Here is a 124,066-nt window from a genome sequence, read left to right as displayed (position 1 = left end):
GAGGCCCTCAGAGAGCAGATGCAAGCAGCAGGCTGCCCAGTCTGCTGCAGGGGGGACTGCTGTCCTCTGGGCCCGGCAGCCTCTGACCGGGGAAAAGCCAGAGGGGTGGGGCCGCCGTACAGCTCTGCTGCTGCCATCCTTGCTTCTTGGCTTCTCTGTGGGCCCATGTGAAGGTGCTCCAAGGGACAAAAGAGAGGGGTGGCCTGTGGGGACAGCAGCGTGGGCTCCAGAGCCAGACACACGCAGTCAGAACCCCGGTTCCTGCCACCTCCTACCAGCGGGAACTTGACCGCTGGTCTCATTGAGTTTCAGTTTCGTCACCTGCAAAATGACAACTGCTTAGCATCTCGAAATGCAGAATGTATTTCAGCACGCATCTAGCGTCTCACGGCGGAAAAGGCAATGGCACCCCATTCCAGTACTCTTGCCTGGAAAATCCCATGGGCGGAGGAGCCTGGTGGGCTGCGGTCCATGGGGTCGCTAAGAGTCGGACACGACTGAGCGACTTCACTTTCACTTTTCACTTTCATGCATTGGAGAAGGACATGGCAACCCACTCCAGTGTTCTTGCCTGGAGAATCCCAGGGACGGGGGAGCCTGGTGAGCTGCCGTCTATGGGGTCGCACCGAGTCGGACACGACTGAAGCGACTTAGCAGCAGCAGTAACAGTAGCGTCTCACAGAAACCCTTTGAGGTGAACGCTGTCTCCAACCTTCAGATGAGAAAACAGGCTCAGAGGTCACATCGGCCGTCAGGATCTTGGGAACCCCATGAGCGGTAAAGCTGGGACATCACCCACGACAGTCTGATCAGGGCCTGCGCTCTGGGCCGCCCCACTATTCTGTGCTTGTCCCCGCAGGATGGCTGGGAGAGATGACGGGTCAAGTGAGTGAAAGGCCGCAGCACCCCCGCCCCAGGCCCTGATGAGGTGTCGCAGGGCGCAGAGCTGGGTGAGGGAAGACGAGAGAGGGGCTGCCGGGTCCAAAGCAGGATCCACTGAAATGGCGCTGGGTCCAGGGCCCGCAGCACTTCCGGTTAGTGGGAGGGAGGCGCCGGAAGTCCGCTGGAGGCACAGCCAACGCAATGGCTGCCCTGTGGTTAAAGCGGCCCCTCCGTGTTCCTGAGCCTGGGGCGGAGGAAAACCAGACTCGGGAACCACGTGTGCCAAGCTACCCCCAGGGCTTTCCTCCGGCAAGGGACATTTTTACTCTCTCTGCCCTCATACTGTTTGCACTTTTTACACCAACTGTGCATTATTTGAATTTTCTTTTAAAGAAAGAATAAAGGTGGGTGGATGGCATCTTCTGTTTTGGAGTTTTCTCCAATTTTCTACAACAAACACGTATTAATGATCTTCAGGAAATGCTATTTAAATGAGATTATACGTGTAGTGTCTAGAGCGGCACCCCTGCCATGATGGAAATGTGCCCCATCCGTGCTGCCCAGTACGGCAGGCACTGTCTGCATGTGGCTCTCGAGACTGGAAATGTGGCCAGTGCAGCTGAGGAAATGAATTTTTAATTTTATCAAATCTTTATTAATTTACATTTAACTTAAATAGGGCTGGGCTTTTGAGGGTTCAGTAAGACAGACAGTGGATGATGCTGCTGGACTTTGGAAGTAAGCTTTCTGCCCTGTCCCCATCCGAACCCCTCCTGACAAGGGCCTTCTTCCCACCTTCCCTCTCCTCCCTGTCTGCAGTGCTTCCTCTAGTCAGGGTGGAGTCTGGACCCCCTCTGCGTCCCTCAACCACCTAACCTTCCTTCTCCAACCCTGTACAGAGTACAGGGGCTCCTCAGTCAGACCCTTCCAAGTGTCTGTGTCATCTGCAGTGAGAGCGCAGACTCAGCTGCACCTCACTGTGGCCATGTCAAGCAAGTCACTGCCCCCTTCTGGGCCTCAGTTTCCACATCTGTATAATGGGAGCATTGGCTAGAAATTTCATGAAGGCCTCACGGCCCTTCACTTAGCTGCTGAAGTCACAGGCTAGAATAACTGGGCATGGCCAGGAGTACTGGGCACTGCTGAGCAAGAGGGACTTAGGGGACAGAAAGGACTGTCTGGCTGGAAGGCTTCCAAGGCATGGGTGAAACGTTTGTGATGAAGGGTGTGTCATCAAGGGATGAGAACTTTGCTAACCCAGCCCTCCTCTGGCAGCTAGATGCTCTTTATATCATAGCTTCATTGTAGCAGTTCCCGAGCTCTATTGTCATTTACCTTGTTTTTACCTCCATCTTTCTGGATAGATTTTGAGATGTTCAAAGGGAAAGAGTTTGTCTAGTTCACCTCAATATCTTCCATCTCTGACATAAAGACCTTCGGTGAACAGATGAATACATCGTCTCTTTGGATCTTCCCTCGCCTTTTCCCTCTGGGGTTGGCAATAAGCTCTGTGCCTCAAAGGACTCAAGCTGGGGAAAAATAGAAAGTCAATGAAATTTGCAGAAAAAATTTTTTCCCTTTCTTCCTCCTTGAAAATGTTTTTTCCTCAATCTCTCAAACTCTAACCTTTTTTTCTCTGGCAGAGTAAATAAAGTGCTCTGAGGGATAAACTAATTCATACTAACATGTGAAGGGCTCAAGATTTACTCCTCCTAGGGGCACCTGCATTTGTACATGTAACAAGCAACACTTAAGCTGACTGTGGGTATCAGGTTTCAATTACAGGCAGTGGCATTGTCAGCAAGCCTGGGTTTGTCCTGGGGCTGCCGTTCACCAGCTGTGTCCATGAGTAAGTTCCCCTCACCCTTCTGAGGCTCAGTTTGCTATCTGTAAGTGGAGTCTTATGACATCTCTCTAGTCACCCTCTAGGGTTATGATGGAGATAAAATTAATCCATGCACACAAAAAGCATTGTGAGCTGTGAGTTCCTGGCTAAGAAAAGGGATTGATATTGCCATGGCTTTGGGCCAGGGTAGGGCCTCCCCACGCCCTCAAAATCATACCTGAGCAGATGACGGCTGTGCATGGAAGCCACCTCCTTTTTGATCTTATAGCTACCAAGCAGAGAAGAAAACCCTGGCACCTCTCTCATCTTTATCCCCACCGCCAGGGGAAGGTAAGAGGGAGGCCAGGAGAGACTTCAGGCCCAACCCGGCTCTCCCACGCACCCTCGGATGCCTCCCACGCACCCTGGGCATCAGCACTTAGGACCCCAGGGCTGGAGCACTAGTTTCCTGACTCCTGTCTGCCTGCGTTCCTGCTCACAGACCTCGCCCAACTCAACCCTCCCCTCCACCACTCGAGTCTGCTTCACAGAGACACATTCTAAATCTCCCAGACTCACCAGCCTTGTCAGTCTCTCCATCCTAAATTCTCCATTTGTGTGAAGATAGGGACCCTAAGGCCCAGAAAGTTTGCATGATATTCCCAGTACCACACAGCAGAGTTGAATGTGAGCCCCCGAGTTCCTAGTTTTCCAGATTGTCCCAGCTCTCCCTGCCTTATCTCCCCAAACTCCCCACGCCTTCCCTCTCACTTCCAAGCACAGACAACCCCTCTGAGACCCCCAAGCCTCAGAAGTTCTGGAGTGGGGTTCCCTTCCCCTCTTTCTGCTCCTTCTCCCTGGAGTGGCCTTAGAAGCCCCTTTCCCAGGTGGTCTGCCCTCTGGGATGAGGGCCGGGAGTATGACGCCTGAAACACGGCATATTCCTGCAAGCCTTCCGTGATGCCTCTGCCTCACCTGCGAAACCGGGACCTGACCGAAACCATCTGCTACAGGACACTCCCCCTGCTTGCCTCTCGCCTGGCGGGCGTTCTTGCCTTTTGCTTGTCCTGTGTTTGGAGAATCCTCTCCAAAGGTCCCCATCAGAGTAGAGCTCTCACTCCCTGGGCCTCCCCCACCCCCAGCTCTGCTGCAGCAGTTATCTCTTCCTGCCTCTGTGTGTGTGTGTGTGTGTGTGTGTGTGTGTGTGTGTGTGTGTGTATGCGTGTCCCCACACTAGGCCGTGGGCTCCCTATGGATATGGACCCTATGTTGCTTTCCTTTTTGTCTCCAGTGCCTGGCACAGAGTAGGTGTTCAAAATTGCGCTTCTGAAATTTCACTGAACCCAAGGCTCAGGGAAACTGGGGGCCACCCACCTGGACTCCAGGCTGCCTGACTGTGATAGGAACTCCAAGACCAGTGAACGAAGAGGAAGGAACGGGAGCCCCACTCAGCCCCATCTTTCTCAGCATGTGTGCTGCCATTTTCCAGGTCTCTCCATCCCTGGCCTGGCCTGGCCTGGCCCTGCCTGGCTGAGAAGATGAGGAGGGAACCAGACTGAGATACACGACAGGTCTGTGCTGGTGACCTGTCTCTTGCATGAGTTTTTTTAAGGCCCAGTTTCGTGGGAAGTCCTCTCCTCCTCACCTCCATCTCAACTCTGAGTGCTAGGCCTGGGCTGGGCTCAACTCGAAAAAGAACAAAGGGACCCAAGAAAGCAGCACCAAGAGAATTCAGCCTTCCTTAGGAGCCCAGAGATCAGAGTGCCCAAACCAGCCGGAGAGCTAGATCTTTCTAAAGCCTTTACTCTAGTCTTACCAGCAGTACACTGAAATTGCTCTAAGAACAAGGCAATCAAAGAACTTTCTAGCTGGGAAGCTGGTGGGCCGCAAGGCAGCTCCCAGCTCCTCTGGGAGGTTGGCTCCAACGCTTCTGCCTGAGGGCCCCTGCTGTCCCTTCTCAAGCCCTGCCCAGGCCTGTCCCAGAGCAGGTCAGAGCCTTCCTTGGGGACCCCGGGTGGCCTGCTGCCCCAGGGAGACACCCAGAGCTTGTGGAATCTCCTGTGGAAGCAGAGCCAATCAGTGGGTGGCTCCCCAGAGGCAGGGTCATGGCCAGGGTGGCCCGTCCAGCACCCCTGGGCCCAGGACAGTTAGCCTTGGGAGGTGGGGCCCCAGGGATGGGCTGCGGGGGGGTGCACGCCTCGGGGAGGACCCACGTTGGGAAGCAGAGCTGGCGTCCACAGCCTGGACCGTCCTTGCAGGCGGCTGGATGACTCAGGTCCTGCCGGCAGGTCTGGATGTGCTGAGGCAAATCCAGCCTCCCCTCCCTCCCCTCTCCTGTCTCAGCACTCCAGGTAGAGGCCGGGCCTCCTCCTTCCCGCTCCACTGGGAGGGTGGCTGCAATGCGTCAGCCTGAAGGCCACCGCCGGTCACCTTCTCAAGCCCTGCCCCAGAGCAGGTCAGAGCCCTCCTCCGTGGGGGACCCCAGTTGGCCCAGCAGCACCCTGACATGCATCTGCCTCAGGGAGAGATTGGGAACCTGGAGGGTGGGCACCCACATTTCACATCTTCTCTGAGCCTCACAAGCACCCTGCCCCTTGGCCAGCCCCGGTGTCCTTATTTCAGACGAACGACAGAAGCCCACGACCTCATAGCTAGTGCTGAGTGGCTGAGCGTCCACTTAAACCTGGGCCTCCAGATGTGGATTCTCAAGTGCACACCAGGGCCCACGGTCTCGGGGAGGCAGGGCCTCCCTCACTCAGAGGACCTGGGCCAGGCAGGCCTCACCTAGTCCTGTCTCAGGCTGGGGCCTGATTCCTTGGGACTGGATTTGTCTGTAGGTCTTAGGGTAAAGGTGTCTGGAATAAGCAGGTTCTCAGCTACCAGGGAAGGGGAGCCGTGAGCTCCCCTACTGGGCCTTCAGGAATTGAAGTCCACGACCTCCTCAGTCACCCTCGGCCTCACTTGTATCTGTGGGGTCTGCTGTAGACGTCTCTTGAGCAGTTCTGCACTTGAATATCCCTTGACTTCAGAAAGGAGGAGGAGTCATAACTGCCTTGGGTTAGTCCTTTACCATGTTCTAGGCACCAGACTAAGGTCTTGACACACAGAATGTCTTCTCCCCTGCACCCCAAACCTGCGAGCCAGGTATCGTTTGCATTCCTATGGGCAGAGGAGGAGGCTAACGGAGACACCGGGGACCTGGTCTAACCTGAGTGGTGGTGCTGGATTTGAGTCCAGGTCTGCAGGCGCCAAAGCCCAGGCTCTTACACGGGGAAGCTGACCCTACCTGTGGGCCCTGCCACACGGATCCAGCAGGCGCCCTGGCTAAAGCTCCCCTCCTCCCCCACCTGGGGCTCCAGGTCTCTTCTCCCCACCCTGGAATCACCCTTGAGTAACCCTGCGTGGGGAGGGTTAGGTGGCGCCCTCTGCCTCCTACCGTCGGAGGCCTTTGGTCTTGGCCCAGGCTGCACCTGCTGCAGCTCCAGTCTCCACGCGGCTGGCACAGCAAACAGGCCAGCTCCAGGCCGGCCAGCTGCCCACCAAGTGCTGCTGGAGCCCTGGCCCCAGGCAGTTCTGCCCCCACCCTGGGTGGCCGAAGCCGCGGGAATATGCCAGCCAGGCCGAGCCCTCCAAACCCCAGTGTGGGGCTTGGGGCTGAGAGGACATGCGACCTGGGACAAAGGCTGCCTGCTGTTCTGCAGTCCAGAGAACAGCGGGCCCTGATTCAGCGTCTCATCCTGAGGCAGGTGGTTCAGACAACAGCAACTCATCCACTGTTTACAGAGCGCAGAGAGGCTCGGACATAAACACAGAAGGGCAGTGACTGTCAGAAGAAGGAAACTCAACTCCTGGTCAGGCTAGGCTTTACATGAAGGCCTTTGTCACAAAGAGGCCAACATAAGGCCCGCCAGTTCCTCTTTTCTGCAGAAGATGGCTCTGTAGGTGGGTGCCGTCCCCCTCCCCAGGCTGTTTGCTGTGTGGCCTCAGGATCTGCTGAGAATGTCCCCCTTTCCCCCTCCCACTCTGTGTGGACTGCGGCTGGCAGTGACATTGAAGAACCAGTGCAGAGAAGGCGCCTGACCTTGGGGAGGAATGTGTGAAATGTTGGCAGCCACCCCCCACCTGGGGCCCAGGAATGCGGGTTCCTGGCCCAGCAGCCCGTGGCCACCAAGGGAGGTGCATGTGTGGCCGGAAGAGAAGGTGGGTGCGGGGCCCAGGAATGGCATTGTTGGAAGGCCCTGCAAGGTCACGGGGTGAGACTCCCGCCTGGTTACAGAAGGTGAAGCTGAGCCGTCTGGCTGCCCTCCTGGAGGTGCCAGCCCAGCACGCACGCTGATCCAATTAAGGGCGCAGTCCCTCACCCCTAAAGGCCCCTGAAGCCCACGGCCATGGGTACAGCTGTGACTTGACTTCTCAGACCTTCAGAACCAGATGTCAGAGCCCTTCATCCACCCATGTTACAGATGCAGAAACTGAGGCCCAGAGAGACAGGAACTGGCCACAGGAGCACTGACTATGAGCCAGGTCTTGGGGCGGGGGTGCTTTTGCTACACCCCTCCCACTTGCATGAAGCCGGGGGCGTCTCCTGCTCACAACAAGGGGACTCAGGTGGGCCCACCAAGCTCCCACAGGTTTCCAGATGGGAATCCAGCGCCTTCCATGGGTGCCCTTCCCTGTCAAGGCAGACACTGAGGGCTTGGCCTCTATGCTCCAGCTCCTGGTGAGCAGGGGAACCTCAGCTCTGGCTACACAGCATTAATAAGGCCAAGCCAACTCCAGCTGATGCTCCTCTCTGCAACTGAAACCCAAGGAAGTGCTGAGTAAGGACACCGCTGCCCTCTTGTGGCCATGCCTGGGCATGACTGCTGTCCTCCGGGCCTCCAGAGGCTTCTCTCTGATTCCCCTCCTCCTAGAAAGCAATGGGGGCCAGACAGGGTGGGCATCATCTCACCCGCCTATCACCAAGGCCAGCGCTTCAGCTGCAGAAAGCAAACGGGAAGGCTGGATCTGTCCGACGTCAGATCTGAGAGGAAGGAAGAAGGTCTCGGGCCCACAGGTGAGGCCTAGTCTGTGTTACCCAGAATGCTGGAATGTTGGGAGCAACTCGGTGGTTTCCATGGAAACAGCCTAATCGATCAACACTAGACAGGGTGGTTTGAAAATCTGGAGGATTTATTTCTCGGGAAGGTCCACAGCAACTGGCAGGCACTCCCCTCCCCTGTTCCCAGGAGGTTCTCGCTCCTCTGGTGAGAGATCCCCTCTCTTCTCAGAAGTGCCCCTGGGGAGACTGGGATGTGGAGAGAAACCACACACAACACTCCAGAGCCTTAAAAAATACAGCCACAACGACCTCCCCCACGCGAGGACACACATAGAAAATAAACACGTATAAAAGAGGCCAGCCCCACCCCAGCCAGGACCACCCAGAGCTAAATCGACGGAAGTGCCGACGGCCAAGACGCGGCCCTGGCTTCAGAGAGGGCACCCAGGAGGCGGGCAGGGGACCTCTCCCTGGAGCTCAGGACAAGGTGCCAAGGAACAAATAAATAAATAAATAAAGCCCTAAGAGTGTGGGCTGAGGCTTGGGGCCCCCGGGGGCGTCTTCCCTGAAGAGCAGATCCAGTGACCAGCAGAAAGAGAGAAGAGGGAAAACACCATCACAAAGCCGCACCCACCCGGCCTACAGAGCCGGCATCCTCAGATCCCAGAAGGGCCCCACCCAGGACCCAGCTCTGGAGGACGGAGGGGTGAGCTGGGGAGCCTCCTGGGCCAGGGAGGCCACCCGTGCTCCTGCCTTCATCCCGACCATCTCCACGAGCCGGGGCTAGAGCTGTCTCCAGCGTGGGCTCCCCACCAGGAAAGCTCTCTTCAGCCTTCCTGACCCCAGGCGTCTGCTGGGAGAAGTTCTGCTGTGACTGTAAACAGTCCATCCGGGTCCTTAGCTCCGCGTGGCCACAGGCATCTCCCCAACCTCCTGCGGGAGCTACACTCAACGCTCCCTTCAGCCCAACAAGGAAAAGGCATCAGACAGAAGAAGCACACACAGAGAAGGGGGCAGAAGTCGCCAGGACAGACAGTTTGGGCAGGAGGTCAAACTGGACACGTGAAGACGCCCCACAGACTCAGGAGCCCCAGGGTCCCCCCTGGAGCAGCAGGGGCCAGTGGGGAGCTGGGGGGAGCACGGGGCCCTCAGCTGGGCAGCAGCACGTGCTCTAGGAGGTAGGTGAGGGAGTCCCAGTGCTTCCAGAGCAGAAGGAGGACGAGGGCCAGGAGGGCGGTACTGGAGACGCGCAGGCGGGTCTTCATGAGCGGTGTGATGAAGCTGGCGACGGTGGACACGAAGACCAGCAGCACGGCCATGAGCGCCAGGATCACGTTGATGAACTTGCCCAGCAGGGCCCGCGCGTTGGCGTTCTCCACGCCCTCCAGCTGCACCACCTGCTGCTGCTGCTGCTGGAGCTCCAGCTTGGTGACCCGGGTCAGGCAGGACTCCACGGCCTCCTGCAGGGGCACAGGGTGGGTGAGCTTAGGATGGGGAGACCTCCGGTCCGAACCCCACCTGCCCCTCGGGAGGTGACAATGCTCAGGGCGCACCCCTCCGGAGGGTGGTCAGCTGCAGCTAGGGGCCCTGGTCCTTTAATGCTTACTATTTGGAGAGGCTGAGGGGAAGTGGAAGTCTTGATTAAGGGGAAGGGGCGGAAGCAGCCCACTCCCAGCTTCCTCTCGGGGCCATAGTACCTGGATGTCCCGGGCCCTCTCGTAGGACTGGTAGGCCACTTTCTCCTCCATGCTGGCCAGCTCCTGCTTCAGGTTGGTCATCTCGTTCTGGTGAAGTTCGGTCAGGTCGTTGAGCTGTTCCTCCAGCCGCTCGTACCTGCAGGAGGGAAAACACATGACACCAGCCCTGGCTCCCCGTCTCCCAGCTCCTCCCCAGGGTCAAGGTCACTCATTCTCAACAATGACTCAGTCCACCCCGTGTGTCCAGCCCTGTCCGATTTTAACAGCAACAAGAAAGCGACTATGTACACAGCAGGCTTCCCAGGCGGCGCTAGTGGTAAAGAACCCGCCTGCCGGTGCGGGAGACATAAGAGACGTGGGTTCAACCCCTGGGTCGGGAAGATCCCCTGGAGAAGGAAATGGCAACCTACTCCTGTACTCTTGCCTGGAGAATCCCATGGACAGAGGAGCCTGGTACCCCGTAAGGTCGCAGAGTTGGGCACAACTGAAGTGACTTAGCACACACATGTATACACACAGCCCTTCTTAGAGGTGGGCTCTGTGGTAGGCACTTTATCCACATTGCCTCCTGGGGTCCTCCTCACAAATCTTCGGATAAGGACTAGCGCCATCTGCACGTTACAGACGAGAAGACTGAGGCCAGAGGCGCTGGGGACCGCCTGAGAGCACGGAGGTCACGGGAGGGGGTCGGGGCCTGACTGCCCACAGCCTGGGCCCTGGGCCTGGGCTAAGGTGCTCCCCTGGGGACAGGGACACAGACGCACAGTCCCTGTCCCAAAGGCACAGATATCAGAGGACGACTGTTACGTGGGGGCACTGAGTTTTCAGGCAGGTTTCTCCCCCCATTTTCCAAACCTTCTTCAAATATGTCAAGGAGGAAAAGTGCTATCTAAAGAGCAACTCTCCAAGGATCCCAAGGAACAAAAGCAGAGCCAGCAGAGGGAGGGGGTGGGGGCTCCAGCTGACCCCAGGCTGGCTCGGGAGCTCTGGCCTGATGTTCACACGGACCGGACCGCACCGGACACCTGCACAGGGCGCCGTCCTCACAAACCCTGTGAGCTGGGATTCGCGTTATTCCCACTTCACAGAGGAGGACCCCAGGTGCAGACAGCAAGTACTTTGTCCAAGGTAAAGAGTGGAAGAGTAGAGCTGGGATCCAAACCCAGGGAACCTGGCTCTGGGGTCAGTGCTCTTAGCCAGAGTCTCTCCAGATAAGAAGCTGGCCCCTGCCTCGGTTTCCCCTTTTGTACAACCACCATGTAATCAAGTAGGGATGCCACAACGCTTCTTCCAGAGGCCCCGTCATCCTATCTTCCAATCGCCCTGGAAGCGGGTGGAAGGCTCCTCGGGGGCCTCCTCCTGGCCCCTTCCAGCAGCCCAGGGCTCTGGGAGATGCTGCGTCTGCTTCCACCACCGAACCTGAAATTCGGCCCCTCTCACAGGCGGGGCGGGGCGGGGCGGGGCGGCGCACCCACCTGTAGCGCTCCTCCTGCAGGCACTGGGTCATGTAGGTGTAGTCCCTCTGCAGCTGCGCCTTCAGGTCCTCCATTGAGTCCTCTAGGTGTGACTGGCCCTCCTTGATCTCCCGCAGCTCTTCCAGCACAGCGTCCACGTTGCCAGGGGCCCCGTACAGCTGGCCGGATTTGGGGCTCCCCGGCGCGGCGGCGGCGGGCCCAGCCCCAGAGTTGCTGCCCGCACCCGCTGAGCTGGCGCTGGCGCTGGAGCACTCGTCGTCGCTGGCGTACTTGGGGCTGGACACGAGCGTGGCGCTGCCGCTCAGCGCCCGGGCCGCCTCCTCGGGCGGCCCGTCGTCCAGGGGGTCCTTCAGGTGCGCGATGTTGTCGGCGCTGCCGAACTTGTTCCGGATGAGGCTGGCGAACTCCCGGGGCTTGGATACCACGGCGGAGTGCGTAGCCTGCGAGAGGCCCGAGAGGCTGCCCTTGACGCCCTCCACCACGCCACCCCCGAAGCCGCTGATGCCCGCGCGCACGTTGGCGCCCACGTCCTTGAGGCCCTGCTGCATGTCCCGCAGCACGTCCTTGGGCTGCCGCGACGGCCCGTTCTGCTCGATCTCCCTCAGGCGCCGGCGGTAGTGCTCCAGCTTCTTGTGCAGCTGGGCGATGGTCTGCGCCGACTTCTGGTTCTTCTTCTCGAACACCTGCTTGATGCGAGACGCCTGCTGCTTGTCGGCGTTGTTGGCCAGCTTCAGGTACTCCGCCACGTTGTCGTCCCGCGCCTCCTGCTCAATCTTGATCTGCTCCGTGATCTTCAGGATCTTCTGGTGCAGGTGCTCGATGGCCGCCTTGGTCCGCTGGGGGTCCGGGGCCCCGTCTGGCACGTCCAAGCTGATGGGGCCATCGGTGTCACCATGGCCAGGGCCGCCGGCAAGGTTCAGGGCCAGGAAGTCCCCCTTGTCGACCTGGGGAGGAAGGCAAAGGAAGCTGCAGTCCATCAGGAAACCGAGGGAAGGGGGGCCCACAGGAGGCTCTCCTGGGTCCCCGGAGCCTCTGGACTTGGTTTCACTCTCTGGAAAATGGACGCAGGAGGAATAGGAAATTTTTAAGGAAGGAGTCCAAGAGAGTCCCAGCAGTGACAACAGAATCCCCTCCCGCTGTCATTTATGAAGGGCGTGCACACCTGCCCCCTGCCTGATCCCTACAATGTCCCTGCCATGCAGTTAGGCAGACCTGCGCCTCCTTTGGCGCAGAGAGTTCAAGCAAGTTGGCTGGGGATAAACAGCTACAGGAAGACAGAACCAGCAGCCCAGGATTCTTGCTGCCCCATCACATGGACCAAGCAGGCCTGAGGCTTCACCGTTATTCCAGGTTATTTCTCAAGGAGCAGACACACCGTTCCTCTGGACTCAAGTGTCCACAAGGCTCCTGCCTGGAGCAGGCCTCCCTCTCAGGCTGACCGGAGCCTCACTCGGGCCCCGAGCAGGCCTCCCTCTCAGGCTGACCGGAGCCTCACTTGGGAAGCACCCCCACTTTCCCATGTGGGCTTCCCGGGTGTGGCTCAGCAGGCCGCCCAGCTCTGCGGACACCTCTCCCCGTTCTGCCCTTACCTTGCTGCTCCCTGGAGTCGTCAGCAGCCTCTTGCGCTTCATGGTGGCGGGGGCGCCTGGGCCCGCCCTGTCCCGCAGGAGCAGACGAGGAGCACACCCCCCTGCCTGCCAGTGGGGTCTCAGGGGGCTCGGGTCCCAGAAGGCACCCACAGGGCGAGGGACGCGGGGCCCAGGCGAGGGGCCTGGGGACACCTGCCGCCCAGCGTGGAAGGAGCTGATTGGGCAGCAGGGAGCGGACAGTGCCTTTTCCTCTCCGGCAGGCGGGCTCCCTGGGTGCATCAGGGCAGCACAAAGAGAGGAGCCCAGAGACGGAGACAAGATGGGGAGGTGGAGCAAGGGGCAGGAAGGGGCACAGAGGATGGGCGAGGGGGAGACAGGCTGGAGGGAAACAGGCAGGCCTGGAGCCCCACTCTCCAGGGCCGGACCCCCCTCGGCCTGCTGCAGGACCTCGGTCCACAGCCGAGTCCCCAAGTGTCTTATCACCATGCAGCAACGGAAGCAGCAGGAAATGGCTCAACCCCATGTATTTTTACACACAGCACACCCCAGGACGGCGGCCGGGTCAGGTCGTTCGCTCTCTATGCGAATGTTGTGGTGGGGGCAGGATGAGGTATACGTGGGGGAAGGGGTTAAACACAGACAAAGCGGCCCCTTCAGCTCACGCAACGGAAGCAGCCCGTGCCAATTACAGGCAGAAGTCACTGGGCTCCATTTCTCGCAAGGTACAAAGTTATTGGAAAACACCATGCAAAACAACAGCCCTGCCAAACTCAGGAGCCAGGGGAGGGTGGCTCCCCTGTGGGCTTCCTCTCCAGCCTTTCCAGGTCATGGTACCACTGGGGATGCTGGGAACAATACCATCCCTTCCCATCCCTCCTAAAGTCGGGACTTTCCTCGTGTCCCCATGCCCTCTGCCAGGTGCTGGTATCTTCATGACTTTGTACACCAGACGAGCCCACACTGATCCCAAGGACCACTCACTGCATCACACGGACTTCAGACAGCATCCTGCAGTTAAACTCCTTCCACCTGTGCTGTTCCCTACAGTGATGGCAAACAGCCAGCCTCTGGACTTTCCTGATCCTCGGTCTTCCCCCCTGTAAAATGGGGACACTCGTATCTCTTCTCAGGCCTCTGGTGAGGGGCATGCCACGTGATGTCCAAGGGCACTTGGCATAGTGTGGGCACACAGAGGTACTCATCTGTGCTGGCTGGGTCTGGCAGCACAACTTTGTGTGGTAGAGGAAATGAAGTTAAATTATTTAAAAGATGATACCAAAAAACTCACTCATCATTGAAACTATGAGACAAAATTAAATTCTACATGCAACACAAGTTTTAATACTAACTCGTTATTGATTGGGGGATTTTTGCAGAAACTAATGCCTGTGCCTGGCAATTTGCTGCACAGTGATATTGAAACCTCTCTGGTCAATAACATTCAGGTAAAAAAGATGTTGAAAGTGTTAGTCACGCAGTTGTGTCCAACTCTTTGCAACCCCATGGACTGTAGCCTGCCAGGCTCCTCTGTCCATGGAATTCTTCAGGCAAGAATACTGGAGAGGGTAGCGATCCCCTTCTCCAGGGGATCTTCCTGACCCAGGGATCAAACCCAGGTCTCCTATATCGCAGGCAGATTCTTTACCACCTGAGCCACCAGGGAAGACAGCACAGGCAAAGCTATGGTTTTTCCAGTGGTCATGTATTGATGTGAGAGCTGGACCCTAAAGAAGGCTGAGTGCCAAAGAATTGATGCTTTTGAACTGTGGTGTTAGAGAAGATTCTTGAGAATCCCTTGGACTGCAAGGAGATCCAACCAGTTAATCCTAAAGGAAATCAGTTCTGAATATTCATTGGAAGGACTGATGCTGAAGCTGAAACTCCACTACTTTGGCCGCCTGACATGAAGAGCCGACTCATTAGAAAAGACCCTGATGCTGGGAAAGATTCAGGCCAGGAGGAGAAGGGGACAACAGAGGATGAGATGGTTGGATGGCATCACTGTCTCAATGGACATGAGTTTGAGAAAATTTCTGGGAGACAGTGAAGGACAGGGAAGCCTGGTGTGCTGCAGTCCATGGGATCGCAAAGAGTTGGACACGATGTAGCGACTGAACAACAGCCAAAGATGTATTCATACGTCTCTGGTCAAGAATGTGTTAAAGAACTTGACCCCTTTATAAGGCCACTTTCCAAAGGTGCTTTCCAAAGAGACTCAACACTTTTTCTCTCTTCCGCTCTCTTCACAGGAGAAAGAACAGCCAGAAACGATTGTGATCTGGCTGCCTCTCTGGCTGGTGCTCAGCTGGGCCCTGGGCTTGTCTTTATAAAGAGGAGCGCGTCAATCCACCCACTGGAGGAGTGTGGGAAGACCTAATGAGACAAGGACTCAAAAAGCCTGCGAAAAGCAGAAGTTCTTGGGATTACAAGGGAGTGTAAGACGGCAAATTCCCTGCCTGTCCTGGCTCCAGCCTGGCAGCTCTGAGCCTTTTACCCCTCGATCTGGCGGCTGTCTAGCTTACAAGTAGAAAAGCAGAGTTGAAATTGGCTGTGAAATCCCCGTGAATGAGAGGACAGACACTCCAGGAAACCAGCAGGGCTTGGTGGTGAGCTCCTCCTCACCAGCCGGCCCTCTTCTCTGCTGTGGGGCTCAGACTCAAGCCTGGGGGTCCTGCAGCAGGGCCCCAGCTCCCTCCTGCCCCTCCACTGAGGTCTACAATGCCTGCAGCCTCTGGTCACCTCAGGTTACAGAACACCCCACTTTCTTCCTCTGTCTCCCCCGAGGGAGGCAAGTAGGAAGTTCTCCACTCCCTCACGTCCCCCAAGCCGCAACACCCTTTTAGGACTAAAGAAAAACAGGGTCCCCAGGGAAAGAGAGCCAAGGAGGCTGCAGACAGACGGGCAGAGGCTCAGAGAAGGATTATGGTTTAACAAAGGAAGGAAAATTAGAGCGTTAGGAGGAAAAGATGAGAAAGCTGTTAAGAGGGCTGCAACAAGCAGCCCCGGAGGAGAATGAGATTTGCCCACAAAAAATGAAGAAGAATGGCAACGAGACAGGATGCAGGACCCACTCAGGCCACTAGAAAGGGCACAAAGAATGCAAGCGGACACCGGCTTAGAGCGCTGGCTCTGTCCCCCACCAGCGGTTTGCCTTCGGATATGTCATTAACTTTCCTGGGACTCAGCTTTCTCGTCTAGGAAAAGAAGGGGTAATTCTACCCACATCGACAGATTGTCAGGGGAATGAAACGAGACTGTGAGGACAATGGCTGGGGTACAGCCTTGGGGCACAGAGACAAGCCGCAGGCAACTGACAACACACAGCCGCCAGGACAGCTGCAGTTTAAAAAGGGAGATAACCAGGCTTGCCGAGGATATGGGGAAATCAGAACCTTCGTACCATGCTGGTAGGAATGCAAAGTGGTGCATCCACTGTGGAACACAGTTTGGAGGTTCCTCAAAAAGTTAAACACAGACTTATCATATGACCCAGCAACTCCACTCCTAGCTACACCCGCAAGGAATTGAAGGTGGGTATTTAAACACACACTGGTGCACATGGGTTCCCAGAAGCACTGTTTACCATAGCCAGAGGCTGGTGGACACAAGTCAAACGTCCACTGATCACTGGTAAGCAAAACTCGTACAGTCACACCATGGAATATCACTTGATTGTACAAAGAATGAAGAAGGACTGACATACGCCACACCACGGATGAACCTCAAGAACACCAAGTAAAAGGAAATAGGCACTAAGGGTCATATTCCTTTTATATGAAATGTCCAGAATAGTTAAACTCTTCATGACAGAAGGCGGATCAACGGCTGCCAGGGGCTGGGGAAGGGAGAAATGGGGAGCGGCCGCTTAACGGGTCCGGGATTCCTCTGGGGATGATGAAAGGGCTCTGGCGCTGGACAGAGGGGACGGGGCGGCACAGCCTGGGTGTGCGAGGCCTGGTCCTAGCCTGCCGGCCTGCGCTGCAGGTCCAGCCCATGTCCTGTTACAGAGCGGGTGGCAGGAGGGCGTCAGGCTCCTTCCTCTTACAGCCACATTCTGAACATGGCAGAAGCTCTAACTCCCTCAAAAGAGGAGCAATCCAGATCACCGAGCTCCAGGTCGCTAGCAGGAGAAAACTCCCAGGGCCCACCGGCCCCGGAGCACGGCGCTGGGTGGGCTACACGGGCCCCAGCCCTCTGTCCAGGTCCAGCCACCAGCACCAAGGCCTCCTCTCCCCACTGTCCCATCTAAGAGGCCGGACGCTCTGCAGGTACCTGGCCCCACGATGAATCCCTGAGCGCCGTCGGGTACGGGGAAAGTTCTAAGAAGAGGTGAACCATAGAGGGTGAGCCTGCTTCTTCCATGACCCCTATCCACACAAGGCGGCCAGGAGGCTACCAGCAGGCAGTGGTGCTCCCTGCTCAGGGTGACCAACAGCCAGGGCTGAGGCCACAGACACCAAGGTCCCAGAACTGCTGATGAACATTCTGGAAGAGCCAAAGTGGGGGCACTGCCTGCGTCTGGGATACAACTCTCCCCACTCGTCCCCTTGCTCTGGTGAGACCCCTCCACACACCCCCGACAGCACCCTCATACAAGGCTTCACAGCGCCTCAGACTCTCCTCCCTGCCCCCTTCCAGCAGCACCCAGTGAAGCCAGATCAGGCGCTCCGCCAGATTACAGGGCTCCCGGCCCAGGATCCCCGGGGCCTCCCAAGACCCCCAGCTCCTCCGGGGCCTGAGCTCACGTCCTCGGGTTAACCCCACTGGACACGGGTCTTCCTCCCACACGCTAGCCCAGCAGCCTGGGTCTCTGAGGCTCTCATGAAGCCCGTCCGTGCAGAGAGAAAGGGCACTAGCGTGTCAGGGGTCGGTTTCCCCAGCAACAGTACATCATGAACATTCTTCAGGATGGACCACATACGCAGTCACACCTGCAAGGCGTGCGTGCTCCACACCTGCGCTCCCAGGTTCCCAGGGCAGCACAGAGCTCCCCGCTGCGACGCCCCTTCTCTGGGGACAACAGCCCTGCCTACATTTACAGAGTGCTCCCGGCTTACAAAGGGGTCCCCAGAGCAGGCTGACACAGAAGTTGGGGCCTTCCTGTTCTAGCTCCCTGTTCAGGAATCGAAAAGCCAATGCTAAGGTCTCTTTTAGGGAAAAAAAGGGGGGAAAAGCATTGGGGCTCCTCTGCTTCCCTTTAGTAGGTCAGGGTGGCCCCGACATCCTGGGCCAGGTGGCCTGTGGTCCCCTTCCAGGGTGGAGAGCAATGGAGTCATGCGTCCATCGCATCTTGTCCGTGGGTCTGGCCAGGCGGACTGAGCCCACGCAGGGTACCACCTCTGGGCAAGGCCTGGGCAGCAGAGGCCAACAGCCCCGCAGGCAAGGGTAACGGGGCTGTGGGCCAGGGTGACTCAGCAGAGATGCCTCCATCTGCTGACTTCTGGCCCCGTGACTGTGATCTGAGCACCTTTCTCGGTAGAGCACGCGGATTCCTCTTCCACTGGCTCCCCGAGGGAAAGGGAGGGGAGTCAGGCTGGGGTGGAGAGGGGCAGTCATGGCTGGCTAACACCCCTCTGCCCAAACAGGCAGGTGCCCCTGTGATGAAGCTGGGAGGGAGGCAACCTGACGTCTCCCATCCCAACCTGACGCTCGGGCCAGAACGGGCTGGGAGGAGGACGCCAACCCTGGGCCCTGAGTCGGCGGCTGGCCCGTTCTCCAGGATCAGCAAGCGTGGCCTGCGGGCTTTCTCCTGCTGCTAGGGACAGGCAGGCGTGTGAGGCCACTCACCCCAGCTCTGGAGCATAATGACCGCCAGCCCAAGCCAGTGGGGGAGGGCCGGGAAGGCAAGAGCGAGGAGGGGAGGGAACCACCTTCCGCTGGTGCCTGGGAGCCGAAGCGGCTCCACTCCCACGGGCAGGGAGGCCAGTGTTTCGATAAACGGGCACACGAGGAGGAGCGCACACACGCACCTGGGTCTGGAGAAGAGGAGGATGAAAAGCTCCTGCAGTGAGGCCCCAGGGATTCGAGGGTGCACGCCGAGGGGGGCTGGCTCCCGATGCAGTGCCCCATCCTCCTGACACCCCGCCCTCAGCGGATTAACCAGGAGCTTTACCCTGCCGCCAGGGACTGCAGGGCCAAGTCCACACAGACGGGGAGACTCACTGCCTCCCCGTTCCATGCAGTGCCCATGGCCTCCAGGCAGCAGGCATTGAGGCTTTGATCAGCCTTCCCCAGCAGCCCACGGGCGTCTGCCCACCCTGGTCCTAGGGGCAACTCTGCCTGGCAGAATGTCACGGCTCTCACCCAGCCATGGGATGCCAGTCCTTTCCTTGAGGCCCACCCCCGGCTCTGGTCGGAACCACACCCTCAGCTTAGCGGCCTCCTTTCAGCACTGCTGAGCACAATGGCCTTCTGTCCAGCAGGCGGCCTGCGATCCCCTCTGCCTGCTCACCCCTTCCGCCTAATTTCACGGCGGCTCCTGTGGCCTGAGCGGAGTAACACACGCTGCTGGTTTCTGCAGGGCTCTGTGCCAGAGTCCCCTCCCCCAACCCCAGGGGCCTTCCAGCGTCCAGCGGCCCAAGCGTTGAGGCCTGCTGGTCAGCCTTGTCCCCCTCCCATCTTTCTCACACAGACACTAGAGGAAAGGGGCTGTACCCCGAGAGAATGTGGGGAACCCGACTCATCTGACAAACTGCGTCTCTCCTGCCCCTGCCCCTGCCAGGGCCTCACCTGCGTGGGCATTGCTTCCCACAGCCGGGCTGGCGACGGGGTGCCAGGGGCTCTGAGGGCCCAGCCTTCCGCAGGCAGTGCCAGGCCCCCAGGGTCACAGTCCCGGGGCAGCGCTGGGCTGGCCAAGGGAAGCCGGGCTCTGCGAGCAGGTGTCCCGGAGCTCCCGGGCTCTGCACCCGCCATCTCCAGTCTGAGGCCAGGCCTGGGGATTAGGGATGGATTGCTCAGGGACATCCCCCCCGCCCTGGGGCTCATGGCTGCTCCTTCCCATCTGGGAGGAGGAAGGGAGATCACAGAGCAGAGCGGGGGCACTGAGCTCTGATGAGGGGCCCCCTCCACACCGCCCGTCCCGAGGCCAGCTGTTGCCACTCTGAGTCCAACGTGCAGGAGGACATCTGGGTGTGACCCACAGCAACTCCTGCCTGGAGGCAGGTTACACGAGCATGTGGTGACGCGGTTCCTGCATCTTTCACCCGCCCAGACGCATGCTCAGCCTCTCCCACCTCTCATGGGAGAGAGACCCTCTCATGGGTGCAGACGCTTCTCGCCCTCAGAAAGCCCTGACAAACAGGCACGGCACCACTGATTCTCTTCATCAGCCTCAGAACAGAAGTGCACCTCCTAGCCAGGCTTCCGGGATGGAGGCAAGCTCTTCAAAGCCATAAAGGCTGGAGCCTGGAAGGGACTCCCTGACAGATCCCAACATGGCCGGGTCAGCCTGAGGTCCTCTGCACCTCTCCCTGTGGCCCTGCCCACAGCTGAAGGCACCCTCACTCCCCAGACATCCTTCCTAATCAAGTGGCTGTCTGACTTTCTCTTCTCTGAGGTTCTAGACATCTACTTTCTGCGCTGGACACCACTGGATTCCGCTTCCCATTCCTCACCGCACCCCCCCAGCAAAAGCACCCAAGATAAAAAGATGGATGGCAAACTCACAGCCTTCTCCTCTTCCTTGGACTTCATCTTGCCAGTCCCAGCAGGAAATCCAGCAAGCGGCCAGCAGAGGGGGCCAGAGATCCACAGGTGGGGCGCGCACGCCGTGAGGAGGGCACGGGGTGGCCGGCGGGGTGCAGGGTCTGCTGGGTCCAAGGACAGCCTCCAACAGCAGGATCACCAGTCAGAGATGACGCAGATTCTGTGCCCACTGGGGGCTGACGAAAGACTTGGGGCTTAAATATGAAGGATCGGCATGGATCATGCTGACGGGGCGGTCCCCGGTTCAAGAAGGTGCACCCAGATAAGGGCCCAGTGCTATCTCCAGGCCCCAATGCCAGGGCCCTCAGCCAAAAACACCAAGAGCATGAGTCCCCACACCCCGGGCTGGGGGAAACCTTACAAACATTTGTGGTGGCGATGACCTGGGGTCCGCGAGGACAGGAGCCCAGCGAGGGCACAGCACACAGGTCCCAGTTTGGGGGCCAGCTTAAGTGGGAGACCCAGGTTCGATCCCTGGGTCTGGAAGGTCCCCTCGAGGAGGGCATGGCAACCCACTCCAGTGTTCTTGCCCGGAGGATCCCATAGACAGAGAAGCCTGGTGGGCTACAGTCCATGGGGTTGCAAACAGTTGGACACAACTGAGCAACTAACACTTTACTTTTTTTTCCAAGCATGTGCATCAGGGACACACGGGGTCAGGAACACCTTCAGCAGCTCCCCTCATCTGTAAATGACCTCCCGCCTACGGCACTCGATTTTCACTTCATGCTTCTCTGGTGGCTCAGACAGTAAAGCCTGCAGTGTGGGACACCCAGGTTCAATCCCTGGATCAGGAAGATCCTCTGGAGAAGGAAATGGCAGCCCACTCCAGTACTGTTGCCTGGAGAATCCCATGGAGAGAGGGGCCTGGCGGGTTACAGTCCATGGGGTCGCAGAGTCGGACACAACCCTCTTTCTTTCTTTGGGCACTGTGCGCTGCTCCTCTTGCATAAATGAGTCGTAATGCTCTGAGACAAGCAGGGGTCAGATCTTAACTATATCTGGCCCTTCACTGTGCCTAGCATAAGACGTGTGTATAAGGACCACCTAACCTACCCCACTGAGCAGAGATGGAAGGCATGCCATCTACTGCAGTCTGTCCGAGGTAGTCCCGGAGGCAGCCTGGACTTCTCAGTCAAGACGTCCCTCCTCGGCCCGCCTCCTTTCTAGGCTCTGCCAAGCTAGTCTTTGTAGCCTTTCCTTACAAGCGTAACAGTGGGAGGGAAAAAGAAGGCAGGAGCCCAGAGGCGAGGAGGGGGCTGAGTCAGCTGAGCAATGGGGCTCTCACGACACTGTGCAATCTCACTCCCGGCTGCTGGTGTCAGAAAGGCTCAGAAACACCAGGAAGAAGTCCCTTCCAGGCCTCACTGCACCACCAGGAAGATCCTGAGTAGGCGTCTGGCATCCCCCTGATGGGAGGCTCAGCTTGCCTGCAGGGACACCTCACCCACCAGCACAATAACTGGAGAGCGAGAGAAAGGAGGGCGGAGCTCAGGGCAAGAGAAGAGACAAACAGGAGCCAGGGGCGTCTGCCAGGCAAGCCAGCCGGGCGAGGTCCCTTTTCCTCAAGTGTCGGTTCTTGTCCTTACGTGTCAAGGATGCAGAGCTTCCTGTTCTAGGGGTGAGGAGCAGAAGCCCAGGGCACCACGACACGGTGGGGTCCCATACCAGCTATGGGACCTGGGTCAGGTCGGTACAGGTGAGACGCAGTGTCCACAACTGCACTGGGAGAGCAAGTGGAAGCGGGGCTTGGAAAGTCCCAGCAGGAGGGAATGTGTTGCAGGAAGACATCTGGCTCCCTGGGGGGCAGACCTGTCTTTCAGTGGCAAGGCCGAGGGTCAGGTCCGAAGGCCCGATGTAAATCCGCACCCCGCCAACTCACTCCTGCTGTGCCCTCCACAAGCCCTGTTCGCACCTCTTCACAACAGCAAGAAGAGGTGGCAGCACCCATAAAGCAGAGGCTTGGAGAAAGAAGCCTCAGGGACGAGACCGGTGGTGTCAGGAGCCAGAGGACAGGGTGGGTGAGCTGAGCCCTGAAGCCTCTGCAGCTGAATCTGTTTTCTTAGCTGCAAAACTGTACATACGACTGTTACCTCCCAGGGCTACACTGGGGATCAAAGGGGAACATGAGTAAAAATACCTGACGCATCTTGCGTTTTACTGAAATACAGGAGTCCTGAGGCCCCTTCACACGAGTATGTACACAACCCCCCCCCCACAGTCACTCTAGGAGGTGCGTGGAAGCGTGCACTTGGGACAGACAAAGCCAGAAAGTAGTTACACGTGGAGCAAAGCTGAGAGAGGGGCAGGCGGACATGGAAGAGTTGCACTAAAGCAACAGGCCCTGTGAAGACAGGAGCCCCAAGCATCGGTCCTTGCACAGAGAGGAGGTGCCCCGGGTACCTGCCACCAACTCCTGGACACCCTGCCACCTCCTCTCTGGCCTGGCAGAGACGGGCCCCATCTGAGCGGGGCAGGGCAGTCGCTGGCCCTTCGCAGGCGTGCCTGGCTCTCTCCGCTTGCCCGCACTAGCCCCAGTCCCGAGGCCACTGATGGGCTCCCATCGTCCTGGAAGGGGCCGGCCTTCCTCTGCACGCCCCGCAGGCCTCAGCCCTCTCTTTCCCTGGGTCCCCTTTAGCTTCCTCTTCCTCTCATTTTCACGCTGTGCCCCCTTTTTCCTTCCATTTTTTCTTCCTTTGCCCTTACTATTTGGAGAAGGCAATGGCACCCCACTCCAGTACTCTTGCCTGGAAAATCCCATGGATGGAGGAGCCTGGTAGGCTGCAGTCCATGGGGTTGCTAAGAGTCAGACAGGACTGAGCAACTTCACTTTTACTTTTCACTTTCACGCATTGGAGAAGGAAATGGCAACCCACTCCAGTGTTCTTGCCTGGAGAATCCCAGGGACGGGGGAGCCTGGTGGGCTGCCGTCTACGGGGTCGCACAAAGTCGGACACGACTGAAGCGACTTAGCAGCAGCAGCAGCAGCCCTTACTATTATTCTTCAGGTTCCCCACCCCCGCCACCCAACACACACATTTTAAACCTTATTTCAAATCTTCCTACTTAGTTTTCTTTCTCTTGGGGGAAAAAAACACACACCACACACACATTCTGAAGGGTGGGAAACCTGAGAAGTCATAGGCTTTGGGAGCAAAGACAAATGCTGAAGAGCAGCTAAATTTAGTCATTTCAAATACCAGGTGAGGCCTTAAAAAAAAACTTCAGGCTTCAAATGTGCTGTGAAAATCTCCCAGTTAGGATTCCTCCATAACAGGCGAGCCGCTGCTCCAGGGTCACCTCTCAGAAACGAGGGGCAGGAAGTGGTCAGTCCTCAGCGGTCCCTCCCCTAACTCTCTTACAGCCAGCCAGTCAGTGCACTTTCTTAGAAACTCAAGCCACCCAGGCGCCCTGCTTCCTCCAAGGAACACACAGGAGAAACGGGCATCTTCTTCAGGGTGAACTGGAACAACCAACGTGGGTGTACTTCCTGGGAGCACGTGGAGAGGCTCGGCCACACGAGCTGGGAAAGCAGGCCCGGAAGGCCAGGGTGGACTGCTGCTGGGCACGCAGTCCACGCCGCCTCGCAGCTGCTTCCAGGGAGGGGGGACCATCTCTTCCGCCCTCAGGCTCCCGGCCTGTCTAATGCCACGGACACTCATGTTACAGAGTCCTGCTCAGGCACGGTCACGAGCCAGATGCTGGGCAGTGGAGACGACCACACACCTAAGGTCACTTTTAGGAAAATCAGAATTGGTGCCAGGAAGGTAGGAAAAAGGGATGATTCCATGCCTCCTATGGCCGCTCGACTTCCCTGGGGGAGGCGATACCGGGGACAGGCCTGGAAGAAAGTGACCCAGAGAGGAAGCAGCCTCTCCTTTTGCGGGAGTTTTGAGGAAGCAGAGCGCCCTCCACCCCACCCTACTTGCCAAGAAAAATTTAGAATGACCCCTTTCTAGAAGCAGAGGGCTGAAACACAGAACTCTCGGGGCATCCTGTTGACTCAGGGCATCAGAGTTTACCACGAACTGACGGGAATTCAGGGAGAAATGTATGTGGAAGCAAAGCAGTCTGCAAACTGCAGCGTGTTCCCCAACGCAGTGCCTGTGCCAGGAGGGCTCAAAGGGACGCGTCAAAGGCCAGGGCTGGCATGGAGTGGGGGTGCCCACAAAGCCAGCAGACAGGCACAGTGCCCAGATTATATCTGCGTCTGAAGCCGCCTTCTCAGGCACTGAAGAAACCTTATATAATGAAGTTAACATTACAGAGCACTTTCCTTTCCAGGGCAGGGTTCGCCTTTCTGGCCACCCAAAGGAGGCCTTCTGGTTACAGTATCACCTAGGATCTGGTTTAGCTTCTGCGGAGCACGCTGAATTATTCACTAATTATGGATATTGGCCCAGCTCGGGGTCCCAGTGGTGGGGCACCTGAAGAGGCTGAAAAGGACGCAGCGAGCACACTTCCCAAATCTTTGGCCTGAAGGAAGGCCAAAGAGACGAAAGACGCAGGCGCAGCAGGCTCAAACTGTGGAGGACACGGGTATAGGGGCTGCAGCAGTGGAGGGGTAGGGAGGCAGAGAACAGTCGGGCCCGCCGCCTGTCACACCCTGGGGCCTGTCACTGGAGAGGGAAGGAGGTCAGAGAAGGCTCCTGTCCCCGGAACTTCGCTCCCTGCCCCCAGCCCCCGCTGCAGCTTGGGGGAGCCCTGGGTTCCTCGGAGCCTGGAAGGAATGCACTGCAGTGTGTGCAGCCTCCCTGCTCCCGTTTCAGGGTCCTCTGCCCTGCAGCACAGGTAGAAAGCCTAAACTGTGCCTTTGAAGAGCAAGAAGAGGCGGAGCAGGGATCAGGTAAACAATACTGTATTTCCATTGCCTCATCTGGCACCAGAGGGGACCAGGGTCAGGTTTCGCATCCCAGGGATGGGCTGGATTCACAGAGGAATGTGCCCGGTGGCGGGGGAGACCCGGGCCAGCTCCCGTGACCCGGCCCACACCACCAGTGCCGGCTCCCCATCAGCGGGAGCCGAAGACACAGCCTCCTCTTGCTGCTGTCGTCAGCGCAGGCGTTGGGGGCTGACACCCAAGCCCTGGGCACACCGCCCCCTGGGCACTGGGCCGGGTGCAAGGGGCTGAGGCTCCTGAGGGGGAAGGTTGGGCCTGATGGGGCCTCTGGCCTGTGTCTGAGCTGGAAGCACCTCACCCCCCTGGGGCAGGGCTTGGAGTGCCATCTAGGCATTGCCAGGTAAGCTGGATGTTATCTAGCTTCACCTCCATACCCAGGGGGGATGCTGTATTTCCAGAAGCCAGAGCTAACCTGGGGAGCGCTGGGTACTTTCTATCTGGAAAGAGTCGTGGATGTCAGTGCAGAAAAGATGACTAAAGGCTAGTTCCAGAGGCCGGCAGCCTCCTGGGCCAACTGAGCCCCAAATCCTGCTCTAAAGAGGCTGCTGCTTACAACCTCTGCTGTCAGAGCGGGGAGTACGGGGCAGAGTCCTCTGTTTTCCTGACCCCTCTCCTGACTGCAGAGGACCCCTAAAGGGCACAGGGATTTCACCTGAACATGAGGCCCTCAAATCAGACTAAAGGAAGAATGTCTCAACTCACCAGATACCACAAACACACTGGGAGATAGGGGCTTTTAATCACTGAGACTGGAGAAGGCAATGGCACCCCACTCCAGCACTCTTGCCTGGAAAATCCCATGGATGGAGGACCCTGGTAGGCTGCAGTCCATGGGGTCGCTAAGAGTCGGAAGCAACTGAACGACTTCACTTTCACTTTTCACTTTCATGCATTGGAGAAGGAAATGGCAACCCACTCCAGTGTTCTTGCCTGGAGAATCCCAGGGACTGGGGGGCCTGGTGGGCTGCCGTCTATGGGGTCGCACAGAGTTGGACACGACTGAAGTGACTTAGCAGCAGCATGGAGGCACCGGCCTGGGCCTGGCGAGTGGCCGGCAGCCAGAGGCCGCCAGGTTGGGCTGGGTGCCCCCCATCTGAGGAGCCTCCCCACACACAGAGGAAGCAAGGACGGAAGAGGAGGTGACGGAGAGGGCAGCCGTCCTCCCAGGCACCGGTGCTGAGCTCAGGCTGGCAGACCCCGCGTGCACACAGGGACTCTGACACGGCTCTGAAGGTGGACACTCTGGTGTGGATGGGCAGGCAGATGGTGCCCTCAGCCTCTCAGGGAACCTGGCCGCTCACACATGTCAGCAGACCTTGCCGACGAACAGGCCAGCCTCCCCGCGCTTGAGGGGCATATTCGGAAACCTCTCTCAGCAGAGCGGGCCCCACCCACCTCCGAACCGGCTCCCAGCCATAAATAAACCAGGCCCCTCGACGCCTGCCAAAATCTGTCTACTTGGCAGCAGCCTAGGCCTGAGGGCGGCCCCTCACTTGGCATTCCTGCCAGTAAACAGGGTTGCTTGTTTATGCCCCTTATTTACCATGGCAGAGCGGAAATTTTGTTGTTGGATAAATCTGGCCGGAGTGTACCAAACAGGCTGTCCAGAGCTCTGGTTTACACGATGGGCGGACCCCCCAGCCTTCCCATCTGGGACTGGAGATAACACCTCGGTGAGGTCACGGCGAAGGTCCATGACGACATCATCTCCACGCCCTCCCCGCAGCGCTGGGCCTCTCTCCCACCCCACCTGCCCTCAAAGCCAGGGGCCACAGACTGGCCTGTTGCTAAAGTTCTCCGGCCAATGGGCAATCTGTGCCAGTCTCCTAAGGCTCTGGACACCCTCTGTGAGCTTCAGACACCCACCCCCCAACCTGTGCCATGCCTCGTCCTTAGGGGGACCAGCCTCTCTGCACAGACAGGGCAGGATGACCAAGGCAAGGTCAGGGCCAGGCTGGCAGAGCCGGCTGTGAGCTATGAGCATGCCAGGCTCTCCCTCTCCAGAGACCCTCCCACCGCAGCACCCAGCTCAAGCCTTCCCTGAAGCAACAGCTACGGAGAGCTTCTGAACAGGGCCAAGAGGGAAGCAATGACCCAGCCCAACTTGGGAGAAAGGGAAAACAATCTCTGACCCCTTCGACGACGAATCCACTCTCTGGAAGTCTAGGAGCAGGTTATCAAGGCAGGACAGAAGAGCTGCTGGGCTTTCCTGACAGTGCACTACATTTTCTGAGAACTGCTGCTCAGCAAAAGAGAGACTGGGAAGAGGGCTGAGACTTCCCTGCCGAGGAACCAAGCGGCCTAACTACTGCCACTGCACGCACCACCGGTGGCTCCTGCTGAAACCGCCAGGGCCTGGGTTTCCAGAGGTTAAGCCCACACGCAAACGGGAACCCGATGTCACTGCCTGCTCATCTGCCGGTGGCCCAGTGCACCAATGGCGATAACTTCACGTATCTGCTTTCTAGATTATAAGAGTGGTGATCTTGCTCAGTGTCACACCAATAGTAGAAAGCAGAATGGCGAGGCTGAGGTGATAATCTGTTTCTGTTTTGAAAGGGGAATCATTTAAGGCACAATCTTGAAGTGGATCTGGAGGCAAACCACACCAGGGCTGAGCTGCCTCCTGGGACTACAAACCCCTCTCTGTGCCTCTGCTGCACCCTGCCTTCCATGGGGCTCCAGGTGCCCCACTTTCCTAGGGAGGGGCTGGGCTGAGCCTCTCAGAACAGCTGAGGAACTGAAGCTGCCTCCAGGGTGTACGGGCAATTCAACCCCTGGCAGGGCCAGCTCTGGGCTGAAAGGCAGCTGCTGGTTTCTAAACAATGGCAAGGGGTGTGGGTAGTGGGGGAGGCTTATGAATTAAAAATAGATGCTAGTAATCACCAGGGAGCTTGCAGAGAGCATGTGGGGCTGTGTTTACTAGAGAGAGAAGAATCCCTTCTATTCACGCCCAGAGACCAGGGCGGGACTACCACCAGCTTCGCACACCAGCCAAGGGCCTCTGGGTTTGAGGGAGTTGGCTGACCACGCAGGGTTCACTGACGCCTGGAAGACCCCTTTCCACAGGACGTGAAGGCATCCTCGCTTCTCAGCATCCCCCAGGGCCACACCCATTCCTAGGGGACAGTACCGGGTCAGAAGGGATGTACACAGAAGGGGAAACAGCAACCAAGAGATAAAGTCACTGTCCTTGGGAGGAGGCAACCCGCTCACCACAGGTGTTGCATAAAAGGTCCCTGGCGGTATTAGAGACTTCAGATCTGTTTGGTCTAGTGGACGAGCTAGAAACACAGGATCTAGTCGCCTCTCTGCCACAGACTAGGCAGGTGCCCTTAGGCAAGCAGCCTCCTGATTCCTCTAGACCTCAGTCTGCTCATTTATAAAATGGAGATAACAGTACTGCTCTGGCAACTTCACAGAGATGTCATCAGGATTAATCAGGCAATGGAATGGGAAAGACTAGAGATCTCTCCAAGAAAATTAGAGATACCAAGGGAACACTTCATGCAAAGATGGGCACAATAAAGGACAGAAATGGTACAGATCTAACAGAAGCAGAAGATATTAGGAAGTGGTGGCGAGAATACACAGAAGAGCTATAAAAAAAGATCTTCGTGACCCAGATACCCACAATGGTGTGATCACTCACCTAGAGCCAGACATCCTGGAATGTGAAGTCAAGTGGGCCTGAGGAAGCATCACTACAAACAAAGCTAGTGGAGGTGATGGAATTCCAGTTGAGCTATTTCAAATCCTAAAAGATGATGCTGTGAAAGTGCTGCACTCAATAGACCAGAAAATTTGAAAAACTCAGCAGTGGCCACAGGACTGGAAAAGGTCAGTTTTCATTTCAATCCCAAAGAAAGGCAATTCCAAAGACAAACTACTGCACAACTGCACTCATTTTGCATGCTAGTAAAGTAATGCTCAAAATTCTCCAAGCCTGGCTTCAACAGTAAGTGAACCAAGAACTCCCAGCTATTCAAGCTGGTTTTAGAAAAGGCAGAGGAACCAGAGATCAAATTGCCAACATCCGCTGGATCATGGAAAAAGCAAGAGAATTCCAGAATTCTACTTCTGGTAGAATCTACTTCTGTTTCATTGACTACGCTAAAACCTCTGACTGTGTGGATCACAACAAACTGTGAAAAATTCTTATAGAGATGGGAATACCAGACCACCTTACCTGTCTCCTGCAAAACCTGTTTTCAAGTCAAGAAGCAACAGTTGGAACCAGACATGGAACAACAGACTAGTTCCAAATTGAGAAAGGGAGTACATCAAGGCTGTATATTGTCACCTTGCTTATTGAACTTATATGCAGAGTATATCACGAGAAATACCAGGCTGGATGAACCACAAGCTGGAATCAAGATTGCTGGGAGAAATATCAACAACTTCAGATATGCAGATGACATCACCCTTATGACAGAAAGCGAAGAGGAACTAAAGAACCTCTTGATGAAAGTGAAAGAGGAGAGTGAAAAAGCTGGCTTAAAACTCAGCATTCAAAAAACTAAGATCATGGCATCCAGTCCCATCACTTCATGAGAAATAGATGGGGAAACAATGGAAACGGTGACAGACTTCATTTTCTTGGGCTCCAAAATCACTGCAGATGGTGACTGCAGCCTTGAAATTAAAAGATGCTTGCTCCTTGGAAGAAAAGCTATGACCAATCTAGACAGCATATTAAAAAGCAGAGACATTACACTGCTAACAAAGGTCTGTATAGTCAAAGCTATGGTTTTTCCAGTAGTCATGTATGGATGTGAGAGTTGGACCCTAAAGAAGGCTGAGTGCCGAAGAATTGATGCTTTTGAACTGTAGTGTTCAAAAGAAGATTCTTGAGAGTCCCTTGGACTTCAAGGAGATCCAACCAGTCCATCTTAAAGGAAATCAGTCCTGAATATTCATTGGAAGTTCTGATGTTGAAGCTGAAACTCCAATACTTGGGCACTTGATGCCAAGAGTCAACTCATTAGGAAAGACCCTGATGCTGGGAAAGATTGAGGGCGGGAGGGGAAGGGGACGACAGAGGATGAGATGGTTGGATGGCATCACCAACTCAGTGAGCATGAGTTTGACCAAGCTCCAGGGGATGGTGAAGGACGGGGAAGCCTGGCGTGCTGTAGTCCATGGGGTCACAAAGAGCTGGACAGGGCTGAGCGACTGAAGAACACAGGTGGCGAAGCTTTGGAAAGATGAACCTTCTAAATAAGGATATAAAACAGTCACAGGAATAACCATTTTCCCCATTTCCACCCTGCACCTAGGGAACCACCCCCCAGTGAGCTCACCCAAGAGTCTGCAGTCATGTCTTCCACCAGCAACAAAGAACAGAACCCTGTCTGCCTCCTGGATATCTTGGGGGCAGTGTGAAGACCAAACATGAACCTCGTGGAAAAACTACCCAGTTGATGCCCTCCCGTCCCCCTAGCTCCCTGCATTCCCACTCAGCAAACAGCAACAAACTTTGCCAGCCTCCAAAAGTGCCCGCTGTGTACCCACTCCATCTGCTCAGACAGCTTCAGGACTACAATGCCCACGTTCTCTCTCCTCGTGAAACGGCTCCAGGACCAGAGACCCTGTTTTAGGATTGTTCTAAAGGTATCCACTGACTCAGCAGCAGCAAGAGGCGGGCCTGGTGGCTGCTGCAAATAAAATACTTGCTCACTGGGAATTCTGTAGCAGTCCAGTGGTTAGGGCACGGCACTTTCACTGCCAGAGCCCAGGTTCAAGCCCCGGTGGGGGAACTAAGATACTGTAAGCTGTGCTGCATGGCCAAAAATAACCCAAAACAAACAAAAAAAACTTGCTCATGAAGGGCTGAACAACTTGGTTCCTGCTGCTAGTTCCCTCTGGGTCTCCCTTCCTTCCACAAAGCCACGTTTTCCTTGCAGCCGACACATCCAGATCTCATTCTTGGCACAGACGTCTCTGCAGTTGAAACTAAGCTTGCAGATGGTTCAGGGCCATCGTTTTAAATACTCTATATGCTGACAACCCCTAAACGTCTGTCTCCAGCCTGGGTCTCTTCCCAAGACTACAGACTCCAACATCTGACTGCTTATTTGGCATGTCCACATGGATGTTTAACAATCATCTCAAACGGAACGTGTCCAAAGACTAGCTCTGATTTCTGCCCCCACAGTCCCTCTAGCTGTGCTGGCCCAACTCAGCTAATGGCAATTTCTTCTTCTCAGCAACCAGGCCAAAACTTGTGAGCCCTCTCTGCCTGCTCCCTTTCTGCCCTGCCCCGCATCCTTCAGGAACCGTTGTTGTTTGATCTCTGAGGGGAGTCCAGAATCCAGCCCTCCCCCGACTCTCACCCTGCAGCAATCCCTGGCATCTCACCTCTGGGGGCTTCCAACAGCTTCCTAGGCTCCCTGCTCACAGCCTGGCCTCCACACAGCACCCAGATCCGTCTCCTTAAAGGGTGTCCCTCATCTGTCCAAAACCTAACGGCTTCCCATTTCACTGAGCAAAGAAGTCAAAAGCCTTTTTCCTGACCCACTAAAGTGATCTGTAGCCCTCCCTGTCCGTCTTTTAAAAACTAACACAAACCAGACTGCCTCAACCAATTCTGTCCTTTCTCCCCGCAGAAGAGCTGCCCCTCCACTTCTACCATCTCTGCAGTCTACTAAAACCAGTTTCTTGCCACAGTTATCAGTGACCCTCACTGCTTGATACCATCGACGTACGTGTTCAAGTCCAGATCTGACCTTTCACTCTCACCGCATTTCACTTTGTTGAAAACTTCCTCCCTCTGAAAACTCCTCTGTCATGCTTCGACATCATCCCTCCCCAGGTTCACTCCTACAGACCTGCTGCTGTCCCTTATACGTCAGCTCTCGGCCTCCATTGTCCTTAACACTTGCTTCAAAGTCTCATCCACACCCAGCTCAGTTCCATCTTTCACGTCCACCTTCTTGCCTAGTGCCATTGATGAGAACTGCCAGAGGCCCTCTGAGTTTGTCTCTGCCCTCCCATCCTCACGGATGCGGCCTAGGCTCCAGCAACAGCTCTGATAATGGTTTCTTTGACTCCATTCCTGCCCCTCTTCCTAACCTACTGTCTACACTGAGACCCAGTGGGGCCTCCTCTGGCCAGTTTCCTGCCTAACACCCTCTGACAACGTCACACTCCCCCAGGCTCCACATGGCAAGACCTGGTGTGATCTAACCTCTGCCTACCTGTCGGTCCCCAAAAGCGCTGGACACGCCAACTGCAGTGAATCCGAGGCAGTCCCCAGCAGCGGCCTGTTTCTCTGTACACTATACCCTTCCGGCCCCCACGCTTGCCCCCAGTCCTCTGGCTAAATTGTACTCCTTCTTCAAGATTCAGCTCAGTGGCTTCCTCCAGAAGGTCCTCCCCGACAAGTTCTCACATCCTCTGTCACACCCTCATCACCCCATTCTGCCTGCTCACCCGTCTGTCTCCCTTCTATTCAGTGAGGACAGCCCTACCCCCACTTATTCCCTCCAGCTCATTCATTCTTATAGCGCATAAGAAGTATGCATGAAATACTTAGTATATGAATGAAAATGTGAACATAGAAATTCAGAAATATCCAACTAGATTTTCTCCCTTCCAAACAGCCCTTCGTGGATTCTTCCTCTGTCATCTTGGGCTGGCAATAATAAAAACTATACCACATCAGACTCTATTCCAAAAATGTGACATATACGAACCTATTTAATCCTAGAGCAATTTTACTACTATTATCTCTATTTTTAATTGAAAAAAACTAAAGTGCAAAAAAATTGACTTGACTCAGGCAGAAAGTGGCACAACCATGGTTGATGCTAGTCCAAACTGCCGCATGTATTGTTTCTTGAGAGCACGCTCAAGGAAAACACACCAAAATTACTATCAGCCCGATCAAAAGATAATTTTGCAAAACTAAATTCCTAAGCAAACAAAAATCGGCTTTGGGGGGCTCGCCCCTTGCTTCTGGCTTGGTCCTCTCTCTGGCTCCTTCCATGAAACAGACAGCTCCCCAGAGGCGGTGTGCCGCACCCACCAGGCCAGGCCCCAGCTCAGGTCCTCGAGGCCTGAGGCCCCCTGCACGGCGGCCCCTGCCCGGAAGGCCAGCCTCACCTTGTCACCGAGACCCTCGGCCTCCTCCGCCAGGAGGGAGCCGCCGTCAGGAAGCAGCAGGGCCGTGTCGGTGGTGGAGGAGGAGCGGGGGCGGCCCTGGTGCTGGTGCAGGATGGCGGCCAGGCCGCTGTCCTGGGGGGTCTTGCGCAGCAGGTGGGGGCTGCCGCGCTGCGGCTCCAGGGAGCTGCTCTTGGCGCGCCGGCTGCCGCCCCCGCCGCCGCCATGCAGGCTGGCGCCCCGCTTGATGGAGGGCCGCGCGCGGATCTGCTGCAGCACGCGGTTGAAGGCGGTGGGCCGGGCGGGCAGGTCGTGCAGGGACATGGCGTAGGACACGCGGTGCATCTCTGGGGAGCGCTCCTTCTCGTCCGGGGACTCGTGGTCGGACATGCCCTGCTGCTGCTGCTGGGGGTCCTGAGACGACGGGTGCTCCCTTTCCCGCGACCGGCGGCGGCTGTGAAAGAGGTGCTTCAGGCCGTGGCCAAACATGGAGCCCTCTGAGAGCTGCTGGATTTTCTGAAGGGAGAAGGACGAAGAACGCTGTGAGTGCAAAGCTGGTTGGGGGCAGAGGTAAGGGGTCTGTTCCTGGGATACTAGTGCAGCTCCTACAGCCACCTGAAACTGGAAGATCCCCGTGAACGGCTGCGGGAAGGGGGGAACCCACACCCACTCCTCTCCTTCCCACATATGTGTATCCCCATGGCTTCCCTCAGGACACTCCTAATCCACACATGGTTCAGGGTTCCTGGTCACAGTATCCTTGTGGCTACAGTCTGGGGCTCAGTGGCACATGCTGGCAGCACTTGGCTCATGAGTTTTATCCCTCTGGATGGATTCTCCCTCCACCCATGAGACCTCCTTCCTTCTAAATCAGATCCTTCCTCAGGATCCTCTTTTGGCCCAAAAGATGCCTCATTGCAATGCTCCTTGGGAAAATCAGGGTCATGCAATCAGATTATACTATGTAGCAGATATTGTTAATCACCTACCCAATATCTATTCTCCTTTCTTTCTTCCCAAATTGCATGGCCTTACTGCACCACACTAAAAATTCTTGCTTTGTCAGAGGCCCCAGGAGCCTGGGGTAGCTACATGACACAGTCTTGGCCAATGAAAAGCAGATGAGCTTTCTGGGGGAACTTTTGCTTTCCTAATAAAGGCTTTGTGCAGAAGAAGCCCTTCTTGCTTCTTCCCACCTGGAATGTGGAGGTAATGCCTGGATCGTGCTTTACCAACAGCCATCTTGGTAAAGCCCCCAGGGATATGCTTGGGAACCTGATGACCCCATGGAGTCACCAAACTGGGTGTGGATACCTACCCTGGGATTCTTGGTTCATGAAATAAACAAGTCTATCATTACCTATACAACTTTAGAATAAATTTCTCTTATTTATAGCCAATCTCATTTCTGACATAGCAATAAATTTTACTGAAGCTTCCAGGTTGATGAACACTTCCACATGCCAGGAGGGTAGCACATCCCAGTTCCAGGGCAACAGAAACTCCTGTACCCAAGACCCTTCCAAACATCTTCACTGGAGGTTGGTCGCTCAGGGCCTAACCTGTGCACTCAGGTTAATCGCACCCATGAAGTGTGCCTCTTCGTTTGGCTGTTCATTTGTATCCGGCATAATAACCTGGTAAATGTAAAAAAGCCCACAAACTACATCTACAGGCACACCTTGAATTGCAGGCAGTAAAGTGACAACTTCCTCAGCACACACATCAGAACCAGCTGTCCACAGGCTGGAGCAGACCAAGGGGGCGCTGGAGCCCAGTGGTGCCCTGGCCCCAGGCTTTCACAGTCCTGCCCCTGAGGTGCTCCACCAGCTCTCCAGGCAGAACTGCTCAGAGAGGGGCAGTCTACGGCCTGGCCAGGGCGAGGCCACGTGTGGGATAACTCCAGACCACTGCTTCTGCATGGGGGCCGGCTCACGTGGTAGAGCCGACCCTCAGCAGAGAACTTCAGAGCCAGCAGGCGGAGGGCTGGGACTTGGAGGGCCAGCGGAACCCTTAACTCCTGAGAGGGGAACTCAGAACCAAGCAACCCGGGGCTCCGTGAGCTACAGGATGTCTTCATCTGTAAGGAACGGCCTTGGGAGGCAGCCTGTCAGCTAGGAAACCTTCCAAAGGATTACAAGTACTGGATTTTCTTTTTTTCTAGAAACAAACTTACAGAGGAGAAAACTTGAACCATGCAGACACCAAGAGAAAACCATCTTCAGATCTGTATTAGCCAACCCCACTCTAACTGTAGGCTACCCACACCAGTATTCCTGGGCTTCCCTTGTGGCTCAGCTGGTAAAGAATCTGCTTGCAATGCAGGAGACCTGGGTTTGATCCCTGGGTTGGGAAGATCCCCTGGAGAAAGGAAAAGCTACCCACTCCAGTATTCTGGCCAGAATTCCTTGGACTAGGAGCCTGGCAGGCTACAGTCCATGGGGTCGCAAAGAGTTCGACACAACTCAGCGACTTTCACTTTCACTCTGGTAGGGCTTCCCAGGTGGTTCAGCTGGTAAAGACTCCGCCTGCAATGCAGACCCCAGTTTGATTTCTGGGTTGGGAAGATACCCAGGAAGAGGGCACGGCAACCCACTCCAATCTTCCTGCCTGGAGAATTCCCATGGACAGAGGAGCCTGGTGGGCTGTAGTCCGTGTGATCGCAAAGAGCTGGACGCGACAGAGTGACTAAACACAGCACAGCATCACCCTCACTGCTACTTGACACCTCAGCGTGCTTTGTGCAGATAGCTGCACTTACATCTGATGTCAGTAGCTACGCACACTACTGTGGATTTGTGTCAAAGTGGAGGATTTTCACTTTTCACCCCGTTTGAATAGTCCCACCATCCTCAAAGTAGGTGGGGCCTTTATAACACCCATTTTACAGACCAGATAAGTTTTATCACCACAGCTCACTGTGAACTTCTGGTTTACAGTTTTCAATATGCTCTTTCTCCTGCATGATCTCACTTGACTTTCCCAGAAACTAATAAAAGCGACAGCAGCAACATTTCCATTCTTAGGTGCGGAGATGAAGGTGACCACCACTGCTTCTTAAGAATTTAATCCTGGGGCCGCCCTGGAGGTGCTGAGTCTCTCCACGGAGCCGCCATCTCCAGGTCCAGCCCGGGGCAGAGTCGGCTCAGGTAAAACCACCACGTTCAAGGAAGGCCGGACTGAGGCGTGCATTCTGCCAGACTTGGAAACCGCCAGATCCTGCGGCCTCTGGACCAGAGACAGACCGGGACACCCTCCCCCTCCTTGGGCCCAGGCTGATACCAGACCTTCCTGCAGACATCACGGATGGGGCCAGCTGGCTCTGGCACTTGCCCAGCAACTTCTGCCAAGTGGTCACATTACATATTACAAACGGTCTTTCTAGCATTCTACTCCAGGCCTCTCCCTTCCCTCCCTGGCACTCCCAGCCTAGCTTCTCCAACGCTGAGGCCCCTCTTCCACATTGAGTCAGACACAGACTTCCTTCAAAAGACGGCACTAGACTTCCGAGGCACCTCCTCTCCCGGAGCCCCGGGAGGTAGGGGTGGGCGCTGGGGACAGCAGTCACCACTGTCTGCCATATTGCTCTGCATCCAAAATACCTCGGTCAGGCTATTCTAAACATCATACGACAGCATTTTTCAAGGTGCTTTCCGATGTGTGCTGTCCTTCTTGCCTGACACGAGTGTAAGCCTGGGAGGCAGGATGTGTCTCCATCTTATAGATGAAGAAACGTAAGCAGAGCACAGCTAAGCGGCTCGTTCCATTCCCGGAGAAGAGTCTCCAACTTCTACTCGAGTGAGCCTCCACTGGCTCACACACCGATTCCAAGACTAAAGCAGACACAGTATTTACACAGGTCCCAGAAGAGAATCGGAATCACCGACTCAATGGACATGAGTTTGAGCAAGATCTGGAGATGGTGAAGGACAGGGAAGCCTGGTGTGCTGCAGTTCATAGGGCCGCAAAGAGCTGGACACGACTTAGCAGCTGAACAACAACAATGGAACAGGCAGGATGAGAACAGGACAAAATGCCTGAGTCGTGGGGAGCTCAGTCCCCTGACCCGTGGCGGTGGATCTTCTCGTGTTACATCGTAGGACGTGGGCAAGAGCTGTAACCAGTGTAGGTCTTCCTTGCCCACCCTGCCCTCCGTTCTGCAGGTCAAGGAGAGACAGGGTGACCCAAGGACCTTTGTCCCAGCAGCACGGAGGAGTGTGCTAAAGTCCATGGTGGGGAAGAAGAAAAAGAACAAAACAAAGAAGACAAAGAATGATGGGTGGAGGGAGGTGGCTCCGTACAAAGGGGTTTATCCTCACAAAGAGCAAGGCAAGAAAGCCGAGCGTTACACGCATGTGGGTGTCAGAGAGGAGATGGTTAAGGAGTTTTGACGTAACATGGTAAGTATTTAAAAAAAACAAAACAAAAAGCCCGGCACACACACATAACCAGCCACAAGTTTTGGAAATGAGGAAAACCATGGTGACTAGCTTGAGGGAACTCAGCCACCAACGCAGCAGAAAGCACCACCTGCTCTGACTAACAGGTTCCAGCTACTAAATGTCACTTGCTTCTCCACACTGACTCCTGCTTTTCCCCAGCTACCAGGAGCCATTTTGGTGGCCAAACGCAGCCATGTATTTATTAGGAGGAGAGAGCTGAGCTGCTTCGGAGTGAGAGGTGGGACACAAACAGCTATCCCAATCCACGAGAATGAGCACAAACTGTCCCACAACTGCCCAGAGGCCAGAAGGGAGGCAGAATGCAGAGCGCCCCAGGGCCAGGTGCCCACGCCTGCAGAGGGAAATGAGGGATGTTTGCTACCCTCCCCTGAATCATCTTTAAGGGCAGGAAGGGCCCCGCCTCCTTGGGGTGCCATCATCCTCTCAGGAAGAAAGGGTGGACTAAATGGTTTCCGAAAGATCCTTCCTGAGAAGGCTGTGGTCTCCGAACAGTTAGGCTTCATCTGTTCTCCTCCCTGGGTGTAGGTCCCCAAAAGGGGAAGTCTGCTCCAAAAGCTGCAAACACAGCTGCCTGAGATCAAGCAAAATGCTTTGGGGTGCAGTGACTTTGGTACCATCTGGTTAAAAACAGCCAAAAGAGGCTTCTAATTCTTCCAAGTCCCTGTGTTCTTAATAACTCCCATTAATGCTGAAAGGATCTTTAAAAGTGATGCTGACCTATAGCTAATTACCTCACCTGGCAGCTGACTGCATCTCCCCTCCTCCCAGCTGGGTTTGAAACGCCCTCTGCCCCACCACTGGTTCGGCGGGTAGGGTTCAGTGGGGTGACTGGGTCACCGTGAGTCTCAGCAAGCCTAGGTCGCCAACGTTCCTCTATTTATAGGGTCTCTATGGAAACAGGGCCAGCATTAAAGAGCTAATCACTGTAAAAACCCACAGAGTCCTACTCTCAAGATAAAAAGTGCACTGCAGAAGTCTCCGATTGCCCTTAAGAAGCCTTGGGTGGGGAGCCTGGGGCTGGAGCATGAGAGGAGCAGTCACCCCAGGTCTGGCGCTCATGGCCATAGTGATGGAGAAGAGTGAGTGGCTGCAACTGTCTCTCTTAAAAACACAGTGATGAAAGACTTTCGGAATCATTTTTTTCTCCCCCAGCAACCCAGCTGACATTAAAAAAAAAAAAAAAAAGAACAGATTTCAACTTAGGGGCAAATGATTTTCCCATTCTCAATTTTATTTAAACTTCTTATTCCTTTATTGCTCAGAGAATTCTGGAGTCAATGCAAGTCAGGTCAAGTGACCTCATACAATGGGTCTTTAGGCAGAATTGGCTCAACATATACCAGCATAAAAGATTCTGATTAAAGTTATCTTCCTGGTATGCCCTCTCTCTGCCTCTTCTCGTCCTACCTACCCTTCACCACCCACCTCCCCTGCTGCATACAGTCCTCTGGTACCACGCCAGTCTAAAGAGATCTCACCACCCTGCTCTGAACTCCAGAGAGCTCGTTATCTACACCATTCATCTTGCCATTAATCACATTCTGCCTTGTGACACGGCTCTCTCAAACTGTTATCCAACTTTTCACTAGCCTCTGGATGGAATCCTCAATGAGTACATAGAGGGCAGGAGCTATATCATCTATTATCTCTGTGCCTCCAATGGTAGCGGGCAGAGACCTTCACACCAATATGGCCATTGAAAGTGAAAGTGTTAGTTGCTCAGTCATGTCTGACTCTTTGTAACCCCATGGACTGCAGCCTGCCAGGCTCCTCTGCCCATGGAATTCTCCAGGCAAGCATACTGTAGTGGACAGCCAATCCCTTCTCCAGGGGATCTTCCTGACCCAGGGATCAAACCCAGGTCTCCCGCATTGCAGGCAGATTCTTTATCATTTGAGCCCCGTCGCTGCTTAATAAATTTCTGAGCGGAAACTATGCACATCTACAAGATCATCTTAAAAAGGACATTTAATCCTTAGACAATTACCTTTTCCAAAGATTTAAAAGCTCAGCCGCACAACTTTTTCTCATGTCTAGCCCAGATCTCTCCTGCTGCAGTTTAAACCTCATCTCAGTCTGTCATCTCAGCAACTGCCAAGATCCAGCTTCCTGGGGAAAGATGAACAGAGACCCAGGAGCCTGGATGTGTTGACTATCCTCACAAATGGCTTAGGTCAAGGCCCATGTTCCCCCAGCCAGCTTTGTTTTCCAAGTGGACATCATTCAGCTAACCTGGCTGGACGCCTTTAGCCAATAGGTATGAAAAATCAAATATTATCTTTTTCATACAGTCACAAAACATACCTGTGATCCCTCAAACAGCTTTGTTAAGTTCTTAACATACAGAGAGGCTTAAGTGTTTGGTTGATAAAGGTGGACCCTACCAGTGTGGCCTCGTTCTAAGAATGTATTCATTCTTTACTATGAGAATTTCAAAGCCCATTTCTTAGAGGACAAATGAAGTCAGACATGAGTTTTGAGTTGGCCTCCAAGACCACCACTGAGAAGCCACCTGAGATTTTTTTTTCCCCAGCCCTGACACGTATTTTTTAAAACTTCAGCCTCCCAATTCAGGTTCTATCAGATGTTTCAATTCCTCGCTGAGGGAGAGATTCTTATTAATGGGATTGGCAGTGAAGACAATTAAATACACAAAAAATAGCACATTCTGTAGATGCCAAGCCTGCAAGACAGTTCTCACTGGGACAAGGGCAGCTGGGGATTCATCTAGAATGCAATATGCAGCAGAACAGACAGCTTCATTTGGCATGTGCTTTCCCACTGGCCACCAGTCCCTCCCGAGTCCATATCCAGAACGTCTCTGAAAATTCCTGAACGCAGTGGGGGTGGGGGAGGGGCAACCCCAGGCCCAAGGACCCTCCATGCTCCTCCCATTAGGTCCAGGTGGGACAAAAACAGACACCCTCTGCATTCTTCATCACCCTCCACTGAGCCTGACTACTCACAGGGCTGGGGAGCTGCATCTAGTCAGTGGCCTTACACGGGACCTGACACTTGCCCTCTCACGCAGAAAGTGCTCTCCTCTTCTTCGGTAATTAAAGTTCCACCCTTTACAACTTGCTCTAAGCACACCTCTTCTGATCAACTTCATGTTTCTGATTTCATCAGTGATGCTTGAAGCACCCTTAAACTTCGGTGTGCTTTGATGAGGACTTTCTTGCAAGTGTTTCAGCTTGTTTGCCTGGAGGCCGAGGCAGCACCTGCTGCCAAAGAACTGATTACCCATTTCCTTATTCTTGTCTCTACCTCGACTGTACCTCTCCAGATGAAACATCTCCTAGGGTCCCGCTCCCACCTGAGACTGCAGAAATCGTCACGCTGGAACATGTCCCTTCTGCAGGACAGCTGGGGGCCCCCTGCTGCAGAAGGCCACAGAGAGCCCTGCCTACCGCCGGAACCCTTCCCCAGGCCCTAGAGCACAGGCATCTTTCCACCTCACCAGCATTCCCCGAAGCTGCTGATCTTCTCCGTTGAAAAAGTAGAGAAACTGAGGCCCATAAATTTCATCAAAACCCAGGGCCTTAAAAATCAACAAAAGAACAGAAAAATAAGCAGAAGCTTCTTGGGAATATACATGTTCCCCCTCTTGGGTAGCAGGTAGCTGGGGTATCTATTTTGCCCCTGTTATTTAAAGAGTACACATACTCTCAGACACTTTTACAAATATGGCATGTTTCACAATCTAAAACAGGCTTTCCCATGGAAGGTCAGTATCTGCTGCCCCGTGAAGCCTTCGCCAGCGGGCGCTCCGGGAGCGGCGAGGAACGTGGTGCGCCCATGCTCAGCACAGGCTGCGAGCCAGCAAGCACAGTCCTACGGGATTCAGCTGTGACTCCCTCAGCTCTTTGGTTCCGAATCGCTCTTCACTCCGAGCAGACAGGAAGACTAGTGAATGGTACAGATGAAGGCACCCAAGTGAGTCCTGAGTTAGAAGCACTTCGAACCAGGACTGGGATGATGCACTTCAGAGCACCCCCTTTTTCTTCTTGGAAAAAATATTAATACTGTTCAGAACTCTCTGGGGAAATGAATCGCAGAGGCATCTGTGAAAGGAAAAAGAAGCTCAGGGAAAGTCTAGGGGACGGTTTCTGGCCAGCATACCCAGAGCCTTCCTTTCAGGAGAGGCACAAGTCCTCCAGTTGCTCAGGGGTGGGAGAGATGGCAAGGCTGGCGATTTCCTCCCCTGCCCTCGGGCTTCTAAAAGGCCTCAGGGCAGAGCCAGCTGACTCTCGTGCTTAGCCACCCATCCCGGGCCTTAGCGACATCTACCACATGTTGTGTTTCTAACAGGAACATGTGCTCCATGTCCCTTTCTGCAGTTTTCCCCTGAGCTCCTCCCACTCCCGCTCTCACTAGCACTGGGTTTACTTGCTGGAAAATCTCAGTGTACTTTTGGTCAGCCAACACTGTCTGTAAGCAGCAATCTAGCGTGTCCTCCCAGCTAGTAAGGAAACTGGCAGGAGCAAAGGCCTGGATAATGACCACAAATGAATCCAAGACATGAACTCGAGTGGGTCAACGGAGTCCAAGCCACAAGCCAAGGGGGAAGGCGATGTGACTCTGAATTTTGGGGCTCCTGTTGCAGGAGTGTCTGGTGACATTGCCCCTGAAGGTCACATTAAGTGTGCAGAGTAGCTGAGAAGGCCTCCAAAGCACCTGCATAAGCTGCTTGTGGGGCAATGTACTTTTTAAGGCTATTTTTCAGTTAGAGTTTTAAAATTGCTGCTTAACTATTTTTCCTCCTCACTGGTCCTCCATGGCCCCCAATCTCAGATCCCAGGCCGCCACAGGAGAAGTCTACAGTGCAGTCCTCCAGGATGCTGAAGGACAAGAAGGGAGACCACCGGAGCCCCTGCTCTGGGGCTGCTCGACAAGCTTGGCTATCAGGGCACAAGTAGATCATTCTGTCCTCTCCTTTCGCCCAACTTCCACGAGGTGCTTCAGACAAAACCTTTTTTTTTTTTTCTCAAGATGATTTCCTCCACTGCAGCTAATCCATCACAACACCTAGAGCTATTACAAGAAAACAGCAGTGGACTAAGGGACCAAAAATTCCTGTTTCCAAAGTTTAAAATGAAAACAGAACTGCAGGTTGCTCCAGGCCAGACACAGGTAGGGGACAGGGGGTGTTAAAAAATCACTTACCCTATTCCAGTACCACCATCACATCTAAAACAAGTTAGCTTATACGCAGCGCTAGAGCCAAAGATAGGATTTTTCCGTTGCTGGAAAACTATGCCAGTGCTGGAAAACAAGTTTGGACAGACTTCAAAATTCCTAGTCCCTTTCCCCAGAAAAAGGCTCAGAAAAGTTGAGTGACTTGCCTGAGATCACACAGCAAATTAAACTGCGATAGCCCCCAAGTTCGTGTCTGTCTCTGAAGTCCCTACTTTGTAAACACGTGAAAAAGCAGATGGAGACAAACAGGAAAAGGCCCTGCTTGTCTCCCTGAGCTCCTACGGAGCAGGCAGCAGCTAGGTTTTCCCTGAGCTGCCAGCCTGGGTTCACATGGCTGTGGTCAGCTCAGAAATATGTTTTCTGATGGGGGTGGAGGACAACTTGGAAGGACAAGAAAAGGTGTGTCCTGATCTCAACTTTGGTTCAGGGAAGGCCCGCATTTAATATCAAGTGTAGAGCTGTTGTTGCTGTGTCTGCCCCAACCAGAATCAGAGTGTCAACCACCACCCCCACCCCCACCCAAAAAGGAGAGAGAGAGTAAAAGAGGTAAGCGGGTGGAGATGAATGAGCTTCTTTCAACAGCTTTATCTACAGAGACAAAGACACTGCAGCCCCCACACCACAAGCCCACCTTCCCTCCTGAAGGCAGCGGGGAAATGAACGGAGCCGGTGGTTTTCACTGCGGCCGGAGCTGAATCGTGGGGGAGTTTCCAAGGCTGCTTTTCACGGACTTGGGGTGAGGATCCCACCTCGCCAAGGAGTCAGGGTGTGCTGGCCAGACCCATCTGGATCAGCCCAGAAGGAAGCTGAAGTTTGCAGCAGAAGGCTGCCCCCACCCCACGTCAGCACTAAGGGCAGCCCTTTTGCTTCACCATCTCATTGAAAATAGGAACCACGGCTCCTGACCACTCAGGTGGGCTCAGAGGTGGCAGGCGGGCCAGGTACCAAGGACTCTCCCTGCACTGCCTACCCAGTGGAGCTCATCTTACACATAAAGCTAGCCCCGATCCTCTGAAAAAGGGCAGCAGCAAAATCAGAGGTTACGTTCAAATATCTGCCACCAATTTTTAAGATACACACATGGAGGCAGAAGTCATCTTACCTCTCCCCAAGAAACAGACAGGTAACACACACAGGTAAGGGCACACTCACCTGCGCTCTGACTTCCTGACTCTGTGCCGCTCACGCCAAATGAGGAATGTCATTGGTTTATTCTGGCGAGCTCCTTAGTGGCTGCTGCCATAGGAGACAGGCTTTATTTAACATAATGGAGTCCTTTTGCTCCTTCAGCCAAGACCTTGCACCCCCTCTGGAGAAAATCTCCCCAAGGCATCAATCTCCAAGGCATCTAAGTTCCTTCCTTGAGCTGACATCTCTCTCAGCCCGGCGGTGAGCTTGCTTGAGAAGCCTGAGCCTGCAATTCCTGTGGCAGCTCCAGCAAAGGTGCATTATTTATCACAGCTGCTGTTTTAGTTACTATAGAGACATATCCAGTACAGCTCAATAATTGTCTCCACAACCTCAGGCTGGAAAATAAGGACTCCCAGCTGCATGCGGCCGCCTCTTTCGGATCCTGGTTCTCCCTGCCGGCTCAGCATGTGTGCAACTTAAACCGAGGCCCCAAACCAGCGCAAGCACCAAGCACCCACCTGTCAGTTCTCCACCCTGGGGGCTGGTTTAGGAAACCAGCCCGGATCTCCAAGCACTAGCTTAACCTCTGGCTCCACCTAACGGCAGGAAGCCCACACTCCCCTTTCACAGATGGACAAACTGAGCTTCAATCCAGGAAGGTCCCAGGAGGGAACTAATTCAGCAAAGGAGCTAATGGTCCTTTGCTTGGGTTCCCACCCCTGTCATTTTCTTGCCCTTCCAAGGAGGGGAAGGGATGTCAACTTTTTAGTTAGCATTTCGGATTTCTCCAGCTCTTTGTCTGCGAATAGCGCTTCACACACATTATTCAAACAACCTCGGATGCGTGAGTCACTAGAACGTCTGCTGAATAATGAGGAACAAACACAGAGGCCTGAAATAAGCTGAAAGACAGAGGCACAAACGGTACCCGAGATCTAGCCCGGGGTCTGGCTGAACATCTGACCATCCTCTCTGACCTCTGTCTGGCTTCCCCATCACTTTTAGCCTGTTACAGCACTTCTGCGTGGGGCGGAGAAAGCTAAGTCGCCGGTTGGGCTCTCAAGGGGAGGGTCTGCGCTCACCTTTAAATCGGGAGGCTTGCTTCGGGGACCCGGGTTGGGCGCCGCGGCAGCGCCCGCATCCGAAGTTGGCCCGCCAGCAGAGTTAGCACCCGCGGCCTCCCCAGGCCGGATGTCCGCACCCGGCAGGTGGCAAGCAGCATCTTCCAGCCCGGCTCCATCCTCCTCGCCCTGCTGTTGCTGCAGCTCGTCCGATTTGCACCTCTTCATGGTGTAGATGGGTCGGCAAGGGGAATCTGTCCTTCCAGCGCGCCGTCCTGGAGGGAGACCGCACCCCCTCTTACACTCAGAAACGAGGCTCGGGGTCTAAATTATTAACGAGGAGGGGAGTCGAGCGGATCACAATCTCTTGAATTGAAAAAATAAACCTTTTCAAGGGAGGGTGAGGAAAGGGCGAGGAGCGGGGAGCCTTGGTTACAGCTTGGAATAGTTCATCGCCACCCGGGGAGAGAAGGCAGGTCACAGTCGAGGCTAGGCAGCAGGAGTCCTTGGGCAGTCATTGGAGCGGGAGGAGGAAGACGGCCCCCGGCCCCCAAACTTTCTGCTTCAGGGCACACGCAGGGCTGAGGAGAACCGGGCGGCACCGCGCATCCCTCCCGGCGGGCCGGGCTGCTGGGCGCGGCAGGCATGGGGCGGCCGGCCGGGCAGGTCCTCGTCTGCCGCCCTTGGCGGCGACTGCGGCCCCCCGCCCCGCCGCGGGCCCCCGGCCCGCACCTGCCGGCGGAGGAGCCCGCAGCGCGCCCCCGCCCCGCCCGCGCGCCCGGCCCCCGACCGCCGCACCGCCTGCTGCAAAGCCGCCGCCGCGGCCTGAGCCCGCGGCCAGCGTGCAACCTAGCCGGCCGGTGCGGCGGCCGGGCGGGGGGAGGCGAGGCGAGGAGGGCGTGACGACGGCCGCGGGCCAATAGGGAGCCCCGAGGGCCGGGGGGGCGTCGCGGCCGCGTCCTTGGGGTTGGTTGCACCGCGCGATCCCCCAGGAGCAATCGGGAGGGCTAGAGTGCTGCGTCTTAGCATTGCGGACAGCGGGCTGCGGAGTTGAGATCAGGGGCGTCGGGCCACCAAGGCGCGATTTTAGCAGAAGCACCCGAGGGACCCTTCCAGGAAACACTGGACATGTCGGGGTGTCCCCCACCCACTCATTTTATTTGGCGGGGAGGAGGCGCCGTAGTGATGCTTATCATCACGCCTTTTTTGCTCTAACTTCGCACATTATAACATCTCTTCGGTGAGGAAGACGCAGATCCTAAGACCCTTGATCTGAAACGCGGACAGATTGCTACCTTCAGAGCTGCAAATGCAAAGGGAAGGAAGAGAGCGGGTGTTCTGCCCCATCGCCTCCTCCCCTATTTTTCTGAAGAGTCTCAGCTTTGTGCTCAGAAATAAGAAAGTATCTCATTTTTGAACACAATAATGTATGTGAGAGTTTTTGCAAACTGTGAAGCAGCTTTTAAATAAGAAGGGGTTTTAATGGCAGGACATTGAAACATGGAAGAGAGGAAAGGAATTCAATCTTTCCCCCCCATAAATCTCAGCAAAACTGGGCTGAGTAATCTGGAGGCAGAAGAGAGCAAATACTGGGGTTACCAAGAGATGGAGCTGGGTAATAATAACAACCCCATCCGAGTAGCTACCTTGTGGTTACTGTGGATACCATGGGTTTTGCCCACCCAGCAGGCTAAATGAACAGTTCTGGAAGTAGGTCCCAGGACCAGCACATCAGCATCACCTAGAAACTTGATAGAAATGCAAATTATTGGACACCATCCAGACCTATTGAATCAGAAACAGTGGGTCCCAAGATCTGTTTCAACAAATCTTTCAGGTCATTCTGATGCATACTAACGTCTGAGGACCTCTGGCCTAGACCCTAGTGAAGGGGCCACTTAGTGTGTGAGTCACAGTGATCTCTAAAGCGTTCACAGTTTCCCAAGCTCTTTCACACCCATGGTACCATTCTAGCCTCACTTCACTTACCCTTTCAGTCCTGCTAGTCTGTGAGTTTCCTGACTGTTCTTTTTCCCATTCCAACCACTTGTTTTAATGCGTGTCCTAGAAGAGCCTAAGTTGTTTTTACTTCAGCCAAGCAGCTACTTTCTAAACAAGGCAGCTCCATTTTTAGAACACAGAAATTTAGAATGGGCTAGAAATGTAAAGCCCCCTCCACTTCCACTACTCAGTGTCAGGCACAACGTGGAAAACGAGGCCACAAGCCTCCAGCATTTTCAGTGGTGAGGGAAAAGCAGAATACCAGTGAAGTCTGTGACAGGACACGGCAGAACCAGTCGGGGCCGATGACCCTGGTGCACGATGTCGCTGTCCTCTGATGGCTCACCCCAGGGAAGTGCAGGGGTCCCACAGACCCTGGACAAGTCTTGGGTGGCAAATGGTGAGTGCATATGGATGTACGTTCATGACCTGACTCTAGGCCGAAGAAAAGTGGAGGCTGTCAGTGTGAAGCTTTAAGGAAGCAGAGACCATTATCATCCTGAATTACATCTCCTTTCCATACTAGGTTGAAGCTGACTTTGAATTTTATATTTATATTTTCATGTACACATAGCATGATATCCAGATTTCCTGTTTGTGCCCATATTTTCCGAGGAGTGATGCAGGTCAATATAAAAGTGGTGTGTTTCATGAAATCAGCCAATACTTTACATTCCCTTTTGGGGAGACAGTGTTGAGAGGTTAAGAGCTCAGACTCTGCAGCCAGTCTGCTTGCGGACAAATCCTGGCTCTGCTATCCACTGACCGTGGGATTGGAGGCAAATTGTCTAACCTCCTTAAGCCCCAGTTTCCTCATTTAGAAGTAGGGATACCAACCTTATAGGGTGTTGGGTAACATAGGGTGTTATATATATAACATATATAAAGCACTTAAACATTGCCTGGCAGAGTGAGGGCCATGGCTTTAAACAGGAATGTCATCCAGCTTCAAAAGTTGAACATTCCACTCCAGTGATTCTATCCTTGGGAGTTCAAATGTGTCTCACCCATTTCTGACTTACATTGAGTGTCATATTATGCTGCCAAAGAAGTTTGGGTGAGAAGTTGTGTAAAGAGCTGTGTGACATGCAACCACCAGTTTGAAGACGATGACAAATTTTCATTAGCCACAGTCAATTATTGAGTACCTAAAATAAAGAGAACTTGAAAATACTTGGATTGAAATTTTATTTAAAAGACTAGATTATTCTATTAAAGGTTTCTTGGGAAAATGTAGGCACATACTATATTTTGACGTTCACGATAAGATAAAAATGTGTAAGTTTACAATACAAGAGATTATATTCAGTATGTAGGAGTAGCATTTTCCAGTTTACTTTGGTTCCACTGGTTAATTATAAATAAATAACATGATGTGGTGGGAAGAACACTTGTCTTGGCATTAGAAAATTCATGTAAGAATTCTGGTTCTGTTACTCTCTGCATGTTTTGGGGCAACCAAATCCCTTAACCTCTCTTATCCTTGGTTGTCTCTTTTGTAAACAGGGGCTAATAATATCTATCCTCACATGGTTATTGTAAGGATTAAACTGAAAACGCTTGTTGAAAAACGAGCGTGAAAACACTTGACACACAGTATGTGCTCAGCGAGCCTGAATGAAACAAAAATAATTAACAAAGTCGTCTAAACCCACTGTCCGCCTCATGGAAGAGGTGGGATTATCCCACTAAGCTTAATGCTTCTTGTGAAAGGAAATCCCAATTAGGCTGCTGAAAGGGAACACTCCTGGTAATAGCAAATTTGCTAAAGTAGTAAGTGTATAAACAAGGAGGATAAAGAGTAGGCTTGTAGAATCCTGTTTTCCTTGTCAACAGCCAGTTCATTTACCTTGAAAATGATGAAGCCTTAAGTGTTGAAGATAAGGTGTCAAGATCAACAGGTAAGCATAAAGTTGTTTCTTTTTGTAAATGCAATTAATCCTAAGAAATAAAAGACTTCTCTTTTCCCAATAGCAAGAGGCAGGAAATTGTTTCCTATTCTGTGGGAATTCATAAAAAAATGTTTAAACATCAAGTGGGTTGTCAGAGAGCTATTTTAAGATTTAGCATACTAACTAGAGTGCTTTGCTTAGAAGGTAAAAGTACTCTCTTCAGACACTAAATGTAATAATTTTAATCACTGTATCTTGATACCAACATCATTACAAGTATTCGTTTGTTATTGTAATTTTCTTCCCTTTCTTTTGGAGATTTTCACTTACACTCAGTGCTCTCACTAAAAGAAACTGGGTTCTGTTGGCAAAGGAGGTGTAAACTATGCAAATAACCATCAGGGAGATTGGCTGAATAGTTGCTGATGTCACAGTCCCACCACCTAAGTACGCGCTTTTATTGGCTATTGTAAGAGGCAGGCAGGCCTGGGAAGGCTCTGCATCACTTGTGAATTGGAGAAAGCTCTTAAGTCTAAACTAAATTTTATTCTGTTTTTTTTTAGTTAAAATGTGCTCAGAAGCATTTTCCAATATGTTTTTACATTTTCCCATGTTATTCCATATGGTATTACTTCAACATATCTCTGTATGTCTAAGTAAACATTTTAAATGATTGTTTATCATTCTATCAAGTGACTATATCATGGTTTATTTAACCTCTATCCACCTTATTCTCAGCTTTCATTTCAGTTTTTTGCCTTCAGGTATAAAACTGTAATTACCGTTTTTATTGAGAAACTGTGTTTATTGTTTCCTCCATTGCACAGAACCTCTGATACCTAACTAGCAATGCTTTAAAGGAGTAAACAAGTCTGGTTTGTTACTTTTGTAACCATTTTCCTCCCGGCTTTCCTAAGACGTACATGGGAAATCCAAAGTCTATCTCATCCCTGGGAGTAGTGAATCTCCTATCTGTGATACAAAAAGGGGACCTTCTAATTTCGGGTCGGATGCATATTCTTCACTCTGGGTGATTGTTGCTTCTTAGTAATGGGAGAACAGTCACAAGAATCACGGCCAGAACAGAGGAGGTTTGTGAAGCATGAACTTAAACCCTGATTGTCCTGCTCTGTGTGAGAGCCCGGGGCTGGAAAAATGGCTGCTTTGTGTCCTTTCCCATCCCCAGAGGGAATCCATACAAATCCCTGGACAATCTGTTACTTAAAGCTGAAAATGCTAGACCTTAAAATATCAGAAAGAAAGAAGAGAAAAGAAAGAGAAAATATCAGCTTTGCTCGGAGAGTATCAGTTGTTTATTATTTCACATCTGAAGATAAGTATCTGTGGCAGGTCCATCTATTGTTCTATGTGGTACTTTTAAATATAACAGTCAGAGCAAGCAGAAAGAACCATAGGAGTTAGGCATTTTGCTCGGAACCCTATGAATTCTCTCTTAATCTGCATGTCCAGTCCGCGAGGTGAGCGTTACTCACCCTACAAATGAGAAAACAGGCTCACAGAAATTATAGCACTTTCATAGGCCTGAGACCTACACTTTGCTGTGTTTGGCTCCAAACCTAAAAGCCTGATAGTCTTTTCCTAACTGTAATTTTGAGCCATTCTTGGGGTTAAGAATTTATCAGTGATTATTAAGCTATAGTCAGATGCATCTCCATTCATTCAAATATATTTATGAAATAAATATAATTTATAAAGGCTTTGCAAGATGCTTGTGGGAGATACAGAACAAAAAAAGACATTGGTCCCTGCCTTTGGACTTAAAGTCCAGTTGGGGAAATGAGACACAAATGAAATGTAAAACAACCACCTAAGATTTAAGCGGAGAATGCAGTGGCACCCCACTCCTGTACTCTTGCCTGGAAAATCCCATGGACGGAGGAGCCTGGTGGGCTGCAGTCCATGGGGTCACTAAGAGTCGGACACAACTGAGCGACTTCATTTTCTCTTTTCACTTTCATGCATTGGAGAAGGAAATGGCAACCCATTCCAGTGTTCTTGCCTGGAGAATCCCAGAGACGGGGGAACCTGGTGGGCTGCCGTCTATGGGGTCACACAAAGTCGGACACAACTGAAGTGACTTAGCATAGCATAGCATAAGATTTAAGTGGTAACGTCTGTCAATATTCCTAGGGGGAGATAATTAAGTGTCACAGTCCAGAGAGAGAGAGAGATCTCCATAAGGGGTTAAGATGACTCCAAGTAAGAGTCATTCATCCATGAGTATTAAAAGGATAAAATGTCACTTTAGGATGATTCCGAAGCCTTTAAGTAGGTGAGAACTGTATAAATCTTCCTGAATATAGAATCACTCACTATTTGGATCTATTTAATTTTATATCTGCATGTTTTCGAGTTTTTATGGCATATTAGTGATGGGAAAAACTTTTTTTTTCCCCCTCTCTCTTTATTGCCTGAGACCACAGAGCAGTGTTTCTCAAAGTATGGTTTACGTACTACCAGCAACATAAATTACCTTCAAATTGAGTGGCACATGTCAATTCCTGTGCCCCATCCTAAACTAATGGAAACAGAATTTCTGGGGTGGAGCCTGAAAACTGCACTTTAACCAAATAACCTAGATGGTTCTTATGCTCACTAAGTTTGAGAACCACAGATGTAGGGGAAGACTTAGTTGACACACTTATTGATAGATTTGTGAATTAGTAGTAGCTCTGGTTCGATTCTTGGGTCAGGAAGATCTCCTGGATAAGGGATAGGCTACCCACTCCAGTATTCTTGCCTGGAAAATCCCCATGGACAGAGGAGCCTGGCAGGCTTCAGTCCATGGGGTGGCAAAAGTAGGACACGACTGAGTGACTAAGCACAGCACAGCACCTTTTTATCAAGCATTTTATGTTTGGCATACACTCCCACTTAGTCTGTAAGACAAACTTTGTATATAAGTATCGTAATCTCCATTTTACAGAAGAGGAAAATGAAGCTCAAAGAGCATTAAAGATTTGCCCTAGGTCACCTGGCTAGAAAGAGCTAGCTAGACCAGTTCTGCTTGTCTTCAGTGTTTATGCTTTTCCCACAATGCCTGCTGTGCCTTGTGCCTTGGGATTGAATGCCTATTATATGTCATATAATTTCAGGCTAAATCTTTTAGTACCTTCCAGTGGCTGGTACTCTAGTCATGTAAGATAACTAGGATTCAGAGATATTAATATATATCCCAAAGTTACCTTCCACCAGTTGGAATGGAGCTGCTTATTCTAGTATGAACATGAAATTGCAAGTTGATCAGTCGTGTCCAACTCTTTGCGACCCCATGGACTGTAGCCCGCCAGGCTCCTCTGTCCATGGGATTGTCCAGGCAAGAATACTGGAGTGGGTTGCCATTTCCTTCTCCAGGGGATCTTCTCGACCCAAGGATCAAACGCCGGCCTCCTGCACTGAAGGCGGATTCTTTACCCTCTGAGCCACCAGGGGAGCCTGGTGGCTTTTCCTCAATTTTCTCATATGACTTTCCCTCAATTTTACTTCCTCCTGAAATTCCTAAAACATTTTCCACCTGCTACTGGGGCCTCCTTTCTCTGGTGTTATTCATCCCGACCCTTTGCAGCTAGTTCGGAATAGAAAACCGTTAAGTGAAGTCCAGGCTTGTTTCTAACAGCTACCACACCTCTTCCCAACACAGAAATGAAGAGCTCAGTCTGCCTGAATCAAGATGGAAATGTCAGCTGCTTGAAATATCTTCTGCTGATCTTGTGACTACAAAGAGAAAAAGACAACTTAATCAAGGAAACCTTTCCTGGGAAGGGGGAGTCACATTATCCCACGTGAGATCTTATTCAAGAGTATTCATGCTTATGCTATGAAGTGTTTTCAGGGAGTCTAATACACCCCTAGGGCACATCTAAGCAGATAGAGGGACAAAGGGTTGTTTTCATTGGTAAATCTCCCAGGCTCTCCTTAAACCTCTCACAGGGCGCTGGGAAAGAAGACAGTATATTTGTGTCTCTTTTGCTGTCTCACATACAGGGTTATGGTATGGGGAGGGAGTTGGGAGGGGGGTTCAGGATTGGGAACACGTGTACAACTGTGGCAGATTCATGTTGACGTATGGCAAAACCAATACAATGTTGTAAAGTAATTAGCCTCTAATTAAAATAAACAAATTTAAATTAAAAAAAAAAAGAAGACAGTACTCTCTTTCAAGATGCAATGACGTGGCATAATTCAGTAATATAGAGCTAGAGCCATATAAATGTCTGTACTCTCCAGTAAAACCATCCTGGGAATTATCCTGGGAAATAATTCAAAAGAAAAGAGGCAACATCACAACAACAAAAAAATGTTTGTAACAATGAAAAACCCGAAACCAGCTAAGTGCCCAAGAATAGGGAGTGGATGAGTAACAGTGGTGTGAAAGTACAATGGAATGTCAGGCTGTTCTTAAAAGACGTAAATATGGAGAATATCTAGACACAAAAAGGCTTCTTTAAATAATACAAAAGGAAAGCATTAGAAAGCAAATTGTGTTGAGCTAGAATAAGGGTTTTGGAGTCATATGAATGTGTTTGAACTTAGATAAATCACTTAACCAGAGTCTCAATTTCTTCATCTATAAAATAGGGTTAGAAATATATAACTTTCCAGGGTTGTCATAAGAATTAAAGATGATATCAACTAAATGATAAAATTTGGATAAAGCCTGTGTAAGGATAGAAGGGGAGTGCTAAGAAATAATCCTAAATTTTATGCCAAGATTTGAGACTATTGAAAATTTATTTGAAATGAATTATTTTTTATATTTTAAAGTTAAAACTATTTTTCTTTTATTCCTTCTCACCCTTAAAAAAATGTCATACTCCTTATGTAGGAGATGTGTGTCCATGTCATCTGAAAACCTGCTTATGGATCAGTTCAGTTCAGTTGCTCAGTCGTGTCTGACTCTTTGCAACCCCATGAACCGCAGCACGCCAGGCCTCCCTGTCCATCACCAACTCCTGGAGTTTACCCAAACCCATGTCCATTGAATTGGTGATGCTATCCAACCATCTCATCTTCTGTCGTCCCCTTCTCCTGCCCTCAATCTTTCCCAGAATCAGGGTTTTTCCAATGAGTCAGCTCTTAGCATCAGGTGACCAAAGTATTGGAGTTTCAGCTTTAGCATCAGTCCTTCCAATGAACACCCAGGACCGATCTCCTTTAGGATGGACTGGTTGGATCTCCTTGCAGTCCAAGGGACTCTCAAGAGTCTTCTCCAACACCACAGTTCAAAAGCATCAGTTCTTCGGTGCTCAGCTTTCTTTATGGTCCAACTCTCACATCCATACATGACCACTGGAAAAACCATAGCCTTGACTAGACAGACCTTTGTTGGCAAAGTAATGTCTCTGCTTTTCAATATGCTATCTAGGTTGGTCATAACTTTCCTTCCAAGGAGTAAATGTCTTTTAATTTCATGGCTGCAATCACCATCTGCAGTGATTTTGGAGCCCAGAAAAATAAAGTCAGCCATTGTTTCCACTGTTTCCCCATCTACTTGCCATGAAGTGATGGGACTGGATGCCATGATCTTCGTTTTCTGAACGTTGAGCTTTAAGCCAACTTTTTCACTCTCCTCTTTCACTTTCATCAACTCTAGTTCTTCTTCACTTTCTGCCATAAGGGTGGTGTCATCTGCATATCTGAGGTTATTGATATTTCACCCGGCAATCTTGATTCCAGCTTGTGCTTCCTCCAGCCCAGCATTTTTCTCACGATGTACTCTGAATATAAGTTAAATAAGCAGGGTGACAATATACAGCCTTGACGTACTCCTTTCCCTATTTGGAACCAGTCTGTTGTTCCATGTCCAGTTCTAACTGTTGTTTCCTGACCTGCATACAGGTTTCTGAAGAGGCAGGTCAGGTGGTCTGGTATTCCCATCTCTTTCAGAATTTTCCACAGTTTATTGTGATCCACACAGTCAAAGGCTTTGGCAAAGTCAATAAACAGAAATAGATGTTTTTCTGGAACTCTCTTGCTTTTTCGATCCATTGGATGTTGGCAATTTGATCTTTGGTTCCTCTGCCTTTTCTAAAACCAATTTGAACATCTGGAAGTTCACGGTTCACGTTTTGCTGAAGCCTGGGTTGGAGAATTTTGACCATTACTTTACTAGCGTGTGAGATGAGTGCAATTGTGTGGTAGTTTGAGCATTCTTTGGCATTGCCTTTCTTTGGGATTGGAATGATAACTGACCTTTTCCAGTCCTGTGGCCACTGCTGAGTTTTCCGGATTTGCTGACATATTGAGTGCAGCACTTTCACTGAGCCGTATTTTGAGAAGGGTTCTAGATCAGAACTTCTGAAATCAGCTCCAGGGAAATGACAGGAGCCCTAAACACTGACACGCAGGAAAGTTGCTCAGCTAGGTTCAAGACCTACTTTCCAGGTACTTAGAGATCTGTGTGAGGATTGTTGGATAGTGCTCCCTCTTTCCACTACAGTTTGAGGATGGGGAATGTTCTCATGACCAGAATGACATCCATTCACCTTTGCTCCAGCATCCTAACCCTCACCTCCATTAAACCACCTCCCTGCAGAGCTTGATTCATGAGAAATGGGGTAGGCAGGAGGATGATATGAAATATTTTCTTCTGGCTAAAATATATAGAGCATGTTTTTTTTGGGGGAAGCATATTCTTTATGTCAAGCATTGTATTTGGCATATATTAATAGATACATACTAAGCCAGTTGGAATATGTTTTGGAACTCAGGTTTCAGAATCTTCCAGAAACCCTCCACGAAGATAACATAGACAAAGGAAAGGGTATTATTGATAGGTTTTCAATTCTCCATCTTTCTTCATGCAGATCAGCCCAGAAAGATAAAAATACAACATGTTACAAGGTCATAGGCTGGGCAAGCAAAGAAATTAACCAAAAAGGAGTTCCACCAGAATGGCAGGTAACATAGTGAAAAAAGCATCAAAAACATTTAGATATGGAAAAGCATTACCAATCTTCCGGTCTTATTGATGATAAATGAATTGCAGCAAAACAATGTTCAGGGCTTCTTCTGGAAAGCTTTGAGTCAGTTACTCTAAAAAACTTCTGGAAACTTTGTTCTTCTACTCGGCAGTAAAACAGATGACCTCCGTTTGGGCTTATACTAAATTTCTTTTAATTGATTGTTTTTCCTTCCATGCTCTGCACCCTAACAGCCAGGAATGCCACTGATGAAATATTTAGCATTGGAATGATACTTGATGTATAATTAAATAGAATGCATTTAGCAATTCAGTTTTATAGACCTTTAATCTTCAAGTTAATGAAACTTCATGTAGAGAATCTCTAAGTAAAATCAAAATATTCTTAGAAATACATGATTTTTCTTGGAAAAATATATAAACCTGAATGTATTTACTGTAGGTAGGAGAGAAACATTTATTAAGCATTCTTAATAAATGTTAAGAATTAAGCAGGTAAAGTACTAACTGCTTTATACATTCTCATTTCTTCTTCCCAATTCTGTGAGATAAGCATTAGTAACTGAGACTCCAAGAAGTTAAGTGATTCCAAACCACAGAGCAGCAGAGTAAATCACAAAGTTAATCATAGCTCAGACCAGAACTCAGGTCAGATTCTGACTCCTGTGCTTTTTCCTTAATTTTTACATTTCATTTCCAAAGCATTTTCTCTTCCTGTGAAGAGGGGATGGACTCACTCCATCCTCCCCAAACAGAGTGATGTTAAGCACAATCAGAGCACTCTCCCTTTTACAAGGCACAGATACAGGAGTAGAGCCCAGCTTGTGACGGTCATCGTCATCTCCATTATCTGTTACTGAATACCTTCTGTGTGCCAGGCTCTGTACTAAGCATTTTAAATACTTTTTCCCCCATTTCAATTCTCATTATAACCTTATAAGGTGGTCATAATTATTATCCCACTTGATGACTGAAAACAAAGATGCAGAGGAGCCAATAACTTGTCCAAGATTATGCAGTAGCAAGTCAGGACTAGAATTTAGGTTTGTAAAGATGATCACACAATTGATAAATAGCAGTTGTCATTTATAAATACTTATGTGTTAGATACTGCTTGTTGTTGTTTGGCTGCCCTGGGTCCTCGCTGTGGCGTGCGGGCTTTCTCTAGCTGTGGCACACGGGCTTCTCTTGTTCTGCAGCACAGGCTCTAGCGTGCAGGCTCAGTAGCTGTGGCATGTGGGCTTAGCTGCCCGACCAGGGATTGGACTCATGTCCCCTGCATTGGAAGATGGATTCTTAACCACTGGACCACAAGGGAAGCCCCCAGAAACTGCTTTTTAAAAAGACTTTTTATTTCTACATACTTAGAGATTTATAATTGCATTGTTCTTTTTAATGCTCACAAGAACCCTATGAAGAAGGTACCATTATTCCCATCTTACGGATGAGGAACTAAGACTTATAGAAAATAAGTAATGTCTCCAACGGCATACAAATGGGACGGGGTAGAGCTAGGATTTGAACGCAAGTATCTTTGGCTGCAGTTCTGTTTTCTTAATCCTGAGGCTTTGCTGATTCCTGGTCTGTCTCTGTGCACCTTTTCTACTCAAAGTGTGGTCCACAGGCCGGCAGCACTGGCATCACCTGGGAGCTTGTCATAAAGGTGGAACCCCAAACCCACCCCAGATGTCCTGAATCAGATGTGTATTTTAATAAGATGCCCACATGTGTCTTGTGCACCTTAAAGTTTGGGAAGACTGCTCTGCAACACACCAGCAATGTACAAGATAAGCAGAGAAGGTAGCAAGATTGTCTAGAATAGGGATTCTCAAACAGATTCCCTTGGAACTCAGTTTTGAACTAAATGGAGATATGTTCTACTGCTCAACTTGATAATGGTAATCTTTCCCCTAATTCATAGATAAAATTAAGTTAACAAATTGTATTTTCTCACCTTCCATAATCCTTCCTCTCTTCTTTGGAGTCAAATATCACTTGCCTTTTAGTAACTTTAGAAGATGACAACAGTTGAACAAGCAGTAAATACCTAGGGAAAACTCACAAACATTGTTTGTTGTATTTTTTCTTTAATTTTTAGGTGTTTTAAAAAAACACCTACAAAAATATTTATTTATTTATGGCTGTCCTGGGTCTTCGTTGCTGTGCGCAGGCTTTCCCTAGTTGCAAAGAAGGGGGCTACTCTCTAGTTTCAGTGCGTGGCCGGTCTTCGTTGCTGTGCGCAGGCTTTCCCTAGTTGCAAAGAAGGGGGCTACTCTCTAGTTTCAGTGCATGGGCGGTGGCTTCGCTTGCTGTGGAGCAGAGGCTCTAGGGCACGAGGGCTTCAGTAGTTGTGGCCCATGGGCTTACTTGCTCCACAGCATGTAGGATCTCCCCAGAGCAGGGGTCAAATCCACGTGCCCTGCATTGGCAGGCGGATTCTCCATCACGGACCACCAGGGAAGCCCTGTGGGTTTTTTAATTCTTGGACTTGTGATGGTGATTTTATGTTGAATAGTTGAGAATAGTCACATCTTCTCTTAGTAAACTTGTTCCAAATTCACATTACAGAATTCAATATTAATGTCTGTTGGTGTTGCACAAAAAGCACTGATTTCCACCTATATGAACATGAGGATCAGGTCTGGGATCTCTCTAGCAATCATCTAACCTATGATTAAAACTCAACATTCAGAAAACTAAGATCATGGCATCCGGCCCCATCACTTCATGGCCACAGAGAAAACTCGCCACAGAAAAGTTAGAAAAAGTAACATGTGCTGTGCTGTGCTTAGTCAATCAGTCGGGTCTGACTCTTTGTGACCCCATGGACTACAGGCCACAAGGCTTCTTTGTCCATGGGGATTCTCCAGGCAAGAATACTGGAGTGGGTTGCCATGCCCTCCTCCAGGGGATCGTCCCGACCCAGGGATCAAACCCAGGTCTCCTGCATTGCGGGCAGACTCTTAAAACTGAACCACCAGGGAAGCCCAACATTTCTTATCTATTCCTCTTCTTCCCAAGAGGATCAATATTAATAGATACAACCATAAGCTACTGGTTCTTTCTGGATAGAAATATGCATGGTTTTAAAACATATTCTCTTTTGAGTTTTTCTGGATATTCAAAAATATCTACAGTGAACATCCAGCAAATATTTAATGAACATTTACTAAGTGACAGGCACTGTTTTAGGTGCTGGGACACAGCAATAAGCAAGCCAGATAAAAATCTCTCTTCTGGATTGGTGGTTGTCAAAAGCTGAGGTGAGGATGAGGATGCCATAAACTTCCAGTTATAAAATAGTCATGGGCATGTAATGTACAGCATGTCAACTAGAGTTAATGATACTGTAACTGCATATTTGAAAGTTGCTAAGAGAGTAAATCTTAAAAAGTTCTCATAAGAAAAAAACCTTTATGTATGGTATGTATGTTGACTTATTGTGGTGATCATTTTGCAATATATACAAATATCAAATCATTGTGTTGTATACCCAAAACTAATATAATTGTTGTTCAGTTGGTTAGTTGTGTCCAACTCTTTCAGACCTCATGGACTGCAGCACGCCAGGCTTCCCTATCTTTCACCATCTCCCAGAGCTTGCTCAAACTCATGTCCATTGAGTTGGTGATGCCATTCAACCATCTCATCCTCTGTCATCCCCTTCTCTTCCTGCCCTCAATCTTTCTCAGCATCAGGGTCTTTTCCAATGAGTCTGTTCTTCCCATCAGGTGACCAAAGTATTGGAGCTTCAGCCTCAGCATCAGTCCCTCCAATGAATATTCAGGGTTGATTTCCTTTAGGATTGACTGGTTTGATCTCCTTGATGTCCAAGGGACTCTCAAGAGTCTTCTCCAACACCACAGTTCAAAAAGCATCAATTCTTTGGTACTCAGCCTCCTTTATGGTCCAACTCTCACATCTGTACATGACTACTGGAAAAACCATAGCTTTAACTATATGGACCTTTGTCAGCAAAGTAATGTCTCTGGTTTTTATATGCTGTGTAGGTTTGTCATAGCTTTCTTCCAAGGAGCAAGCGTCTTTAGTTTCATGGCTGTAGTCACCATCTGTAGTGATTTTGGGGCCCCAAAATATAAAGTCTGTCACTGTTTCCATTGTTTCTCCATCTATTTGCCATGAAGTGATGGGACCGGATGCCATGATCTTAGTTTTCTGAATGTTGAGTTTTAAACCAGCTTTTTCACTCTCCTCTTTCACTTTCATCAAGAGGCTTAGTCCCTCTTTGCTTTCTGCCATCAGGGTGGTGTCATCTGCATATCTGAGGTTATTGATATTTCTCCCAGAAATCTTGATTCCAGCTTGTGCTTCACCCAGCCTGGTATTTCTCATGATGTACCCTGCATTGAAGTTAAATAAGCAGGGTGATAATATACAGCCATGACGTACTCCTTTCCCAATTTTGAACCAGTCTGTTGTTCCATGTCCAGTTTTAACTGTCGTTTCTTGACCTGCATACACTTTCTCAGGAGGCAGGTAAGGTGGTCTGGTATTCCCATCTCTTGAAGAATTTTCCACAGTTTATTGTGATCCACACAGTTAAAGCTTTAGCGTAGTCAATGAAGCAGAAGTAGATGTTTTTCTGGAATTCTCTTGCTTTATCTATGATCCAGTGGATGTTGGCAATTTGATCTCTGGTTCCTCTGCCTTTTCTAAATCCAGCTTGAACATCTGGAGGTTCTCAGTTCACGTACTGTGAAACTAATATAATGTTGTATGTCAATTATACCTTAATAAAACCAGAATCTTGGTCCTGATAGCAGTATCTTTGAGCCTTTCCTCTTGGGCTGCTCAGATTCCTTGAAGAAGACACTGCATGTTTCCTCTCTGAAGAATAAACATAACCAGAGATCCAGGAATTAAATGGAGGAGGAGAGTTGGGAATCTTCACATCCAAAATCCATTAGTTCATTTAATCTCCATTTTTATACAGAGATCTCTGAGTCAGCCCTCTCTGGAGAATAAGTACTTCGCTCTTCTGAGGAGTGGGGTCAGGGGGACAGTTGAACAAAGGGAAGGTGACTTGGAAATCTGACTGCTCTTAAACAGCTTCCAGACTCCTTTTTTAAATCCCTGCCCAGGGTACAACCTGTACATGGCAGCCCTATTGTCCTCTACCCCCACAGCAGCTAGTGGAGGTGGGGGGACCTACTGTTACCAGCTCCTGAGACTTGAGGTATTCTGCAGTATAGAGCAGGTTGGGTCTCAGCTTTTCCCACTTTGGGTTTCAGATTCAGGTTTTTCCAGGCTAGTAACTTTATTAACGCTTGTCCATTTGCTTTTCAGCTTCTACTTTGTTTTCTGGTTTTGCTACTGGCTCCTCTCATTATTGCAGGCTTATGATTTGAAAAAATTCCATTACTATCATTTTAGTTGTGTTCTAGGAGGGAACAAAAGTAGATCTGTGTATTTATTTTCATTAAGTGTTTAACACTCATAACTTTCAGGAAACACTGTCCTATACTAACATAAACCCTCTCTAGTTATCATTCAACCGTTATTCTCTCCCATTTGTCCTTAGATATTTGAAAAAAATATTTTTTTACTTGTAGATGATTGTAATTTAGAAAGAGTTCACGGTCATTTACATCCTTTCAAGTTTTAAATAGCAGGAAACCGAGCTTCCCTGGTGGCTCAGTGGTAACGAATCTGCCTGCCAATGCGGGAGACACAGGTTCAATCCCTGATTACGGAAGATCCTACACGCTGTGGAACAGCTAAGCCAGTGCACCACAACTGCTGAGCTTGTGCTCTGGAGCCCAGCAGCTGCAACCACTGAGACCATGTGCTGTAACTGCTGAAAGCCCGAACTCCCTAGAGCCTGTGCTCTGCACCAAGAGAAACCTCCGCAGTGAGAAGCCCGCACACCACAACTAGACACTAGCCCCCTCGCTGCAACTGGAGAAAAGCCTGCGAAGCGAAGAAGACCCAGCGCTGCCAAAAATAGATAAATAAATAGCAGGAAACAATTGACCACTTTCCCCGGCAGATCAAAAATGGAGATGAGAATATAGATATTAAAAATTATGTATCTAAAACGTTAGTTACTGCTGCATTGTTCATAATATCAAAAGACTGCACACAGCCTAAAGGTTCATCGACAGAGGACGTGTTAAATAAAACATCATAATCCGTATCTTTTTTTTTTTCTGCAATATTGGCTATATTCTGTGTGCTGTACAAAATACTCCTGTAGCTTATTTTTCTTAAGATTTTTTGGCTGTGCTAGGTTTCCCTGCTGCTCACAGGCTTCCTCTGGTTGCGCTGTGCAGACTTACTGTGACAGCCTCTCTGTTGCACAGCACAGGCTCTAGGGTGATGGCCTTCCGTAGTTGTGCCTGTGGGTTCCACTGCCCCAAGGCACGTGAGATCTTCCCAGACCAGGGATCGAACCATCGTCTCTTGCATTGCGAGGAGGATTCTTAACCACTGGACCGCCAGGGAAGCCCAAGGCAGATCTTTATGTTCTGGTGTGGAAAAGTCTGTAAGGGTGGAATAGACTAAGTATGTGAAAGTGAAAGTGTTAGTTGCTCAGTCCTGTCTGGCTCTTTGAAACCCCAAGGACTGTAGCCCACCAGGCTCCTCTGTCCATGGAATTATCCAGACAAGAATCCTGGAGTAGGTAGTCATTCCCTTCTCTAGGGGATCTTCCCAACCCAGGGATCAAACCTGGGCCTTCTGCATTGCAGGCAGATTCTTTACCATCTGAACCACCAGGGAAGTCCAGAGAATAAGTATACTTTGCCATAGTTGGAATTTTAAAAATATATTTATATAGTATCTACATTTGCAACAGTAGTTACCTCTCGGGAGAGGAACTAAGTGACTGGGAGAAAGGCAGTAGAAAGACTTAGTTTTCCCTTTCATACCTTTTGCACTATTTGCATTTTGCACCACAGTCCTAAACTACTTACTTTAGAAATAAATAAAGAACTAATGAATAGTTTTTAAAAGGATATGCTCTATGACCTTTACCTGACAGAATGCCCCTCCTTGATTACTTCTATCTAGCCACATTTCACTCTTTCTTCAAGATGTTAATTCCCAATTCCCTTTTTGGACAACTCCAGCTCAACTACTCTCTCATAGGATCTCCTTTGCTAGAAATTATTGTATGTGGCAAATTACCACATATTGGTTTGTTACAGCACTTCTTCTTTTAAGTAGTATCGGCCATTTTATATTAAACTTTCCATTTTGTATTTTCATTTCTGTTTCACTGAGCCTTTTAGGGATTGCATGGGGATCTTCAAAAATAAAGAATGACCAGTGGAGATTATGTGAGCAAGTAAAAGGGAGGGAGAACATGAGAAGGAATGGGAATATCCTCCTTAGGGGCAGACTTCACATGCATTTACCAAGTAGAGATTCATGTGAAGCAGTGCCCCTTTTCCTACAATGCTAAGAGCCCCTGATGGAGTGGCCATCATGGTCAACAAGAGAGTCCGAAATGCAGTACTTGGATGCAATCTTAAAAACGACAGAATGATCTCTGTTCGTTTCCAAAGTGAACCATTCAATATCACAGTAATCCAAGTCTATGCCCCAACCAGTAACGCTGAAGAAGCTGAAGTTGAACGGTTCTATGAAGACCTACAAGACCTTTTAGAACTAACACCCAAAAAAGATGTTCTTTTCATTACAGGGGACTGGAATGAAAAAGTAGGAAGTCAAGAAACACCTGGGGTAACAGGCAAATTTGGGCTTGGAATATGGAATGAAGCAGGGTAAAGGCTAATAGAGTTTTGCCAAGAGAACGCACTGGTCATAGCAAACACCCTCTTCCAACAACACAAGAGAAGACTCTACACATGGACATCACCAGAAGGTCAACACCAAAATCAGACTGATTATATTCTTTGCAGCCAAAGATGGAGAAGCTCTATACAGTCAGCAAAAACAAGACCGGGAGCTGACTGTGGCTCAGATCATGAACTCCTTATTGCCAAATTCAGACTTAAATTGAAGAAAGTAGGGAAAACCACTAGACCATTCAGGTATGATCTAAATCAAATTCCTTATGATTATACAGAGAAAGTGAGAAATAGATTTAACGGACTAGATCAGATAGATAGAGTACCTGATAACTATGGACAGAGATTCGTGACATTGTACAGGGGACAGGGATCAAGACCATCCCCAGGTCTTGATGCAAAAAAAGCAAAATGGCTGCCTGGGGAGGCCTTACAAATAGCTGTGAAGAGAAGAGAAGAGAAGCGAAAAGCAAAGGAGAAAAGGAAAGATATAAGCATCTGAATGCAGAGTTCCAAACAATAGCAAGGAGAGATAAGAAAGCCTTCCTCAGTGATCAATGCAAAGAAATAGAGGAAAACAACAGAATGGGAAAGACTAGAGATCTCTTCAAGAAAATTAGAGATACCAAGGGAACATTTCATGCAAAGATGGGCTTGATAAAGGACAAAAATGGTATGGACCTAACAGAAGCAGAAGATATTAAGAAGAGGTGGCAAGAATACACAGGAGAACTGTACAAAAAAGAACTTCATGACCCAGATAATAATGATGGTGTGATCACTCAGCTAGAGCCAGACATCCTGGAATGTGAAGTCAAATGGGCCTTAGAAAGCATCACTATGAACAAAGCTAGTGGAGGTGATGAAATTCCAGTTGAGCTATTTCAAATCCTGGAAGATGATGCTGTGAAAGTGCTGCACTCAACATGCCAGCAAATCTGGAAAACTCAGCAGTGGCCACAGGACTGGAAAAGGTCAGTTTTCATTTCAATCCCAAAGAAAGGCAATGCCAAAGAATGCTCAAACTACCGCACAATTGCACTCATCTCACACACTAGTAAAGTAATGCTCAAAATTCTCCAACCCAGGCTTCAGCAATATGTGAACCGTGAACTTCCCGATGTTCAAGCTGGTTTTAGAAAAGGCAGAGGAACCAGAGATCAAATTGCCAACATCCACTGGATCGAAAAAGCAAGAGAGTTCCAGAAAAACATCTATTTCTGCTTCATTGACTATGCCAAAGCCTTTGACTGTGTGGATCACAATGAACTGTGGAAAATTCTGAAAGAGATGGGAATACCAGACCTCCTGATCTGCCTCTTGAGAAACCTATATGCAGGTCAGGAAGCAACAGTTAGAACTGGACATGGAACAACAGACTGGTTCCAAATAGGAAGAGGAGTACTTCAAGGCTATATATTGTCACCCTGCTTATTTAACTTATATGCAGAGTACATCGTGAGATACGCTGGGCTAGAAGAAGCACAAGTTGGATTTATGATTGCTGGGAGAAATATCAATAAACTCAGATATGCAGATGACACCACCCTTATGGCAGAAAGTAAAGAGGAACTAAAAAGCCTCTTGATGAAAGTGAAAGAGGAGAGTGAAAAAGTTGGCTTAAAGCTCAGCATTCAGAAAATGAAGATCATGGCATCTGGTCCCACCACTTCATGGGAAATAGATGGGGAAACAGTGGAAACAGTGTCAGCCTTTATTTTTTTGGGCTCCAAAAACACTGCAGATGGTGATTGCAGCCATGAAGTTAAAAGATGCTTACTCCTTGGAAGGAAAGTCATGACCAACCTAGATAGCATATTCAAAAGCAGAGACATTACTTTGCCAACAAAGGTCCGTCTGGTCAAGGCTATGGTTTTTCCAGTGGTCATGTATGGATGTGAAAGTTGGACTGTAAAGAAAGCTGATCGCTGAAGAATTGATGCTTTTGAACTGTGGTGTTGGAGAAGACTCTTGAGAGTCCCTTGGACTGCAAGAAGATCCAACCAATCCATTCTAAAGGAGATCAGCCCTGGGATTTCTTTGGAAGGAATGATGCTGAAGCTGAAGCTCCAGTGCTTTGGCCACCTCATGCGAAGAGCTGACTCATTGGAAAAAACTCAGATTCTGGGAGGGATTGGGGGCAGGAGGAGAAGGGGACGACGGAGGATGAGATGGCTGGATGGCATCACCGACTCGATGGACAAGAGTTTGGATGAACTCCGGGAGTTGGTGATGGACAGGGAGGCCTGGCGTGCTGTGATTCATGGGGTCGCAAAGAGTCAGACACGACTGAGCGACTGAACTGAATTGAAGAGCCCCTGATTGAAAAGTGAAACTCGCTCAGTTGTGTCAACTCTTTGCAGCCCCATGAACTACACAGTCCATGGAGTGGGTAGCCTATCTCTTCTTGGGGGATTTTCCTGACCCAGGAATTGAACCAGGGTCTCCTGCATTGCAGGAAGATTCTTTACTAACTGACTATCAGGGAAGCCCCAAAACTCCTGATTTCGGTAAAGCCTTCCCATTTCACATGGACTTCATCCAATTATCACAACATCACTTAGTGACAAGTGCTAAGAGCACTTATACAAGGAACGAGAGGTTGGGAGACAAAAGCTAACATTTTTGAAGCAAAACTCACGAAATTTTAGAGGGCATAAAGATCGACTACCCCAAATTCTTACTTCATTGATCTCAAGGTAAGGCATTGGGGAAGTTCAGACTCAGTCTCAAGTCACCTCTTAAATTTAGTTGAGGACCTACACTATCCAGACTGTATAAAAAGATTCCTGGCCTGGATAGAATATTGGGGCTTTACACAGCAGGAAAGATAGGAGGGATCCGTGTCTGGAGAAGAGGAGAAAAAAAGCAGGAAGAGAAAAAGAGGTGGCTGTCAAGTTCTGTGTTCTTCCTAATTGTGTCCTAAGCTCCATGACAGTCTGTGTCATTAGAATTCTAGTCTTCCATATTAGCAGAAGGCAAGTTAAGATAATCAGAACTGGGTCCATATTAGCAGAAGCCAAGTTAAGATAATCAAAACTGGGTTGGAAGGCTACTAACCTCAACTTCCCCTAACCCGGCTCCATCTCTCTACTTCAACAGACCAAGTGAACTTCAGCTTATGGCTCTTTAACGACCCATACACACACACACCACCACCGCCGCCCCCAACTTTCTACCCCTGGAAAAGGAAAGTCAAAAGGAGAATGCAATGCAAATATAGGAGTTTTCCTATTTCCATGAAATTTTCAGCCGGTTCCCCAGTATCTACTGTACGGGAAAGCGAGAGCCATTTAGGGTATAGTACTAGCCTCAGTCTTGTTTCCTTCCTTTCCTTTGCTATTACAATCTTTCGCTCTGATTTCAGTAAGGCACTCCCCTTCTGCAGGAGTTCTGGTTCTGCAGAAGCTGTCTCACTCCAGAGACACTTTTGTAGGAAGGAGGAACATGTTTTTAAACCAGGAAGAGCGTGAGAACTCTGGGTGAGACTGGGGTAGAGTTATACAGGGTGTGTGTGGGTGTGTGGGTGTGTATGTGTGTGGGGGGGTCGCCTCCACAGTCTCCAGGTTTTGGAGTTCGGCCCTGGCGCAGACTACAAGTCCCAGAAACCCCCGCAGTGACCCGGTGCGCCACCGATCCTTCCCCTCACTCTTCCAGACAGTTGAGATAAAGGTTCCATTCAGGGCCCGCTGTGGGTTGGTTTGTTTTGAACGGCGGTGACGGAGGCTGGGAGCCCGGCCGACTGCAGGCGGGGGCGTCAGGAGGCGGATTCCAGCCGTCTTAAGCACGGGGGCGCGGGAGGAGGGGAGCCGGGCCTGAGGGCCGGGAACCGAACGGCGGAGACAGAGCAGGCTGAGGCGATGGAGGGCGACGGGGTGCCGTGGGGCAGCGAGCCGGAGTCGGGTCCCGGCCCGGGAGGCGGCGGAGTGATCCGCGAGCTGTGCCGGGGCTTTGGTCGCTACCGCCGCTACCTGGGGCGGCTGCGGCAGAACCTGCGCGACACGCAGAAGTTCTTCCGCGACCTCAGGGGCTCGCAGCCCCGCGGCTGTCCCTCCTCCCCTGCGGAGGGCGGCGAGGCCGGGCGCGGCCCTGCCGGCGATGTCGCCGCGACCGGGCTGCCGGCGGGTAAGGAGGGCAAGCGGTGACAGAGACGGGGCCGGAGAGGCGAGCCCGGGGGGCGGGCCGCGCCCCTGCCCCAGAGAAACAGGCCCGGGAAGAGGCGGAAAGTGGGAGGAGGGCGGCGTGGCCGGGCCGGGGCCCGGCGGACCGGCTCTCTGAGGTGCCGTGGGAAGGCGTCTCGGGTGGGGGAGGGGGCGCCGGGGACCGGCCGGCGGGGCCGGGGGCGAGGGGCGCCCGAGGCGGGGTTTCAGGAGCGGGCTCGGAGGGACCGGCGGCGGGGGCGGGAGCTGGGGGCCCCCGTTTGGAGGCTGCAGAGGTGGCGCCTAGGAAAGTTACTCTAAGTTCGGAGGTAAGCAGTTGTGCTTAGAGTCCCAGTTCAGGGATGGTGGAGTGGGCGGGGGGGCGGGGGGGTGGATGTAGGATGGGCGGTAGGCAGGGACCCTCAGTACCCAAGGAGGCCAGGGGACTGTAGTGGAGGTTGTGTGTGTCCGCTGTGTGTGCGCGTATGTGTGCATGCTTGATTTTGTATGTGAAATATACATCAATCATGAGGCAACTCTGAAGAAGTAAGGAATATAACTCTAAATGAGGCTGGAATCGCTAAAAGGATATCTTACGTCTGCCACGGTATTTCCAGAGATGGCGGCTTGCGCTTATGGTAAAGTTAGAGAGGGGAAGGATCTCTCTCTTTTTTTTGTCTTGAAACTTGACTTGATTCTCTCTGGCATGTGTTAGAGACCTTAAAGCACTTAAAATCGTGCAGCGTCTTTGATCTTGCCTAATTTCTTGCTTCCTCTTAAACTGCTCTTAGTGGGAACAGGAGGGTTTGTTAACCACTTGGTCTAATTAGGAAATAACAGGTTGGATGGGAGAAAGGACTGGCGTCCCATGTATTTAGATATATTGGGATAACACAGCAAAGAGTCAGTGGATTTCATTCAGTGATTCTCCAGCGAAAATGTGTGCTAAAACTAAAGTAAAAAACATCTATCCTACAGATTGATTGAGTAGGTCTAGTGGGTGGGTCCTAAGAATCTAAACGCAAGCCATCCCGAAGGGATTCTGATGCAGGTGGGCCACAAACACTTTCAGAAACACTGATTTAGAGGCTGACAGCAAATTTGAATATCAGGTGTAGAATGCGTTGAGTTCTTAAACTCTTCAGAGTTTCTGTGTCAGGCCCTGTGTTTCCAAAGTTGCATGTTTAATATCCTAAATTTGTCTGAGACTCCAAAAATGGTGATAAAAATCAGATTCTGATTAATGATATTTCACGTAATTGGCCTGGATGTAGATAAAAGCTTTTATTTATCTCATAGGATACGTGGGAGGAGAGGGATGACTAGCTTTTCTGAAGTTGTGGTTTTGACATCTGCCCATCGATTTGCTGTGGTAAAATGGACCCATAAAGGGGATTGATTTCTGTGAAGCTATTAAAAAACTGATTTGGGTGAGAAGGGCCGATGTTTTCAGATATGAGCCCCAGAATGGGTGCTTTCACCCTCTTCCTCAGCAGTGCTTGCCAGAAACTTTCCCTGCTCAGTTTTTCTTTTATCTTAAAAAACCCTCTATTGCTGTAATTTTACAGCAACTGTTTATTTTAGAATTACTATTGAAAAAAAAGAGTAGATTCACCTCAGAGAGATGGAGGTTTTCAAGGCACATTGGTTGGCTCTTGTTTTCATTCTTTAAACGCCAACTTAAGAAATGCAAATGCACCTTTGTATTTTGCCTCGTTGGCTTTTCTAGTTGACTGCATCATGAACTCATCTTTGCGTATTTAACTCTGTACACCCTCTGGAGTCTGTTCATCCAAAGTAAAAAGTAGGGAAGCATACAGATGACAGGACAGGGAGCCTTTTGACTTTGTTCCATAAAGTGCTTCCATTAGTTTAGAGTGGAGAGTTTTATCTTTCGAGGTGAAAAGGAGAAATTAGAGAGGTGGCACCTACTATGTATATTTTGGGGGATCTGATTTTCCCTGCTGTTTAAATGATTGTGTTAGAAAGTAGAGGCCATTCCTTAAACGACAACTAGTTCTTGTTCTCTCCCTTTACAGACCATCTCTTTACAAGGTCATGTTCGTTCAAAGATTCTCCACTTTCTTCTGATTAATAGGAACTTGAAATGTCAAGGAAAGGAACACTCCTTGCTTAACCTCATAAACCTCCTGAAAGTTTTAATTGTTTCTGAATGGAAGTGTCTTCTGGGTTGGAATGTAGTATGGTATTTGAGCAATTGAAGATCAGAGACTAAATTTTCATTATTTCACTTTTAACCACAAAAGAGATGGGGAGAACCCCCCAAATAATTCTTCCTTCTTAATTTTGACAGTTTTTAAATCACTGGGGCAGTGTAAAGAGCATATAACGTATATATACTTGATGTTTTAGAAGTTGAAAAGTAGGTAGAATAAAACTGAAATGAGAGTTGCTTAGCCTGTACAGGAAAAACTGAATTATAAATTGCTTTGATTCAGTTCCTCCTTTAAAAAAAAAAAAGCTTTCTTTTTTATTTATTTGTTTTTGACTGCACTGGGTCTTCATGGTGATGCCCGGACCTCTGGTTGCGGCGGCTTCTTGTGTTGTGGAGCACGGGCTCTAGGGCACTCGGACTTCAGTGGTTGCGGCACCTGGGCTCGGTTGTGATGGACGGGCTTAGTTGTCCCATGGCAGGTGGAGTCTTTCCAGGCCAGGAATTGAACCCTAGCATTGGCAGGTGGATTCTTAACCACTGGGCCAACAGGGAAGTCCCAGCTCCTCTTTTCTTCCCAAATCATTGGCCTTCTTTTCACTTAACTATGGGGGCTGAGAGCCTGTCTGTTGATTTAGCTCTGTAACAGGGGGTTCAAAGGTAGTGAGATAAAGGCTTTGAGCACTTCTGAAGATAGGCAGAGTGGAGTATTACAAAGTAGCAGAGGGAGAAGTATTTTTCTTATTTTCTGGTCCAGCAGAGTTCCAAGCTATTGCAGTGTATCATAAACCTCTGGATTTTAAGAAGTTGCAATGACTCGAATATATTTAGTTGGAATGCTCTAGTCTGTGCTATATCCTTTCCTCCTGGTTCTGGTCCTTACTGAGTGACCTTATTGTGATTTGCCACAATGTTCTCATCTGAACATGGGGATTATAATAATAGTAGTTGCCTCTGGGGTTGTTGGGAGTTAATATATGTGCTTAGAACAGTACCTGGTAAGGTGCTGTGTAAGTATTAGCTATTAAAGATGGGCACAATAAGGGAGAGAAATGGTATGGACCTAACAGAAGCAGAAGATACTAAGAAGAGGTGGCAAGGATACACAGAAGAACTATTCAAAAAAAATCTTCATGACACAGATAACCACGATGGTGTGATCACCCACCTAGAGCCAGACATCCTGGAATGTGAAGTCAAGTGGGCCTTAGGAAGCATCACTACGAACAAAGCTAGTGGAGGTGATGGAATTCCAGTTGAGCTCTTTCAAATCCTGAAGGATGATGCTGTGAAAGTGCTGCACTCAATATGCCAGCAAATTTGGAAAACTCAGCAGTGGCCACAGGACTGGAAAAGGTCAGTTTTCATTCCAGTCCCAAAGAAACGCAGTGCCAAAGAATGTTCGAACTACCGCACAATTGCACTCATCTCACACACTAGTAAAGTAATGCTTAAAATTCTCCAAGCCAGACTTTAACAGTACATGAACTGTGAACTTCCAGATGTTTAAGCTGGATTTAGAAAAGTCAGAGGAACCAGAGATCAAATTGCCAATATTTTTTGGATCATAGAAACAGCAAAAGAGTTCCAGAAAAACATCTGCTTTATTGGTTATGCCAAAACCTTTGACTCTGCAGTTCACAACAAACTATGGAAAATTCTTAAAGAGATGGGAATACCTGCCTCCTGAGAAATCTGTATGCAGGTCAAGAAGCAACAGTTAGAACTGGATATGGAATAATAGACTGATTCCAGATTGGGAAATAAGTATGTCGAGGCTCTATATTGTCATCCTGTTTGTTTAACTTATATGCAGAGTACATCATGAGAAACGCTGGGCTGGAGGAAGCACAAGCTGGAATCAAGATTGCTGAGAGAAATATTAATAACCTCAGATATACACAGATGACAGCACCCTTATGACAGAAAGTGAAGAGAAACTAAAGAGCGTCTTCATGAATATGAAAGAGGAGAGTGAAAAAACTGGCTTAAAACTCAACATTCAGAAAACTAAGATTATGGCATCCAGTCCCATCACTCCATGGAAAATAGATGGGGAAACAATGGGGAAACAATGGAAACAGTGACAGACTTTATTTTCTTGGGCTCCAAAATCACTGCAGATGGTGAGTGCGGCCATGAAATTAAAAGACACTTGCTCCTTGGAAGAAAAGCAATGACCAACCTAGACAGCATATTAAAAAGCAGAGACATTACTTTGCCGACAAAGGTACGTCTAGTCAAAGTTATGGTTTTTCCGATAGTAATGTATAGACGTGAAAGTTGGACCATAAAGGCTTAGCACCGAAGAATTGATGCTTTTGAACTGTGGTGCTGGAGAAGACTCTTGAGAGTCCCTTGGACAGCAAGGAGACCCAACCAGTCAGTCCTAAAGGAAATCAGTCCTGAATATTCATTGAAAGGACTGATGCTGAAGCTGAAACTCCAGTACTTTGGCCACCTGATGCAAAGAACTGACTCATTGGAAAAGACCCTGATGCTGGGAAAGATTGAAGGCAGAAGGAGAAAGGGACGACAGAGGATGAGATGGTTGGATGGCATCAGTGACTCAATGGACATGAGTTTGAGCAAGCTCTGGGAGTTTGTGCTGGACAGGGAAGCCTGGCGTGGTGCAGTCCATGGGATCACAAAGAGTCAGACAAGACTGAGCAACCGAAGTGAACTGATTATTAGTCAATAAACATTTGAGTATCTGGTATGGGAGATAAAGAGTCTAATAAAAACATTGGCCTTGGCTTTGGATTAGTGGAGATCAGTCTTCCCATTCTATATTTTTCTGTTAAGAAAGATAAAAATTATAATTATCAATACTGTGCACCTGTTTGTTTATGTTGAATGAGGACAAAAAGGACTAAGAAAATCTGAACTTGTCCCTCTAGAAAGGTATAATCTTATCACAACCATGTGTAACATATAAAGTGGAAAAATAGCAGAAAGCTAAAGTTAGATTATAAGCCTTTTAAGTGAGTTACAATTCTTAGGCTGTTATAGCTTTTTGCCTTTGGTTCGTGAACAGCTTTGTTTCTGTAGCATCCTTCACCCTCCTTTGGTCACATCTGATGTAAACTGGCTGCCACAATTGAAAGAGAAAAGCATAGTGTACCTATTGATTTAAGAAAAGCTTAAGAAACAAAGTTGTTTGTAGTAATTTGTATTGATCTATTTGGAAGAGCTGCCTCAGCATTTCAACATAAGCTTAGCAGAGGTGGTGCTGTAAATGTGATTCTTAGTTATATTACCTTAAATGAAGAAAACCCCATTTCCCCAAGTATATCTAAAACTTTCCTTTTCTTTGTTTTCTTCTGGCATGGAGGCAATATATAGTAGTCAAAAGTTTCAACCACGGTGGTTTTTTGGTTTAACCAATGGGGGAAAAAAAAGAGTAGTCAACTGGGACTTCCCTGGTGGTCCAGTGGTTGGGCTTCCTCTATTTCATTGCAGGGGGTAGGGGTTAGATCCCTGGTTGGGAACTAAGATCCCATATGCTATGTGGCAGCACCGGAAAAAAAAAAAAAAAGGTAGTCAAAAGCAAGCACAGGCATTTGAATCAGATCTGAGTTCCTCTTCTAGTTCAGCCTTTTATTAACTGTGGGACTTAGGGCAAATTACTCCATGGATGGAGGAGCCTGGTGGGCTACAGTCCATGGGGTCACAAAGAGTCAGACACGACTGAGCGACTGAGCGACTTTATTAACTGTGGGACTTAGGGCAAATTACTTAACCTATTACGGGCTTCCCTGGTGGCTCAGATGGTAAAGAATCTGTCTGAAATGTGGGAGACATGGGTTCCTGGGTCGGGAAGATCCCCTGGAGAAGAAAATGGCAACCCACTCCAGTATCCTTGCCTGGAGAATTCCCATGGACAGAGGAGCCTGGTGGGGGCTACAGTCCATGGGGTGGAAAAGAGTGGGACATGACTGAGTGACTAAGCATAGCACTTAACCTATTGGATTCTTGGTTTCTTCATATGTCACATGGGAGTAATACAGAATGCCACATCTATTTGAAACATCCAGAACAAGAAAATTTGTAAAGACAGAAAGTAGATTAATGATTTTGCCAGGGGATGAGGAGTAACTGCTAATGGGTGTGGGATTACTTCCTAGGGAATAAAAATGTTTTGGAATTAGATAGTGGTCATGATTGTACAACTTTGTTAATGTGCTAGAATTTTATGGTATGTAAATTTTATCTAAATAAGCAAATAGAATGGGAATGGTAATGTCTACCTCACAAAGTTGTGAAATTTAGAGATCATATAAAGCACGTGGCACAGGCGTATAGTTAGCACTAAACACGCGATGTTTGAGTGTGTGTGTGTGTGTATGTACGTACTTGGTGAACATTAGATTAGGAAGTTGACACATGGGGACTGAGGGGAGAATAAGAGGAACAGCAGGAAAGAATGAGGGACAGAACAATTTTGAGCTGAAGCCAGATTTAGGCCCAGGTCTCTAAGCTCCCAGTTCAGTTCTGCAGCTCCCCTCTTGTTCTTTCCTGCTCTGCCCATGAGACTATAAAATGCACCCTTGCATAGGAGAGATTTTGTTACAAGTGAGTCATAACCCAGGCTCTGTAGCTTGCCATGAAACGGTATTTTACTTCAGTGGGAGATTTTATCTGATTGAGTATAGTGTGACATTACCTACTTAAGCTTCTTATTCCAGTTTCCAGTTCCTTTTCCCCTTCCTAATCTTCTTTGCTAGGATAATCTATTTTCCATGGAATGGGGTAGCCCACTACTAAAAAGGCTTGGATAATTCTGCCTGCTCTTGAAAGAAAAGACATTATTACCTTTAAGATGGTTATCATTTGCAACATGCTTAGTTTAGTCTTAAAAGTCATTTCTGATTTCAGTATGGTTAGTTCTTCAGCCTTGTGAGTAGCATTTAAATAAAGAATGGGTTTAAAATAAAAATTAGTTCTGGTTTTAAAATTTTATTTTGCTCTGTCCACTTTCCAGCATCAGCATTTCTTTCTCCATGCCTCTCTGTCTCACTAGGTTAAGGCAACAAAGAATCTTCCTGCAATAAATGCACTTCTCTAAAGCAGTCTTTTGAAAATAGAGCCTCAAAAAATATGTATTGAAGTAAATTTCACCTTAAACCTATTGCTCAGTTCCTATAGGCTCTAGACATATAGATCATGCTTGTATTTATTTATTTGTATAATAACTATGAATATATTTGTCTTATCTCACCTGCTACATTGTGAATTCTTAATGGTAAAGATGTGTTTAAAAAAAAAAAAAGATGTGTTTTATTCATCTTTATTGTATCCCTGCAATGCCTACCATAGTACATAACAGACAAATTAGTATCTGTTAAATCGTTTCCATGTCTGGTAGATTATTGGAATGATGTGTTTTTCCACTTCAGAAGGACATTTTTCCTCCATGAAAGATACACTATTTTGTATATTTGCTCACATTTTCCTGTCTGGTCCCTAAAAAAGAGCAATAATAAGCATTTGATAGATGACTAGTTAGGCTAGAGCTGCCAGTATCCCAAAGAATGAGTTTCATGTCCCAAATAATTAGTTGCATGCAATATCAGAGCTTCACCATGATATAGGAAATAAATCCTTAGTATTCATTCCCTCGGCAAATCTATATTAATGCCTAACTCGGTACTGGGTTCAGGACACTCAATAGTGAAGCACCGTCCAAGTAACTGATATTTTTATTTTTAAGTTGAGGTTATGAAAGAAAGAAGGGTTAGCGTTTCATTGTGTATCCTCTGAAGGATTTCTTACACATTGGGATTTCCAGCTTAACCATTAGTCTTTGAGGGCATAAGGATAATGCATATGAGAAGTTCTAAGATTAAATGGTATTGACAAAAACAGGAGTTGAGATGCTTCACTAACTTTGTGACAGTACAGGAGAATTAACCCCAGTGTATCTTTGATGGAATAACTATAATTGTCTTGTTTGCATGGTTCAGAAGAAGAATGCATTCATGAAGGTTGTGGTTAGAGTGTCTTTCATCTTCATCAGAGCTTACTCACAGGGGAGCCAATGTGAAGAGTGTGAGGTGTGTGGGTGGATGTGGTTTTTTCTCTAACAGTTTTAAGATCTGAGGTGAACTCGCTGTTTACTTTTTGTAGGAAAATAGTTCACGTCTAGGGATGGTCCAGGGAATTTGAAAGGCATCATTCATATTAAAATAACAAGACTGTAGAGTCCTTGAGAAAGATACAGCTTTTCCTTTATGACTCTCAGATGTCTGGAGTCTCCTGTAGGATTTTTAGTCTAAGCATAGGCCACCCCATGCTTGAAAATTGACTGCATTCTTTGCCAAGTGGGGAGTCTGGTAATGTTAGGGATCCTGGAACTTGATACTTTAATAGGACAGATGTAGCAGTGATTGAGATAAGTGCTCCCTTGCTTAAATCAGCCTCTATGAGGAAGTCTCCTCCTAATATTCCTCCAAAAGATTGAAGGCAGGAGGAAAAGGGGGCGACAGAGGATGAGATGTTTGGATGTCATCACCAACTCAACATGAGTTTGAGAAAGCTCCGGGAGTTGGTGATGGACAGGGGAGCCTGGCGTGCTGCAGTCCATGGGGTCGCAAAGAGTCGGACACAACTGAGCGACTGGACTGCGCTGAAGATTCCTCCAAAGGCCACACGAAAACTCTATGAAGGAAGGTTGGTCAAAGCACGGGGACTCCGAATTCGCCGTGGGCCCCTGGTTGAATTGCGCGTGATGTGCGGTGCCTTCTTTTGTGGTGTTTAGTAGGCAATGTGAGTGGTTTGGATGTATCACCAGCCTGGGGGTGCCGTGTGGCTGTGGGAACCTTTTGACCACAAGCCTTTGAAGTTAGGCTTAATAATGTGTTTCTGTTCCCTGGGGTGGTGTTCTCTGGGCAGGAAGATGGGGAGTAGAACTTGAGGGATTGTTTTGTTTTTCACTTGTTTTATATAAGGCATCAAAACTATCCCAAAGAATAATGAAGCTTATGTATTCATAAAAGCCTTTGATTGTTTAAAAAAAAAAAAACTCTTAAAAAATGCTTTTATCACTTTTATTTTACTCAGATATAAAAAAAGGTCTAATTTTAGCTTCATCAGATTAAAACTTGAGTGTGTTATTTATGCCAGACAGTTTTTACCCTTTCTGGGTCATATAATGGAAGAGAATTACATTTCCCAGGATTGTTTTGGTGAGGCCAAATTTTCCAAACTAGAGAGACTTAAGGCCATATCATAAGAGCAAGTAGGTAGTGAGACTAATTTGAGTAAAAGCTTTGTGTTTATTCAAATTAGAGGGAGAGTAACTGAACCAATATGGAGTTTACTTTTTAGGAATAGTCTATATGATATACTCTACCAATAACTTTTAATGGGAGCTTCCCTGGTGGCTCAAGATGGTAGAGAATTTGTCTGCAATGCAGGAGACCCAGGTTTGATCCCTGGGTTGGGAGATCCTCTGGAGAAGAGAATGGCTACCCTCTGCAGTATTCTCGCCTGGAGAATTCCATGAACAGAGGAGCCTGGTGGGCTTTAGTCCATGGGGTCACAAAGAGTCAGACACGACTGAGCAACTAACACATATGTAACTTTTAGTATTATGGAAATATGGAGGGGCAAGGAAGGAAGGAAGAACATGGGGGAAGCAGCTAGTAGGAGAGAAATCATTCTTTTGACATGTAAGAACTCCCCTGGGAAGACCTATTTCAGTTTCTCCTGATTGAAGAATTGTGCTCCTCTTCTGGCTCTTACTCCATGAAGAGAAGTGGAGAAGTTCTGCTACTGCAACTTGGAGACATGGCTTGTTAGTCTAAGACAAAAGTAGTCTGTTGGCATATGATACCAAGGAGGCCGGAGCTGCACTGGAGGTGTGTTCCCTACTGCTGAGTAATCAGAAGGCCACTGCAGGCAGTGCAAGCTGGAGCTGCTTCTGGAGGCTTCTAGTTCAGTTAACTGGGTGGTTATAGGTTACTTTCATCAAAATGGGCTTCCCTGGTAGCTCAGATGGTAGAGTGTCTGCCTGCAGTGCGGGAGACCTGGGTTCGATCCCCAGGTCAGGAACATCCCCTGGAAAAGGAAATGGCAACCCACTCCAGTACTCTTGCCTGGAAAATTCCATGGATGGAGGAGCCTGGTAGGTTACAGTCCATGGAGTCGCAAAGAGTCGGACACGACTGAGCAACTTCAGTGGTTCATCAGAGTATCCTGTCCTGGAGTGGGTATTTTGTCTGCCCCTGCTTGGTCTTAAAGACTCGGGTTCTAAATCTGATCCTGAACTTAGATACTTACTTAGATGAGAGCCTTGGACTTCCCAGACTCACAACTGGCATCAGTAAACCATCCCTGGGAGATTGTGGAGACAGGAAGTAATGTACAGGGCAGAAGTGGGGACAGTGAGGAAACTTCTTGTTTCAAGTCTGCTGTTTCTGTATATAATGGACTTTCTCCTGCTGGGTTTTTTTTGACGAGTAGAATTCTGTCTCTCAATCTCTTTTCTCTGAGATCCAGACCTGGATATATTTTGCTGGTTATCCTTTTGGCTTATTTTTTTAATTATTTTGGAATAATTTCAAGTTTATGTAAATGTCACCAGAACTACTACAAAGAGCTCTCATACCCGTGCCATGCAGGCTCCCCAGTTGTTAAGATTTTACTGCATTTGCCCCATCACCCAGTCTCTCTCTGTCTATTATATGTATATATTTTTGTGAACCTTGTGAAAATGAGCTCTTGATAGGTAGATAGCTCTTATCTCCTCTGAACACTTCCAGTGTACATTTCTCCCAAACAAGGACATGCTTTTACATATTAGCATTTGCTATTGTTCAGCTGCTTGGTTGTGTCCCACTCTTTGCGACCCCATGGACTTCAGTATTGGGGACTTGGAAGCACTCCAAGCTTCCCTGTCCTTCAGTATTTCCCAGAGTTTGCTCAAACTCACGTCCATTGAGTCGATGAAGCTATCCAACCGTCTCATCTTCTCTCACCCTCTTCTCTTGCCTCAATCTTTCCCAGCATCAGGGTCTTTTCCAGTGAGTAGGCTTTTCACATCAGGTGGCCAAAGTATTGGAGCTTCAGCTTCAGCATCAGTCCTTCCAATGAATATTCAGGATTAATTTCCTTTAGGATTGACTGGGTTTGATCTCCTTGCTGTCCAAGGAACTCTCAAGAGTCTTCTCCAATGCAATTCAAAAGCATCAGTTCTTCAGCACTCAGCCTTCTTTATGGTCCAACTTTCACATCCGTACATGACAACTGGAAAAACCATAGCTTTGATTATAGGGACCTTTGTCAGCAAAGTGATATCTCTGCTTTTTAATATTCTTTCTAGGTTTGTTACAGCTTTCCTTCCAAGAAGCAAGTGTCCTTTAATTTCATGGCTGCAGTGATTTTGGAGCTCATGAAAAAATCTTGCATTTTTTCCCCACCTATTTGCTATGAAGTGATGGAACCAGATGCCATGATCTTTGCTTTTTGAATGTTGAGTTTTAAGCCAGCTTTTTCACTCTCCTCTTTCACCTTCGTCAAGAGGCTCTTTAGTTCCTCTTCAGTTTCTGCCATTAGAGTGGTATCATATGCATATTTGAGGTTGTTGATATTTCTCCCAGCTTATCTTGATTCCAGTTTGTGATTCATCGAACCTGGCATTTTGCATGATGTACTCTGCCTATAAGTTAAATAAGCAGAGTGACAATATACAGCCTTGTCGTACTCCTTTCCTAATTTTGAACAAGTCCTTCCTTCCATGTCCTATTCTAACTATTGGTTCCTGACCAGCGTACAGGTTTCTCAGGAAACAGATAAGGTGGTCTGGTATTCCCATCTCTTCAAGAATTTTCCACAGTTTGTTGTGATCCACATAGTCAGAGGCTTTCACTGTGATCCAACGAATGTTGGCAATTTGATCTCTGGTTCCTCTGCCTTTTCTAAATCCAGCTTATATGTCTGGAAGTTTTCGGTTCACGTGCTGCTGAAGCCTAACTTGAAGGATTTTGAGCATAACCTTGTATTTCAGCCTGCAGCTCCCTAAATCAGGAAATCAACAATGAGTCAGTAGTACCATTCAGGGTACAGACCCCATTTAAGTTTTGCCAACTTTTCCAATAATCTCGTTTTCTTTTTTTTTATGTTCAAAAAGTTGGATTTTCTTTTATTTTCATAAATGTGTTAATTTTTATTTTTTTTCCCTTTTTTATTTTTTTATTAAATTTATTTATTTTAATTGGAGGTTAATTACTTTACAATATTGGATTGGTTTTGCCATACATCAACATGAATCCGCCACAGGTGTACACGTGCTCCCCTTCCTGAACCCCCCTCCCACCTCCCTCCCCGTACCATCCCTCTGGGTCATCCCAGTGCACCAGCCCCGAGCATCCTGTATTCTGCATCGAACCTGGACTGGTGATTCGTTTCTTATATGATATTATACATGTTTCAATGCCATTCTCCCAAATTGTCCCACCCTCTCTCTCTCCCACAGAGTCCAAAAGACTGTTCTATACATCTGTGTCTCTTTTGCTGTCTCACATACAGAGTTATCATTACCATCTTTCTAAATTCCATATATATGTGTTAGTATACTGTATTGGTGTTTTTCTTTCTGGCTTACTTCACTCTGTATAATCGGCTCCAGTTTCATTTTTCTTTTTCTTTTTTATCCAGGATCCTGTCCAGGAGCACGTTGCATTTAGCTGTTAATGTCTCTTCAGACTCACTGTGGACAGTCTTTTGGCCTTCCCTGGTATTTATATCTTTGACAGGTTTAAAGAGCAGGCTTTACATTCTATGGGGTGACCCTTAGCCTGGATTGAGCTATTCCATGAGTAAACTCAGGTCACGAGCTCTCAGCAGGATCAGGCACAGAAATGATGTGATGTATAGTCATTACCCAGGGGTGCATGATGTCTATCATCCACCGTTTTTAGATGTTAAACTTGATATCTGGTCATGTCAGTGCCCTTTACATTTCTTTATCTTCAAGTCACTGTTCTTCCTTCTCCAGTTGCTTAGTCTTTTGTGGGAAGGTGTTCTAAGATTTCAGTGATAATCTTGCTCCTGAAGGTGCCTCCTACTACTGGACCTAGCGTCCATTGACAACCCACTTGCCTCAGTTGAAGGAAATGGCAGTCCACGCCAGTACTCTTGCCTGGAAAGTTCCATGGACAGAGGAGCCTGTTGGGCTCCAGTCTGTGGGGTTGCAAAGAGTGGACACGACCGAGCCCAGGCCGTACACCTGCCTCAGTGGTGGTGTTTGACATGTTTAACATGACCTGGCCTGTGTTTCCTCTGTGTGTCTTAGTGTTCGGGATGGAAGAGCTTTCCTTTGCCACTGTTTGTTTATTGTTTATACCAATGTGGACTTCTGCAATTTTTCAATGGACTTTAATTTCTTATTATTATTTAACAAATGTTTTCATGCGTAAATTGTCCCCAGTCTGGTCAGTAAGCCCTGCTTTGGGCTGGTTCCTGTGTCTCTGTAACACATTCCCACCATTGGATCATTCTTAGTGGTTTGTAGCTGAGAGATGCTGCCTTCCCTCAGTGAAGTGTGGGGTTGGCTTCCTAGGGAGCTGCTTCTGCCTCTGCATCCCATGAATCACAGTTCCAGCTGCCTTTCTGCTCACTCTGCAGCGTGGCCAGCCTCAGGAGCACTTTCTCCTGGAATGGAGCTTGTCAGCAAGCTGCTGAGTGCGCTCTCTGGGCTTCGTGTAGCTCCCAGGAGATCCAAGTCTTCGGCCGGGCGGTGGGGGGTGTTGCGTCCCTCTTTCCAGGTGCAGTCAGGTCTGCTTTTCACACTATTCAGGATCTCCACGTGGCCACCAGGTAGGATGACTTGACGGCGTTTCTGCCTGCTTGACTCTCAGCTGCCAGGAGCTTTGGCTGCTTGAGCACGTTTCCGTTACCCATCCATAGAAACCGTCCCTTTCAAGCAAAATGCTGTGTATTACTTGATCCTGACAATTCTGAAACCCAGACTACCTAAGCATGTGTTTTCCTTAAATGGGAATACCTCCTCTGTAATTCAGAATCCTTTAAATTTAGCTGAAGGTCAGAGAGCTTGTTTGGAAATGATAAATGTTTCTTGGCAGAATTTTTTCTCTCTCAACTCCTGGGGTTTTTTTGTAGCTCAGTACTTTGAAGCTTGTAGTAGAATTGACTGTAGTAGAAGGACCGATTCATTTCTTGACTTAGGATTTGTCCTTTACTCTTGGCGCATGTAGTTAATAAGAAATAAAACATTACTACTTATTTGTGTAAATGCAAATTTGTGTCACTGATTACTTCAGTGACTTATAAAATCTTTTGTATTTCAGTCACAGAGAGGACTTCAAGTTCAGTATTAAAGGTGACGTAAAAAAATTTTACCAAAGGAAGGAAATCCTTGGATATCAGGGACAAGTATTGCAGTCGTAACTCTGCTGAGACCTGAATTGACGCTGAAGCCCTGGCAACCTTAGAGTTGCAAGAATAGGAAGCAAAGATAGAGTTCCACTTCATTCACTCCATACGGCCGCCCCTCTTTGGCTGTGGACTGTGCCTTACTCTGGCCTTCACTCATATCATTGATTGGGGTAGAACACAGGCAGGAAGGAGAATGTGTTGCTCTAAATCCACTACGGTAAGTCCCCTCCCTACACATTCTGTTCTGAGAGTGTGTTCGTAGTCCAGTCTATTTGTAAGTCCAACAAAGTTAGCCTAGGTACCTAACTAACACAATTGGCTATATAGTACTTTAATACATCTATATAATACTTTTCACACAATACATAAAAAACAAACACAAAAAATAAGTCATTTTTGACAATTAAAAACCATTCAGTTTTATTAATATATATTCATTTCACGTATAGTTGAAATCTTTTACAGTTCATTGTGTTGATTAAAATGCAAATTACAGGCTCTCAGAAACATGTGACTTAATGACGGTTATGATTTCTGTGATTTACAAAATGGAGGCTAATCATTTAGTAAGCATGGATGTACATTAACTACAAGTAAAAAAGTCATTTTTAATGTTACAGTACGGCATATTGAAAAGTATGGTACAACAGCTGGCATATGGGCTGGCGTCGAGTGAACAGGCGAAAAGAGTTGCTGACTGGAGGAGGGACGGGGTGGGGGAGATGGTAGAGCTGAAGGGTCGTCAGCGACCGGAGACAGAACAAGCTGCAGTTTCGTCACGCCTGACGATTGTGGCTCGGGTTCTGGTGTCTTGCTGGATTCTATTCTATCTACCCTCTTGAAAAAACGACCCAGTGGTGTCTGGATAGTGGCTCTCCTTTTTTTCTCATCATAGATGACACAGTGGCAGTGGTTTGCGTTCTGAAGGGCTGCTGCGGTCTTCGTGTACTGATACGTTCGGCTCCCACGCCTCAGAAACTGACAGTGCCGCCTCAGACAGAGCTAACCTAGGCGACTGGGCGTGGAGTGCGTGTTCTCTCTGACGGTTTGCAGCTCTACTCCAAAAACAATTTAAACGAACTATCTCCGCTAATGGGTCTCTAGATACATCAGTTGTTCCTAGCATTACTTCCCCACTCTACCTTAACTTCAACCCAAAGGGTAATACAGACTAACTGATGAGGGGACTAATAAAAGTTCCTCTGAAAAGTACCTACTTTTTTTTTTTTTTTTTTTAAGGAAAGGGACCCTAAGAGCTCTTAGGTAGAATAACAAGATTTTAAAAAAGCGTTCACCACCGAGTGGTCATACTGTCTTTTTCCTCCAAGCTTTGTTCCTCATGGTCTTGGGCAGTTTTCATAAGGAATCTCTCAGTCTGTTTTTAATTGGGGTCCTGCAGCTACTAAGTTGTGTTTGACCCCACATAGGGAGAAAGTGTGGTGTAGGGGAGGGGTGTAGCGGGGAAGGAATTTCTCCTCTACCCTCTTATCTCCACCTGGGCCTAAGAATTAAACTGACATTAAACAGATAAGCAGGAGAAGAGCGTAAATACACTGTTAAATCTTATCTGTACGTGGGAGTCCTCAGAAAAAAATGAAGACCCAAAGAAGCAGAGTTGTACTTTTATATACTGAAATTGGACAAAGAGAAGTAAATTACGAGAGGTGACAAGACAAAGGGGCTTGGGCTAGGGCAGTTAATGGTGGGAAAGTAACTAGGAAGACACTGGTTAGTTTAACAAGACTTATTTGTACAGACTTTTCTTGACCTCGACTCCGATAATAAGAATGTTGCTTTCCTCTGTTATAGGGAGGACATCTTCCCAGTGAGGATTTTATTTCTGGCTTTCAGGAAGATAAAAGGGAGGTCAGAGTGCCCTTCTCATACCTGCTGTTTGTTCAGTGCCTTTAGCTCAAAATCATCCTTATGCGAAAGAGGCCTTTTGGGGGATGGTATATTCTGCCACCCTTCACAGACATTGTTTACCATGAGGTATTCACCTGGCCCCCTGAGACCTAAAAACAGCTCCTGCTCCGTCCTAAATAAATAGAGAAACATGGCTTCTTTTTTGTTCTGTTTTGCCTTTTAAGTTACTGCTTCCTCTTCTGTAAATGAGGATAGTAACAGTTTGTCTCTGGTAGGATTATGAGCATTAAATGAGCTGAGGCAAATAAAATGATGTACTTAGAAAGGGCTCAGTAAATATTGTGGGGGAGGAAAAATAATTTTCCCTCTACCCTTCTAGATTTTTGTCTTTTATAAAAAGACAGACTAATGAGGGGAAAACGACAGATGTGTACACATAGGAGCTACCCAGGAAAAACTAAGTAACTCCGAAATGGCGCAGGCCAATACCTGAAATACCGTCTCTAGCTAAAGATGAAGCACGCTGGGGTGGGGTGAGGTGAGGTGGGGGAGTCAGTTATCGGTGGTTATCAGGAAAAGCACACTAAACAGGGGTAAGGTTGTTAGGCAGTTTAAAGTGGTTGCCTTCTGCATTGATAAGAGTTTCTAGACATTTCGAGTCTTCCTCCTATTCGTGAAACTGGAGGAATATACCCCTACAAATGGGAGATTTCCCTTTTAAGTATAAATGTCTCTTAGAAAAAGTAACTTCTCAGTTTTCGGAGCTTAACCTGTGTCTGCTAGTTCTTAAAAATAACCTCAAAGTAGTATGTCAAAGAGGCATATTTTGGGATGATATGTTTTGTTCCCCTTCATTATCTGATACAGATAAACAAAATGCATTGCTGCTTAGCTGCTCCTTCTTGTATTTGAAACATTTGTTAACCAAGATAATCTGTATTTAAGAATCATAAAGGGAAAAAAAATGTTCTGGCTTTTAAGACAATTTGCTTTGAATTTCCTGCAGTCAGAGTCGGCAGGGTTAATGTGTGCCAGCTGAGAGGCCTGCTGTTACCTTCTGGCAGTCCCATATGCAGATGCCGTTATATTAATTACAGTAGAAAACATGATTAACTCAAAAGTCCTTAACTGTCAGTGAAGCAGCTGCTTTAGCTCTGAAGCAGGTTTTCTTCCTCCTTCCTCCTGTCGTTCTCCCGTTTTTCATCTCTTTTTTAGAGAACTGCTGAGACTGCCCAGGAGGCCCTCAGAGCCCCCGGCTTGCTCCGTCACCTTTTGATCTGCAGCTGTAGCAGTCCAGGGGAGCTCTCCTAATTAACTTCACGTCTCGTTGAAAAACAACCAGACAACTGCCTGGCCCCCTCAGTTATTTTTCTTTCAACAGTTAAAACCTGATGGAATCCTGGAATTTTGGAACTGGAAAGGATGTTAAAGATGATCTAATCCAGCTCCCTAGTTCACAGATGAGAAATCCGAGGCCGAGAGAAACAAGTGGATTGCCAGAGTCACAGGGCCAGTCGGCGGTGAGGCCCCGGGTCAGAGCGCCGCCCCGCCGGTGCTCTGCCCACCACCCTGCTATGCTCCACGCTCACCAGACCATTTGCCAAGGGGAGCGAGAAGTGGAACCCTCTAGTTTCAGCTTCATTTTTCTCCATGCTCTCGTTCAAATCTTGTAGACACATTGAAGAGCAATGAAAAAAACTAAAGATTAGTGGGAGAAGTGAAGAGCTTGGATAATGATATATTGAAAACCAGATGGAGATATCCATATTGAAGACCTTTTCTCTGTCTAGTAAGTTGCACACACAACCCTAGCAAAGCACCTGGAAACGAAAATTCGAACTGGACTCACTGTCAGCCCCCTCTCCCATTGCACTGGCCGACGGTTGTTTGACTCCAGCGAGTTTATTTATAGTGACCGTTTCTGTCACTGCAGAGATGGAGGTGTGATACTTTGGGTCAGATGAATAATGGGTGTGTCTGCTGTGGTTTTGGCCAGTGCCACATGGTTTACTGGTTTTCCTATAGTCTCCGAGGTGTTGAGATCTCTCCCTTTGGTCCTGAAAAATGGTTGGTTAGTTTTCGTTCTCTGTTACCCACTCTCCTGGCAGCAGCAGTAGTCACAAAACTCATTTAGACTCACTGTTGTTACTATGGACCAGCTTTTCTTGTGGGCCCTATGAAGGGTGTTGCTATGAGCTTACTTGGACAGCCACCTGAGCTCTGACTGGAGAGAAAGGAAGTAAGGTGAGAGCGGATCTAGCAGGAGCCCTCGTGCTCAGGCAGAGCCTGGGGGGTAAATCCTGCAGCTGAATGGGGAAGTCCTGTTCTGCTGTCCGCCTCTGCTCTCCATGTTGAGATGAAGGGCGTTTTTAGGAATGACGCTTGCTCCTATACTATTCATGGTCCTGGACTGTTCATCATATTACTGGATTTTTCTGAGTACTTAGTAGAGCCACTTACAGTTTTCTGTAGACAGTTCTCAATGAGCAAACAAATAACAAAACATTTTTTAGTCATTGCGTTGGGTATTGAGGATACAGAGAGAAATACGATGGTTCTTCCTGCCTTTGGTAATTATAAACGTATGACTAGAATAGTCTGAAGAGGTGAGCAAGATTTGCCGTCCCAAAATGTGTCTCTTTGGTATGAGAATTAGTTCAGGCTTGGCTGTTTTAAAGAAACAAAAAGCTCAGCAAGAGTTGTTATCTTCCTCACCTTAACTGCCTAAATGAATTTGTATAGAGGGCCTATCACCGGAGCTAGCTACAGTGTAGTATGAACTCGGTGTCAAAATCTTCTCTATGTCCGGTTGTTTCTGGATGGCCCAGCAAACATTTGTTTACCAAACATTTACTCTTCTGTGAATTGCCTTGTTTCTCTTTGAAGACCCAGCCCCCTGCCCCCTCTCTTTGTTCCAGGATAACGTATGTATCTCATTTAACCTGTCTTTTGAAACTCTCGTGTTCAGATTCCTCATGTGTGTGTAATTAAATTTAAATTTCATTTTCTACTGTTAATCTTTTTCATGTCAATTTAATTCTTAGCCCCAGCCAGAGGAAACTAAAAGGGTAGAGGAAAATTGTTTTTCCTCCTTGACAACTGTAGTAAATTCTGTTTAGTTGTCAGTGAGGTACGGAGGGACTCAGGACTCCCTACTTGCTGAGTTGTCACACACGCAAGGGTCTGTGTCCCCTTGCTTTTAGTTTGTAAGTCAGAAATTAGACCAGTTGTCTGGTGTTTTTCCCTCGTGCTTAATAAATGCCTTGCATAGAGTTGGGCCCTCAGTTAATGTTTTGCTTCTCATCTCTCCCAGGAGAATAGATTTCCGTGTTTCAGTGTCTCGTATTGCTGGTGTGCTGGTGTGCGCTGGTGTGCTTCTGCTGACCAGGTGACGTACTTAACAGGCAGACATGAAAGGAAGAGCGTAATGAAACGCGTAAAGGGGTCTGAGTGAAAGCCAGCTTCTTTAAATCTTTTGCTGCCATTTGTTGGAGAGAAGATTTAAAATAGTTTGTAGCAGGATAGGTAGAGTTGAGGGGCTTCCCTGGTGGCTCAGTCAATAAAGAGACCACTTGCAATGCAGGAAACCTGGGTTTGATCCCTGTGTTGGGAAGATCCCTTGGAGAAGGGATAGGCTACCCACTCCAGTATTCTTGGGCTTCCCTGGTGACTCAGATGGTAAAGAATCTTCCTGCAATGTGGGAGACCTGGGTTCGATCCCTGGGTTGGGAAGATCCCCTGGATGAGGGCATGGCAGCCCCCTCCAGTATTCTTGCCTGGAGAATCCCATGGACAGAGGAGCCTGGCGGGCTGCAGTCCATGGGGTTGTAGAGTTGGACACGACTGAAGGGACGCATGCAGGTAGAGCCAGAGTGGGACAACCTTTTAAATGAATCTGGCCTCTCTTGCTTCAATTACATAAAATAAATAGCTTAAGAATGGTTTAATGCAGCTCATGATTACATGACTAAAGCAAATACTGTTTCAGTTGGTGCCACCCTAAATTTTAATGAAGATATATGTATTTAAATGGCTTCAAATACAGATCGGCTTTCTAACAGCCTAAGAACTGTGTGTCTGTGCCTTTCTGAACAAACACGAAGTTGCCTGAATCTTAGACTTGGGCAGGCACTGTCACTGAACAAGTTGGGGAGTGATTGAGTTTGGAATCGGAGAGTTCCAGTCAACAAATTTCTGGTTCCTTTTCCCAATTAGAAGTTCTCATGCTTTAGGAAGCCTTTTTTTTTCTCTTGAGTATTATATGATCTGTTTTGTGGAAGCTTGCAGTATAGATGAGTGTATCCTGGAAAGATATTTCTGAGATAGATCAAATCTTCCTTGATTTGCTTGGATTTTATCCTAACAGGTAGTCCTTTCCCCTTTGTCTTACTTGGGGTCTTGTCTTCCATAAACTGAAAGAATATGATTTGATTAGAGATACTGATCTTAATTAAGCATTCTGTGTTTTAAGAAAACAAATGACTTGGAGCTGGGATGCAGTTACCAGCTATCAGAGAAATGAACCGGAAAAGATTCTGTGCTTATGCACACTCAAATAACATTTTATTTCAATGTATGTGTGTTAAAAGACTACACACATTTAGTTACAATAAAATATGTTATAAATAAGGAAAATAAACTGCATGTGGTAGAGTCATTTTAAAGAACCTTTCTGTGTTCGAGTATTAGGTTTTGTGTCACAAGGAAGGTTTTTATTTTGATTTGTGTTCAGTCCTTGCGGGCTTCCGAGGTAGCGCAGTGGTAAAGAATCACCCTCTCAGTGCAGGAGACACAGGAGATGTGGGTTCTATCGCTGGGTTGGAAAGATCCCCTGGAGTAGGAAATGGCGACCCACTCTGGTATTCTTGCCTGGAAAAGTCCATGGCTGAGGAGCCTGACAAGCTACAGTCCATGGTGTCGCAAAGAGTTGTACGTGTCTGAGCATTAACGCACGCGTTCAGTCCTTGGACTCACGTCCCAGTAGCATAGTCTTTTCTGGTTTTGTCAGTTTAATGTCCTTTGATTGAGTCCTTGTAAACTCCTTAGGCTGTCCCTCCACTGATTGAAACCGGGTCAGGAAGGGGAGATTAGGTCACTGCCACGAAATTTCTGGAAAGAAAGAACTGCTCCGGGGGTGAGCCAGAGAGGGGACTCCTGTGTGATATTTGAGAAACTTTTCCTTACTGGGATGTTTTTCTGGTATCTCCTTCCACCAAGAGCTTCCTAGAAGTTTCTTTTCTAGGAGGCTGCCATCTAATGGCATCTCTGTGTCAGTCTCTGTCTGCCCCTCCTCACTCTTCTCTCTGTACTCCTTTCTCCTTCCACCCCCGTCCCTGCCCAGGCCAGCTGAGCTGCATTTCCTTCCCACCCAAGGAAGAGAAGCGCCTCCAGCAGATGGTGGACTGCCTGCCCTGCATCTTGATCCTCGGCCAGGACTGCAGTGTCAAGTGCCAGCTGCTGAACCTGCTCTTGGGGGTGCAGGTGCTTCCCACCAACAAGCTGGGCGGTGAGAACTGTAAGCTTCGGCGCCTCCGCTTCACCTATGGGACTCAGACTCGGGTCAGCCTGGCGCTCCCTGACCGGTACGAACTAGTGCACACGCTGGCTGCTCACCAGGGCACCTGGGAGACCGTCCCTGAGGAGGACCTAGAGGCGCGGGAGGACAGTGAGGATGCTGCCCGCGTTCTAGCCGAACTGGAGGTGACGATGCGCCATGCTCTCTTACAGGTACCGGTCTCGTCCTTACACGGGTGCACTCGTAGGCATCAGTTTCATTGTACCTGAGCTTTCTCAGAAAGTAGTTTGGCAGTGTGTACTGTGGGCTCTGAGCATCAGCAGATAGAGTCAAAGGAACGTGGTCTAGGAAGTTGAAAACCAGACAAGGCTGTAGCAGTGCCCATCCCTGCCTCTACTGCTGTGCTGCAAGGCCCTGAGCAGTTTGTCTAATCCCTTTCTAAAACTGAAGAATATGATACTTACATCTCAGCCTGCCTTTACAGAGAGAGGATCAGGGTTAGAAATCCTTTTTCATTTCTTAGCAGGAAGGCGTGGCTAGAATTGTCTCTAGCCATCCCTTTCTAAAAGGAACATATGATTGACATTCTTACGGAATTGAAAACAAGTGAAGAACTTACGAGTTTTTTCTTAGATTTGCCATCAGTTCAGAGAAGGCAGTGGCACCCCACTCCAGTACTCTTGCCTGGAAAATCCCATGGACGGAGGAGCCTGGTAGGCTGCAGTCCATGGGGTCGCTAAGAGTCAGACACAACTGAGCGACTTCACTTTGACTTTTCACTTTCATGCACTGGAGAAGGAAATGGCAACCCATTCCAGTGTTCTTGCCTGGGGAATCCCAGGGACGGGGGAGCCTGGTGGGCTGCTGTCTATGGGGTCGCACAGAGTCAGACATGACTGAAGCGACTTGGCAGCAGCAGCAGCAGCAGCCGTCATTTACTAAGTGAGCCAGGTCATGTCTCCTACTTTCTAAGGGACTTCAGACCATGAGGACAGATCTGGCTCAAATAGAGAGATCCTATCAACTGAAGAATATGTCTGTTTCTCTCTTGAAGTAAACTCCCGAAGAGGACACAGGTCTTGTGGCATTTCCTAAAAGATAATATTATCTGTCTGGTATTTATATCTCTACCTAGGAAGGACTTGTCTCTTGTGCAAGACTTCCTTTGCTACTGTATAGCTAGGACTAGACTATTTATTAGACCAAAAGGTGACAGGCACAGCATGTGAATGTGTCAGGAGCATGGGGTTGGGCAGAGAAGGTGCCTATGTCAAGGATCAGAAGCTGGCAGGAATAAAAGAAGCAGACATTCTCAGAGAGTTTGTCACCTTGATTAGCTGTGCCAGGAAGGAGGGGCTCGTTTGGCAGGACTTGGAGAGCACTTTCTTCTTCGCTTCACCTACTCCTGTTCTGGAAGGTTTGGTCTCTCAGTCAGTGCAGTGAGGCCTTTGATTGTGGCTTTGGCTTGTGATTCTCTGGAGGTAGAAACTGTCATCTCATTTCTTTCCAGAGTCCAGTTGTCTTTTATCTCAATAAATGCTAGAGGGATTTAGTATACAAACCAGCATTTTCTCTCAGCTCAGTTTCACTGGTGGCTTTCCTCTGTGTTCAGACCGAGAGCGTGCACTTCTTAGCTCCAAGACAATGCGAGAGTTCTCGAATGACTCTGGCTGTGACCCTTGTTTATTGACTGAGCCTGCTCAGTTGACTCATAAGCTTTGTAAGTGTATGATCCAAGCACAGTCTATAGTATTCTGTTCTGGTCTAGTTACTTCAGTTTCCAAGAGCTCAGTGGTTTTCAAACTTTTTTAGATTTTAATTCATGCTCAGAAATAGCATTTTATTATTAGGACCGAGTACATATATACATGTGTGCATTTGGAATAAAGTTCCATGAAACAGTACTTTAACTTCTTGCAAAATACACTGATATTTTCTTCTCTATTCTATTTGACTTCATTTTTTTGAAAAATGATAGCAACCCACTAAATTGTTGATCTGACAATGTATTCTGACCTACAGCTTAAAAAACACTGTTAAATAGCTGAAATGACTGCTCTTGGTTGGGTGGTGATTTTTCCTGTTCTTGAGTTTTAAAAACAGTCTTGGAATGTGAACAAAGCCATCTGTAGGACAGGTGCAGTATTTGATTGATTTCTCTGTGTTCCTTCATTTTGTTGGTTTTGATTTTTAGTGCTCATTTACTTTTGTCCCATGAGCTAAGCTAATAAAGTCACAGAAAAGAAAGTGAGAGCTATTTCCCAAGTGTGTGTGTGTGAGTCGCTCAGTCATGTCTGTGTGTGTGTGTGAGTCTCTCAGTCATGTCTGTGTGTGTGTGTGTGTGTGTGTGTGTGTGTGTGTGTGTGTGTGAGTAGTTCAGTCACGTCTGACTCTTTATGACCCCATAGATTGTAGCCTGCAAGGCTCCTCTGCCCATGAGATTCTCGAGGCAAGAATACTGGAGTGGGTTGCCATTTCCTTCTCCAGGGGATCTTCCCGACCCAGGAATCTAACCCTGGTCTCCTGCATTACAGGCAGATCTTCTACCATCTGAGCCACCAGGGAAGCCATGAGCGCATGTCTTACTGGTGAGAGTTCTCAGCGATGCTCAAGGAATACAGTGTTGTTGTTTAGTCGTTCAGTTGTGTCCAATTCTGGGACCCCATGGGCTATACCACGAGGCTCCTCTGTCCATGGAATTTCCCAGGCGAGAATACTGGAGTGAGTTCCCATTTCCTTCTCCAGGGGATCTTCCCGACCCAGAGATTGAATCCCCATCTCCTGCATTGGCAGGCAGATTCTTTACCACTGAGCCACGAGGGAAACCCCCATGTATATATAGTAAGCACTCAAACTGAGTTAACAATTAAGAAGGCTACTTGGCTGGGAGGGAAGTTAAGATACCTAACCAGTTTTCTCTGCACGGTTGAAATATGTATAGATTCTCTTTCATGAGAAATATCCTTCTCTTTTCTTCAAGAATTTTCTAGCCTCCCGTGTTCTGTTTCATGTGGTTTGTGAGGCTTCTATAGTAATGTTTCTTTGGGTCTGCTTTATATGGCAGTGATTTTGATGTGGAAACAGCCACGGACCCCCACATTTCTAACTTTAGAACCCCCTGATGGTGAGCCTCAGAGGGGCCTTAGCCTCTGCAGCCTCAGGCTCTGCTCTGCCACTGTCGTCAGACTCCTGTCTCCATTGGCTTACTGCTGGGAGCATTTCCTAAGCTACCTTGAAGATTTTTCTTGCCAGTGAGAAAGATCTTTTTTTTAGCTCCAGTTATATTTAGAACTAGAGAATTAGCTCTAAACAGCCCTTCAATTTGGTTCCTAAAAGGGGTCGTAAAGAAAGGAAACGTTTAGCTAAAGGAAACCAAGATTGAATTAGGGGAAATGTGATGTTCATTTTTAACTGTCAAATTACTAAAGCAGAATTTCCCCTTACTCTCTTACACAATGGTCATTCTTCTAATATGTTACTTTAAAGTCCTCATAAATTAGCCATTTTCAATTTGTTTCAGAGTAGGGCAACTCACATGGACCCCATACCACATGGTACCCACATGGAATACTACAGTATTCCCAGTTTTTTAGCTCTGGGTCCCCTGAGATTCTCAGTTCATAATTCAATAATAGAGGAATACTGTCAAACCATTAGTTCCTGAAACCTCATTTAGTGTCAAAACATGGTCATTTTCCAGTTGGCAGTACATTTCACCCTTCTCCATGTTCACTAGTTTTGTCTTCATGTACATCCTTCCCATCCTAACCTTCGCCCTCTTTCTGGTGTATATCTCAGCTCCTTCTCTTTTTTGTTCCATTTACAAGTCCAGTGGCACACAGTCGTCTGCCTTAGAATTGCTCAGTCTGATGTATGTGAGTCTAGATATGTTATTCCCTATGAAGGAATAAAAGGAAATGGAGGTGGTTACGCTTCCTCGGCCTGAGATGGGATTCCTGCAGCCCAGCGGCGGCATCTTATCTCTGACGGCCGTTGTGCAGCCCTCAGCGCTCCGCTCTCACCAGTCGCCCGTGTGTCCCTGCCGGGTGTCCTGGCCCCGCGGAAAAACACGCTGTCACGTGGCCGCGGGGCTGTCACGCGTCCTGGTGCCTGGCTCCTGGTGATGTGTGGGAAAGGGTACTTCAGGGAACTGAAGTACACTGATGTTTCCAAGAAAGGTCTAATGACTTGCAAATAAACTTAATTTTTTTCTTTGCTACTTTGAACTCTAATGAGTTGAAATAGTTAAATTTTCTCTTTATAACCCTCAGTAGCCATCAATGGAAGTAATCTATTTGTCATTTCATAGTGACATTGATATTTTTACTTTTTAATCTTTAAAAATTAAAAGCTTTTTATTTGGTATATAATTTTTTAGTTGATTCACAGTGTTGTACAGCAAAGTGATTCAGTCTTATATGTATGTATGTATGTGTGTCTGTATATATGTTCTTTTTCAAAGTCTTTTCCATTATGGTTTTCTGCAGAATGTTGAATGTAGTTCTCGGTGCTATACGGTAGAAGCCTCTTGTTTCTCTGTTTTACATGTAGTAGTTTGTGTCTGCTAATCCCAAACTCTCACTTAGTTTATTCCTCCTCACCCACTTTCCTCTTTGGTGACCAGAAGTTTGTTTTCTTTATCTGTGAATGTTTGTGTTTCATAAATAAGTTTATCTGTATCATATCTTAGATTCCACATATAAGTGACATCATAAGGCATTTATCTTTCTGGTTTCTTTCACTTGGTGTGATGCTCTCTAGCTCCATCCATGTCGCTGCCAACGGCACTATTCCATTCGTTTTTATGGCTGAGGAGAAGGGGGCGTTGTGTATGTGCACCGCATCTTTATCCATTCCTCTGTGGATGGACGCTTGGGTTGCTCCCGTGTCTTGGCTATTGTAAATAGTGCTACTGTGAACATTAGGGTGCCTGTGTCTTTTCAAATCAGAGTTTTCTCTGGACATATGCCCAGCAGTGGGACTGCTGAATCATAGGGCAACTCTATTTTTGGTTTTTTAAGGAACTTCCATACTGTTCTCCATAGTGGCTATACTAATTTACATTCCTACCAAGAGTGCAGGAGGCTTCTGCACACCCTCTTCACCATTTGTTATTTGTAGTTTTTAATGCTGGCCCTTCTGACTGGTGTGCGATGGTACCTCACTGTAGTTGTATTCTGCTGTTGTGATCTATTTTTTAAAAAATTGTATTGGCGTATAGGTGATGTGCAGTGTTGTGTTAGTTTCGGAGTACAGCAAAGTGAGTCAGTTACACGTGTAACCATCCTTCTTTAGGTTCTCTTCCCACATAGGTCCTGACAGAGTGCTGTAACGCGTGACAGTAGGTCCTTATTAGCCCTCTCTCACATACAGTAGTGTGCGTGTCAGTCGCAGTCCCTCAGTTTATCCCTCCCCCTCTTCTCCTCTCTGGTAATCCTAAATTTGTTTTCTACATCTGTGACTCCATTTCTGTTCTCTAAATACGTTTATTTGCACCATTTTTGTTTAGATTCCACACATAAGCAATATATATGATACTTGTCTTTCCCTACCTGACTTTTTCACTCAGTATGACAACCTCTAGGTCCATCCGTGTCGCTGCAGATGGTAACGTTTTGTTCTTTCTTATGGCTGAGTGATACTTGACTGTATAAGTGTACCATATCTTCTTTATCCGTTCCTCTGTCATCTCCTTATAGTTTTGATTTGCACTTCTATAATAATTAGCGACGTTGAGCATCTTTTCACATGTCTATTGGCCATCTATATCTCTTCTTTGGAGAAACCTGTATTTACGTCTTCTCATTTTTTGATTGGGTCGTTTGTGTTTTTGGTTATTGAGTTATGTGAGCTATATGTGTATTTTGGAAATTAAACCCTTGTCAGTCACATCATTTGCAAATACTGTCTCTCAGTCTGTATATTGTCTTTTCATTTTGATTGTTGATTATTCATATTGATTATTCTTTTCATTTTGCTGTGGAAAAGCTTATAGGTTTGATTAGGCCCCATTTGTTTATTTTTGCTTTTATTTCTATTGCCTTGGGATTCTGACTCATGAGCTTTCCGGACACTACTTTGCTGAAGAGACAGTCTTTCTCCATTGTGTATCTTGCTTCCTTTGTTGGAGATTAATTGACCATAGGTGTGTGGGTCTGTTTCTAAGCTCTCTGTTCTGTCCATACAGACACTGTTTTTTTTTTTTTTTAATTTCTCAGCAGTTAATACTTTCACAACCCCAAATCAAAGTAAAAATGACAAGTTTATGCAAAATTTAAACCCCCAAATTCATTAAACATTGTGGCTAGAAAACTGTCTTCTTTCAAGTTTTGTTTAATTTTTGGCATTTGTTTTGGTGCCTTATGAAAATAAATTTGTTACGTGTTGCTTACTTCTAAGTTAGATGCTATGTCTTCTCTGGAATGTATCTCGATTGAAAGGTAAACCTTATGAAAGAAGCTTGGGTGATAGTCTTTTATCTGACAGTAAGTGGATACTTTTGGAAAAGAGAGTATATGGAATTAGGTCAAAGATGGCCATTTCCAAGGGAAAAATAACAAGGTTGGAGTAATATGTATAAGAGAAATAAAGAATGGTATTCTAAAAATATATATTAAAATAAAGAAACCATTATTTTATGGGGCAAAAAGAAAAGGGAACTAAAAGTAATGTGTTAAAAAAGGATTTGGGAAGTTCAGGCAAATGCTGAATATAAGTTCCTTCTAGGCAGTAATTCTATGTTCTTTGAATTCAGCATCTCTCTGCCTTCCCCTAACACACACTAACATATGTAGTGAAATATAACCAATACATTGCTCTTTGCTAACAAACCTGGTAATAACTTACTATAGGTTAATTTACCTATTAAGGATATGTATGCTTTAAAGGCACGATTCTTTTTAAAATCCCATGCTCGCTGTAGTAGCCTTGATCCCTCTTAAAAAGACTAGCTTAAAGGGCTATTTTCTCAATTCACCACCACTTGTTCACTTTTGGCCTTCCAAGGTTAGCTCTTTGGGAGAAAATCTGGCAGAGATTATGGTCTTAATCATCCTTTTTTGAGCAGAGCAGGGCTTTTTACTTGTTGACAACATATACTTTTAACACAGAAAGCTAGGACTGTTAGAGTCCCTGAAATGATCTTGTCCATCCTTTATTCTTCTCTCAGAACTTCTCTAACACCAGGCCAGACAATTCCTGACACAGTGGACCTCAGTCACTGTTTATACACGGTCTTTGTAGTCAGGTGAGCCTGGATTTACATCCTGGCTTGGTTACTTAACTGTGTGACTGTGGTCCTAGGGCATCCCCCATTTGTAAAACAGAAGTAATAATCCGTGTGTTTTAGGGCTGGTATGAGGCTTAAATGAGAGGCTAGGTGTAAAGCATCTAGCACAGTGTCTGGCCCATAGTAAGCCTCCCTTTGAATGAATTGAGAGGAGGACTTCGTCCTCTCTCAGCCACCCATCTGTTCCCTGACAGCCATCCATACTGGAACTCCTTCCATTGTGAGACTTAAGTCCTTCTGGTTCCTACTTACTTAGACTTATTATTGTGCTCCATTCAGAAGCAAAGTTCTTCATAATTATTATGAAGTACTTTTGTAATAAAATGAAAGAAGAGAGAGATGTTATAAAGGTAAAAAAAAAATACAGAAGTTAAAGTTATAAAGTTAAAAGGTAACTTTTAACTTTCTTCAGACATTTCTTTCTTCTCCATTCTTCTGTTGTCTTTCTTGATGAGTCTAGTAAATGGTGAGAGAATTCACATTCCTAATTTTGTATCTGTGGACACCTGGATGTTTGAATATCCACACAGTAGGAGGCTATTCAGTACCTTCTTGTCAACTTGTGTGTTATCTGATTCATCACAATATGAAATCAGATAGTTTTGATCCTGGAGGGCTTCATGCTTGTGAGTTGAGATGCAGATCTAAAGCCTTTGCTTTAATGTGTTTGGGATCATAAACACACTTCGGCTTTTAGCATGATGGTCTCATGCTTTCTGTGGCTAGTTGAGGGCTTTGGTTGGGATTATGGTTTTTCTCAAGTCTTGTTCTGATCTGTAAGTTACCACTCCCTACTTTTACTGACTAGGGAGATGAGCTAGTATCCATTTTATGTGGACTACTAGGGTGAAGCCCTGGGTTGGCACAGCTGCTTGTGGCCTATTATATTCTAGAAAGCAGCTTAGTCACAGCTCCCCACTGGAGAGTGTTCAGATCAAGAGTCAGGGTATTTTCTGCAGTGTAACAGGGAGAGGGGTATGCATGGACTGTGTGTGCTCAGTGGTGTGACTCTCTGCAATACCATGGAGGGGTGTATTTGCCTTACTGTATAATTGATGTTTAAGAGGGGTAGTGATTTCAGAGAACTGTACACAAATGAGGAAGAATCAACCCTGAGTAAAATGGGGAAAACCTCCTATTGTTCTGTGATAGTGGGCATGGGAGGAGAATTGATGGTGATGGTTGATAGAATATGGAGACAGGGACTGGCGTCCGGGATGTGTCCGTTGTTATGCAAGGGGTAGGACCTAGTTATGTGCTGCTTTTCTGTGTGATGGAATGAGGTTGCAGAGCTGTAGGCAAAGACACTCATGACCTATCTGAGCGTATGATCGTCTTCTGTTTGAACTGTTGGTTAAGACGACCATCCTTAGCTATCGCTGAGGGTGTAATGTACTGTGAGCCATAGCGTAAGAGTCCTCACCAGTCAGAGCCAGTATTCTTAGGAAGTGGTCAGGCTTCGGTGACTGAACCATTTCTTCTTGGCACTTATGATAGTGTAATTTTATATTAAAACACCAAAGAGGAAAATCCTGGTGTTTGCAGAGTAGCAGTTTGCTTTTTTATTATATTCTCTTAGTCTTGCCAAGAGAATTGATGGTAATATATTGGCTTCTGTAGATTCCACAGATTTGTGCAGATATATTATACAAGAGACATCTCTTTAGGAATTTTCTGCAACTCAAAATGGGAATTATGGCATATTCTTCTGATTCCTTGGATTCTTCTTCCTTGACTGATTTCAGAGCAAAATGCTTCCTCACTGCTTCATTCTTAGAGTAGATGCAAACAGCAGTTCCAGATAAATGTGTGAGATATGGGTTAAAAAATAGACAGTTTTACATATGATGATTGAAAATGGTTTTGAGCAAATAGTAAAGGCATCATTCATTCATCCAGTAATTACACATTTATTTATTGAATGCTCAGTAAGTGCAAACACTGTTCTAAGTGCCAGGAAGGAGTACAGTCTTCCATGAAATAGTCTGAGGTCAGTCTTCCCTCGCAGGTGGCCGTAATATATGGGCCAAGAACAGGGCTCATCCTCTCTTGAATTTTTTTCACTCCCTGTCTCCAGGAGACAGTGTGGCTTCCCTTTTTGTTTATAACTGTCAGGCATGAGTCATCTCTTTGCCGTGAGTATTGCAGAATCATGTATCACATTCCAGTCTAGTTTGTACTGCTGCCAGGGTCTCAGCAGCAGCTCTTTTTGCCTGTCTTCCAACAGTCAAGATAGTCAGAACAGTGAGACCTGCTACACAAATTAATTAACTGGGGAATGGAGAAGAGAGAGCACGGTACTTGTTTTCTATATGTTTTTGTTTGTACAAGATATATTTAGGAGTAGATACCTTCTTTCTAGGTGCCAACGCACCAGGCAGTATCTACCATCAGAGTTCATTTTAGGGGGATTGTTAAAGCTTGATGTATAGCTGACGTATAGTATTATATAAGTTACAGGTAGAAAACGTAGTGGTTCACAATTCTTAAAGGTTATATTCCATTTATAGTTATTTATAAAATACGGGCTATATTCCCTGAAGCTTATTTATTTTATGCACAGCAGTTTGTGCCTCATAATCCCCTACCCCGATCTTTCCCATCTCTCCTTCCTTGTCCGCACTGGTAACCACTAGTTTTTTCTCTGTACCTGTGTGTTTCCTTTTCGTTACAATCACTAGCTTGGTTTATTTCTTGGATTCCACATGTACGTGAGATCGTACAGTGTTTGTCTTTCTGTGTCCGTTTCACTTGGCACAGTGCCCTCCAGGTCCATCCACGTTGCTGCGGATGCCAGATTTCATTCTTCTATGGCTGAGGAGGAGTCCACTGTATGTGTATGTGTGCGTGTGTGTGTTATAGATGAAAATGTTAGTTGCTTAGTCATCTGACGCTTTGTGACCCCATAAACTGTAGCCCACCAGGTTCCTCCGTCCATGTCATTCTCCGGGCAAGAATACTGGAGTAGGTAGCCATTCCCTTCTCCAGGGGGTCTTCCAGTCCCATGGATCAGATTTTCTTACCATCTGAACCACCAGGGAAGTATAGGTAGGGGGGTGTGTGTGTGTGTGTGTGTATACATATATATACCACATCTTCTCTATCCACTGAATCCTGTTTTTTTTTTTTTTTCAAAAATGAATTTGCATTTGTGAGCAAATAAAGTCAGCTCTCCTTTACAAAGGATGTTGGTTCTACAAGTGGACTTGGCGGCTTTGGCTGACGGTTCTGTTGCACACTTAAAATGGTCCTTTGAGAAAAACCTGGAAATTCACTTCAAAATTTTAAGAAAATCCATCAAATAAACAAGCAGCAAAATTCTTCCTGAAAACTTTCTAAACAATACTTACTTTGGTTTAAATATTTAGACTTTTTTCTCTTAATATTTCTCTAATAAGTTTGATTCATTTATATCTTTAAAAAGATATATTTAAGACAGAAGCCATTTAAAAAAATTTTTAAAAGCCACTGTCACCTATAATTATCTTGTTATAACTTTTCATTTCTTGAAATTCTTTTCTAGTCTGTAATTACTATATGTAATTAGAATGTTGCATTTAAGCGATTGCATGCTATACTGTGGACCTTAAATGTCCTTATGTACCCTCTTTTTTGAATGTGCCTCATGAAACGATTCATACTCCAGCACTGTGACTCAGGGCAGTGAGAGGCGGCTTGTTTCAAGTAGCAGAGTGAGTGTCAGATTAGTCTTCCAATCAGAAAACATTCCATGCAGTTTGAGGCACAGGTGAATCGCAGATTTCTTCTTGGCCTAGGCTTGGCTAGAAAGCTAGTAGATTTATACAGTGTTTGCTCAAATTACAAATGATGAGATGCTAAAAGCACTTTTAGTTTTAGGGAGTTCAAAGTGGCCAGCCAAATGAAAGCTCTGTGGCCTACCTGAGAATAAAATTTATGAATTCTTTGTTGAGGAAGAAGGTGAGACCTTTGTGCTTTGGTGGAAGTAAGAGCTTGCTGTCTCTCACTCTCTGTTCTTTAGTACAGGCACACGTACACACACACACACACACACACACACACACTTACACATAGTACAAGAAGCAATAAGCTGGCATTTCCCAGCCCTTTCTCCATTGTCTGGAGAAGGAGATAAAAAAGGAAAACTCTTTAAAACATTTTAGAATTCTGCAAAGGATTGATTTTGAGTCTGCAGACTTCAGGGTTGGTGTGCCTGCAGTGGTAATATGGGCACGAGTCTCTAGATCAGTGCTTAGGTCTGGAGTGCCAGGCAAAGTAGGCAGTTTCAGAGGTTTAGAGGAGCAAAATTTATTTCCCTCCATATTCCCATATGGATGGAAATGTATGCTCTTAAGTGAGTCGAGATCCTTAGTGAAGAAGTAGAATGATAAGCAGAAACTACTAGCTAGGGAAATGACCTGTTTAGGAGTTGGGTGTATCAGTGATGATTGGCTTCAAACATAGTTAACAATCAGAAAAATAGGGGTTTGCTTAAGCAAGACAGAGGTTAATATATTTTTCCCTTATATAAGTCCAAAGCTAGGCAGTTGAGAGCTGGTGTGGCAGCTCTGTAGTCATCAGAGATCCAAGCTCCCGATTTCTTTTTGCTTCCTCATCCTCAGGCTGGCTTCTACTCTCAGGATTGCCTAGGGACTGTAGGATGACCACTGCTGCTCTGTCTGTCACACCTGTGCTCCAGGCAAGAAGGGCAGGGCCAAAGGGTGTACTTGCTAGCAGATTCAACCCTTTGAAGAGCTTTCTGTTGTCCTACCTATTATTGGCTGCCCCGTCTATGAAAGACATTGCCTTCCCAATGATGCAGAAGTTAAATATTGGGTAGGCAGACCTTAGTCTCTGCCGGACCAACTGATCATGAGCATAAAGGTATTCCTGAGACCTAGATGGCTGAGACCGTGGGATGTTTGCCAACTCTTAAGATAGGATGGTAATGTTTGACACATCTAACCTTTAGTTTGCTGCTTGATTGATTGATTCAACAGTGTTAAGGACTTACTCTATACCAGGCACTGGGCTTACAGGAGTGAAAAAGATAGACATGTTCCCTCTCTCGGAAGAGTTTATGGGCTAATTGGGGAAAAAACAACTTGTTTTTAAATAAGTAAATTATAAGTATATAAGTGTATTGACCATTAAGAGAAGCAGAAGTAGCGAGTGCTCCCCTAATAGGGATTTCCTATTAGGAGAGACTCCAGAAGGGTATGACACAGTGTATACACTGAGATTTAAAGGATGCATGGGAGTTAGAAAGTTGAGGATGAGTCAGGTTAGAAAGAGGGGGAGGAATGTTCCAGGCAGATCCACTCCCAGTCTAAGAGTTCTTCACAGAGGGAATCAGCGGGAGTTTCCAAAGCAACAAAAGGGATTCCAGGTTCTTTTTTAATCTAAATGGCTGAAAGGACTGCCATCCTTCCTACTTACTTGTTTTTTCACTCTCTCTTGATGAGTGCCTGCCTGCTTAGGTGGCACCAGGGAGTGTTGCTAACCGAGGAAGGAGGGGGACAAGTGATTAGGGCATATACTGAAGCCCAGTTGCCCCATCATAGGTCTGGATTTTGGTCTCAGTGTGGGACTCTGGGGAGGCAAGGACTGGTTCTGAACTTGAAGTGCTGATGTGACCCCCTTCCCCTTCCAGGAAGTGGACATTGTGGTAGCACCGTGCCAAGGCCTCCGGCCCACAGTGGATGTTCTGAGTGACTTGGTGAATGATTTCTTGCCTGTGGTAACCTATGCGCTCCACAAAGATGAACTCTCTGAGAGGGATGAGCAAGAGCTTCAGGAAATCCGAAAGTATTTCTCCTTTCCCATATTCTTTTTCAAAGTGCCGAAGCTGGGCTCGGAGATAATTGACTCCTCCACTGAAAGAATGGAGAGTGAAAGATCGCCACTTCATCGACAGCTGACTGACCTGGGCTATCTGAGCAGCAGCCTCTGTAACTGTGGGGCCCCCGGCCAGGACACCAAAGCTCAGAGCATGTTGGTGGAGCAAAGTGAGAAGCTGAGACACTTGAACACGTTTTCTCACCAGGTGCTGCAGACTCGCCTGGTGGATGCAGCCAAGGCCCTGAACCTGGTGCACTGCCGCTGCCTCGACATCTTCATTAACCAGGCTTTTGACATGCAGCGGGACCTGCAGATTACGCCCAAACGTCTGGAATACACTCGAAAAAAGGAGAATGAGCTGTACGAATCATTGATGAATATTGCCAACCGGAAGCAAGAGGAAATGAAGGACATGATCGTTGAGACTCTTAACACCATGAAGGAGGAACTTCTGGATGATGCTGCCAACATGGAGTTCAAAGGTGGGTCTTAGAGCTTGGTAGGGTGCAGGAACTGGGGCATCCTCGAACCCTTTCCAGGTGGCGTAGAGTACGTCAATTCTGAAGCCCAAAGGTACCTACCCCGATGGGGCTCATTAGCAGCAGCCTACCTGAAATCATTGAGCGAAGTTGGCCTCTCTTCTTCTGAGAGGCCTTCTTGGAAAAGTCTGCCATCATTCCTTCCTATTTGATAAATTCATCCCAATACTGCTCTTTAGTCTCCAGTTCCTATTTGTATCCCCTTGCCTTTTTAAGACTGGAGAAGAGCTGCTTGAAGAATGTCAGAGTCATGCTTTAATCCTGACTCCTTTGTCATGGCCCATGCTGCTTTGTTGGTTCTTTTTTGTGTGTCATGGTCTCATTTTCTTTTCAGGGTGCTCCTGAGACCTAACTCAGAAGGATTTCCCAAAGTAGCGGTTTTAGCTTTTCTGGCATTCCTATACTTCATGAGTGACTGTTAACAAAACTGGGCCAAATGCTTAGTCAGGTCTTTTGGTATCTGAGGTCTGGGTGCTACTGACTTTGTATAGTGACTCCTGTGTGAACATTAGCTCTCAGTTCAGTTCAGTCGCTCAGTCACGTCCAACTCTTTGCAACCCCATGGACTACAGCACACCAGGCCTCCCTGTCCAGCACCAACTCCCGGAGCTTTCTCAAACTCATGTCCATTGAGTCAGTGATGCCATCCACCCATCTCATCCTCTGCCATCCCCTCTCCTCCTGCCTTCAGTCTTTCCCAGCATCAGGGTCATTGCCAGTGAGTCAGCTCTTCACATCAAGTAGTCAATATATTGGAGCTTCAACTTCAGCATTAGTCCTTCCAATGAATATTCAGGACTGATTTCCTTTAGGATTGACTAGTTGGATCTCCTTGCAGTCCAAGGGACTCTCAAGAATCTTCTCCAACACCACAGTTCAAAAGCATCAATTCTTTGATGCTAAGCTTTCTTTATAGTCCAACTCACATCCATACATGACTACTGAAAAAAAACCATAGCTTTGACTAGACGGACCTTTGCCGACACAGTAATGTCTCTGCTTTTTAATATGCTGTCTAGATAGATCATAGCTTTTTTTCCAAGGAGCAAGCGTCTTTTAATTTCATGGCTCCAGTCACCATCTGCAGTGATTTTGGAGCCCAAGAAAATAAAGTCTGTCACTGTTTCCCCATCTATTTGCCATGAAGTGATGGGACCGGATGCCATGATCTTAGTTTTTTGGATGTTGAGTTTTAAGCCAGCTTTTTCACTCTCCTCTTTCACTTTCATCAAGAGGCTCTTTAGTTTCTCTTTACTTCCTGTCATAAGGGTGATATCATCTGCATATCTGAGGCTATTGATATTCTCCCGGCAGTCTTGATTCCAGCTTGTGCTTCATCCAGCCTGGTGTTTCTCATGATGTACCCTGCATATAAGTTAAATAAATAGGGTGACAGTATACAGCCTTGATGTACTCCTTTCCCAATTTGAAACCAGTCTGTTGTTCCATGTCCAGTTCTAACTGTTGCTTCTTGACCTGTATACAGATTTCTCGGGAGGCAGGTCAGGTAGTCTGGTATTCCCATCTCTTTCAGAATTTTCCAGTGTGTTGTGATCCACACAGTCACAGGCTTTGGCATAATCAATAAAGCAGAAGTAGATGTTTTTCTGGAACTCTCTTGCTTATTCTGTGATCCAAAGGATGTTGGCAATTAGATCTCTGGTTCCTCTGCCTTTTTAAATCCAGCTTGAACATCTGGAAGTTCTCAGTTCATGTACTGTTGAAGCCTGGCTTGGAGAATTTTGAGCATTGCTTTGCTAGCGTGTGAGATGAGTGCAATTGTATGGTAGTTTGAACATTCTTTGGCATTGCCTTTCTTTGGGACTGGAATGAAAATTGACCTTTTATAGTCCTGTGGCCACTGCTGAGTTTTCCAAATTTGCTGGCATATTGAGTGCAGCACTTTAACAGCACCATCTTTTCGGACTTGAAGTAGCTCAACTGGAATTCCATCACCTCCACTAGCTTTGTTCATAGTGATGCTTCCTAAGGCCTTGATTTTGCACTCCAGGATGTCTGGCTCTAGGTGAGTGATCACACCATCGTGATTATCTGGGTCATGAAGATCTTTTTTGAATAGTTCTTCTGTGTATTCTTGCCACCTCTTCTTAATATCTTCTGCTTCTATTAGGTCCATACCATTTCTGTCCTTTATTGTGCCCATCTTTGTATGAGAGGTTCCTTTGGTAGCTCTGATTTTCTTAAAGAGATCTCTAGTCTTTCCCATTCTGTTGTTTTCCTCATTTCTTTTCATTGATCACTGAGGAAGGCTTTCTTATCTCTCCTTGCTGTTTTTGGAACTCTGCATTCAGATGGGTAGGTATATCTTTCCTTTTCTCCTTTGCCTTTGCTTCTTTTCTTTTCTCAGATATTTGTAAGGCCTCCTCAGACAACCATTTTGCCTTTTGCATTTCTTTTTCTTGGAGATGGTCTTGATCACTGCCTCCTGTACAATGTCATGAACTTCCATCCATAGTTCTTAATGTAGTAGAACAGCCTCCATAGGTGGGTTCTGCTTATTACCATTTTCTAAGGCTCAGATCGGAGAAAGCAATGGCAACCCACTCCAGTACTCTTGCCTGGAAAATCCCATGGATGGAGGAGCCTGGTGGGCTGCAGTCCGTGGGGTCGCTAGGAGTCGGACACAACTGAGCAAGTTCACTTTCACCTTTCACTTTCACGCATTGGAGAAGGAAATGGCAACCCACTCCAGTGTTCTTGCCTGGAGAATCCCAGGGACGGGGGAGCCTGGTGGGCTGCCGTCTCTGGGGTCTCACAGAGTTGGACATGACTGAAGCGACTTAGCAGCAGCAACAAGGCTCAGATAGCTTCAGTAATTTGCTCAAGGTCACACAGATACTAAGTAGTAGAGGCAGAACTTGAATCTAGACAGTCTGATTCCTGAGCTCATGCTCACAATTTCCACACTTACTTCGTCTTTATCTATTCCCAGTTATTGATGTTACCATCTTCCTGGGAACCAGCTTCAAAACCTCAGCATGGGGACTTCCCTGGCAGTCCAGACGTTCAGACTCTGCACTTCCAATGCAAGGATGCACATTTGTATCCTTGAGGCAATGACAGCATTCCAGTTTTACTTTTTATTTCTCTAGTAATTGATTAGAATTGAATTGTTGACTCTTGGATTTTTCTCATTAATTTGCTCGGAAGTGTGAAATATTACAAAGATTAGAGGCTTTGGAATTCATGAGCTTTGCGTTCAAATGCTAGGTATATTATTCCCTAACTCCAGCATCCCCTCCCAGTGCCCAGTTTATTCTTTTTTTGGAGCTTTTTCCTGATGTATCAAATATAACCAGTGATACCCTTCTGACGTGTTGTTAGGGTTAGATTAGATTAGATATGTAAAATACTTCCTGTGCATTTCAGATAGCCTGCACTCAGTGAGTGTTGTTCCTTCCCTTCTGTAAATGTGGTGTAAGAGCTGACAGGATCAGGAGGTTCATTCTGTACAACAGGTGCTCCTTCAGAACTCTTAGATGCCTGAAATGGTTGAGGATCGAGTGGCCCCGCATGCTGAGAGTCCGAGGTAGTCAGCCATGTGTGTTTTGTAGCCATCAGCATGCTAGCTCCTTGGGTCCGACTTTATTCAGTGTACCTGCCCATTCCCCTCACAACCAACTAGCTTTTTGCTGTGCCTCCATAGATGTCATTGTCCCTGAGAATGGAGAACCAGTGGGCACCAGAGAGATCAAATGCTGCATCCGACAGATCCAGGAGCTCATCATTTCCCGGCTTAATCAAGCAGTGGCTAACAAGCTGATCAGCTCCGTGGATTACCTACGTGAGAGCTTCGTTGGAACCCTGGAACGGTGTCTGCAGAGCCTGGAGAAGTCTCAGGATGTCTCAGTTCACATCACCAGTAATTATCTCAAACAGGTACTCAGAGGGTAGTTAAGAGCTGGCCACAGATAACACATGAAACAGAATCCACCCACGAGCCCAGCGTCAAGTTAGCCAAGAATTTCCCTTTCAGTCTTTTTGCCAGTCCAGTTTGAATTTTGTTTTCCTGTCTCATGACCACTGTCTGTGGGAGGCGCTTGTGAACTGTCAGGTTGCAGTTCAGCCGATGAGCAAGATGATGAAGATGAAGTAGAGGGGTCCCACTGGTCACAAAACAGATGATCGCCCTGCCTTGACTCTGCACATACATTGAGGGGTGGATTTGGCAACCTTGAAACTGGACCATGTTCTTGAAATAAATATCATTTGTTGCATTTTTAAATTATCCACTTTACTCAGGGCATATTGACTTTCTTATTGTGTCTTCTTTTTTCAGATCTTAAATGCTGCCTATCATGTTGAAGTCACATTTCACTCAGGGTCCTCAGTTACAAGGATGCTGTGGGAGCAAATCAAACAGGTAGAGGTTTTTTAGGGAAAGATTTTTCAGCCCCTAATTGGCTCAAATGAATCTTGGTCGGTCCAACAGGAACTAATGTCTAGGATGTCTGTCCTAGACAAACTGATATCTGTCAATATGGGTGGCCGTTTGTCCTGATTTCCCTGCCTGGGGAAGTTCTGATTTATGCCTGTTCTGAAATAATTATTAACAGTCTCCCCTTTAACTCTTAGAAGTGATGTATCTAAGTGATATTTTATGGAGCCATAAAGCTCTACTTCTCTAGCTGTTTCATGTTCTTTTCCCCAACCTAAGTGTTTTCTCAGAACCAGGCTTTGTTACCAAAGACCATGAGTAGAATTTATTTTCTGGTATTCAGTCTGGTTCTTATATTGAATTATTTGCTGACTTTAGAAAGGGATTTACCAGGCACCCCCAGTACTGACTGTAATGTATTGAGGATTCGTGAACATGCATTCCAAGCCTAGTGTTCTTTGATGCCTTCCGTTGGACTGAGCCCCGATTTTGAGGTAGGTGAAATTGGAGAGGAGTGTTGGACCTCATACAGCTCTTGTCTTAAGATCCTGGCCTGCTGAATGGGTAATCCAGCAAGGAAGGGGTTCTAGCGGTTCCGGTCTCCACCCCTCAGTGCTCTCACTACCCCTGTCCTGACAGATCATCCAGCGCATCACTTGGGTGAGCCCACCTGCCATCACACTGGAGTGGAAGAGGAAGGTGGCCCAGGAAGCCATCGAGAGCCTCAGTGCCTCCAAGCTGGCCAAAAGCATTTGCAGCCAGTTCAGGACTCGGCTCAACAGTTCTCACGAGGCCTTTGCAGCTTCCTTGCGGCAGGTGAGTCTGTCGGAAAGGGAATGCAACCGGATCAAGCAGAGAGGAGCCTCATCCGCTGTGGAGTGCTTTATCTACTGCCCTCCATATAATTGTTTAAAAAATCATCAGTATATTTTCTTTCTGTTGTGTTAGAGGATAATACTAAGTTACAGGGTGTTTCATCAATAAATGTTTCATGTGGATGTTTTTCTAACTCTAGAGAGAATGGAGAAAACTCAGAGGAATGAAAATCAAGGGGTAGGAATTTTATATGAGTTTATATAGTATTTTAGGAATGAGTGACAAAAAGGGATGGCATTTCAGCTTCCATGTGTGTGCTTAGTCACTCAGTCACGTCTGACTCTTTGCAGTCCCATGGACTGCAGCCTGCCAGGCTCCATGGGGATTCTCCAGGCAAGAATACTGGAGTGGGTTACCGTGCCCTCCTTCAGAGGATCTTCTCAACCCAGGGATCAAAGCCAGGTCTCCTGCACCACAGGCAGGTTCTTTACTGTCTGAGCCGCCAGGGAAGCCCCAGCTTGCATAGTAGTTTGCAGTTACGTGACATTTGCTTGTGCCTTGGGAGGGTGGGGGTGGTGTGGGTGTGTGCAGTTGCATATGTGTACATGTTTGTGGAGGGGAGGGTGGGTAGTTGTGATTATACATCCAGGAGGAAAAAATTACTACTTAATGAGTGCTCAGTACCTGCCAACCCCTGAGTTGCGTTACATGCGTCTTACTTAATTCTCACAGTTACCCTCATGAGGTAGATACTGTTATCCCTGTAATAGGTGAGGAAGCCAAAGCTGGGGACCTGATAAGCCATATTTCTTTCTTCTTTTTCTGTCCCAGCTGGAAGCTGGCCACTCAGGCCGGTTGGAGAAAACTGAAGATCTATGGCTGAAGGTTCGGAAAGATCATGCTCCCCGCCTGGCACGCCTTTCGCTGGAAAGCCGTTCTCTACAGGATGTCTTACTGCATCGTGAGTCCTTACTTTTTCCTGGAAATTGGAGGGGGCTTCTGGATATCTAATATCTTCACACCCAACCTCGGAGAATGCCACTGTCTAAAGCTTGCAAAGCTGTCTAAACATCTACTATTTTTGAGTTTCTGATGAAGTCTGCTTGGTCCTGCTGTTTATATAGTTCCAATAACACAACCGAAGTTTATTTAAATTAAAGCAGTTAGGTTACTACTTTACAAAACACCCACATTTCTTCCCCTGGCATAGTTATGACTTCTTGCTTCCAGGCAGGTCCGCGTCTGAATCTCAAGAGTCGGTTGCCCAGCACGTTCACACCCTTGCTGCCTTATCTCTTGCCTTACAGGTAAACCTAAACTGGGGCAGGAGCTGGGCCGGGGCCAGTACGGCGTGGTGTACCTGTGTGACAGCTGGGGGGGGCACTTCCCTTGTGCCCTCAAGTCGGTTGTCCCTCCAGATGAGAAGCACTGGAATGACCTCGCTTTGGAGTTCCACTACATGAGGTAGGTTCTGGTCTCCGTCAGCTTTGTGGGGAGCAATTCTTCTAGAGAAGAACCTAGAAACCTCGTATAAATTTTGTACCAAGAGATACAGTGTGCCCTGTCTCTCCATTCCACGTCTCACAATGTTGTAGACCAGTATTTCAGGGTCAGGTCCAGAAATGTGCTCTCTTCAAGGCCTTTACTCCTTTCCCCCCATCCTAATTCTTAGACACATCCTCATATTTGCCTTTCTTCCTTAGTCCTCAAAGCCTGTCCCCTTTCAGATTCCATAATTCTCTGTCCTTGTTAGAGAGGCCATTCTCTTTGCCCTCTCTCTGTCCTGAGGGCCATTACTCTGGGCCTGGACTAAGCATGGTCCCCCGTGGTGACGTGCTACTCGAGGATAGCACCTAGATGCTCTAGCCCAGGCCTCTCTGCTCCTCACCAGGTCTCTGCCAAAGCATGAGCGCTTGGTGGATCTGCACGGCTCCGTCATCGACTACAGCTACGGCGGTGGCTCCAGCATTGCCGTGCTGCTCATCATGGAGCGGCTGCACCGGGACCTCTACACGGGACTGAAGGTGAGGGGCCAACAGGGGGTGGCCAGTTGGCAGCCAGGTTCATGGGCTCCTTTCTGGCCTTTCCTCCCTTCTTCCTGATTCAGAGCCTCTAGCTCTCATAAGACATTTTTGGAGTAATCAAACTTTATTACCTTCAGTTCCAAAACCCTAAAAAATGTCTCAGAAGTTGTTTTTTGGCCCCATTTTATATCTAGAATATTGCAATTCACTGCTTTTACCTATTGTGGTAATAGTAAAAATCTAGACTACACAGAGGAGCAGAAAAGCTTCCTATAACGCTACTATTCTTTCTTTTTTTTGTTCTCTGTGAATTAAACCAGTTTTTTTGGTCAACAAATATTTATTAGTGGTTACTTTGTACAAGGCCTCGTATTAAGCAACATAAGAGGATATCAAAAAACATATATATATATAATTGGAAAAAAAAAAATATATATATATATATTTTGGCCAGGACTTTAAAAAAAATTGGTCAGTGATCATTTCATGAACAGGTGGCATTTGAGTTTGATAATACCCTAGTGGGTAAAATTTGGGCAGATGTTGGAAAGAAGAAGTTATACCAGGGGAAGAAATAGGCTAGTGCCCAGGACGTGGGAAGGACACTATGACTGTGTGGAGCAGGTGGCTCATTTGGGAAATAGAGGGGAAACGACATGCAAGGAAGTGCTGGGAGCAAATTATAGAAGACCAGAACTGTGAAGAAGTCCATAAAATTCAAATCCTCTTGTAGACAGTGAGAAGCAAAAGATTTTGAACGAAGGTAAAATGTTCTCAGTTGAATGCTGAGTTCCCCTCAACTAAAACAGCCCCCAGCAGGGAAATAGGGAGGTTTCTTTTGTTTGTCCTTTACACAAGCTAGAAAAGCTAACCCCAGAGTGTCTGGTAGGTTTCTTCTGACAGGTGCCTCTTTTCCCAGTTTATATGGAAGCTTTCAGAAGTAAGACAGAAGAATCTTCAGAAATGCTTACAGGAGCCAAGAGAAATCAATAAAATGAAGCAAAGGACTCTCCAAGTGGCGGCTTCTTCATTTCATGGGAGTTAGGCTCAGCACCTTGAGGTGCTTTTCCATAAGTGGGTTAGAGAACCATATATGGGCTTCTGGATAAGTGGTATAACATTCTCCAGAATTCAGAAGACCCTAAATTGGAACTTTGCTACAAGTAACATGAATGACTTTGGCATTTGAATCCATAAAACCAAACCTGGACTAACCATGCCTACAAAGCAACAGAAGTAAATCTGCCTGAGAGTCCTAGAAATACTCAGCCTGAGTCTCTAAGGCAGTTCTAGAGTTGATTCAGGTTAGAGATGAGCTCATGCCTTCGGGTGTTTGGTTGTGGCTCTCCTGGTCGCCTTTGGGGCTCGTCCGGCTGCCTGAGTGCTGCCTCCAGGAGGCTTGCTCTGGCCCTTGCAGCTTGCCTTTCCTTGCTTCTCCCTTGTCTCCCTCTCCTGCCTGCCTTCCTCTTCCCTTGTTCTCATCCACTTCTCTGCTCGTGTGCCCTTGTGTGCACAGTCTCTCAGTACCTCACAGAGGAACTCTCAGTTGGTATAAGCGAGTTGGGTTGAGGAGTCGTCCTCTTGGTGACACGTAAACCCTTTTGTCTCCCCAAGGCTGGGCTGGCCCTGGAGACCCGTTTGCAGATAGCCCTAGATGTTGTGGAGGGAATCCGCTTCCTGCACAGCCAGGGACTTGTCCACCGTGATGTCAAACTGAAAAATGTGCTGGTACGTAAGAGCTGCTTTCCCCAGGGTAACTCCCTGTCTCTGCGTGTAAGTGACCTTTGGAAGGAGGTACACATACATCAGGGCTTCCCTAGCGGCTCAGATAGCAAAGAATCTGCCTGCAACGGAGGAGACTCGTGTCTAGGAGACGAGCCCTAGGTCGGGAAGACCCTCTAGAGGAGGGAATGGCTATCCACTCCAGTATTCTTGCCTGGAGAATTCCACGGACAGAGGAGCCTGGCTAGCTACAGTCCATAGGGTCTCAAAGAGTCGGACATGACTGAGTGGCTAATACTTTCACATATAAATATAAATTTGTTCACAGGAAAAGACTGGGGTGAGAGTAGAACAGTTCACAGAAGAATAGATGGATGGTATCTTGGACTTGCAGCGTAGGGAAGAATTGCATCATAGGTCTAGCTTATATTGCTTAAGGTTTTTTCTCCTAACCCTCGTGAGAAAATTTAAACTTACAGAGAAGCTAAAAAAGTGGTATGATGAAGACCCACACACTGCTCATCCAGATTCATGTTCTCCCCCCCAGTGTAGGCTGTCTTTGTCTCTGTCTCTCTCTCTCTTCACCTGCATATGCACACACATTTTTTTACTAAACTATATGAGAGTAAGTTGTAGATAAAGGTCTGCATCTAGGGAATTCCCTGGTGATTCGTGGCTAAGACTCTGTGCTCCCGATGTAGTAGGCACAGGTTCGATCCCTGGTCAGGGAACTAGATTCACGTAGTTGCAACTAAAGACCCTGCATGCCACAACAAAGATGGAAGCTCCCAAGTGCCGCAGCCAAGGCCGGGAGCAGCTAAATTAATTTAAAACAAACTTTGCTCCCAAATACTTCAGCTTGTATCTCTAAGGAAAAGACATTCTTCCACATAATTAAAATGCCATTATCGGGGCTTCCTTGCAGCTCAGTGGTAAAGAATCCACCTGCCAATGCAGGAGACACAAGAGGAGTGGATTTGATCCCTGGGTTGGGAAGATCCCCTGGAGAAGGAAATGGCAACCCACTCCAATATTCTTGCCTGGGAAATTCCATGGACAGAGGAGCCTGGCGGGCTGCAGCCCATGGGGTCAGAAAGAGCTGGACAGGACTGAGCACAGCACGGCTACAGTTACATAAAGATTTATAACGTTGTGTTAGTTTCTGGCATTAGCAAAGTGATTCCGTTCTACATATCTGTATTCTTTTATCATATTTTTACCAATTCTATGCCATTACAAGATACGGAATATAGTTCCCTGTGCTATAAACATTGTCGATTGTCTGTTTTATATGTATAGTTTGTGTCTACTAATCCAAAACTCCTAGTTTATCCCTCTGCCACCCCTTTCCCCTTTGATAGCCATAAGGTTGTTTTCCATGTCTGTGAGTCTGCTTCTGTTTTGTAAATAAGTTCATTTGTATAATTTTTAGACCCCACATAGAAGTGGCATCATATATTTGTCTCTCTGTCTGACTGACTTCTCTTCTTTTGATAATCTTTAGGTCCATCCATGTCACTGCAAATGGCATCATTTCGTTCTTTTTTGTGGCTAAGTTATATTCCATTATATATACATGCAGTTGCTTCTTTATTCCTCTGAGACATAGATTTCCGTAGGAAAGGAAACTTGAGGGTGTCAGAAAAGCCCTCAGCTGACCAAAGGAGCTCAGCCTTCTTACTTACCAACTTTCTGCCCTGGGTTCTGGAGGTCAGAGGAGAATAATCAGGAACTGAAATACTTTCCTTATGTCCTTCACTTACTCATTCTTCCACGATTTGCTAAGCTCCTGATGCGTGCCAGGCACTATGTATGTGCCGGGGACGCAAAGATGAAAAAGACAGTCCTTGCGCCAGGTTGCTTACGGTTTAGGGAAAGAAGGAATGGGAGTGGATCTGGAGGCAGAGCTGATGAAGTGCTGCTCTGAGGTAGATGCCTACTTCTGAGCTTGGGTATGTAGTTGAGCACTGTGTGCAGGACCAGGCATAGGGTGACTGTCATCCTGCTTCATCGGCAGTTGGACAAGCAGAACCGTGCCAAGATCACGGACTTAGGATTCTGCAAGCCAGAGGCCATGATGTCAGGCAGCATTGTGGGGACGCCAATCCATATGGCCCCTGAGCTTTTCACAGGTAAGCCGGAGGGCGGGGAGTGGGTTTGGGCAGAGCTCTGTATTTTAACCAAGTGCTACCCTTCGGACTAAGTAATACCCACAAGTACTACTGGCAGTTCTGGTACAGGCAGGGGAGGAACCAGAACAGGAGAAACCCAAGACAAGTAGGGAGAAAAGGAAGAGGTACAGGAGCAAGAAAGACAGTTATAAATGGGGGGCACCAGCTGTCTTCTGGCTGTCTCTCTGGGCTGTTAGTGCCGTAATTGCCATAGTCAACCAATTATTTAATCAGAAAGTATTGATAGAGTGAAGTCAGAAATAGAAAAATATTATATATTAACACATATATTGCAGAATCTGGAAAAATGATACTGATGAACCTATTTGAAGGGCAGGAATAGAGATGCAGATGAAGAGAATGGACTTGTGGACACAGCAGGGAAGGAGAGGGTGGAACAAATTAAGAGAGTTTCACTGACATATGTACACTGCCATGTGTAAAATAGATGGCTAGTAGGAAGCTGCTCGGGCTTCCCTGGTGGCTCAGCGGTGAAGAATCCGCCTCCCAGTGCAGAAGAGTCGAGTTTGCTCCCTGGGTCGGGGAGATCCCCTGAAGAAGGAAATGGCAGCCCACTCCAATATTCTTGCCTGGAGAATCGCATGGAGCCTGACGTGCTACATTCCATGGGGTCGCAGAGTCGGCCACGGCTGGGCGGCAGCGTTAGGATTGGGAGCTGGCTGGACACACTAACTGTAGTGTACTCACAGTAGCTAGTAGTCGTGTACTAACTGTAGTCTTACGCACATCGCAAAGAAGTAGACAGCCATCATTTTTCTTTCCCTGACTTTAAAAAAATTTCTATTCCCACTTCTATTATTTGATCTTGGCTACTTCATATTTAAAGTCCTTTGATCGTTTCTACTGCAGTTCATCCTACTGTTGTAAACGTAATCTTTCTAAAATATTTTCTTCATGTTCCCTCCTGCTCTAGAGCATAAATGACCCCTTCCACCCACCCAGTCCAGACTACCTGACTTTAAATATCTTCATGTTCTGGTTCCAACCTATTTACCCACCTGTGTTTTCCAATTTTATTTCCCTAATACGACCTTTCAGGATTAATCTTCTTGACAGTCCCATTAAAATTAAAGGCCTGTTTTCCTTCTCCTTTGTCAAGTTCTAGTCTTGGTTCTCTTAATCTTTGGCCTTCCCAGTGCCATAATTGTTTATACTATAAAATGGGCATTATAAATGTGTCCTTTCTAACAGGGTTGTTATAAGAGATAATGGATAGTGAAGGCTTTAGAAAAAAGTGTGAAAAGGCCTCCACTGATGGAGGTGAGAGTGATGCTGTTGATTCCATCCCTGCTCACTACTTGTCACACTTTCTTGCTGCAGGGAAGTATGATAATTCCGTGGATGTCTACGCTTTTGGCATTCTCTTCTGGTATATCTGCTCAGGCTCTGTCAAGCTCCCTGAGGCATTTGAGAGGTGTGCCAGCAAAGACCATCTCTGGAACAATGTGCGGAGAGGTAAGAGCCACGAGCCCTGCTTTACCGACTCCCCTGGCGGGAGCACGCTGAGACCCCCTGCTCCCGCAGCACCTCCCATCCCCCGCTCTGGCCACTCCACAGCAGGACCTCATACACGTTTAAACCATCGTGGAATCCAGAAAAGACATTTAAGTCCAACCTTTCCTTCCAGGCAGCATGGTTCTGAATTCTCAGAAGGCTTTTTTTCTTTAAAATGTCTAATTCTTCAACTTCCTATGCCGGTATATTCCAGTTTTTCATCACTGTTACTATTAAGTTCTAACCTAGATAAATGCAGCTGAAGCCAAAACTTATTGCATCGTTTAACATCCTGAGCCCACACTGGGCAGTCGGCCTCGGGCTGATCATGCCTGTTCGTTGTGTCGGTCCCTTCTCGCTGCCTCTGGTCTTATGTCGATGCTCCGTTCTCTAGGGGCCCGTCCAGAACGCCTTCCTGTGTTTGATGAGGAGTGCTGGCAGCTGATGGAAGCCTGTTGGGATGGTGACCCCTCTCAGAGACCTCTCTTGGGCATTGTCCAGCCCATGCTCCAGGGCATCATGGACCGGCTATGCAAGTCACATTCTGAGAGGCCAAACAGAGGACTCGATGATTCTACTTGACAGCAGAGACCTTTCTGTTTCACTCTTTATTTTTTTTTCCTTCCCCTCACCTTTTGGCTATGGGTAGAATTTGACATTTATTCATTACAGAGAGCTCCCAAGGGGACTGATGCTTGCTGGGAAACTTGAGACCCACCCAGGCTAAGATGACTCCCAGATAGTGAAGAGTTGGATGGCTGCTTAGGCATATCCAGCAGTCCCCTGTACCCAAGCTATTTCTTTAGCCAAGAAAAAAAATCAGTATAAATCTCTTCTTATGAAATTTCAAGAAAAGTCGTACACAGTTCCCTTTTCCAGACTCTTTTAGCTCCAGCTGTAATGGGGACTCTGTGCTTCCATTGTGGAGCCCACATTCCCAACATTCTTAGAAGCCTTAGTAGTCCACACTCCTATCTACACATGGGAGGCTAGGTTTTTCTCTACCCAGAGCCGCTTTTCAGTTTACCCTCTGTGGCCTAGTTTGCTCTCAGACATTAGTTTGCTAGCAGATGCCCCATGTCTCTTGCCTGAGTAGGAAGAAGCAGGGGAGGGGCTAATGCTTAGTAAGGAGATGAGTGGTTACAGTTCATTTTTTAAAAAGTATCAAGAAAAGGTGCAAAATATTCCTGAAAGTCTCCAGGCCAGCCACAGTCCAGATGTAGATATTTGGAAGTGTTATTTAAACACTCAGCAGGCTGAGTACAGGAATACATATGTATAACATGTGTTTATACTTTGCTTTTGTTTAATAACAGTGTCCACTAATTTTGGGTTCTTTATTCCTTGGCACCCATTATTTAAGTGATGGAATGCCATGAAATGTACTGTATTGTATATTACTTGGGAAGACACTAGATATTCAAAGAAGTCTGGCAGTTCTTGGGCTGTAGAGGGCTCCACAAGACCAAAGTCTTGAAGATTTTACCTCCTAGCTTTGGTTGTGCTCCCACGTGATGTGGTGAGATTGTGGCTGGGGTAGGAGGAAGGGTGGAGAGAAGAATTACCCTTACTATCTTCCCTCCTTCTTACCACCTGAATTAGGGAGATTCACCTCAGCCTGAAATTGATCACCTGGCCACTTTTAATGTGCTTGAAGTCTGGGCCCTTCTGTTGCTTCAGAACTGGCTGAGGAACCTTCCTGCTGAGCAGTCAGGAGACACAGTGGGGCCTGGGGCTCCAGAGTCGCTGCCGTGGCCGAGGGAGCTGGCAGCAAGGTTGGTCTGGGCAGACTGAGGGACGCACGTTGGGGTGGATTTCCCTAGACATGCCCTAGTTCCCTGGATCCTCTGCAGAGAGGGGCTCATTGAGCAAAAGCCTTTCACTTCTCTGGAAAGGAGGGCTGTGCTGGTTCTTCCCAGACCAAAGAAGTCATTTGTGACTCCCATCAGTTTTAAAGGGACAGAGCCTAGGCAGCAGCTTCTCCTAATTTTTAACACTAAAAAGAGTGAAAGGGAAGGCTGTAGTACTGCCACAGATAGAAACGCGGGACCATACAACTCTCAGCTCCTACCTGTCAGCTCTCCGTTGCATTTTTGGTGGTTTTCTTTTTTTTTTTTTTTTTTTTGCATTTTTGCTTGAGCTGCCAAAGAGGCATCGAGAAAGTTTTTCCCTGATCAGAGAAGTGGTTTGGGGTAGCAGGGCTGCGAAGTGATAACTGCACTGAACGACACTTTATTTTTTGGCTTATTATTTAGCACTGAGAAGCCAAGGGGGTTGGTGATTGTAATAGCACTTTGGGGAGTAGACTCCCCCTGGCCTTGCTTTGGAGAGAAGGCATGCGTGGTATTCCATCTGACTAGTCAGGAAGTTCGTACTGCATCAGAGTGGGATAAATGGCCCTCCAAGAGTCCATTGCCAAAAGAGTAGTTGCTTTCTTTGAGTTTTCAAAGCTTGATTTTTGGATTTGCTGGATCAAATACCCCACTTTTTCTTTAAAAGAAAAAAAGAGGGTTTATTCTTCTAAGTATGAGGGTGGGGTGGGTTAGGACTAGTGGGTGTTTAAGTGGGTTAGGTGGGAGCAACCTTGAGAAACTTGTATGGCAAACTCCCTTGGGGATTTTAAATAGCACTACTGTTCTTAAAAGGGTTTTATTTTTAACTTTATCTGCTTTGTTAACATCCAGTCCAGCTGAGCTGATGGAAAACAGACTGTGTGTGAACACCTGACATTGGAAACCGGTCTGGATAGCTTGTTGTCTTTTGTCTTTACGTAATGTTTTTGTGTGTTTGTTTTAAAGGACTAATGTTTATTATTACAGTGTTAAATAAAAGTGTAATATACTAAGTATGTAGAATAAAAGTGCAATAACAAGAGAAAATTACTCAGACACAAACTGCAGTTCTTACACTCTCTCCCCTCTTGTGCTCCCTGTCTCTATCCATAATATTTTTACAGCAGGACAGTGTTAATTGTGTATATTTTTAAGCCATACAACTATGGGTTAAGTCTTCATTTAGTGTAATTTTGAATGGCTGGACTTGGTTTTATAGCGTGTGCTTCTGGGATGCACACACACCAGATGTGCTGTATAATAAAGATCATATTAACATTTTAGGTTTACATCTATTTGGCTTTTGTTTTCCCTTCCCTTGCTATGTCTACCGGATGCTCCCTATTCCATTCCATTTCCACTGGGCTCCTAGAGGTCTCTCAGTTTGCCATAAAGATTGACCGAACATGTTACTCTTCCCCATGGATCACTCCCAGTCCCTGGGCACTTGACATGACTAGAGGGTAGGGCCCGGGAAGGGGAGGTAGGACAGCAGAGGAGAAGGGGGAAAAGTGAAGTGGCAGCAGTTTATTTTTCAGAGCCTCTCCTGGGTTCACACCCTTTGCACCAGCCTCTCTTTAGCAGGAACTTGCAACATTCTAAACTTGTGCACAAGCCTGGCTACTCTTTATTACACTCTTGAGACATTTGGGGCATGGAATACAAATATGGGCCTCTCTGCATTTGGAATATTTGAACTTATTTTTAGGCTCAAGCTGCTCTTCAGATTTGCTTCCTTGGCAGTGCCCAATGGACACCATCATAGGCCTCTACCAGCAAGCAGCAATCTCTGTAACCACCAGGGGCTATCAGCATGGAGCATGCCCTCTCCCAGGGGCAGGTGTGTGTTGTGTTTTGTTTTGGATTACAACATCAGACTCCATGGCTTCTTCACTTTTTGCTGTAACTGCTTATGGTTTGTTGTTCAGTCACTAAGTGATGTCCAGCTCTTTGCAACCCCAAGAACTGCAGCACGCCAGGCTCCTCTGTCCTCTACTATCCCCTGGGGTTTACTCAGATTCATGTCCATTAAGTCGGTGATGCTATCTGCTGCCCCCTTTTCCTTTTCCTTCAATCTTTCCCAGCATCAGGGTCTTTTCCAGCAAGTTGGCTTTTTTCATTAGGTGGCCAAAGTATTGCAGCTTCAGCTTCAGCATCACTCCTTCAGATAAATATTCAGGGTTGATTTCCTTTAGGATTGACTGGTTTGTTCTCCTTGCTGTCCACGGGATTCTCAAGAGTCTTCTCCAGCATCACAATTCAAAAACATCAGTTCTTTGGCACTCAGCCTTCTTTAGGTCCAACTCTTACATTCATACATGACTACTGGAAAAACCATAGCTTTGACTCTACAGACCTTTACTGGCAAGGTGATGTCTCTGCTTTTTAATACACTGCCTTTGTTTGTCACAGCTTTACTTCCCAGGAGCAAGCGTCTTCTAATTTCATGGCTGCAGTCACCATCTGCAGTGATTTTGGAGCCCAGGAAAATAAAGTCTGTCACTGTTTCTATTGTTTGCCCATCTATTTGCCATGAAGTGATGGGACTAGATGTCATGATCTTATTTTTTTGAATGTTGAGTTTTAAACCAGCCTTTTTACTCCCCTCTTTTCACCCTTATCAGGAGGCTCTTTAGTTCTTCTTCACTTTCTGCCATTAGAGTGTTATCATCTGCATATCTGAGGTTGTTGTTATTTCTCCCAGAAATCTTGATTCTAGCTTGTGATTCATCCAGCCTGGCATTTTGAATGATGTACTCCGTATATAAGTTAAATAAGCAGGGTCACAATAAACAGCCTTGTCATACTCCTTTCCCAATTTTTAATTAGTCAGTTGTACCATGTCTGGTTCTAATTGTTGCTTCTTGAACTGCATACAGATTTCTCAGGAGACGGTAAGGTGGTCTGGTACTCCCATCTCTCTAATTATTCCACAGCATAGTCAATGATGCTGAAGCAGATGTTTTTCAGGAATTCCCTTCTTTTTCTATGATCCAGCAAATGTTGGCAATTTGATCTCTGGTTCTTCTGCTTCTTCGAAACCCAGCTTGTACATCTGGAAGTTCTTGGTTCACGTACTGTTGAAGCCTAGCTTGAAGGATTTTGAGCATAACTTTACTAGCATGTGAAATGAACACAATTGTACAATAGTTTGAACATTCTTTGGCATTGCCCTGCTTTGGGATTGGAATGAAAACTGACCTTTTCCAATCCTGTGGCCACTGCTGAGTTTACCAAATTTGCTGGCATATTGAGTGCATCACTTTCACAGCATTGTCTTTGAGGATTTTAAATAGCTCAGCTGGCATTCTGACACCTCCACTAGCTTTGTTTGTAATGATGCTTCTTAAGGCCCGCTTGACCTCACACTCCAGGATGCCCAGCTCTAGGTGAATGACCTAGACCTTTTTTGTACAGTTCTTCTGTGTATTCTTGCCACCTTTTCTTAATCTCTTCTGCTTCTATTCAGTCCTTACTGTTTCTACCCTTTATCATGCTCATCCTTGCATGAAATGTTCCCTTAATATCTCCCAATTTTCTTGGAGAGAACCCTAGTCTTTCCCATTCCATTGTTTTCCTCTGTTTCTTTGCATTGCTCATTTAGGTAAACCTTATCTCTCCTTGCTCTTCTCTGGAGCTCTGCATTCAGTAGGGTGTATCTTTCCCTTTCTCCCATGCCTTTTGCTTCTCTTCTTTCCTCAGCTATTTACAAAGCTTCCTCAGACAACCACTTTGCCTTTTTGCATTTCTTTTTCTTTGGGATGGTTCTGGACCATAACATTGCCTCCTGTACAATGTTATGAACCTCTGTCCACAGTTCTTCAGGCACTCTGTCTACCAGATCTAATCCCTTGAATCTATTCATCATCTCCACTGTATAATCATAAGGAATTTGATTTAGGTCATTCCTAAATGGCCTAATGGTTTTCCTTACTTTCTTCAATTTAAGCCTGAATTTTTCAATAAGGAGCTCATGATCTGAGCCACAGTCAGCTCCAGGTCTTGTTTTTGCTGATTTATAGAGCTTCTCCATCTTCAGCTGTAAAAAACATAATCAACGTGATTTCAAATTGACTATCTGGTGATGTCCATGTGTAAAGTCATCTCTTTAAGTTGTTGGAAAAGGGTATTTGCTAAGACCAACATGTTCTCTGGACAAAACTCTGTTAGCCTTTGCTCTGCTTCATTTTTCTGTACTCCAGCATCAAACTTGCCTGTTATTCTGGGTATCTGTTTATGACTTCCTACTTTTGCATTCCAATCCCATATAATGAAAAGGACATCTTTTTTTTTGGTGTTAGTTCTACAAGTTCGTGTAGATCTTCATAGAACTGGTCAGCTTCAGCTTTTTTGGCATGACTGGTTGGGGCAGAGACTTGGATTACTGTGATGTTGAATGGTTTGCCTTAGAAATGAGATCATCCTGTTATTTTTGAGGTTGCATCCAAGTACTGTATTTTGGACTCTTGTTAACTGTGAAGGCTACTTCATTTCTTCTAAGGGATTCTTGCCCACAGTAGTAGGTATGATGATCATCTGAATTAAGTTCGACCATCCTGTCCATTTTAGTTCACCAATTCCTAAGATGTCAGTGTTCAATCTTGCCTTCTCCTGTTTAACCACATCCAACTCATGGACCTAAAGTTACAGGTTCCTATGCAGTATTGGTCTTTACAGCACCCTATTTTCCTTTCACCACCAGACACATCCGCAGCTGATGCATTGTTTCTACTTTGCCCAAATGCTTCATTCTTTCTGGAGCTATTAGTGTTTGCCCTCTGCTTTTCCTGAGTAGGGGCTTCCCTGGTGGCTCAGTTGGTAAAGAATCTGCCTATAATGCAGGAGACTGGGTTTGATCCCTGGGTCAGGAAGATCCTCTGGAGAAGGAAATGGCAACCCACTCTAGTATCCTTGCCTAGGAAATCCATGGACAGCAGAGCCTAGCTGACTACAGTCCATGGGGTCCCAAGAGTTGGACATGACTTAGCAAGTAAACCACCACCACCCACTTCCCCAGTTACATACTGGACACCTTCCAACCGATGCAGGGGTGGGGGGAAGCTCATCTTCTGGTGTCTTTTTATACTGTTTATGGGGTTCTCGTGGCAAGAATACTGGAGTGGGTTGCCATTTCCTTCTCATTTTGTATCACATTTTGTCCGAACTCTTCACCATGACCCATCCATCTGGGGTGGCCCTGTGTAGCATGGCTTATAGCATCATTGAATTATGTAAGCCTCTTTGCCATGACAAGGCTGTGACCCATGAAGGGCTGTGTATTTATTGCATTATTATTTGTAATACTAAAAAGTTGGAGGCAGTGTTAATGTATGACAACAGGGGATGATTAAATTCTGGTTCTTACACCATGGATTGCTATGCAGCCACTAAAAGGAATGGTGTAAATTTCTCTGTACTCACAAGGGAAGATGTTTATACTATATCCTATAAAAAATATACATAAGAATATATTTAGTGTGACTTCTTTTTTTGGTAAAACCTCTTCCATTCTCCCATAACTCCAAATTATCTAGAGATCTAGTCCATCTCTGTATATGTACACAGAGAAAAGTTTGTAAGGACATATATCAAAATGGTAACAGCGGCTTTCCTAGGACAGAACATCCAACGTCTAGTGGATTGAATTTCTGTTATTGTTCATCTACTATGAACATCTATTTTTATCGTCATTTTAGAAAATGAATGAAATGGCTAATTTAGGAAAAAGGAAATATGTGTTGGAAAGACATCAGAGGCTCACAAAATCAATAGGAAACCGTAAATTCAGACTCATTGAATCAGCCAGTCGGAACCGGAGCAAATTTTCATGGTGGCTGTGAAGAACGGTTTCAGTCCTGATGCGTGTGCTGCCAGGGAGGGTGTTCTCAGCTGGCCCAGCACAGCCCCAGGCCCGTGTCTTCTCTGTACTGGCTCTGGGTTGGAAGACTCCTCCAGATCCCACGGTAGGAGCCCAGAGCCTCGATCTGCCTGCTCACCAAAACCACATTCAGTGGAGAAGATGTGATTCCTGAAAGGTAATCAAAGAACTGCTAGAAAAGGAACACAGACTCAGGACAGGCTCAAGGTGACAAGTGCCTGCCGTGGGTCACCTCTTGGGCTGCTTGATGTTTATATCCACCCTTCTGGCACTCCTGGGTGGCAAGGTC

General features: G+C 47.7%; 2 protein-coding genes across 7 annotated transcripts; one reads left to right on the top strand and one right to left on the bottom strand.

The window, feature by feature from the left end:
• Window positions 1-7,858: 7,858 nt before the first annotated feature.
• On the bottom strand, window positions 7,859-45,804 carry TMCC2 (transmembrane and coiled-coil domain family 2). Of its 4 annotated transcripts, XM_070767808.1 has the most exons (6): window positions 45,092-45,222; window positions 44,031-44,114; window positions 33,220-33,732; window positions 10,921-11,864; window positions 9,446-9,581; window positions 7,859-9,208 (listed from the first exon to the last, which is right to left on the bottom strand). In XM_070767808.1, the coding sequence occupies exons 3-6, from the start codon at window positions 33,703-33,705 to the stop codon at window positions 8,897-8,899; spliced, it is 1,878 nt and encodes a 625-aa protein (XP_070623909.1). In that variant the 5' UTR covers window positions 33,706-33,732; window positions 44,031-44,114; window positions 45,092-45,222; the 3' UTR covers window positions 7,859-8,896. The 4 variants fall into 4 exon arrangements, with proteins under 4 accessions (XP_070623909.1, XP_019832431.2, XP_070623910.1 ...); XM_019976872.2 differs by lacking the exon at window positions 44,031-44,114 and having other exon boundaries at window positions 45,092-45,804; XM_070767809.1 differs by lacking the exons at window positions 33,220-33,732; window positions 44,031-44,114; window positions 45,092-45,222 and adding an exon at window positions 20,175-23,193.
• Window positions 45,805-67,366: 21,562 nt separating this feature from the next.
• Window positions 67,367-119,188, top strand: DSTYK (dual serine/threonine and tyrosine protein kinase). Of its 3 annotated transcripts, XR_011560700.1 has the most exons (14): window positions 67,369-67,806; window positions 89,600-89,985; window positions 102,694-103,363; window positions 107,088-107,320; window positions 107,721-107,804; window positions 108,459-108,635; window positions 109,467-109,596; window positions 109,943-110,099; window positions 110,527-110,659; window positions 112,274-112,387; window positions 114,399-114,513; window positions 115,894-116,028; window positions 116,462-117,842; window positions 118,752-119,188. XR_011560700.1 is itself a non-coding variant. In XM_019976542.2 (13 exons), exons 1-13 carry the CDS (start codon window positions 67,542-67,544, stop codon window positions 116,647-116,649), a joined length of 2,787 nt encoding a protein of 928 aa, XP_019832101.2. In that variant the 5' UTR covers window positions 67,369-67,541; the 3' UTR covers window positions 116,650-119,188. The 3 variants fall into 3 exon arrangements, 2 of the variants coding, with proteins under 2 accessions (XP_070623905.1, XP_019832101.2); XM_019976542.2 differs by having other exon boundaries at window positions 116,462-119,188; XM_070767804.1 differs by lacking the exon at window positions 114,399-114,513 and having other exon boundaries at window positions 67,367-67,806; window positions 116,462-119,188.
• Window positions 119,189-124,066: the final 4,878 nt, after the last annotated feature.

Source organism: Bos indicus, chromosome 16 (assembly GCF_029378745.1).
Source record: "Bos indicus isolate NIAB-ARS_2022 breed Sahiwal x Tharparkar chromosome 16, NIAB-ARS_B.indTharparkar_mat_pri_1.0, whole genome shotgun sequence".
Taxonomy (NCBI): domain Eukaryota; kingdom Metazoa; phylum Chordata; class Mammalia; order Artiodactyla; family Bovidae; genus Bos; species Bos indicus.
Note: the sequence above shows the minus strand (reverse complement) of the source record. Positions and strands in the feature narration are given on the sequence as shown.

Bases quoted from the DNA above. Each gene is read 5' to 3' on its own strand.
- DSTYK (XM_019976542.2), top strand. From the start codon at position 67,542: ATGGAGGGCGACGGGGTGCCGTGGGGCAGCGAGCCGGAGTCGGGTCCC. The intron at 107,321-107,720 runs GTACTCAGAGGG...TTCTTTTTTCAG, and splicing joins CCAGTAATTATCTCAAACAG to ATCTTAAATGCTGCCTATCA. The intron at 109,597-109,942 runs GTGAGTCCTTAC...CTTGCCTTACAG, and splicing joins ACAGGATGTCTTACTGCATC to GTAAACCTAAACTGGGGCAG.
- TMCC2 (XM_019976872.2), bottom strand. From the start codon at position 45,298: ATGAAGAGGTGCAAATCGGACGAGCTGCAGCAACAGCAGGGCGAGGAG. The intron at 33,733-45,091 runs GTGAGCGCAGAC...TTCTCCCTTCAG, and splicing joins GCAAGCCTCCCGATTTAAAG to AAAATCCAGCAGCTCTCAGA. The intron at 11,865-33,219 runs GTGAGGCTGGCC...CTTCCTCCCCAG, and splicing joins CCGAGGGTCTCGGTGACAAG to GTCGACAAGGGGGACTTCCT.